Source organism: Corvus hawaiiensis, chromosome 19 (assembly GCF_020740725.1).
Source record: "Corvus hawaiiensis isolate bCorHaw1 chromosome 19, bCorHaw1.pri.cur, whole genome shotgun sequence".
In the NCBI taxonomy this organism is placed as follows: domain Eukaryota; kingdom Metazoa; phylum Chordata; class Aves; order Passeriformes; family Corvidae; genus Corvus; species Corvus hawaiiensis.
Window position 1 is genome coordinate 8454601 of NC_063231.1, and position 121896 is coordinate 8576496.

General features: G+C 50.6%; 2 protein-coding genes, 4 long non-coding RNA genes and 1 other non-coding gene across 8 annotated transcripts; 6 read left to right on the top strand and 1 right to left on the bottom strand.

The window, feature by feature from the left end:
* Window positions 1-36035: 36035 nt before the first annotated feature.
* LOC125335785 lies at window positions 36036-37681 on the top strand. Its single transcript, XR_007207545.1, has 2 exons — window positions 36036-36404; window positions 37252-37681. It is a non-coding gene; the product is annotated as an uncharacterized LOC125335785 (long non-coding RNA).
* Window positions 36455-36610, top strand: LOC125336072. The gene has a single exon (XR_007207646.1). It is a non-coding gene; the product is annotated as a small Cajal body-specific RNA 16 (non-coding RNA).
* A 6946-nt stretch (window positions 37682-44627) lies between the features above and the next one.
* On the top strand, window positions 44628-48215 carry LOC125335879. Of its 2 annotated transcripts, none has more exons than XR_007207576.1 (3): window positions 44628-45078; window positions 45164-45344; window positions 47618-48215. It is a non-coding gene; the product is annotated as an uncharacterized LOC125335879 (long non-coding RNA). The 2 variants fall into 2 exon arrangements; XR_007207577.1 differs by lacking the exon at window positions 47618-48215 and adding an exon at window positions 45544-45823.
* Window positions 48216-52982: 4767 nt separating this feature from the next.
* SEC14L1 (SEC14 like lipid binding 1) lies at window positions 52983-94448 on the top strand. The gene is made up of 16 exons (XM_048323608.1): window positions 52983-53080; window positions 54927-55018; window positions 77110-77259; window positions 77349-77480; window positions 79482-79610; window positions 79864-80098; window positions 80786-80895; window positions 81632-81821; window positions 84872-84960; window positions 85758-85828; window positions 87357-87528; window positions 87850-87984; window positions 89570-89704; window positions 90177-90428; window positions 91418-91596; window positions 92101-94448. Exons 2-16 carry the CDS (start codon window positions 54956-54958, stop codon window positions 92204-92206), a joined length of 2148 nt encoding a protein of 715 aa, XP_048179565.1. The 5' UTR covers window positions 52983-53080; window positions 54927-54955; the 3' UTR covers window positions 92207-94448.
* A 171-nt stretch (window positions 94449-94619) lies between these two features.
* On the bottom strand, window positions 94620-98495 carry LOC125335755. Its single transcript, XR_007207538.1, has 2 exons — window positions 98368-98495; window positions 94620-96647 (listed from the first exon to the last, which is right to left on the bottom strand). It is a non-coding gene; the product is annotated as an uncharacterized LOC125335755 (long non-coding RNA).
* Window positions 98496-112631: 14136 nt separating this feature from the next.
* On the top strand, window positions 112632-114249 carry LOC125336034 (GTP-binding protein Rhes-like). The gene has a single exon (XM_048324142.1). The coding sequence runs from the start codon at window positions 113059-113061 to the stop codon at window positions 113683-113685; it is 627 nt and encodes a 208-aa protein (XP_048180099.1). The 5' UTR covers window positions 112632-113058; the 3' UTR covers window positions 113686-114249.
* Window positions 114250-118579: 4330 nt separating this feature from the next.
* Window positions 118580-121346, top strand: LOC125335856. The gene is made up of 2 exons (XR_007207566.1): window positions 118580-119439; window positions 121178-121346. It is a non-coding gene; the product is annotated as an uncharacterized LOC125335856 (long non-coding RNA).
* Window positions 121347-121896: the final 550 nt, after the last annotated feature.

The following is a 121896-nucleotide window of genomic DNA, read 5'->3' on the forward strand; positions in this document are numbered from 1 at the left end:
TGGCAGCTCCCACAGGATCCCCAGCTTGAGGGTTGGGACCCATCACAGGAGGAAAAACAAAATCGTGTCTGTGTCAAAAGCAAGAACTGAATCTGCTCCGCTGATTTCCCAGGTGAGATCTCTGCCAATGTTTAAAAAGGATAAATGAGACGACCTGGATAATTACAGGCCTGTCAGCTCCATTTCGATGCCGGGCAAACTGATGGAGTGGCTGATGTGGGAATTGATTAATAAAGAATTAAAAGAGAATAACATCAGTAAATGAAAGGAAAGGCCTCAGTGCCTATCAACAGGTTGAAGGCAGTAGGATTTGCAGCTTTCTGGGGCAGAGCTGCCTGGTTTGGAGGGAGTGGGTTTGTGGGAGGTGTTTCACTTAGAGGACAAACAGAGTGGACATCAGAGTGACCAGCCCAACAGGGCCACAGCTGGATGTCACCATGGGCTGCCAGGTCCCTGTGCCTGGATCTCCATCCCATCCCAGCTTCAACCTGTGCCCTTCTGGACAAGCTGAGCTCCCTCCAGCACTGCCACATCCTCCTGGCCGTGTGTGGACACAGCAGAGCTGCTACGAGGTGAGCAGGGGAGAGAAAACACCAGGAGAACGTGCTCCTGCCCTGTTTGCTCCAGCACTGCCTATCCCCCCGTGTTGTTGTGGCCTCCTGGCAGCCGGGAAGGGATGGCAGCATCCATGCAGGATCCATCCCAGTGCTGGCTGCAGTGCTTGCCTCCCTTTCCAGTTGCCATAGGAACAGACGAAGGCCTTTAAAGCATCGCAGTGGGGTGCGTGTCTAGGTCATGCTGTGGAGCAGGCAACCATTTTATAGTGATAATAAATTCAGGGAATTGGGAATTTGGCCGAAGTAGCACGCGAGGAAAGGACTTGAAAAGGCAGAATGGAGATAAATGAATGAAAATAATTTTATGACGAATGTCCATGCGTTGTGCTAGACCTGAGTGAAATCCTTCTCCGCACTCCAGGCGAGAGGAGCCGGGAACACAGATTGTAAGGAATTATTTGTCCCTGAAGCCTGAAGATAGAAAGGCAAAGGCAGCACCTGAAAGTGTTTAGGGACTATTGGATTTCAAACTCCTTTGTTATATTCAGTCCCGGCGCTGTCTGGCTGTAAATTACTGCTGGCCAAAGATTTACCATCCCTCCATTTGCATGGCAGGAACCAGAGAGGCACCAAATCATCAGAAACGAGAGCTGGCCAAGCACAGACAACCCCGTGAAGGTCATCGAGAACCTGCTGGACATGTCTGCACAGGGGGATGGAGGCAGATGGTCTGAGGGAGAGCCCTGCAGGTCCTGAAGGTCTCTCCAAGCAGTGCAGGGCTGGGGAGTCTGGGACATCCCCTGGGATCTCAGCTGGCGTTGGGAGCAGGTTGGATTCTGGAGCTCTCACCCACATGTTCACACTTGGCTGGTCTTCTCCTGCACTGTGGTGTGGAGCTGCTTTCCTGCTCCAGCCTGGGATGCTGTGTGGGTGCTTCCCACCATCCTGGCAAATTCCCTCCCTTTCATGCCAGACCCATGTGCTGTGCAGCATCTTCCTGGCTTTTTTTCCCCTGCCTGGTGAAGCAGAAGCAAAAACTCTCAGCCAAAATGTTCTTTGCTCACAGAGCCCATCCTGTCTGTGTTAACAGCAGCTTTAACACACCCAGTTTCTACTGCAGGAGTGTGGCAGCAGGAGAACACGTGGGCAGTCGGTGTGGGAGGGGGTGGCAGGTCACTGACCCATGGCAGCAATGTCCTCACACCCCCTAAAGAGTTGGGGGGGTGAAAATGGGTGGAATCAGGCATATTAGGCAATCTTTGTGTTTTCCCAGTCCTTGGAGCTGTGGGTAAATGCAGACCCCCTGCTTGCCCCAGCCTGGCACTGCTGGCATGGCACAGTGAGCTCTGGGAAGCACATGTAGATGTCCCTCTCCCCAAAACCCTTTCTGTCCTTCCCCTAATTGAGCTGAGATTTGGAACTCGTCACTGTGTTCTGTTGGCCTCGAGCAGCAGAATTCCTCATGCTGATTTAATCACCTTGTTACGCCACACAAGTTTGGGTTATTTTGAGGGTGGCTGAAAGGTGCCAATTTGTACCTCTTGGCAGCACAAGGCCCGTGCTTTGCCTCAGCACTTGTTCTTGGCAAGACAAAGAAAGCCTTGAGCTGGTGCCTCATACAGCAAACAAGGCTCATCTGGGACCTGGGGCAGCTGGTGCCGGTGCTGCCGCGTTCAGCTGCTGCCCAGTTTGGTTTAAGAAGGCGATGGGAAGAACTTGGAAATGACTGAGCTGGGATGTGGCCAGAGCCCAAGTCAGGCAGGCACCAAAAGCTGCAGTGGCTCCTCCCTGCTGCTGGCTCCTCGGGCAGGGACCCGGCTGTGGGCTCTGCTCCCTCCTGGGGAGGTGCAAAGGGGCCTCTGACCCCTCCCAGACACCAAATCTCTGCTTGGGTGCTCCAGCAGAAGGAATTAGAGTCTCCTTGTCCTTCTGTTGTCCCACTCACAGCCCCAGCTACAGGGCACCTTTCCCTGTGCTGGCTGGAGGCATCTCCTCTCTTTCCTTGGCCAGGAGGATGATGAGGAGAAGGGATGAAGCTCAAGGTCTCCTTTCGGAACCGTGGCAGGGGACAGATGGAGGGGACAGGGCAGGCACAGATCTGTGTGGTCCCACTGCAGGCACCAGGCTTCAAATGGGGCCTGGAGACCGGCCCTGCCTCCCCTGTGCCCTGGGGTCAGCACAGAGCCTGGGGCACACCGTGACCCCTGTGGGGATGGGTGGGCCTGTCCCTTGGCTGTCCCCAAGCAGGGAGGGGCTGGAGCAGTCCTGTGCCAGCCAACTGAGGTTGAAAAAGACCTCTGAGATCGTCGTGTCCCAGCGTTAACCCAGCAGATGCTCAGCTCCTGGAGCCAGCCTGGCTATGGGAATGTGGGTGTCTCTCCCAGAGGACACAGTGGTGTTTTTAGGATTTCTCTCTCCAGCCCGGGTGACTTGCTCAGAGATTGTTTCTCCCCCACACCCAGCATCTGCCAAAGCCCTGCTTGGATGCAGCAATCCATGCCAAGACAGGAGGCTGTGCCACGTGTGGGAGGGGCAGCTGAAGTGTCCCCACTTCCCAAGTGATCAGGGAGGCCCTGGGGTCTCTCCGCTGGCTGACGGTGGGAGATGCCCCTCCCAAGCCCTCTGCCTCTTCCCAGCAGGTGCTCGGAGCTGTTCCCAAACAAACAAAAACATAGGGCACCTCACACTGCTCTCACCCGAGCCCTTTTCTTGGAACAGGAATAGGGAAGGGGAATGTTTGCTCTATTTCGGGATTTCTGTGCTCCAGAGAGCTTCTCCAACTGCACAGAGCGTCTGCCGCTATTTTGAGGTCCCTTTCCTTCCCTGCCATCCCCAGAGGCTCCTCGCTGAGCAGTGGAATAGAAAACAACACATTATTGCTACATTTTGCTGAGCTTCTCTGTTTCATAGGAAAGAAAGATGCTCTGGCTTGCTGGGGAGCGGGGCTGTGCTCTGGAAGTGAGTCAAAGCCAGAGATGCCAGGAAGGAATTGGATTTTTTCCTGAGTGTCTTCCCAGGCTGCTGCCATAGCCAGTGGGGAGGTGCCCCACCACGACCCTGCACGACCTCTGTGCTGCCCCAGGTCCTGCTGGAATCCCAAATCCTCTCTTCAGATTTCTCTCCCTCCACTCCAAAGGGACTTCTCTTCCTCAAGAGTGGTGGGGAGGACCATGGGAGCCTGGCATGGAGGGATCCTGTGGGAGACCCACAGGAAGTGGCAAATCCAGGTGTTGGGGGGTCCTGGCATGGGTGATTCCATGGGGCTTTGTGATCCCAGTGCATCCCTGGCCTCCCCACAGCATCCTACCAGCGATGGCAGCAGGAAGGTGGATCCATCTCCCATCCAGGAGGGATGCATTTCCAGCTGGGACACTGCCGTGCGGCTGGCACACAACTGCTGCCCCTTCTTGCCTCATCCTGCTTGTGGGATGCTGTGGTGGTCCTCGGGAGGATCCCTGTTAACATTTTCCTACAAAACTTGCATGTCCTACCCATAGAAAACTCGGGAAGGGATGGATTCGGTGACTGCAGGAGGCCAGGCTCCCGTCTCCCCACTCCAGGGCCCTGGGCCACCCATCAGTGCCTGAACATGACGGGATGTGCAGCAAAATGGAGCACCAGCCATGAGTCTGCTGCTTTTCTGCACCCCTGGCTCTCCCCAAATCCCAGCTTTCTCTCCTTGACCCTGGCAGTCAGGAGCAACTGTGGGACAAGGGCCTCTCCAAGCATGTGGTGTTGGATGGAGCTGGGGCTGGGGAGGATTGAGTGACCCCAGGCAGCTTTGGGCTCTTGTCATTTGGATTTTTTAATCCATTCTAGGCTCTTATTATTTAGGTTTTTTAATCCACAAGAGTTCAGCACCATCCTGAGGTCCCCTGCCACTGTCCCACCACTGGCAGCTGCATCCCTCAGCGTGCCAGGGCTGCTTCTCCCCCTTCCCAAGCTTTCCCTGGGGTGGAAGGAGTTTAAAGCTGTAAATTCAGAGATGATTTACTTCAGCCACCTATTTTAATGCTGATTTGAATGAGCAAAGCAGAAAGCTTGCTTTAACTTACCAGCTTTTAATCTTGTTTCTCATTTGTGTGTTTTATTTATTCCCATAACTTGATTCTTTATTGGTAACCACCAACCTGCAGGTTTGATTCTTCTAAAACTCCTCTGTTTTGCTAAACAGAAGAAAACACTTTGAATGTGGGAGGTTACTTGAGAAATTATGTAGCTTAATGTATATTTACAGCAATTATTTGTGTCTGCATTTTGTTGTGTTATAATATAGGGAATGGTGCATTTCTTCTTTATGAGATGATTATTAATTTTGGACTCACACCGTGTGCTGTGGTCTATTTGGATGGAAATTGGTTTACAATTTAAGATGCCCAAAAACCAGTATCAAAAAAGGTTTTTGTTAGTTAAATAAAACTATTTAAAATGTGCTAGCCACAGATGAAAAAATTAGCTTATCCGAGCATGCATTTAAAGCTGATTTCCTAGGCGAGATGAGCACTATCCACCAGGAGGGAGCTGAGTGCTTTGTTTCTACTTTTCATATTCTTTATGGGTTTAAAATTATTATAATACTTAGGATTTATTCGCAGGCAGGAAAAAGCAAAGGAGCTTTTCCACTTTTCCTCATCCCAGATTCCTGGGGTTTGCAATGACTAAATTACTGGGAAATGTTAATGCAGAAGGAATTTATTTTGATTGCAGTTTCGGAGGGTAGGGATCCTGGGAGGTGCTGGATCCACCCCTTCAGCCACTAAAACTTCCTTGGTTTTAGAGCTTCTTTACAGAGCTGACAGCACCCGTGTGCTGCCTGGTGGTTTTATACAAGCTGCTTGAATTACAGGAGGGTACATCTCAACAATAACCTCAATTTTTAATTAAAAAAAAATTTATTTCAGGTAAAGAGAAACCACTCTGAAACAGGGAACACTCCAAAAATGAAGGTGAAAAGCTGTGGCAGAGCAGGCAGGGAGCACTTCAGCCCCCAATCTTTCCAGGCACAGAGAATTATTATTATTTGCCTCGCCACAGCACCGAGTCCAGTCCATAACTTCTCGTTCTCCTTGCCAGGAAGGGGAATTTTTCCCCATTTGCAGGTCAGAGCCGACAGTAATTGCCCACTACTGCCTGCTCGGGCTTCTCACTGCAACAATCCCACACAAAATAAATGGCCCTGTGCTGTTATCAGCAGTTTTGTGCCCAGCACACCCAGGGCAGGGGGGGCGGGGGTTGTTATCTCAAGGAAAAGAATTCCACGGATTGCACATAAACAGGGCCAGGGCCATCCTAACAAAGGTGACGGATTATGTGCATCGTGCCAATAAAAACGCCCCCAGGGCGGGGGAGATCTCTCCTTTTTGGAGAGGCTGTTTCAGGGCACATCCTGTGGTGGCTGATGCTGCCATGGCCCCGTTGGGCACTCCGGGGGGCGAGGAATTATTTGGCACTTCCAGGGATGCAATTCCTGCCGTGCCAGAGGACCAGCCCGGCTCCCCATCGCAAGCTGGGGATGTTTTGGGAGCTCCTCGTGGGGCTGGCTGCAGAGGCACCATCTGCCTCCATCCCTGGGCATCGCTCCCGCTGCAAAAATTTCATAATGAGAAAAGGCAAGAGGAGGAAAACAGGAAAACAAGGCACTTCTGTGCTTCCAGTTCTCCAGCAACTGGCAGCAGTTTCGTGTGTATATATCACTAATGCTGCTTTATGAGCCCCAGTCCTACTGGCATAATTTTTTAAAAAACCCTTTTCCAGTGTAATTGCTGTTTGTTTTGTCATTTCTCAGTGGACAATTACAGTTCAAAAACAAGAGTGCCTTTGAAGATTTCCAGCGGTGGGGAGGCTTCATTAACACGCTATTAATGCTCCATCGAAACTCACTTGAACTCCACCTGCCTGGGGCCTGGGACAGAAAAATCTGGCTTTGCAAAGCGAGGATTATTTGATGTATTTAAAATACTCACAGTATGGTCTCCTGGATACATTTCAACGTCAGCAGTTTGGGAGGCTGAAATATCTCCTGTAGGTTTGTGCTGTTGCTTGATCATTCAAAAAAAGAATTCGTTGCAAAGAATAATCCTCTCTCTTTTTTTTTTTCTTTCTGGAGAAGGGAAATAGACAAATCTGGACCTGGTTTATCTGTAAGGATGGGGTCCTTTACCTGGGGTTAAAGTATAGGAAATAAAAGAACAATTTTGATTGAAACAAGCAGATCCCCAGCCAAGAAGAGCTGGGGTTACCCCACCAAGCCTGTCAGGGACATGATGTCTTTGGGAGTGTGTCGGGAGAGTTTCCAAGGCCTGATGGTGCAGTGATGTCAGGAGTGAGAAGAGCTGTTAAAAATTAAAAAAGAGAGAAAATCAGGAAGTTTCCTGCTTAGCTCATTTTTATAATTTTTACTGAAAGGGAAGCTCTGGTGAATCAGGGGTTTGTGGTGCTCTCCACTCATCTGTCCATTCATCCCTCTGACGTTACCCTGGTGTTTCATTGCTCATCAGGAATGTTCTTCCTTAATTAATATTATCCATCATCCACCAGTGAGGCTGTTTGCTGGGAGCTGGTGCTCAGGGCTGCTGCCACAGCCAGGCCCTGCTCCTGACTCTGCTCCCAGCAGGGTTTGGGAAGGTTCCACCACCCCAAGCTCTTGCCTGGACTGGGAGCTTGGAGCTCAATAATGGCTTCTATTAAAGATGCAAATGTGGCTCTGGACTCATGTCCCAGGGCAAAGAGCTTTTCCTAAAGGGAAGGAAGGGCTTTCTTTCTGCTGTGCAAACAGGGAAGGCGGCCCTGAGCAGGAAGGTGTCTGCCCAAGGCTTTGGAGCTGGCAGCCAGCACTGCTGGGAGCAGGGCAGTGAAGGGCTGCATCCATGGAGATCCTGGGCTGGGATATTTGGCTGTGCCAGCCCTCCAGGGGAGCTTGGGCAGGGTGGGACAGCAGCACCAGAGTTTAGTTTGTGTGTAGGCACAAAATTTTGGCCACTTTCTCGTGATTTCCAACACACTCCTATTGCAAAGTGCAACCCTGGAGCTCACTGAGCATCGCTGGGCAGGGGATGGGAAAGGAGAAGGGAAAAGGGAGCTGCTGAAAACAGCTGCCATTAAGCCATTCTTTTAAACCTGGAAAAGCTTCCTCCAGTCCACCCGAGGAGGCTTAAGAGACTCTGTGTAGCAGGGAGGCGAGCAGCCCTGGAATTACGCCCTGGAATTACGGCGCTGTAATTGCTTGGTACTTACAGTCCAGGTCTAGAAGATCTCCAAGTAATAACTCATTGGGAAGATACTGAGCTCTCATCACAAAGAGGAAATATGGTCTCTAAACAGGCAGCTAATGGCATGCAATTTATCTGATGGCAAATCACCCACGTTCATTACTCTGCAGCACAGCCAGAAAGAGAAACACAAAATTAGCTGAAGGAGAGAGTGAAGGAGGGAAGGACACATTTCCTTCCAGTGTTTCTTCAAGGTGGCTCTTGGAATTAGGGTGGCAGCTCCTTGTGCTGCCAGCTGCCAGCACAAGCCAGCCAGAAAAACCCACTTTATGTTCATCGTCCTCCCTGGAGACAACAAAAATGTTTTCTGTTATTATTTTCAGCGTTCTTACAGAAAAATGCCTCAACACTCATCCAGGAAAACCTAGGATGGGTGGAATTTTTATTGTTCTTGCTCCTCTTTGCCAGCACTGTGGCTCCAGGGGCGAACAAAGACCAGATACTCTTTTATGCCTTTCCAGCTCCTGAGCGTCGCCGTGCCGAGGTTGGGAATGCCTCACAGCTTCCTCTGCTTTACAGCTTCCTTCCTCTCCACGTCTTTTACTCTCTTCCAGGTATTTCTGCTGGAGGAAATGGCTTGCTGACTGCACCAGGCTTTTCCTGAGGGATGGGTCATGTTTTCCAAGCACTGGTGTGGGTGCCCGGTGAGGGAACCGCTCTGCAGGAGATGCTGGGTGAGGAACAGCCCGACTGGGCACCCCCAGAAAACAACCACAGCCTCTGCATCCAGCATCCTTGATATGAACACACCCCCAATTTATCCCTCTGTGTGTCTCAGGAGCTGTGGTTTCCCTTTGCAGTCCCGGGTGGAGGTGTCTGAAGCCGATGGGGAGGAGGGGGAATGTGCAGGACTTTTCAAAGGCATCAGCGATGCAGGACTGACTGACAGACCATGGACACTTCTCCTCCCTTCTGCCTCAGGGTGGTGCTCAGGGTGGAATCACTGAATTGATAAGGTTGGAAAAGACCTCTAAACCCATTGAGGCCAACCATTAACCCAGCACTGCCAGCTCACCGCTAATCCAGGTCCCTCAGCATCACAACTGTACATTTTTTGAGCTCTTGCAGGGATGGTGATCCCACCACAGCCCTGGGCAGCCTGTTCCAATGCCTGACAACCCTTTCCATGAATAAATTGTTCCTAATATTGAAATAAACCTTCCCTGGTGCAACTTGGAGCCATTTCCTCTTGTCCTAGTGCTTGTTACATGGGAGAAGAGACTGACCTCACTCATCCACGACCTCCTTTCAAGGAGTTGTGGAGCACTTGGAGTTGAAATGTAGCAAAACTCACTGGCTGATCCTGAAAAACCCTCCTTTATGCCACGAGCTGCTGTGGAAGGGCCTGGAGGACTGACTCCTGCCCAACACCCACCCAGGATCCATTCCCAGCAGCAGCCCCCTGGGATCGCTGAGAATTTGCAGGTTGCACACACTGAAAGAGAGGAAAAAAGCTAGTTTTAGTTCGCAGAGCAAGAGCCTTCACTGATTAATTACCCTTCATTGTGGAGTTATGGAGGAAGGTTGGGAAAAAAGCTGTAGTGATCCTTAACTCTTAATTTGCCTTTCTCAGATATCCAGAGGGACGCAGTGGCTTGGGGGGTGTTCGATAGAGGCTGCTGTGGGTTTTGCCTCCTGTTTTCTGATGGCCAACAGGAAGTTATAAACCCCTGAAATAAGCTTGATTTCTTGGGAAGGGACACTTTGCTTCAAGGAATTCCTTCCATTTCCTTCCAGGGCGACTATGAGAATGATCTAGAAACAACGGGAAATCCAATTTTCTGTTAGTCATACACAAGGCACATCCAAGTCATCGCTTTGTGCTCAGAAATTTGTCATTTTAATGTGACTGGAGATCCCGCTGCAGCTCTGAGCTGTCACCTCCTGTGCCAGGGCCAAATCCTTGCTGGGACTTTCCTGCTTCAGCTGCTCAGCCTTGAGCCCCTCTGTAATTCATCTGATCCTGTGCCTGGAAAAGAAACCAGCAGCTCAAGGCATGGAAGGGAGGCACCTTTTCCTTCCTTTGCTTGGCCACCATCTCTTTTGGAAGGTGCCCTGCTCCTCTCCAGAGAGGTGGCTGCAGTTTTCTGCTTTTCATCCCCTTTCCTCAGATTCCCAAACAATTCCCACCACCTTCCCCTGGGACAGGAACATTTCAGTGATGGACAGATGTCCTTGGAGTGCAGAGGTGGGAATATATTTAAGATATATTTTGGTGACGGTCAGATGCATTTTGGTGATGGACAGATGCCCTCGGAGTGCAGAGATGGGAATTAATAAATGAGGTTAAATCTGGGGGCAATTGCAACAGTCTTTTCCTAGAGATTTTCCTGGCAGGGCTGGCTGCTGGCAGGAATCCTGCCTGACTTGGGTCACCAGCAGCTGTGGACGTGATGATCCACATGGCACCAGCCAAGCTGCCCCAAAGGCTTCCCCACCCCAAAGCAGAAACCTCCAAATTCCACCAACATCTCAAAAATTCCTGCCATAATTCTTAATCCCCCAGGACTTGGGCTTAATAGACAACAGCAAGGGGTGATGCCCTGGGCTTGTGGGGAGCAGAGGGACAGCCCAAGCCCTGGGGACTGCCAGGAAGGCAGAGGGATGCTGGCACCTGTTGTGGCTGTGTCCCCTCATCCCAGGAGAGCTGGAATGGATTCACAACGGGAGCAGTGATTTGCAGTGTATGCCAAGCCAGGAATGTTAAGAATAAATCACTCATAACTGGGAAGACGATAATAACAGAAGCCTCTGGGGAAATCTGCACTGCTGAGCAGCAGCTTTTATTATTTTTTTTTTTTCTTTTTTCACTTGAAGTCACTTAATGAACCCTCATGTCGAAATCTTCAGAAAGACTCACCTTAGGGGGTATTGGGAAATATTGATAAATAGTGTTTGGCACCCCTGAGGCGCTCAGCGAGCGGCACCAGCACTGTCACACCAGATGGACTGGATGCCTCCAGGTTTTGTTTTCCCACCCCCTATGGCTCTTCCTACCTGCAAGGGGCAGGCAAGGTCCAGCAGGAGGTCAGCAATCCCCATCCCAGCACTCACACAGCCGAACTCCCAGGGAAAGGGGCTGTTAGCTCAGCAGGAAGATCCATTTAATCCCAAACTTTCCCAAGAAACAATATATTAGCTGTAAAACAGCTTCCACACTTTATTTGCTGGTAATTTACAGCCCACACTGTGAGACAGTGCAATATTTGCAAGCAATTAAAGAGAGGATGACTCAACAACAGCCACCTCGGGTCAGATTTTCGAGTGTTCATCGTTCATAATTAAGAAGGGATTTGGGAAGCAGAGGCTGCTGCCCTGGCACTGCCCTGTCCCGGGAGCTCCTGCCTCCGGGCTCTGGGGATTCCGGGCAGGTTTGCCACTGGAGGAAAAGGAAGTGTTTATTAAAGATGGGAGGAATGGTCCCAGGGAGCTGTCGGCAGAGACGATCAGTGCCAGGCAAAGTTTTGGATGGGGTCTGGAGTGGTTCAAGCCAAGCCTTGCCAGGGCAGGGGGGAAGAAGCTTCAGGGGCCGTGCTGGCTCTGGCATGAGCGGGACGAACGCAGGGGAAAATTCCATGAAATCCTTGGGGATGCTGCCCTCTTTCCTCTCCCCAGCCTGGCACCTCCGACCACCCCTCCGGCCGCCTCCCACCCCAGCTCGGCTGCGGGCGGTGCAGGAAAGCACCGGAGGAGGAATTTTTCAGGCTGGCTAAAGAGCGAGCACAGCCCGTGCCTGCGGCCCCCTGGACCCTCCCAGCCGGGCCACGGGGGAAATCGGGATGCTCCGGACCGGGAGCCGGCTCTGCCCTCCCTGCGGCCGGGACTCTGCTGCCAGAGCTCATCCCCGTCTGCTCTCCCCAGGAGACACGGCGAGGAAGCGTTTGGCTTGGATTTACATCCCTCAGCAGAGATTCTCGCTGTGCTTTGGGCGTGTGACAAGTCACCGCCGAGGCTGTGACAGCGCGGAGCAGCCGCGGGGGGGACGAGCTGGGAAACTGAGGCACGGCACTCAAGTGGCACCTTGGCGTGACCCAGCCGTGCCAGCAGCATCCCTGGGTGTCACCAGGGCCAGCCCAGACCCCGGACACAGGGCAGTTTGCCTGCTGGGTGGCATCCTGCTGGCGGGATGGGGTGACCCCGGGCTGCTCCTCTTCCACCCGAGGGATGTTGGTCCTTCCCTCCCTGCCCATCACATCCCTCACAACTCCCTGGTCCTTCGCACAGCTCCGTTTTTTCCTCTGATGCTCATTCCAGGGGTAACTTTGCTCCAGAAAATGACTCTATTTGCCACCTGCTTGTCCTCGTCACTGCCCGCAGCAGCCAAACAACACCCTGGGAAGCGATGGGGGGCTGGAAAGGGAAGAAATGGGGTGGGAGCGACATGGAAGCACCAGCCTGGAGGGTAACTGGGCTACAGGGGAGGGTCTCTGGGTGGGAAGGGTTAATGGCCCCTCCCTGCCTCAGAGAGCTGTAAAAGGGAGGGAAAGGGTAAAAGAAGGGGTTTTCATCTGCTTTCTGTTTTGAGAGAGGGAGGAGACCAAAGGCAGGTGCTGCTCCTGAGCAGTGCAGGGTGAAGGGCTCTCCTCCCCCCCACCCCATCCAGGGTTTTCCCCAGCCTCACATTCCCGAGGAGTCTGGTGCTGCTGGAGGCATCCCGGTGCCTTCAGCTGGAGCCACTGCTGTCCCTGGCACACTTCTGCCTCTGGGAATGGGGAAATGCGTCTCTGGAAACATGGGAAGACCCGAGGGCCGTGCTCATGGCTCAGGCATACAGGGCAAAGCAAACACGCACAGAAGTGAACCCGTCCTGCTCTGCCTCGTGGCCCCTGCTGTAAACAAACAGCATTTCCCAGCCAGGGATAAAATGCTGGAATAAATCACAGCAGCCACCAGAGCAGGTACAGCTCCCTGGCTGCAGCAGGTGGGCAGGGACATCGTCACTGTCAGGGCTCAGCCGAGTTGTCACCCCTCGAGGTGGCTTTGTGCCATTCCCCTCCTGGGGCCCCCTGCTTTCCAGCCAGCTGGTGGTCCATGGCACCTTGCCTGGCAATTTCCAGTGATTACAGGAAATCCCAGAGCCGGTCCATACAAGAGCTGCTGATTTAACAGTTTTGCCATAAGACATTCTTCATTATCTGGGTTTCGCTGGGTGACCCGGGCCCTGTTGAAGAAATGCTGTTTCTTCTGCAGTCAGCTGTATTTTAATAGGTTACATTATGGGTAAAACACCCCCAGAGAAAATCCAAGTGTTGTTCCATTCACCAGCCACGGCAAGTTCAGAATAAAAATATTCCAAGGTGAGGTAATGTACTGTGACAGTGTGTAAGTTAATTTATAAAAGAACTAACTGTGTTTAGAAGAGAGGATGAAACTTTCTCCAGTCAGCCAGGGTTGGACCAGCCCTAAAATGAAATTCACTGGTAGAGAAAAACAGCTCTTCCTTAAAAGATGGGTTGGTTTGGGGATGTTTTTTGTTTTTTAAAAGTTCAGGTGCTAAAAGTGTAAGTGGAGTGGAGGTGCAGCTCCCTGAGCTGATCGAGCCAGGGAACTTCTGCTGCTTTGCTGATTCCTATCAGCTGGAGCTCTGCTGCCCTGCCTGGTACCCTCCTGGCTATCAAGTAATGCTAAGGAGAGCTCTGCAATGGGTCAGGCTGCCAAAGCCTTTCCTGGGCTGTGGCACCCCTGTGGAGCTGCCCTGGGATGCTCAGAGCAGTCCCAAGGGCTCGGCTGCACCAGGGGCTCTTGGGCTTCAGGCTTTTCCCAGCCAAAATTCACATGAATTTGGCCACCACGAGCATCCCATTGGCTTCGAGGTCCCCAGGAAGGGAGGGGACACGAGCACTGCTGTGCGTCCTCTGTGGGCAAAGGGAGCTGCAGGCTGTGGGTGCCGGCTGTAAAAGGGCTGGGATGCCATTATCCCAGGAGATTTCCGTGCTGCTTCTTGTGGCTGCACTCCCCCGGGTGCCTCTGGGCCATGGGATCTCTTCTGTGAAAGTCCTGGCAGCTCCCTGGCCTCCTCTCCCCTCCCTATCAGCTCCTGGTGCAGCTGGAGATAAGGACACATGCCAGGGTGATGCCTGGCTGGGGACACACATCACACGTGGGATGATCCCCATGGGCTTTGGGTCTGGCTGCAGGGATCCCCTGGTCCTGCACACCTGACCTGCCACCAGAAACAGCGGATGGAGCCAGGAAGGACCCTCCAGGCCTTTTATTCCAACAAATGTTTGCAAATTCTTCCCTCTTATCTGGCAGCTCTTGCCTCAGCTTTGCAGCAGCAGTGAGGAGTCTCTATTCTGTAGCTATTTTTCACCGTAATGATTTATAACAGATGACGAAAATGAAAGTGCTGGAGGAAGAGAGGCCCAGTCTGGGCGCTCGGATGGCCCTAATGAAGTCTCATCCAAGTTCCCATTTGTTGTCAGCTATTAATTCTCTCCCCGATTCAGTCCCCGAATTACTTTCCCTAGAACTGAATCTAAATATGAAAATCAATTAAGAAGGGAACGAGTAGCTACGTCTGGGAGAGGAGGCAAATATAATGACAAATCACCTGGTTCCTTTCGAGCATGCAAATTAACATTTAGAGTGTATTTTGAGGAAGGGGAGCTTGGAAATGCTGCTTCACAGAAACTGCTAGATCAATTTTCCAAGCCCGAATGCTAGAGATTCTTCAAAGTTACTGAGAGCTCTGTCTTGGGATAAAAATATAAAAAGGACAAGAAATCAATGCTGATAATTAATTTAGCAGAATCTATTCGTTCTTTCTCCTTCCAGTCAATGCAAAGAGAAAATCATACAGGAGCTGAATTTTACATTTCCACAGAGATTGTGCCGGGACAAAATGAATAAACGCTCCTAAATTAGTTCAAAAGCTCTGCTGTGTTGTTGAAGTGGGGCTTTTTAATTAACTGGAGGAATTTGTCATCACTTTTCCTCCTGCCCTTGTGAGGAAAGCGAGTGCCATCCAACGTGCCTGGGCAGCCCAGCCCTCTGGAGGTGGAGCAGCTCCAGACTAGGGTGTGGAAGAGCTTCAAGCTGGAAAACATCCGTTTCCAGGCTCCTTTCTTAACGTGATTTTTTTGGTTTACTTCTGGTTTCATCTGGTGCTCAGTTTGATGCATATTGTGATGGAACAGGGATGATGGTTTTAAACTGGAAGAGGGTTGATTCAGACTAGATGCAAGGAAGAAATTTATTTATGATGAGGGCGGTGAAACCCTGGCACATTTTGTGTTTCTAGAAATAGTTTGGGGTTTTGCAGGGTTCCTAAAGAGTTTAGAGGAGCCTCAGTAAATATTCAAGGAGGTTGCAGGATTGGTAAATAGTTTAGGAGGCTTGCAGGGTTACCAGAGGTGCTGGGATCCTGGAGCAGGGGCAGAGCAGCAGCACATCCTGTGCTCTGTCCAGCAGCAGGCAGAGAGGAGCCACTTTTTAATTATTCAAAACTCATCTTCCCTCCCATTAGCAACAAATGGCAAGTGGATGGATTTTGGTGATGGATCCCCAGGAGGGTACTTGAGTTTAAAGCAAAACCTGTCCAGTTAAATGTATGCTGTGAAAATGGGTTTAAATGCTCTGATCCTCCAACTTCGGTTGGGTGGGAGCACATTGCCAGAGAGAAGGGCTGGGCAAAAATGTGAAAGTGGAAAATAAGAGGGGGAAAATGGTCCTGGGCAGGTTTTGCCTTTGGTCTCAGCTTTACCAGTGACGGGGGAGGAGGAGAGCTGGGCACACACGGCTGCAGGGTCCGGATGGATTCTCCTGTGGAGCTGCCTGTGCTCTGAGAAAGGGAAAGGTCTGGTTTGATTTTTCAAACCTGTTCAGTGATCTCTGTGCTGTGGCCTAGACCATGCTGGGGCTGGAGGAGGGGTGACAGGGACAAAGCCTGGGGTGCTTGTGGAACAGGGGATGTGGAGGAACCAGAGCTGGTGAGAGGAGTTTGCTGTGGTTATTGAGGGTGTTTGGCCCTTGCTCCCTCTGCAGATTGTTGATGAGCTGATTGATTTCCATGGAAATATCCTGTATATCTTGATTAATGCATGGCAGACTCAGGGGGTTTGCTGTCTGGGGGCGTTTGTGGCCCATTCCAGGAGCCCCAAGAATGACATCTCTGGGATGCTGGCCCATACCTCCAGCAAATCCAGGTTTTGCCCAATGTTCAGGGACTGAAACTTAAGATTTTGCTCATATACAAACAAAACTCATGGTTTTCATTTTGTTTGTGTATGAACAGGGATTTTCCCCCTGCAGCCCAGGGATGTGGGATGGCCTTCTGGATCTCAGCTCACTGGTTACCTTGATAACGTCCAGGAAGAATTAATACACAATATCAAAACCTAAAATATCTGGAGTCCAGAGGATGAAACTCGAAAACACACTCTAAATCCCTCAAACCAGTTTATTTTCAGCCTGGATGTCCCAGTGAGGAGTGGCAGCTGCTCACAGATTTCCACCCTTCATGAGGATCTGGTCCCTGAGATCAGATTCAGATGCTTTGCTCCGAGCTGGGAAGAAATCCTGCTGTGCCAGGCCACTGAACCTTCTCAGTGCTGGAAAAGAGAAAAAATTCACTGGTGCTTTAGAGCAAGGGATGGTTTCTGGGACAGCCGAGGAAAGGTTCATTTATTATCCTTGTCATGGATTTTATTAGCAAAGGTCTATTACAGGCATTTTTCTCTTCTGCTTGCTCATTGTTTTTCCTTAGGAGTGGCTGAGCTGTTCCCCCTGGTCAGGTAATGAGGGTGCAGGGAGCAAACCCCATTAATCAGAGCTGGAGAATTGCCCATCCAGCCTCTTTTAAACCCTCAGTGCTACATCAGCCCAGAACAAACCATCAGCCCCAGTCCAGCAGGAGCCTGAGCCTCCCAGGACTGGTCCCGGTGCCCTCTGCTCCCGGCTCACTCCATGCACACCCCCACGAGCTCCAGGGCCATTTTTGGCAGCAGATCCGAGCTCTTATTTTCCCTCCCTCGTTAACAAATAAATCTCCTGGTGGATGAGGTTTCTGTGATGGATATTGGCCGTGATCCGAGTAGGGCAGGCAATCATGTTCAATTATTTCATTAGCAGGACGAGGCTCACCCCAGTGATTCTGTGCACCAGCTCCGGGCTGGGGCAGCAGGTTGGTGCTCCAGAGGGCTCGGGTACTTCTTGCTCCAGGTTTTCCAGCCCTGCCCCCCCTCCCCAGTGCTTCTGAGCTGCCCCTGCCTCATCACAGGCCTGGGCCACATGGTTGCTGCTTGAAATGAAGGAATTTCTATTTCCTCTGTCTTGAAAAAGCATAAATGATCTATTGAAAGAGAGGATGATCAAGGGTTAACGTTTTGTTGGACAGTTTGGTTGCTGTGCCTGTGTTTGGAGCTGCTGCCCCCAGTTTGATTATCATCAAACCCCAGCATGTTTGTCATGGGGAAGGAGAACATCAACTGACATTTTTAGGCCAGGGCCAAATTCATCACTTGTCAGGCAGCTCTGCAGCTGTGCCTGTGCATTCGCTGGGAACACGGAGGGGAGGCTCCCAAACCGAGCGGGTTCCTGTGAGGAACAAGCTGGCCCCACACTGCCTGACGTGTTCCCTGCCCCATCTGCCACTGTCCCTTTGTCCACTTTGTGTCCCAGCACATCTTGTCTAGACAAACCCCTGAGCCAGAGCCTGTGGGTGCTGTCGCAGGAGTTACTGAGCTGGATTTCTCCAGCCTGGGAGGAGAGTGGGGAATGCTCTGGGCTCTGCAGGGACAAGGCTCGTGCCCAGATATCCCACAGGATTTGCATGCTCCCCTTGGCCCCAGCAGCAATGGAAATGTGTCTGAAGGCACAGCCAGCTCGTGCTTTGCTTTCCCTGCACACAAAGCCAAGGCAAAGACAGAACCCACTCAGGGGGTGTCCCTGGGGCAGCTGAACCCACACAGACAGGACCTTCCCCAGACATGTTTTGCCCTTTTTCCTGCACCACCCATCCCAGAGGACTCGTACAAAGCAGTTTTGGTCTCTGGCCACCCTCAAAGAAACCCAAGGTACTTCTGAGCCCCCATGAGGGCCCTGCTGCTCCCATCCTGACTCTGGCTGGCTGGAGGATCCAGACAGGGAAGGAGCACACGTAGACCTCACTATTGCCCAGAGGGGCAGGAGGGGAAGGCAGGGATGAAACATCCCGTTAACAGCCTGAGTATTACATGCCAGGCAGTGCAGGGCCTGGAAAGTCAGGGAATTTAATGGAAAAGACATTGTCAGGCTGAATAGCATCAGAGGGAGAGGCACCGGGGCTTGGCAGCTCGGAAGCAGCAGCAAAGCCTTTCCTTGAAGGAGCTGCTGCTCCTTCACTCCTGTTTTGGCAGCTCAGTTCCCACTGGTTTTGGGGAGTGTTGGATGGTGTTTTACCCTGGGGTGCAGGAGTGAGGCAAGGCCAGCTCCTTCTTGGGTTGCAGAAAGTGGCAGCTCCGGGGTTCGTCCCCAGGTGTGTGACACGTCCTGGCCCTGCGGTAGCGGCGCGGAGGGGCTGAGCGTTGTCCACGCTCGAGAAAGCAGAAGTTTGGAAAATAAGGGATGTGTAAAGACTTGGTAAGAGGTCAGCACTGGGTGAATGCTCTTCTCCCTGGTGGGAATCCCTCTGCTAAAGCCCTGGGGTGACACTCCTGCTGCAGCCAGTGAGTCCCTGCCTCGATCCAGGGTGATGCCAGCGCCAGGCACCAGTGGGGGAAATTTTTAACCCCATTTTAACACTTCCCTGGGTGTTACTCGCAGCAATCCCAGCACTTTTTGGTGCAGCAAAGATGTTCCAAGTGGGATCTGTCTCTCCCCTTTGCTCTGCCACCCTCACCCACTCCCAGCCCTCTCCCCGGGCAAGCTGGGGTTGAAATTCCTGATCCTTCTCCTCCTCTCCAGGCTCTGCAAGAGGAGCATGGTTTGATAGCTCAGGCCTCAGCTCAAGCAGCTCAGTGCTAACAGCAAATGGTTTTGTTTACCATGGGGACAATGGTTCAGGTTGATTGTCAGGAAGAGTTTTTTCATGGAAAACGTGGTCAGGCATTGGAAAGGGCTGCCCAGGGAGGTGATGCATTCACCATCCCTGGAGGTGTTCAAGAAACAACTGGACAAGGCACATAGTGGTGTGGTCTGGCTGACAGCGTGTAGATCAGGCAAAGGTTGGGCTCAATGATCTTGGAGCTCTTTTGAAGCCCAAACAATTCTGTGAAATGATTTCAGGGCCCAGGATCAGGCTGGGAGCACTGATCTGTGCCCATCATTTTCTGTGCCTCATTGTGCCGTGTGTGGGACCTTTCTGGAGGGCGAATCTCAGCATCTCCCTCCTTTCCTGCTTCATCTGAGCATTGCTCTTGACTCTCCCACTGTCCAGCGTCCCCTCACAGTCAGGAAAACCTTCCCCTACAAGTTCTGAGGTGCTGTGGGGCTTTCAGGCAGTGCCAGTGTCCAGTCTAACCTGTGCCAGAGGGTTTTAACCTGCCTCAGGAACCTTTTGTAGGGTTTTTTCTCTGGTCCATCCAGCTCTCAGCCTACTGTTCATCTTTTTGGGGGCACAGAGAAGAGCAGGAGGGTGCCTCAGAGCACAGGCAGGGCCTGTACTGGGTGCTGCACCCAGAGCAAATGCTCAGGGCTGTAAATGTTTCCCTGAACCTTTGAAATGTGTTTGCTCCAGCTGCCTTTGAACCTCTCCTTTGAGCTGGTGCTTGGGAAAACATCCTGAGCAAACAGGGACATTAGCAGGGAGCAGCACTGGAAGTGTCTGGAATAGGAAAAGGGAATGGGAAAAGGACTGGGGGAGCTGGGATGCTGGGGGCAGCAGGATGCAGCTTCAGGGTCAAGGGAATCCTTCATTCCTTGGGCTCCTGGTGCAGCAAGGTCCCCACACATCTTGCAGCACCCACAAGCAGGGTGCTCCCAGAGCAGCTGGGTGAGGAGGAATAACCTCCCAGCTGCTGAGCCTGCCCTGAAAGAGCTCTGCAAACAGCAAAAGATGGAGTTTACCCAATTTATAACTGCATGTGGGGATGGTATTTGCTCAGCTGTGCCCGGTATTCTTGCTGATTCTGAGGCAGGGAGGGTCTCTGGCGTGTGGGCTCCTCACTCTCAACAGGTATGGAACCTGCAGCTCCCTCCCTGCAAACCCCACCAGGGCTGGCACTCCCTGGTGAGCTCCCTCTGCTCTGGAATAGCAGCCAGGGATCTTCCTGAGACCACCCAAAAGCCCACCCTGGTGTGTACAAGCTCCCTGAGCTCCGTCTCCACCCTTGGGAGGATCTGTCTTGCAGGGCACTGCTCAGCCAGGATATTCGGACATGTGGATATTTCCCTGTCCCAACAACCCATCTCTTCACCCCACACAGACTGAGTTTAGGCCCAGGTCCCCATCCAGCAGCAGGGAGTGGGAGCTGAGTGTCAGCAGTTCTGTTTTGGGTGTGGGTTTTGGCTCCATGGTGAAGCTGGATCCTGCTGGGAGACGACTGGAGGTGGATAAACCTGACCAGCACCACGGGCTGGTGGGGCTCGGGGCTCTGCTTAAAATCCTGCTCAGGGAAACCACAAAAGCCCAGCTTAAGTGGCCCCAGCTGGTGTCCAGCACTTCGCTGACTGCACATGGAGAGAGCCCAAATGAAGCATCTGCACCCAGTCTGGGTGGAGTGATGGAAAACCCTGGGACTCACCGGATCCCACTCGGATCCAGCACCCACTTCAGCCTCAAACCAGACACTTTCCTGGCTGTTTGTCCTGCCTCCTGCTTGGGTTTAACTCAGGACGTGCAGCTCCAGGCTGCAATGCTGTGACCCCTGCTGAGTGGGTCTATCCTGCACCTCAGCCAGAAATTCCCATCTTTGCCACTATAAATAGCATTTATGTGTGTGTGTGCAGACACAGAGACAGCTCTGCAGGCTGGTACCCAATCCTGCAGTGCTGGATTAGCAGTTGGACTCGATGATCATCTTAAAGGTCCTTCCCAACCTTAACATTTCTGTGCTTCCATAATTATATACATTCTTATATAAATAAAATAGGCAGATTTGCAGGCTGATACCCAATCCTGCAGTGCTGGGTTAACAGTTGCACTCAATGATCTTAAAGGTCCTTCCCAACCAAAATGATTCTCTGCTTCCATGATTAGATATCTATATTTATATCTATATATCTATATATCTATATATATCTCTCTATATATTTATATATATATCTGTATTTCTATATATCTATATTTCTATATTTCTATATATCTATAGCTATATATCTGTATTTATATAAAGAAGCAGATTTACAAGCTGATATCCAGTCATGCAGTGCTGGGTTAATGGTTGCACTTGATTTTAAAGGTCTTTTCCAACCTAAATGATTCTGTGCACCCATGCACTGAAGAAAACAGCAGTGGGATTTTGCAGTAAGGGAAACTGAGGCCTGTCACGTACCTGAAGAAATCAGTGTTCCTCACATTTATTCAGTTATCCAGGGAAGGGTTGGACCACCCTGGCTGCCTTTGTGCCAGCCCTGCTCTGGATTTCAGCTGTGCAGAGCAAACTGCTCATTTATTTCCCAGGTACTGTCCAACATGAGATGAAAAATGAGATCTGCATTGCATTCTTGTGGGGGTGAAAGGCACAGGTGTGAATTGGGATTAAGGTTTTAGTTTGGTTGGTTTTGCTTCTTCCTTTATTTCCATGAGGGATGACAGCAATAGCACCGTGGCTGCAAAGGCAGCTCCTGCTTGCAGAAAATCCAGCCTGGTTTGACACTCTGTTGCCCTGAATGACAAGAATGAAATCAAAAAGGAATTAAAAAAAGGGAAAAAATGGAAAGAAAGAAATTCCAGCAGCGACTGCTCCTGCTCTGGCATTGCTAATCCAACAGCTGAAGGTTTATTTGTACTGACTAAGCTGAAGTGAGCAACTTAATTCCCTTTTAATTCTCTTCAGAAGGCTTCAAAAAGCCTAATAGCTGTTTTCCTGCTGGCTGGGAACTCCGAGGCAGCCCCCGGCCCTCCCAGGCTCCGGATTCTGGGATGGTGGCTGGGTTTTTATCAGTCCTTCCCAGTCATGGGTGGGATTGGAGCCTGGAGCAGGGCTGCAGGAGCTGCTGAGGATGGAGCTGTTATTCCTGGTGCTTTTTGCATTCTTCAGGCAGCCACGGCAGGGCTGCTCTGGTGGCTCTGGCAGGGGGCTCAGGGGTGGCCTCGCTCTGTCCCCTCTGCCACGGGGCCACCCTGAAACGTGTCAGCCAAATGGCCAAATGTGTCTCTTAAAGCCTCCCCCTGCCCCTGTGGCTCCAAAAGCATCTTGGGAGGGGTTAATACACTTCAAACCCCACTCAGGATTTACAGCATCTCTGTGAGCATCTCTGTGAGCATCTCCAGGCCTGGGTGTGGATGTGGCAGAGCTGCTCTGGGCTGGTTTTTCCATGGCACAGCTGCTCTGGGCTGGTTTTTCCATGGCAGCCCAGAGTGTAGAGCCACCAGCACCCCCATCCATGCACGTGCTGCCTAAAATCCTGGGAAATACAGCAGAAATCCCACCTCACTCTGCCCTCGGTTGGCAACAGGTCCTTCCAGCCCAGCAAGCCTCTCTCCATCCACCCCCAGTGGGTGCAAGGCAACCTTTATCTGTAAGAACCTCTTCAGCCAAGAAACCATAAAAAAATGAAAATCAAACTGAAAAATAAAACTCAAACTGGACCAGAATCGAAAAATAACCTCAAAGAAATGGAAATCTTCTAATCAGTGTGGGCTTCCAGGGGGATTTCGGGGTGTGGGCCCTGCACAACAGTGGCTGCTCTTCCGTAGCCCTCTGAGTCTTGGAACAGATTTGGAAGAACAGAAACGGAATTGGAAATGGAACTTTTTGTATTTGAGGGATGGGTGTCAGAACTGGAAACAGGGAGGACAAAGGGAGCCCCTTTGGGAGGAGAATGGGAGTTTTACCCTCCCGTACCATTTGGTATCTGTGAACCTTCAGCCCACAACTAGAAATACTTGAGAATTTGATGCAAAGCACTTTTTTTTTTTACTAGAAAATGGAAATTGCAGGGGATATTTGCTGGGAAAAGGTGATCTTGAAGTGTTTTGCTGGGGGAAGCTGGGGAATTACTTCAAACTCTGCCTAAATATTCGTCCACTGGTGGTGGGAAACTGCTTCTCATCGGGAGGTTGCCACTGATGTGTCCTAATTCAGCGAGCACAAAATCAAATCGCTCCGCTTGGTAACATCCCCATTCCTCATTTTCCATGAAAATAAGGCGTTTGCAGTTTATTTGTTCCATGTCAGTGCTGTGAGCGAGCCCAGCCTGCTGGAGAGGGGAGCTGGTCCTGTGTGGATGCCGCAGGTGGGGGCAGCAGCAAAGATCCTGGTTCAGACCTGTGGAGAAGGAGGATGCAGGTTCAGCTTGGAGGGGTCGGGATGGGGACTGCCCTGTGCCCTGGAGCATCCCAGCCTGGCTCGGTGCTGTGACGTGTCTCATCCCATGGGAAAAAGCCAAAATAATCCTTCATGTGTGGGGCAAAACCTGGTGCAAAGGAAAGCAAAGGAAAGCGAAGGAAAGCAAAGGAAAGCAAAGGAAAGCAAAGGAAAGCAAAGGAAAGCAAAGGAAAGCAAAGGAAAGCGAAGGAAAGCAAAGGAAAGCAAAGGAAAGCAAAGGAAAGCAAAGGATCTGGCAGGCTGGGAGGATTTTAGGGGGATGTTAAAGAGTTGGTGTGGGGAGGGGTGGGTGGTTTTAGGGGGAGGTTAAATGGCCAATGCATTCTTGCTGGTGACAGGATTTTGGGAACAGTGCAGAGCTCAGGCTCGGGGCACAGCTGACCCCACAGCACTCTCCACGCCACAGGATGGTCCCCTTGCACACCAACAAGGTGCGTGTAGCACACCGTTCAAAGAAAGGGCCCGATTTCTTTCCCTTGCTGCTCTGACACCCCGTTTTATCGCCTAACCAGGAGCAGTCGCCTGCTCGGATGAAGGATGCTCCCTGCTCAGTGCCAGGGATGGAGAGTCGGGACTCCTGAACCCTTCTCTGGCCCTGTGGGGGAGACCTCCGAAGCAGTGCCCGGAGGTGGCGGGTCACACGAGGTGTCCCCGAGCGCTGCAGGGAGGGGTACAGCGCGATGCCCATATCCAAGGACCCTCCTTTCCTTCCCAGCACAGACTCCAGGATCAGCCCTTCCCAAGCCGGCTCCAGTCTCCGCTGACATCTAGTGGCAGCGAGGGCGCTCAGAGCTGAGGCCGCGAGGAGGGATCAGCCTTTCCTGCGGGCTCCCATGCTCCTAAGATGAGGAGGAAAGGATGGGAGGAGAAGCCACGACCTCCCTCGTGCGAAGGATGTCTGCTCATCCGAGGAGCTCAGCAGGCGGCTTCAATATTCCAGGGTGAAAAGGCTTTTTAAATGTATGGTCCAGGACGAAAACAGTTGGTCCAGAGCTTTTTTAATGTCACAGCAGATCCTTGCTGGCTGCAGTTTGCCTGCTGTGCTGCCCTTTTCCCAGCTCCTCAGCAGTGGGAGCACGGCCGAGCAAGGGAGGGTTTGGAACGTGCTGCTGGAGGCATCAGTCACGAGGGTTTCTCACATCATCGCCATCTAAAGGAATGAAAATTTTGGCAGGGTGGGTCAGCTTTGATCTGCTCGAATTGAGATAAAAGATGTAAAATGGGGGAGGGGGGGATAAAGAAGAAGAAGAAGTAGCAGGAGAGGGGCCTGTGAAGAGCTGGGGATGTTGAGGGTGGAGGGGCTCCACAGAGGGGGGTTTCTCTCGGTGGAGGTGGGTGACACGTCCCCTGGTCTTGTCACCCCACCAAGGACAAGGGATGCACCTGCAAACCCAGTGTGTAAAACCTGAGCTGGTGCAGCCACCAGTGCAACCCACCCTCAGCAGCCACACGGGCGGAAGGGCTGGAGCTGGCCCTTGCTGCCTCATTTTACCTCCTCCTCCAAAAAAAAAAAAAAAAAATGCAACGTGATTAACTTTGTTGCAGTGCAAAGAGAATTTTATGCTCCTTGTAATCTCCACTGTTCTGAATTTCCCTCCCGAAGTGCCACGGAGCCCGGCACAGCCTCAGAATCGCTCGTACAGGAACACATTATTTGATAGGGATCTCCCTGGTTTTTTTTTTTCCTTATCGCTGCCCCGGTGTTGTGTGTGTGCACAGGGAAGCGCTTCCTCCCCATTCATCTGCTGGAGATTGCGTCGATTCGCTGCCCTCGGAGGACCATCAGGGCACAATGGTCCAGCCATCCCTTTTCTGCAGGAGCAGGACGGGGGAATTAGCAGCTCAAAAGCTCCGTTCCCAGCTCCGTGGTGGAGGGGCACAGCAAGGGGAGCCTGACCCGACTGCAAAGGGAAAGGTGGAACTCTTGGAGAATTCCCAGCTCAGGACCCCTGATCCACAGGGGTACCTAATCTATTTTGTTGATTTTCAAGTGAATTAACTCCTGGGCAGGTCTGTAGCTGCTCAGAGTGGCTCTGTTAAATAAGTTCTGCCCCAGGAGGAAATGGTTTGCCAAGGAAGGAGGAGCCAAGAACAGCTGGCAAGCGCTGATCCCTCTTGCCCACCCCAGCCAGAACCCGGCATCCTGCGGCTCAAGGTGTTCAAAGCTCCAAGCTAAATGCTTTTTTAATGGGATAACACAGCCGTGGTATTTATTTGAGCATCATGCTTTGCATGCAGGATGGGCTTTTTTCCTGTTTACTGTTTTTTTCTCTTGCCACTGGAAAGAGGAAAATAAAAGCCTGTAATCTCCAGCTGGCAGACACCGAGCAGATAAACTTCAGGTGCCTCCCAAGGCTCCTGGAGGAGTTTTATCCTCCATCCTTATCTCCACCTCCAGGTCCCATCATCCCGGGGATTGGCAGGGTTCCTGGGGGAAGCACAGAGGCTGCTGTCCCATCCCTGCTCCAGGCAGGGCTCCCAGGGCGGGCTGCAATCCCAGGCCACGTAGGCAGCAGCGTGTTTCCCGGTGATAACCCTTCTCCCAGCTGGAGCAGCTCAGCCTCCACGTGCAGACACTGCCAGTGACAACACAGAGCCTGGCCCATAAACCCATCCTGGCAGGAGCATCCCTGGAAGGGCTGGATAAGCGTGAAGAAACCAATTTTTCACCATCTCCTCAGGTATTGTAGCTTTCAGTGCTAATTATTGTGTGTTTTAATTCATCCATAACTGATATGGCCTTCAAAGCTTAAGTGTCTTGCTCTAATGCTTCCAGTTTTTTATTCGTTTATTTTCCTTTGAACTCCTGCAAGGAAACCTCTGGGACTCCACAGCCCTTGCTTTATGTTTGCTTTTAATCAGCTTGCTTTTCTTCCCAGAAACAAAGACAAATAATGCTGCCATGGTTTCTCCTTGGAAATTTCTCCACATTGAGAAGAAGAGAGAGGGAAAGCGTGGCTTGTTACAGGCTGAGTTTCCTGATGCCTTTCCATGTTTTTATTTGGTTGGCTGCGAGACAAACGACTCTCTTAATTTAGCTGGGAAATTGAAGGGCACATATATAATTTGGGAGTGATCCAGCCTGGGGGACCGTGGTGGAAATGAGGGATCAGCAGGCCAGGGAGCCCGGTCCTTGGGGCAGAACACCACAGAGCATCATGGCAAGAGTGGCCCTGGTCCTGGTGTGAGGAAACGTCGGTCACTGGTGCAGTGAAACACCTCTGTAGGTGCTGGGGGGGTTGGGTTGTGCTGCTCTGTGTGGGTTGAGGTGGTGCTTGGAGGGAGCATCCACAGGGCCCACGGGTGCTGTTCCTGCTGGCAGCATCTAAGGTAGCGCAGAGTTTCCTGGGATTATGCCAGAAGATGGATTTGCTGGCCAAAAGCACAAACCCTGTGCCAGACCTGAGGACTGCGCTGTGGCAGTGCCTCCTTTCCAGGCAGGAATCAGGAGTGCCTGGTGACTGCACCCCTCCCACTGATGCCATGAAGATTTTTTGCCTTTTCTTTTATACCCCTGTTATACCTTTTTACAACTTCTGTATTCTTAGTGCTTTTTGCCTACATTCTTGGACTTGTTTGTCAAGCTAAGAGACTCAACATCTTAGAAGGTTCGTAGTTAGGGATCAGCGTGCCCCAGAGCCCAAGGTCCTCTCCAGAACACATTCTGTAAACTGAGATAGAACCATCCAGGGGAAGGTTCCTTGGGGAGGGGGGCTCACTCGAGCCTCTCATTGGGGAATCTTTGATAGATCTGCTAATTAGTAACACCAATAATGTTATACCCGATGTTGGGGGGGGACACACATACTTGGCGAGGTGCATCTCGATGCATATGACCTGGATGTGTGCACCTAAGGATCCTTAAAATAAATACCAAGGTAAAATCCCTTTTCCCCTTCTAACTGTGTATGACTCTTGATTTTAAGACCAGGAAAAGGCATCACCACCACCCAGGGCTCCTGGGGCACAGCTCTGGTGGACAAAACCTCCTTGTTCTGCAGCCCAGGTGGGCTCCAGGAGGACGGGGGGCTCATGTGGGCACGGACAAAAGGTGCTGAAGGAGATGTTGGCGGTGGCTGTCCTGGCAGGGCTCAGAAACCCCAGCACAGCCCCAGAGCCTGCTCAGGCCAGCCCACACAACCCCCACCAGGAGGGCATTTGCAGGGCCCCTTCTCTCTCCTCCTTCTCAAGAATCCAAGTAGAACATTTTGGGTCTTTTTGCTGCTTTTCTCATCTTTGCTCCCTGCTGGAGCTGATTTATCCCTCCGCCTCGCAGAGCTCCATCCAAGAGGGACATGTTTTGCCTTTGTAGTACATGAGACTGCTATAAATTATTGGCTGCTTTGTGTCAGCCAGAGCCCGACACAGCCCATAAAACCTTCTGGCCATGTTATTGCTCTTGAACCTGGCACCAGGCTGCTGGTGTCGAGCTGGCACAGACCCAGAGGAAGGGGTGGGAGCTCCAGGGATGTGTTGTTCTCCTATGTGACACCCCCAGCCTTGTTCCTAAAGTCACCCACGGGCTTTATGAGTCCATGGAGCCCGGAAGGAAGAGCTCTGTCCTTGCTGTCACTTGTGTTTCTGGATAGCCATTCTTGCTCCAGCTCTGCCAGGGATGGTGCAGAGGATGGTGCCAGATTCTATTCAGTGGTGCCCAGTGACAGGACGAGGAGCAAAGGCCATGAACTGAAACACAAGAAGTGCCACCACAACATGAGGAAGAACTGCTCTCCATGGAGGGTAGGAGAGCCCTGGAACAGCTGCCCAGGGAGGGCGTGGAGTCTCACACGCTGGGGACGTTCCAAACCCACACCTGGATGTGCTTCCATGTCCCCTGCTCCAGGGGACCCTGCCTTGGCAGCAGGGCTGGGCTGGCTGATTTCCAGAGGGCCCTTCCAACCCTGCCTATTCAGGAATTGATATTCTGGAATTCTGGTTCTGTACCACCCCTCCACTGCAAACAGGTGGGAAAATCACACCACAGCATGTGTTACTGAGGCTTGCAGGTACTGCATTATTATCATTATTATTGTTATCATTATCATTATTTATTGCTACGTCTACTATCACCATTATTATTATTCTTATTCTCCAAGCACAGAACCAGTGAGGTTAAAACTCAGCTGTCTCAAGGTGAGAATCCTGCCTGTTCACTATATTATCCATAAGTGATGTGTGCAGGAGGTCAGTGGGAAGCAAAGGGGGCCTCTTGAGAGCCACAAAAACTGGACTTTTAATTTAAAACTACCCTTTCCTGTTGGAGTGTCTCTCCTGCCAGTCCATTTCTTATTCCTGCCACTCAGCAGTGATCAGCAGGTAACAAGGGAGGTCTTGCAGCGCTGCCTGGCCGGTTCCAGTGCTGTAAATTATAGATATATATGGTACAAAGGAGCGCTGGGATATTAATTTCTGTTGTTGAAAATCACAGACCCTCTACTTTAATTTACTGCTAAATAATAAATGACTTCGCGAGATACTCGGCAAAGATAAAGACACCTCGGTAAATCAGACAGCTCATAAGCACTTAGGGCTCGGTCTATCTTGCATGTGTACTTAAGTGGTTTATATTGTTCTCAGAAAGCAGAAATAAGCAGGCGTTTAACTGATGCTATCTGCCAAAATAAAGGATGAACCCGTGAATCAAATGGTTTCCTGCAAATCCTCATTTGCATTTGAAGAGTGGAATGAAGAGCGGCGCTGGAGGGAGCTGGGAACATTTAGGTACAAGGCTCCGGTGTGTCCCGCAGGAGCCGTGGGATGCAGGCAGTGGGGCCGTCCCAGAGAGCAGCAGGTGGGTTTATACAGGATTTGTATGGGGTTTACCTGTCGCTGTTTTACCGAGAACTGGCGAGAAACGACACAATCCAAATCCAAGGAGAAAAGGAATTGTTTTATTATTTACAAGCTAGGTTATATATCTTTGTACGTGAGAGAGCATGGTATGATTGGTCGCTTGACCAGCCACCCCCTGGAGGGATTGGCTGAGGTTCTCTAACACCCATTCAAACTATTTTTTTCCAGAGTACCAAAACAAGGCTGGAAAACAAACCCAGGTGCAGAGATGGAGAATTAGTTTACAAAACCGTCTTTCACTGTTTCTCAGCTAAAGCATGAGAAAGAAGTACTTCACAAAATGCTTCAGCAGCTGGAAAATTCCTCTGCTCCTGCCTTTTAGCATCCACATTTACCCACAGCTCAGCAGGAGGAGGAATGGAGTGCACGGGCAAGTCTGGAAGGTGCCAGGATTTGAAGCCGTCTCTCTTCACCCTGCACCTGTGAGAACGCCATCCATGTGTTTCCATGCTCGTGGCACTTGGCAAGAAATGGTGCAAAGCAAGGTGGCACAAGGGTGGCACTGGGGACCCAGATCTGCAGCGTGGATCTGCCGTGGAGAGCCAGATCCCCGTCTGGTTCTGCCTCAGTTTCCCTCCTGGCATGCAGAAGAGGCCATCCACCTCCCCAGGCTGCTGTACAGCTCTGTCTCCTGGCTCAACATTTTTGTCAGAGTCACTAAAATTGCATCTGCAGGGAAGGCAGGAGCTCTGGGCTGGCCTAAGGAAGTTGGATGCTGGGCTCTGGGAGCCCAGCCCCACGGATCTAGGAAGGCAGCAGCCACAGAGTGCCAGGCTGCAGCTATTTGCAAAGGCAAGTTAGAGTCAAAAAGATGCACTCAGAGTCTGAAGTGAAAATAAGATATGGATGTGGCCGATTTTGACATTTATAGCTCATGTTTATTATGCAAATTGGCTGCACTCTATAGGAATGCAGCAGGAGGAGATTGCAAAGGGCACCAACTCATCCCTGACATCTGTGTTGGAAGCATCTCCTGTGCATCTGTGGCCCTGTTAAGCAGATTTTGGGGTGGTGGGGAGGCAGCCAGGGGTGTGGGGGCTCTGTGAGTGGTGTCAATGCCTGGCTGGGGCTGCGGGACCTTTAGGGATGTGGCTTTGGTGGAACAAGAGGGTGTCAGAGCAAACCACCTCAGTGCTGATCCCCAGGATAAACACAGAGGCATTTCCTCGGGATAATTTCAGCTCTGGCTGTGCCCTGGCCTCACTCTGAAGGGTACAGGGAGCTCCCAAGTGCTTTGGAGTGTTTCAGAGTGTGGCTACCTGAGCACAGAATAGAAGAGACTGCCGTGGTCCTTTGCTGAGCCACCTCTGCCCTGCCCAGCCTTCCTCCTGCTCGGGGTCTGCTGTGGTTGGAAATGGATATTTACCCCGAAGTGCAGACACACTGAACACCTCACTGCCAGCCCAGAGCCGTCCCCATCCCACAGGTGTCATGGGAGGAGCAGCTGAGTGGCTGCTGGTGCTGAGAGGCCGGGAAATGTCTCCTCAGAGATCCTGCTGTGGCACGGATGGTGCTGCCCTTGCAGGTTTGCTGGTTTGGGGAGGACTCCCCAGCCTGCTCCAGGGTGTATTGGTGTATTCCAGCTCTGTGGAGAGGCCTGAGGATGCTGTTGGGCAGGTGTGAATTCATGTGCCTGGCAGCAGAGAGGAGCTCAGGGTGGGCACAGCTGGTCTGTGCCTCAGAAGTTCGTCCAGCTTCATGACACCGTGCCTGCTGCTGGCTTGTGGAGAGGACAAATCACAGCTGGCACAGCTAATGTGAGGGGAGCACAGCCATACAGAACTGGATCTGGAAGAAATGTTGCCACAAGGAGTTATTCTTCAAAAAAAAAAGCCCCTGGTAGGTGGGAGGCAGCAGTGTGGCCGTGCTGCAATCAGCACACGCCTGGCCACTGCAGCGCTCCTCAGCAGGTCACCAGCTCTCAGATTTGTCATCTTCAGAGTGGAGGACACCAGCCCAGCTGGCTCCACTGGTTCATGCACACAAACTGCCCAGCTGGCAGGCTGATGGGAGAGGAACCTCCAGCTGGGGACAGTGACAAGTGCCTGAGAGAGAAAACATCTTTCCCCAGCACAGCTGGGTTTGGTCCACAAGCGTGTTTGAATAACAAAATGAGTACGTACACAAACCTCTTCAACCTTCTCTGCAGCAGGGAACTGGGGATAGAGGAGATGCTGATGGGAGTAATTCCAGATACAACAGCTCTGTGGAGCAGGGAATTTTCACTTTGTTTTTCAGGTGAAGGCAGAGATCCCTGAGCTTTCAGCTCGTCACCGTGGCAGGAGGGACGTGTCCTGTCCGAGTGCCTTGGGCTCAGGTGTCCAGGTGATGTGACCAGCCATGGCACTCTTTCCCCAAGGGGGATGCCTGCCTTTTGGTCTCTGCTGGAGGCCTTTTCCACGTGTGAGAAGGGCCAGGGTAGCTCACAGCCCATTTCCGAGGCAGCAGGAACTGGAGCACATCGATGGTTGCTAGGAACCAGGGACACCACAAGATGATCCCTACAGAAAGGACATTGAGGGGCTGGAGTGTGTCCAGAGAGGGCCAATGGAGCTGGGGAAGGGTCTGCAACCACGAGTCTTATGAGAGGGAGCTGGGGAGGCTCAGCCTGGAGCAAAGGAGGCTCAGGGGGGACCTTGTGGCTCTGCACAAGTCCCTGACAGGAGGGGGCAGCCGGGGGGGTCGGGCTCTGCTCGCAGGGAACAGGGACAGGAGGAGAGGAAATGGCCTCAAGCTGCACCAGGGGAGGTTTAGATTGGCTGTTACAGAAAATTTCTTCATTGAAAGGGTTGTCAAGTCCTGGAACAAACTGCCCAGGATGGAGGAGAGTCACCATCCCTGGAGGGATTTAAAAGGTGCGTGGGTGTGGCACTTGAGGACATGTTTCAGGGGCGAACATAGAGGTGTTGGGTTAATGGTTGGACTCAGTGATCTTAGAGGTCTCTTCCAAGCTTAACAATTCCATGATTCTCTGAAGACCCTCAGTGTGAGCAACCCTGGGAGAAGCAGGAATTTGTGTGGTGGGAGCAGGCCAGGAGCATGTACAGAGGCAGCTTTTCACATCAGAGGTACCCAGAGTACAAACATACACGGGCCAAGGGCTCAGCTTGGTTTCAATCTCTCTGGTAAATTTGCCTGGTTTTACCTGTTGAACTCCACAAGAATTTCTGGCACAACTGGCAGAGCTGGGTGCCACCCTCACCTTTCTGATCTTGCCAAGAGGAGGGCTCAGAGAGGCCCAAAGGGATTTTAAGCACTTGATGCACTGAAATGCATCAGATGATCCTTTGCAGATCATCTGGGAAAGCTCTGGCGGCAGCAAACGCTCTGCTCTGTGCGTTCTCCCCCGATGGATGACCTGCAAACCCTCGAGCTGATGGTGCATCCCACGATTTGCTCCCAAAGAGGCAGAAAGGCTCCACTCCCCGCCCTCAGGCACCAGGTGCTCCTCACCATGGAGCCAGTGTCCGCCCATCCCATGGGATATTCCACGTGGGGGCAATGGATCAGCTGTGGAAGCCGATGCCCCCACTGGGAGTCTGACACATCCCACAGCGCAGCAGTGACCCCGAAGGCAGGAGGATCCCACCCCGGCAGGACCAGGCTCCCAGATCCATGTGCCGCTCAGTTTTCCTAACGCTGCTGAAAGCCAGGGCAGCTCCAATTTGGCTGGAGCTGCTCAGGTACGATGTGGCACCGTGGGCAAGCACCAAACCCCACGTCTGACAGCGAAAGCATTCTGCTGGAGTGCAGCATGAGGAAACCAAATTACTCTGGAATCAACGAGAAAATCCATCACTGGTGGGAAGAGGAGGAGGGAACCGGTTGAAGGATCCACGTACAGGACTGTGACAGCAATCAAACAACAGCCCTTTAAATGTCAGGGGGTGAGCGTGGTTTAATAGCAACTGAAACGCTGCCAAGCTGGGCGACGTGGAACAGAGCAGAGGGATGGATACATCCACCTATTATCTGCTCCCTGGAGAAAGAGAGGAGGGAGATAATTCAGGTTTATGCTTGATCTACTGTGTAAATCTCGGAGAGGTAATGTTTTCTTTTATCAAATAGGAAAATAAAGAATGTTTGTTTTCAGCTCCGTCCCTGCCATCAGCCAGACAGCCCGAGCTCGGCTGTACAAATGAGATACACAACGTTTACAGCTGGCCAGAGCTGGGCAGAATTGCACCCAGGAGGGATGAGATCCTGGCAGCTGGCCAGCCCCTGGCTCCCTTGGAGGCAAAATAGAGTGTGAGGGAGACACAAAGGGACCAGCAGGATGCACCGGTGGCAGCATCGGGCGTGAAATGCTTTTGCCTTCACAAATAAAACTCGGGAAGGGCGTGAAATGCTTTTGCTTTGCACACGAGGGCCCTGGGCCACTCTGATGTGCTGGAATGGGTGGCTCTCCCTGCCCACAGTGGGGTGTTGGGGTTCTCCTGCGGGGCTGGTGATGAACAAGGCTGTGAGGTGTCGCAGCCCCTCGGGCTCGGTTGTTAAAGCCCCTCTCCGCCGTGAGCGTGCCCGCGGAGCCAGCGCAGCCTGGCTGCCTCACCTGGCTGCCTCACCTGGCTGCCTCACCTGGCTGCCTCACCTGGCTGCCTCACCTGGCCACTGCGCCTTTGGCTCCAGGGCTCTCCCACCGTGCTCTGGGTACCTGGCACCGCTGAAGGATTTCACTGCAGCCACGGTCGGGTTTGATGGTCTTGGAGGTCTTTTCCAGCCTCAAGGATTCTACAGGTCTGTAAAGGAAAAAAGAGCGCGGAGCATTATGACTTCAGCATTGAAGCAGCAACGCAGGAGAAGCGGGGCTGTGCTGGGAGAGGGGATATCCCTCGGCTTGTGAGCAGCGGTCAAGGGGCAGCAGGGAAGGGCTTTGTACTCTGAGATGCACAAAAGCAGCTTTTGCGAAGTCAGCGCCTCAGATCTGCGGGTATTTGTGTTTTCATTCATCCCTCTGCATCACAATTCTTTGCGCAAAGTAGGGATCGCGACCTCTGCTTTCACAGGGACCGGAGAGACGTTCCCGGGTATTTGTAGAACACTCCTGCTGTGTATTTACAAGCGGCAGAGGGAAAATCACAAGGAAATGAAGAGTTTAGTATTCAGAGCAGGCTCTGAGCAGCGCAGGCACCCACTCCTGGGGAGCCTGAGCATGGAATTACCTGCTCAGCTGGCACAGCGTGGGGCCAGGCTGGTGGCACAGACCTTGTCACTCAAGCCCCGTGCTCGGATGTGCCAGCACCGAGAGGCCACACGAAGCTTTAATGGGCAAAAATGAGGTTTTTGTTTGCTGGTGGTGTGGTGCTTGGCTTCCCCAGCTGCTCCTCCCATCCAGGTTTTGCATGGCTTGGACCTGTATGTATATTTTATAAGAGGTCTGCTAAAATGTGTTATTGCAGAAATAAAACTAAGCACTGCTTCATTTTTAATGAGCCGTCAGGGAGCAAGTTATTGCTCGTGTGTTGGAGTGGTTTGCTGCTCCGGGGCTGTTCGTACCGAAATGTCTTGGAGGGAAATTTGTGATTAAATTTCATGAGTGAGATACCTGTGTTTGCGCTGAAAGCCTCTCTCTTAGCCAGGAGTGGCTGTCAGAGCCGCTGAAAGTGAAGCACAATTCAACATAAACAGGTGGCCTTGAGAACTATCAGCAGAATATTAGATCAAAACACTGATTTACTCTGTATTAACTGCCCTGTGGTTTCAGCTCCAGCCAAGAGCGACGTCTGAACTCTCTTCATGCAGAGATTTTGCCTTTGGGGGGGATTATAACAATGGAATAATGGAATGATTTGGGTTGAAAAGGATGTAAAACCCATCTCATTCCACCCCTGCCATGGGTAGAGACACCTTCCACTGTCCCAGGTGGAACAACCTGGCCTTGGGCACTTCCAGGGGTGGGGCAGCCACAGCTTCTCTGGGCAGCCTGTGCCAGCGTGTCAGCACTCTCACAGGGAGGAATTTCTTCCTCCCTTCTTTTAGTATCAAACTATTCTCTCTTGTCCTATCGCTGTCTGCCTGTGTAAAAAGTCACTCTCCATCTCTTTATAAGCTGTCTTTAGGCACTGGAAGGGGCTCTAAAGTCTTTCTGGAGCCTTCTCTTCTCCAGGTGAACACCCGCAGCTCTCCCAGCCTGGCTCCAGAGCAGAGGGGCTCCAGCCCTTGGAGCATCTCCATGGCCCCCTCTGGACCGGCAGCTCCAAAACCAAACCCCACCCGTTCCCAAGCTGCACGGGCTCCTGTTCTCTGCTGGTGCCGAGCCCCACAGCGCTGGGCTGTGCCCCCGGCAGTTCCCCTCCCGTTCTCCGGGCTCCGCTCCCGGCAATTCCCGGCGGATCCCGGGCGCTCCGCTGCAGTCCCAGCTCCCGCCGCAGGAGGGCGCTGTCCCCGGCGGGCCGTGCCCTGCGCGGCGCTCTGGCCCCACGGCTCCTCTCGGTGTCCTTCCGGCCGCGCTTCCGGGCTCCACTTCCGGCTTCCGCTGCCGGGCCGCGCTTCCGGCCGCGTGGCGGGCGGGGGGTGCTGAGGGAGGGTCGGGGACGGGGCCGTGATGGGACTTGGGGGGATTTAGGGTGGGGACAGAGGGGTGCTAGGGGTGGGGAGGCGGCTGGGGGCAATGAAGGCCTGGGGGGCAGAGTGTGGGGTACAGGAGGGGCTGCACTGGGGGCTCCGGGGAAGCGGGGGTCGGTGTGGAGAGGCCCGGGGAGACAGGATTGGGGGGCTGGAGTGGTGGGGGATGTGGGGAGGGCGTTTGGGATGCAGTGGAGGTGGGTAGCGAGGGTCTGGGGAGCAGCGTGTGGGGTTCTGTGGGGCTGGGGGAGACGGCTGTAGGGGCTGGAGCTGTGTGGGGGTGCAGGGGGGTGTTGGGGTGTCGAGGGGGAAGTGAGGGCCTGGGAGTCCGAGTTCCCCGGGGGGCTGCAGGGGGGGCTGGGGGAGGCAGGGTTTGGGGTCTGTGTGGGGGCTTTGGGGCAGTGTAGGGGGTCGGTAGGAGCACTGGGGCGCTGTGCAAGGACAACCCGGGGTGTGGCTCCTCCCTGGGGGACGTGTTGGGCCCACAGCAGGCTCGGGGAGCCGGGGGAGAGCTGAGTGGGGCCCGTGGGGTGTAAGGAGTGAGCCATGGGGTGGGGAAGGGGCTGCAGGGCCAGGCCAGGGTGTGCCCCAGGGCCAGCAGCCAGACCAGGACTCTGTTTTTGCTGTGACTGTCCCAGAACTTTGTGTGTCGCAGGATTTCCTGCCGGGGCTCAGCCCCAGAGAAGCCACAGCCCTGGATGGTCACAGGGATGGGACTCAGTGCTTCCATCCCTGAGGTGAGGAAGGACCAGGTGAGTTGTGGGAGCCCCACGTGTCCCTCCTGGGCAGGGGTTCGGGGTCTGTGGGCTGGGGAAGGGCTGCTGGGTGGTACCAGCCAGCCTCACCCGTGCCCGAGAGCAGCTCCCAGGTGGGCTCCGTGCTGGGCCTCACCTGTGCAGTAACAGGTGTGAACATTCATGAAGCATTTTGATGGTCATGTATGATACTGCAAACAACAGCTGTGCCCCAACCCAAGGAAAGAGAGGGGTTAGATTGGGGTTTTTAATGTATACTGAGCCTTCTTCTGAAAATGTTTTGCAAAATCAAACTCTCTCAGGTATGGAAATCAGAACCTGGGTACTTGCTTTGTCACTAGATGCTGTTTGAGTTGCAACTTTGTTCCCCACGTAGGAGGGAATAGTGATAAGGTGGTTTCTGCACTCGAGCAAGTGTAAAGCTTTGTTGGAAGTTGTGTACTCTGCTCTCTTGTTCTGTGTTTGGTTTCTCTCCTGCAGCAGGGGGTTCACCTGGGGACAGCTCAGGGGACTGTGTGCCCTGGCAAGCGTGGGAAGGGAGAGGGAGAGGGGAGGGCCCGTGCAGGGAACCTGGCACCACAGTGATCCCAGCTTCTGGCAAAAGTTCCTTGCCAAAAGAAGAAGTCCTTTTCCTGTTTGTTGTTGCTGTGGGATGGGTGATCTGGCTCTGGTGTGCTTTGGGAAGTGCTCGTGGTAGAGATGCTTTTGGGAAGGGCTTTAGGGAGAGCTGTGGGTGGGATGATGCTTCAGTTAGCACTGCTCCAGAGGAGATGGGTCTGTGTCAGACAGGGGGCTCTGGTTTTAGCTGCATTCCTGGGTGAACATCTTGGTTATTTCTTTTCAGGTAGCTGGACCAAGAGGTGGTTGTGCAGGATGGTGAGAGCTGCTCTTACTGTTTGGTTATACCTGTGTGGTTTTTTGGGTTATCACAGAATCATAGAAGGGTTTGGGCTGGAAGGGACCATAAAGACCATCTCCTTCCACCCCTGCCATGGGCAGGGACACCTTCCACTGTCCCAGGTTGCCCCAAGCCCTGTCCAGCCTGGCCTTGGACATGTCCAGGGATGGGGCACCCACAGCTCCTCTGGCAACCTGTGCCAGGGCCTTGCCCATCTAATTCCCTAATACCCCCTCTGCCTGTTGAAACCATTCCCTCTTGTCCTGGCACTACATGCTCTTGTGAAGAGTCCCCCTCCAGCTCTCCTGTAGGTTATAGAAGGCAGTTTTGCCTAATTGGATGGTGAACATGAATAAAATCCATTTCTCAAAGTTGACTTTCTTTCTTTCTTTCTTTGTATTTGATACTCTTGTGCCTGAACAAGGTGGGGAGGTGTTTAACTGCTGCAGGCGGCTGTGCAGGCAGGCAGAGAACTGACCCCTGCACTGACCCCTGCACTGTCACACCCTGCAGGTGTCACACCCGGTCCTGCTTGGGGAGCTGCAGGGCAGTCAGATGCTGAATTGAACTCCTCGGCAGTGCTGTGGGATTTGGGAGCATCTCGGTGTGCCAAGCTCCCACCTCCACTAGAGGGTGTGGAGCTCCACAGAATCCTTTTGTTTTCACGGAAACGGGAAAACTGGGAGCCTTTCTGTAATCGGATGCACAGGCAGCCAGGCCATGGTGGGATTATATCCTCAGGAGATTCCTGCTCTGTGCCCTGGCAGCAGCCCAGGCTGCTCGTGCATTACACAACTGCCAGCCGGGCTCGGAGCATTCCAGGGGGTGTCCCTGGCCAGCCTGCAGCCAGGAAGAGCAGCTGGAGTGTGCAGGGGAGGCAGCTCTGCTGTGGGTTTGATCAGGTACTGCCCACCTCCTGGATGAGGTTGCTTGGAGGGGTAACTTGTATGTGCCAAATTTTCCCTCTCCTTCTGCTTGGGGAGCAAAATGTAACTAAACAGCAGACAAATGTCTCACTTGCACAAGAGCCTGGCTCCTGGGTTTCCCTTCCTAGAGGGAATTTCCACTGGGTGTGCAACATTCCCCAGCCAAGCCCAAGACCAGTGTGCTGTGAAATTCCATGAGCCCGTGCTGCTTGCTGGGCTGTGTGTGCTCCCTGTGCTTGTAGGATGTGCTGCAGAGGCTGCTCAGCTCGTGGTGGCCACGTTGGCTCCTTGGCCAGGTACAGGATTTCCTCCTTGCTAAATTCTGCCTCCAAGTGTCTCGTTAAGAATGAATTCCTGAGCAGAACTGGAGCCAGCAGTGCTGCCTTTGCTCCAGCACTCAGTGCTTGGGGGAGCACCCAGAGCAGGTGGCTGGGGATGTGGAGGAACACAGGCTCCTCTCCAGCTGCTGGTCCCATCTGGGTGTGCAGACATTTAGGAGTTGGATCTGTCTGGGAGGGAAGCAGCTCCACAGTGGGTGGGATGTGCAGCTCTGCGGGGTCAGGAGGGCTCCATGTCCTGCCACGGTTGTCCAGTCTGAGCCCTGGTCATGGGGAGAGTGAACTGGCCTCTCCAGGGACCTTCCTGAAAGAATCCCATGGGAATGTGCCCTAGAGGAAAGAGGGATCCCAGAGCTGGGTAATATTCAAGGAACACTTCTTCCAGACTCAATAACATCCCTGTGGGCAAGGAATGGAGCAAAAGGGGCAGGAGAGCTGTAGGAATGGACATGGAACTCTGTCAGGAGAGAGAATGAGGTAGAAGAAGGGACAGGCCACCAGGATGAATATAGGGATGGTGTCAGTGTGCTGTGCTCATCCACGGCCAGGAGTGCTGATGAGAGGGAGGTCAGAGACTGTGTCCCCCAGTTCCAGATCCTGGTCCAGAGCCAGCTGTGGAGCAGCAGCCAGGATCATAACCCAGCCAAACAAATCCTCCATCAGCTGAGCATGAAATGGATATTTATGTGTATAATGAGGAAGGAGGCAGAGGTGTTTGCACAGGCACCCATGTTTTACCTCAACTGCAGCCAGGCCAAATCCTGAGTACTGGGGCTGGGCTGGGATCCTGTGTGGGAGATGCCCAGGCTGTGGGGAACAGAAGCTGGGGGCAGCTGCCAAGGTGGGGCAGGTTGGTGAGCAACGGGGAAACCTCTTTGTCCTCCAAAGCACAGCCCAGGCTGAGGGCCTGGCTGTGCCTCTGGTGTCTCCCCTCACACTAAGCCCAGCTCTGCTCCAAGGCTGCCTTCTGCTCTCCCCTGCTCTGCTCCTGGTTTGTGCTGAGGCTGGAAGAGCTCTGAGCTCTGTGCCTGGCTGGACCTTGAGCTGGGGCAGCAATCAGCTCACGCTGTCTGTGTTATGTAAGGGTTTGACCTTTGCCTTGTTGGAAGCGGAAATGTCTGGACTGCTCTGATCTCTGCAGGAACTGCGAGGGGCTGTGGCCACTTCTGCTGGGTAAACAGCCAGAGAACTGCCTGTTTTCCACCTTTCCTCTCCCTCCACCACCCACTGAAACTGCTCTGGCAGCTCTCTTGGAGTGTGACACCTGGGAATAGTGCTGGCAGCCAGCAGTGCAGCCCAGACCCTTCCACTCGGCATCGCTCAGCCTTGGTGAAGGCTCACCTCTGCTAAGAGGCTGCTTTTAGCTGTTCCCTCGAGAGCTGGTTTTAGGTCTGGCTGTAGCACTGCTCTTCCTTCAGCAGCAGCTGAAGTCCTTTGGGCACAGGCTGCAGGAAGGACACGTCTGGTGTCTCACTGCCCTGACCCTGGGGAAGGACGAGGCTGGGGCTGGGCACAGCTGAGCATCCTTGGAGCTCACAGCTCCCACCAGAGCCAGGATTGCGTGGCAAGAGATGATGCCAGTCATTCTGCTGTGATGGTGAAGGGAGCAGGCAATCAAAAAGGCTTTAAAAAAAAATTATTTTTAAGCTATAGCTAAGAAATCTGCCATGGCTCCAAGTTGGACCTTGCAGCCAGAGGTGAGCAGGCTTAATTTGACAGCTATTTCTTAAATATTTCAAAAGCTGCCTGGAATAAACGGAATGCTTCCGAGTAGTGACCTAAATTCCACTTGCTGTAAATTTCATTAGAAAGTGGATTTGTGTGCCTGCCAGGCTGCTTTGCAGCTTCATTGATCTGCCCAAACCATGTGCTGTGCAAGTGCCTTCCTCAGCAGATTTTTAAAGAGCTCACTGCTGCGTGCTGCCAGCCCAGAATGTGACTTGTTTTCTTCCTTTTCTCTCCTCTTCCTCTTTTTTTTTTGTTTCCTGGTGCAAATGCATCATTTGTTTACTAATCATGTCACATCATTAGCTGCATGGAGTCATCCCACCAGCTGTGTGGGCACGGAGGGAGCAGCTGGGAAGGAAAATGTCACTCTCTTCAGCTTGCTTGATGTGCTTTGCTCCCAAATCCCCATCCCACGCCATGAAGGCCAAAGACTTTTGCAACCCCGGGAGCTGCCAGCAGCTCTCTGCTCTCCAGCACTGTCACCTGTGGTTCTGACATCCCCCAGAAAAAGCCTCCTCTCCTCCTGCTGTCCCCAAAGTGCTGTCTATCCCTGTGCAACCACAGCTTTAGATCTTGTGGAGAGGTGTGATGGTAGCACAGATGGCACAGACTGAGCCTTACCAGAGAAAGTAGCCTGAGGAGATGTGGGACTGCCACACCTGTGGATGCAGGAGCAGCCTGCACCTCGTCAGGCCTGAGCAGGGTCACGGAGGTGCTGCCGAGTTCCCTTCCTGTAGCAGTGTGTTTGCAGCCCACCTGCTGGGGTTAAAGGGAGTGGAGAGGGGCTCTGTGCAACACCACAGCTGTCTCTGTTTGGTTTCTCTCCTGCAGTGGGGGAGTTCACCTCCTGTGTTGTCAGACTTGGAGCAATTGCCTGGTTGGGCTGAATTACTGGGTGAGGGGAAGGTGTGTTCCAGTAGCCCTGAGGTTGGGTACCCAGCCCTGCCTGCCCCATGGGAACCCTATTCTGGGGCTGTCCCTGTGCCCCTGGCACTGCTGTTCCTGTGGGGACCCCCAGCCCGGGGAAAGGCTACATGGCAGTACGAAACCCAAGTTTGGGAAGCCCCATGGCCTTGCTGTGGTTCGGGGGCATCGGACACCCTGGGCACTGTGTGTGGAGCAGGCAGACTGTGCTGGAAATGAAGGCCTAACCCACAACCCCATCCTTCAGGAATGAAGTGCTGGCACCTGGCAGGAGCTCTGACAGCTCTTCCCAGTTCACAGCACAAGGCAGAGCTGGCTTTTGAAGAGGAGCTTTCCTGCCCGAGGACAGTCCCAGCACTGCCAGGCTGGCATGGAGAACAGCCCTGGCAGCAAGCCCAGGGGTGGGTTTGGGCCAGGAGGGCATGCTCATGTTGAAGGGATGTCTAAGGGGATTAGTAATCATAGAAATGGTCTCCAAAGGGTGAGATTACAAAACATGGGTTTCCCTCATCTCTCTCCAGACACAGAGCCTGTGCAGCTGGGAATATGGGAGGGACTGGAAATACCCCAAACCCACCCAGAGAGGTGTTTAGTGTCAAGGATGGAGGTTGGAGAGAAATATCCCACTCTTCTAACCACTCTCTATGAGTGAACATTGTGAAGAGACATCTGGAAGGGGGGTTTGGTGCTCCTCTTGCTGTGTGGGTGATGAAAGTGGGAAGAAATCCCTGTCTTGGAGCTGTGGAACATGGGACTGTCCTGCCTCCTGATGAGGAGGGGGCTTTCTTGGGCTGAGTTGTGGCATCCAAACAGCAGCAGCCTTTCCACTGCCTTCCCTTCCCCTTTGGCTGCCAGCACAGGGGATGCTGAGTGCCGGGATCCTGGCTGTCCTCTGCTCTGGGAGAGGCGCTGCTTCAACTCTGCTGTACAACCATGACTTATTTTTGGAAGTTAAACCTGAAGTCTGACAAAGACCCCACAGCTTGGGCCAGCAATATGGGCTGTCCTAGAGGCAGGGCCTTGCTGGCCAAACTAATTTCCCATAAATCTGAAATGCTCTGCCAGTTTCCCAGGTTCTCAGCATCCCTGCTGGAGTTGCCTGTTTATTTATTTCCCTGAGTCTTCGATGTACAGTAGGTTTTGCAGAGGTGATGACCCACGTCCCATCCCCTCCTGCTGTCAGCACCCACAGCCTTTCCTTATTCTGGCTCTTGATGAGGGGTTTCTCTTGTGGCCCCAGGTGGCTTCAGATGTCCCCAAGCCTCATCTGTCCCCAGCTGCAGGAAAGGCAGGGAGGAAGGAGAGTTGGAGGCAAGAAGTCTCCTGGCTCTGTCCTGCTTTGTTTTGGGGCAGGGTGGGTGGTTCAGCCCCTCTGAGGGGGGGCTCTGCAAGCTCACCCATCCATGCCTGGCAGAGAGGCACTGGGACTGTGCCAGCCTGGCTATGACTGGGCACTGGGATGGCACTGGGAGCTTCCCTGCCTCGGTTCCCTGCCCAGTGCAGTGAGGTTGAAGCAAGTGCAGCTGCACTTGTGAATGCTGAGCAAAGGGCTGGTCAGGGTGGAGCTGCCAGGGACAGTTGGATTTAAGAGTTGGGAGTGTCACCAAAGCAGCAGTTTCTCTCTGCAACCCATGGGGGCTTAAGTGAAAAATGAAACTTCTGTCTATCTCCTTCCTTGTGCTTTCTCATCTCCGCCAACGGAGCTGAAGATGGCAGAGGATTTTTTCCCCTATATTTAGCTTTGGAGAAATTGCTATAACTAATCGGCTTTAGGATTCTGTGTTCTCTTTTTTATTTTATCTTTTCCTGTCACTAAGACCTTGTCATGTGGCTGTGGACTGCAATTCTCTGGCTCTCTGTTTGCTGGGCTTTCATGGAGTCAATTAATAACCTGTAAAAATAACACCTCCAGCTGTTCCACTTGCAGCTGCCAGGCTGGAGTCTAATTATGAGGCCTTGGATCCCAAATCCTGCTTTGCATGTAAAAGTGCCAGTGAATAGGAAGAGCAGAGGAGATGGCAATGCAAAAAAGGAATGTGGTTTGGGGTCTATTTTTAGCCTTTTCAAGCCAAATGTAAAAAGACCCTTAGGCTGCTTGTGTCCTGCTGAATGTGATCACATGCACAATATTGTTCCCATGGCACAGCGCAGCAGCCAGGGTGGGTTGGGGGTTATTTTTGGCAATTAGCTTGCCTACACTACAAACCTCCTTCTGGGTTAGTTTGCACAGTGCTGTGTTGTGGCTCACATCCATGTGCTAATGGGTTTATTGCAATCAGCTCCAGTTCTCTCTGTGTTCCTGAGTGTGTCAGTGCAGTGGTGGGGAGAGGAGGCACACAGCTGCTCACCCAGTGCATCACACAGAGTGGTTGGTGGTAAAGGGGTGCTCAGCCTCCCTCCAAAAGTCTTTTCCTGCTGACTGTGATACAAAATTAATTTAGCTGGGGCTCTGGTGGATAGGTGATGGTCTCCCTTCCATGTCATCCTGTCTGTTGTGCACCCTCATCTGCTCTCCAAGCTGGATGTCGTCTCTGGGTGAACTGCTGGGGAGATTTGTCCTCTGCTTCTCTGGAGACTCTGCTGGGCTGGTTCTGCCTCAACTCCCACCACTGCCATATTCACCTGCCTCTTGCCTCCTCCTGCGTGCTCAAGACCACTCTCTTTTCTTGCTCCCCACAGAAGTGGGCAGCGAAGGCCCATGAGTGCCCAGGTGCATGGGTGGTGTTGGGGATGGGGAACAAAGAAAGCACTGGGCTCATTTCCAGTCTCTGTCCAGGGAGTTGCCCATGGCATGTCAGTCCTTTCCATCACTGGGCTCTTGTTTAATTCAGACTCAGCCTGGTTGTGACCAGAAGTCACATTAGTTCATTAGTTAATTTAAATACTTGGTGGTCACACATTAGTCTGTAGCCACCAGCTTGAGACCATGACTGCAAGTAGGCTTCTTTTGCTGGAGACCATCCCCTTTGTCAAAACAAGTTATTTGGAGACTGATATTGGAACCTGCCCTCAGAAAAAACTTGACACATCCCACTTGCACAGGGGTTGCAGAGACACTCCTATGGCAATTCCACCTCTTCCTTGTCTGCTCACGCTCCCCCTGACAACCCCCAGAGCCAGGAGGTGTTAAACATCTCTCTCATCCCTTGGGCGATGGAGCCACACTCTCAGAGGGTGTCCCTTCAGTGGAGCTCTGCTACCAGTTCACTCATCCAGGGACAGAGGATGCTATCAATCCATCCAGTCTTGCCTGGCAAAGAGATTGCAAACGTGGCTTTCCATCATGTGCTACATTAGCCAAATTAATTCCAGGACTGACAGCCAGCAGTGCTCGAGGTCGAGACAGATTAATGCTGCATCCGTGTCAGAGTCAGCAGAGCTGCTGCTTGCACTGTGCCAGCTCCCCGGCTGCAGCCAGCCCTCTGCTCAGCTGTGCCCTCTGCCTCACACCTCTCCGGAGCACTGAACTCTGCAATCACTGACACAGACAATTCAATTGGAAGGAACATCTGTCTCGGAATTGTGTTCCCATTCAGGCTGCCGCCGTGGCGACAGGGTGACATTTTTCATGCGTCTTGCCTGCTTTCTTTAATCTCCTAAATACAGGCACGGCTGTGGAACACAGGAAGGTTCCTCTCCCGTGAGAAGGAGAAAGAAATTAGCCAGCAGATCGAGCGTGTATAGCAAATAATGAGATTGCCTTGGATACAGAACCGGAATTCATGTAAAGAATGATGCTGATCGGAGACGATAAGCGGCATTTCTGGGGTCCGCAAACAGCGTCATGAAACTTGCATTTCTCAAGTTCTGAGACACGCGTGGATGAAGGCTGCCAGCACAGGCCTGATCCACAGACTGTGAGTTAAAAAATAAACCCTGAAATAGCAATACTGGTAGTTATTTTGGTGTGCAAGTGCCTCATAATGCCTCATTTTCCTCCAGGCACAGGAATAAGCTGTACAGACACAGGCACTGTGATGCTGGCGGAGCAGCAGCCACAAAGGCAACTTGTCCTGACAGAGCTCCACTGAGACGTGCTGTGTTTGCCCAAGGGTGCAGACCCAGCTCTAGTGGAGTCAGTGTGTCCTTTAAAAGGAGATGGATTTGTCCAATACTTTCAATAGTAAGTGTTTCTTTTTACTCCTCTCGTATTAAAAAAAATAATAATTATCAACGTGTTAGAGGCAAATAGGGACAAAGTCTCTACCCAGTGAGTGACCCAGCAGCTTGATTCAGTGCTTGTGGAAGCAGCTGAGAGTATTTATACTGTCAGGCTCATTAAAAGGAGGGATGGTAAACAGCCTTTGTTTTTATTTTTATAGGAAATTTACTCATTGTTTCTGCTGAGCCTTTGGCTGGGACTCCTATTTTTCTAAGGATTGAGTGATCAGATCCTGGCAGTTCTTTAAGTCATTTAAAGAGACAACTGGAAACAGGCTGCTCCCCGTGATGCAGGTACCAGGCAGCTCCCAGGCAGTGGCACATGCACACAAGGGCTGTTTCCAAAGGCAAGTAGAAAAGTTGGGCGTTCCCAACAGCCCAGTGAACCCTTCCTCGCTCACAACTCCAGCTCCCTGTGTCATGAGCTTGACATCTTCAGCAACAATGAAACACCTCAGCAAATCTGCTATTATCCAAGTGTTTTTCCCTTTATTCCCTTGACCTTTATTTCCTTTACTGGAAGAAAGCTCATGGGGGTGAGTTCTCTTTAGCCTGTGCCATCTCCTGATGTCTGGGGGATAAAAAAACCTGGTGGGAGCCCCAGAGGGGGTCCCCTGCTCCTCACAGTCCCCCCAAAAAACAGTGCTATCAGGCTGCTAGGTGTTACAAACATCCAACACAGGTATTGGAATAAATGTTGGATCTGATGCTTCATCCAGAATATCCACTCCACCAGCTCCTCACATTCAATTATCTCTGTACGAGCAGCCCCCCCTGCACCACCTGCTCACTTCTGTTTTAGCATCGCACGGCTCCTGAGCAGTGACACGGAACTCGAGGCAGGGAGCCTTGGATGGATACAGGCTTTGCAGGGAGAGCATGGGAATAAGGGCTGGGATGTGTGCCACACGCTCATCCCCACTCATCTATTTTATGAATCAGGACTCAGTCCTATTTGCTGATGTTTGTCTGTGTAACCTTTGCTGTCAATGGCGCTGGTGCTCTGATGTCAGCTGCTGGACTCCGAGTGCTGGCAGCTGGTGTCCCTGGCCAGCTCCCAGCCTACAATTCAATTTTCCTACCAGTCACTTGAGAAGACAGGAAAAAACATGTTTCTGCCTGTTTGTGGCATCAAGACATAAAGGGCTCCAGTCTACAAGGTCATTTATGGCTTTTCTACAGGAAAGTTCAGATAAATCGAATAGCGGTATAAAGTTAATACACCCTCACTTATGGTACAATAAACTACAGTAAGCTAAGGCTGGTTTAATCCTGAATAAAAATCTCATCACAGAGTTTAACACCTTCTAGATATCGTACATTAACATTCCCTCTCTGAACACAGACCAGTCTGGAGATATTTTACCCTTATCCCAATCTTGTGAATAGTGGAAAATTACTGCAGAGCTAAAAGTCGGGAGTGCCTGGGAATAAGGGAACCACCCAGGAAGTGAGGAGCTCTGGTCTCCTTTCTCATGCTGACTTACTGTGTGACTTTTCCTGTGGCATTTTGTGAACCTCAGTATTTATACCTGCATATTGGGATTATTAGTGTCTTCCCTGCCATTATGAAGGGCTTTAAGATCTCCAGAGATACATGGAGAAATGTTTCCTCCTGTTCACTGTTTACCCAGTATGGGCTATCCAGGGAGCTTACAAAAATATGTACAGCTGTAATGGATGGGCACATTCAGGTCTGTGTCTGGAGGGCTGAACTTGGGGGTCACAGTTACTTTTAAGAGAAAAGGGGTGAAGGAGTTCACACATCCTCACATCCAGCTTTACCAGTTTGTCTCTCCCTAAACTGACAAGGGAAAGGAAAAACGGTGACACCTGGTGAAATACCTGTGATGGATTAAATAAAAACCCTCTGTAAACCAGAATCAGTGTCCCCAGGGCACAACTCTGTTCCATTAACTGTTTGTCACTCATCATGCTTATTATTATTTCCATCATGCTGGCAGTGTTATCATTTGGGACCATTTCCATGCTTTTAAAGGTTTAGGAAGCAGGTATTTATTTCAATGCAGCCAGTAGTACATAAAAAATTCCACTGTTGCAGACGGGACTGATTTGTTAGGGAACAGCTCTTGAAGCACTTCAGTGTGTCTGAACTCAAACTCTCATTCCTTTTCCACATATTTTAATAAATGTATGGCTTAGCAGCAAGACTTCGAGTGACCATGTTCTCTCTTGTTACAAACTGCTGACAAACTCCTCTCTTTGGTACAACAGCTCTGAAGATGAGACTTGCTGGACAGTAAGAAGGCAGAATCACTTCACTTTTCTTCACTGCCTGGGATGCAAACAAAAGAAGCCAGAGCAAGTTCCTGCCTGCTGAAATTCCAGGAGCTTGAGCTGCATTCCAGCACGGCTGAGGGGTGTTTTGAATCTTTTCTCATATGCATCAGCCCTGCACGGCTCCCAAGCAACTGCACTTTCAGTTAGTTATTATTAATAGTAAAGGATTGACTACCAATAGTTCTCATTAATTTCCATGGCAATATTGCCCGAATCAAGATAACAATTGCCTCGAGTTGTGTAACCAAAGCTCATAACGTGAAGGAATGCAATCCAGGGAAAGTGCTCAGATGGAGGGAAGTGACCGACCTTCCATAACCTCCCTAAGGCCAAACTTCCCTTCATATCTAGCAGGCTGCATTCCTAATTTTCTGAAAATATGGAACGGTTTGCACTTTCAGGCTGTGTCCTCTGGGCTTCAGTCTCTAGCATGCCTCACAGCTTTCCTGAAACATTGCACCCACACATTTATTCCTTTATATTCCTCCTAACGATGCATGTCTGGAGCTTCCATAAGAGAAGATGTAACAGGAAAATAAACACTAGAAAAATTTAAAACCGTATTGCTTTCCTCTTCTTTGTCTATCTTGCTAAGATTGTTGTTTCTGCAGAAAACAGCCGAGACTACAATTGATTTAGATATTAAATTATGGATATTCACTCTATCAATAAACTCCAAATACCTTTAAAAGTCCAAATAAAGCATTTCTGATTTCCTGGCCATTTGGTTAGGTAGAATAGTGGTGGTCAGTAAGAATTAAAACATTTCCCAGAATCTAAAGAGGGAAATGTTATGAACAAAGAGGAATCTGAGTGGGCATAAATTCCTCCCTGTGCTATGCTGGTAGGATTATATCTCAGGCTTTCAGAGCAGGAAAAGGATGTTGCAGGCATAATGGCATGGAATATCAATCAGATAACTAAATCTAATTACAGTTAGCTAGTTAACTTCAGCTACATGAAGGCAACTGGCCAAGTGCCACAACAGAAATGAGATTCAGAGGAACAATTTCTCAACACATTAAACAACTTCTTGTAAGGACTAGTTCAGATCAGACAACAGGCTATGCTTGATTAACTTCAAAAGATACAAGGTTTGTGTAAGAAAGAATGGTAGCATAATCCCTCATTAGTGGTAACCACAAATTCAGCTTTCCCGGAGAAAGAATTGCATCAAAATGTCAGGATATGACTCTGAATTTTAGTAGATTTATATTCTGAGGGAGCAAGCCATTAATAAAAGATATTGTGGGTAAACAAAATGTCTCAATAGTGCTGATGAAGGGAGCAGAGTCATGAGCTCCTAACTTTAAGTCCTTATTTTAACACAGTTTATGATACTCTGATACTGTAAAAAACACCATTGTATTTATTTCTTGCTTTTAGTACATCACAGTAAACCATGCATGGTGTGAGACAGAGCTCTTTGAGGCATCCCAAACTGCAATACCCTGGGCTGGGTAAGTGCTGGCTGATTATGGACACAGAGGAGAGGCAGAAAGATGCTCCTGCAGTGACAGAGGCAGGTCCCTGTGCTCCCACAGCACCACGGCCCTGGAGCACTGAGTGACTCTGGCACGGCTGTGCTGACTCCGGGCTGTTCCATTGCCCTGAGCTGACCTCACCCCTGATGGTGCCTGAAACCCTCCCAGAGCCCCCCAGAGCCCTGTGCCGAGGGAGCCACGGGGGGTGTGGGACCACAGGATGCTCAGGAGGCTGAGGGGAGTTACCTGCAGAAGGTGCCATGTCCCGCTGTCCGTGTCCTCCTGCCCCTGGGCGGTGCGTACGTAACTCGGTGTGTGCACGGCTGTGTGTGTACATGGCTGCATGTGTGCATGGCTCTGTGTGTGCATGGCTGTGTGTGTGTGCACGGCTGTGTGTGTGTACATGGCTGTGTGTGTGTGCATGGCTGTGTGTGTGTGCACGGCTGTGTGTGTGTACATGGCTGTGTGTGTGTACATGGCTGTGTGTGTGCATGGCTGTGTGTGTGTACATGGCTGTGTGTGTGTGCACGGCTGTGTGTGTGTACATGGCTGTGTGTGCATGGCTGTGTGTGTGTGCATGGCTGTGTGTGTGCATGTCTGTGTGTGTACATGGCTGTGTGTGTGTGCATGGCTGTGTGTGTGTGCATGGCTGTGTGTGTGTACATGGCTGTGTGTGCATGGCTGTGTGTGTGTGCATGGCTGTGTGTGTGTACATGGCTGTGTGTGTGTGCATGGCTGTGTGTGTGCATGGCTGTGTGTGTGTGCATGGCTGTGTGTGTGTACATGGCTGTGTGTGCATGGCTGTGTGTGTGTGCATGGCTGTGTGTGTGTACATGGCTGTGTGTGTGTGCATGGCTGTGTGTGTGCATGGCTGTGTGTGTACATGGCTGTGTGTGTGTGCATGGCTGTGTGTGTGTGCATGGCTGTGTGTGTGTACATGGCTGTGTGTGCATGGCTGTGTGTGTGTACATGGCTGTGTGTGTGTGCATGGCTGTGTGTGTGTACATGGCTGTGTGTGTGTACATGGCTGTGTGTGTGTGCATGGCTGTGTGTGTGTACATGGCTGTGTGTGTGTGCACGGCTGTGTGTGGGTACATGGCTGTGTGTGTGTGCATGGCTGTGTGTGTGTACATGGCTGTGTGTGTGTGCACGGCTGTGTGTGTGTACATGGCTGTGTGTGTGTACATGGCTGTGTGTGCATGGCTGTGTGTGTGTGCATGGCTGTGTGTGTGCATGTCTGTGTGTGTACATGGCTGTGTGTGTGTGCATGGCTGTGTGTGTGTGCATGGCTGTGTGTGTGTACATGGCTGTGTGTGCATGGCTGTGTGTGTGTGCATGGCTGTGTGTGTACATGGCTGTGTGTGTGTACATGGCTGTGTGTGTGTGCATGGCTGTGTGTGTGTGCATGGCTGTGTGTGTGTGCACGGCTGTGTGTGTGTACATGGCTGTGTGTGTGAATGGCTGTGTGTGTGTGCATGGCTGTGTGTGTGTACATGGCTGTGTGTGTACATGGCTGTGTGTGCATGGCTGTGTGTGTGTGCATGGCTGTGTGTGTGTACATGGCTGTGTGTGTACATGGCTGTGTGTGCATGGCTGTGTGTGTGTGCATGGCTGTGTGTGTGTACATGGCTGTGTGTGTACATGGCTGTGTGTGTGTGCACGGCTGTGTGTGCATGGCTGTGTGTGTGTACATGGCTGTGTGTGCATGGCTGTGTGTGTGTGCATGGCTGTGTGTGTGCATGTCTGTGTGTGTACATGGCTGTGTGTGTGTGCATGTCTGTGTGTGTGCATGGCTGTGTGTGTGTACATGGCTGTGTGTGTGTGCATGGCTGTGTGTGTGTACATGGCTGTGTGTGTGCATGTCTGTATGTGTACATGGCTGTGTGTGTGTGCATGGCTGTGTGTGTGTACATGGCTGTGTGTGCATGGCTGTGTGTGTGTGCATGGCTGTGTGTGTGTACATGGCTGTGTGTGTACATGGCTGTGTGTGTGTGCACGGCTGTGTGTGTGTACATGGCTGTGTGTGTGTGCACGGCTGTGTGTGTGTACATGGCTGTGTGTGTGTACATGGCTGTGTGTGTGCATGGCTGTGTGTGTGTGCACGGCTGTGTGTGTGTACATGGCTGTGTGTGTGAATGGCTGTGTGTGTGCATGGCTGTGTGGGTGTGCATGGCTGTGTGTGTGTGCACGGCTGTGTGTGTGTACATGGCTGTGTGTGTGAATGGCTGTGTGTGTGCATGGCTGTGTGTGTACATGGCTGTGTGTGTGTGAATGGCTGTGTGTGTGCATGGCTGTGTGTGTGTACATGGCTGTGTGTGAATGGCTGTGTGTGTGCACAGCTGTGTGTGTGTACATGGCTGTGTGTGTGTGCATGTCTGTGTGTGTACATGGCTGTGTGTGTGTACATGGCTGTGTGTGTGTGCATGTCTGTGTGTGTACATGGCTGTGTGTGTGTACATGGCTGTGTGTGTGTGCATGGCTGTGTGTGTGTACATGGCTGTGTGTGTGCATGGCTGTGTGTGTGTGCATGGCTGTGTGTGTGCATGGCTGTGTGTGTGTACATGGCTGTGTGTGTGTACATAACTGTGTGCACATGGCTGTGTGTGTGTACATGGCTGTGTGTGTGTACATGACTGTGTGTGTCCATAACTCAGTGTGTGCACATGGTTCTGTGTGTGTACATGACTGTGTGTGTCCATAACTCGGTGTGTGCACATGGGTGTGTGTGTGTACATGGCTGTGTTTGACAGGGACTCTGCCTCTCTGCCCCGCTCAGGTGAGACCCCACCTGGAACACCGTATCCAGCTCTGAGGCTCCTGCACAGGACATGGACATGTTGGAGTGAGTCCAGAGGAGGCACCAAGATGATTGGAGGGTTAGAGCAGTTCTGATATGAGGAAAGGCTGAGAGAATTGGAATTGTTCAGGCTGGAGAAGACTTCGGGGTGACCTAATTGCAGCCTTCCAGTACAGAATCACAGAATCACAGAGTGTGCTGAGTTGGAAGGGACGCACCAGGATCATCGAGTCCAAGTCCTGGCCGTGCACAGGACACCCCAAGGATCCCACCATGTGCCTGAGAGCATTGTCCAAACGCTCTTCGAACTCCAACAGGCTTGGCACTGTGACCACCTCCCTCGGGAGCCTGTTCCAGTGCTCAACCACCCTCTGGATGAAAAACTTTTTCCTCATATCCAACCTAAACCTCCCCTGACTCAGCTTCATGCTGTTCATGAAGGGAGCCTACAAGAAAGATGAGGGGAGGGTATTTACCAGGGCATGTAGTGGCAGGACAAGGGGGAACGGCTTCACACTGACAGAGAGTAGGCTTAGATTAGTTTAGTCATCATTCCTGGAGGCGTTTAAGAAAAGACTGGATGTGGCACTTAGTGCCATGGTCTAATTGGCAAGGTGGTGTTAGTTCGTAAATTGGACTTGGTGATCTCAAAGGTCTTCTCCAACCTAACCGATCCTGTGATTCTGCGATTACAGATTTGGAAGAAATCCTTCCTTGTGAGGGTGGTGAGGTAGTGGAACAGAGCAGCTGCGGCTGCCCCATCTCTGCAAGCGTTCAAGACCAAGCTGGACAGTGCTCGAAGCAATCTGCTCTGTTGCAAGCTGTCCCCGCCCGCGGCAGGGGGTGAAGCTGGATGACCTTTACGATTCTTTCCCACGCAGACAACTCCACCACCCCACAACCCACTCTCCCCTCACGCCCGCCGCGCGCCCCGCGCCGCCCACCGCGCATGCGCCCGGCCCGGCCCCGCCCCCTCAGCACCGCGCAGGCGCCGGGCCCGCCCCCGCCCGGCACCGCGAACGACGGGCGGCGGCGGCGGCGGCGGCGGCGCGCCCCTCCCGCGCAGGACGGCGCTGCCCCGGCGGCATGAGGGGAGAGCGCGGCCGGCTCGGAGCGGTAAGGACGGCGCGGAGCCTCCCGGGGCCCCCGCCCGCGCCCCGCGTCCCCCAGCCCCGCCGCCGTGCCCCGCGGCAACTTTCCCATTGTCCGCTCTCTCCCCGCCGGCTCCTCTCAGCGCTGGCCGCGGGGAGCCCCGAGGAACGGTCGGTGCTGCCCGTGATGGACGGGGGGTGGCCGTAGTAATGATGGTGGTGGTACTGGTGATGGTGGGGCGGGGGTCGCGGTCCTCGGGCGGGTCACGGGCGCCCCGGGCAGGCGGCTCTGGCCGGGTCCCTCCAGGCAGCGCGGGGCTGGCACAGGTGTCCCGTCCCCTCTCGGAGTGTCCCGGAACCCACTGGGGCAGTGCGGGGCTGGCACGGGTGTCCCTCCATCCCGTCCCCTCCCGGGGTGTCCCGGATCCCTCCAGACAGCGCGGGGCTGGCACGGGTGTCCCGTCCCCTCCCGGAGTGTCCCGGAACCCACTGGGGCAGTGCGGGGCTGTCACCGGTGTCCCTCCATCCCGTCCGCTCCCGGGGTGTCCCGGATCCCTCCAGGCAGCGCGGAGCTGTCACAGGTGTCCCTTCCCCGCCCGGGATTGTCCCCGTGGCTGCGGGGCTGTCACAGGTGTCCCGTCCCGCCGTGGGCTGTCCCGGATCCCTCCGGGAGACCTCAGGGCTGACACAGGTGTCCCCCCCATCCCGTCCCTTCCCGGGCTGTCCGGTTCCGGCGCGGCGGGAGGAACGCGGAGTTTCTTTGTTGTGTAACTCTTTTTGTCCGGGGATTAGAGAGCGTTTGCGGCTGTTTGTGCTGATTCAGGTGTTTTGGTTTTTTTTTTTAAAAAATGCGGGGTAATCATGGGTAAATTCTTCTCGAGGCTGGGATGCCGGAGAACTTTCCTGTGGCTCGGGGGGTTGTTGTTGGCTCCGGCCGGGGAGCCGCCGAGCCCCGCTGCCCCAGCCCCGGGGCCGGGAGCGCTCCCGCAGCGCTGCGGGGACGTGGGTGGGAGCGCCTTACGGACAGAAAAGTGAAGCGAACTTGCTGTAGCGAACCCATTTCTCGCTAAAATGAGGGTGACTCGCAGCCCGCGACTCATCTGCGAGTGCTACTGCCAGAATTTTTCAGTAAACGTAATTGCAGTCAAGAGAGTTCGGGTCAAGCACTTTGCCGGGTAGAGCAGGCACGAAGCCTTTGGAGTAATTCCTCTCCGTGTTGCCAGTGAATTTTTTCTGGTCGCATAGTGGATTTTTTCTCGAAGTTTTTTTTGCCGGCTATCTCATAAATTTCTCTCTCACAAGTTTCAGTTTTTTTGAAGATGATCAAGGAATGCCCTTGATCATCAGTGTGCTTTAATAATCCGTTTTTTTTTCCTTCTTTCTGAAAACAAGCATTTTTAACACTTATTTTTTTAACCTCTTTTTGTGCTTTCTGTATTTCTTTCTTGTTTTGCTTTTGTTTTTTTGGTTTTTTTTCCCCCAGTCCCGGTTCTGAGCAGGGCAGCCCACATACTGTGCTGGGGTACTGGGAAATGCTTCTCTGCCTGTCGCTGGGATGTGTCAGTGTTTGGTTCTCAGCAGCAGCACAGGAAGTCTCACCACCCTGACAAAGAGTCATAAAATATGTTGAAGATTTGTTACTAAAAATGTGCTAATTTTATGTTGTCTTTGGGAGAAATGATAAGTCATTTCTGACAGAAATATATATATAGCTTTTCAGGGCCCTGTTGAGTCTTAAAAAAGATTGTCAGGGAATTGTGAAGGATTTCCTGTGGAATTGCTGGCATGGTACCACGCACAGACTAATTGCAAGAGAAAATTGAAAATGGCTTCCTACGTCTGACAGATGGTTTTAAAAATTTCTTTTTCAGGTTTGAGTTGATCTCACTAAACTGCAGCCATGGTGCAGAAGTACCAGTCCCCTGTACGGGTGTATAAACACCCTTTTGAGTTAATTATGGCTGTAAGTATTAATTTTTGCTGTAATTTTCTTCTTGCTGGTTCCTTGTGTTGCTGAGTACTTGCTGGGCTTTGATAGATACTGTAGAATGCACAAAGCTGAAAACAGTATGCAAAACATGAGAGCTATGTGTTTCAGTGTTTCTTTTCTTTCAGCGTTTCTTTTTGAGAGTATTTTCTTAACATAACGTGCTCTCCTTTTCTGCCAAAGCTTAGATACGGTTTCCAGATGTATTTGAAAGTTAGAGCAAAAGTAGGATTGAAGTGTACTGGAAGTTGATTACTGGGGGCAGACGCTTCTAGAATGGGAGGAAATGTCATGTACGCTGATTAAAACATTGTTATGGTTTTGTCTTCATCGGTGTAGAGTGTACAGGATTAGAGAGCACAGAGAAGGCCATGAAAGCAAGGATATGCCTGAATGAAAAAGGAGAAAGGACTCTGGTAACATTTTGAGGGAAGGGAAAAAAAAGCTTGGTAGGGAGGCCAGAGAGATGAACAAAAAGCCTTTTGGGTGCATGCTGCTAATTTGTGTGATAGTGTTACAAATAGTAAAGAAAAGAAAGAAATCTAATTAGGTTCCCTTTTTTTTCCTCTCCCTCCTTCTCTCCCTCCCTTTTTTTTTTCCTTTTCAAAAACGGAGTGGAAGTAGGTATTTGACATTTTAAAGTATATTCAGTTGAAACCACAGCTGTGGGGCTCTTGTGAGTTACGAAGAGCAATTAGGGAGCTTTTCCATGATAAAACCAATTAAAAGTGAACTGTAATCAAAAAAAATAATTGTTTAATTTCGCTTGCTGAAAATACTATGTTTAATGGCTTCAGAGGAGAGTTTTAATAGTGCTCACAGTGTAAATATTTAGATAGATCACATGGTTTGGAGTGCAGAGTTCCTTACAGAAGTGTTCCTTTGCAGTCACAGGGCAAAAAAGGATTAGATCACCCTACAGGGAATACTGGCATTTCTTTTTATCTTGTTCCTAAGGCTGCCTCCACTGTTACACATGTAGGTCTTGCTCTTGCAAACACTTCAAGGCAGAGAGAGTGGTTATTTTGCTGAGCAGTGAAGAATCCAACTATGATATGTGTCAGGTCTTTTATGACTTCAGTAACTCTGACAGCTGGGCTTCAGGTGGTCTCTCACTGAAATTTGATGGTGTCTGTAACTTTAGCCTTCAGTGAAGTTGTACTGGCTCTTAGATCAATCAGCCAAAATTAGGTTCTTAAATGAAATTCCCTTGCTGTTTGCTAAACTGATGAGTCTTTCCCTTGCTGCTGAATTGAAGGCAAAAATTCTTCCCTTGGGTTATTTCTTCAAGGATATTTTGAGTCAAAATGCTGACGTCAGGATTGTCCACAACGCTTTGCTGGGTGTAATTAGAAACACTTCTGACTATTAGTATTTAACAGAGTTCTCAAACGGTTCTGTGTCTTGGGGATAATATCTGAAGAAGAATATTTAACAAATATAAAACCTTCCCTTATATTAAAGCTTTTCTTTAGAAGGCAAGAGGCTATCCTAGGTATGCACCTAGGATAAAATAAAAGTTAAAAATTAAAAGTGAACTAAGAGGAGAAGAATGCTCATAAAAAGAAACAGCTAGACAGGATCCTTTCTGAGACTGGAAGTTTAGCTGAGCAATAATACATCTGATTTATTTAGTGTGTGTCAGAACAGTGGGTTATCACTTGTACTTGTTCAGAATGTGAGCACTGGATGAACATCTTCCCCCTGCCATTTCGCTGCTGTTACTGATTTTTAAAACTTGTTAAATTCCTGCTGGTGATCCATCAAAACTGTCCCTGCATTTTCTGAGGTGTGTAGAGGAGTGCCTCCATGAGCCAAATTCTGTAAGGAATAGAAATAGTATATGCTGGCTTGATGCTTTTTGGTACTGCTTTGTTACTGTTTCCCCTTGGTTGAATAGTGATTGCATAAGTTGATGAAGTATTTCTGGAAGGAATACTTGTGTCAAATTTTGTGCTCACTAAAGTGGAAGCACTACGTTGCACATTCTCAACAAAAAAAGTGCTGTAATGTTATTTTAGCAGTGCCAGCAGCTCTTCTGAAATGAGGAACAGCCTGGCATACACCAAGCTTGAATTTAAAGCACCCAAGAAATGACTGATGTGTTTGATTTTCCTTTGTCCCTCTCTTTATATTTGCATGCAGCCCTTGAGAGAATGTGTCCTCAAACAGAGGTTTAAACCCACACCCCAGAGATACTCATCTGTCAGTAAAAAAATCTCTTGAGAACACTTTGGTCAGTGTGGCGGCAGGGTTCTGTGTGCTGAGTTGTGTAACAAAAATCCCTGTCTCTAGCCTGGGTCTTGGGTGGGATCTCATCTTTGTCTTCAGGTGCTGAGTACTTTTAAAAATTTTGTTTGGCCAATTGTCCTCCCTTCCTTGGGCGTTCTCTGGAACTCCAGAGGTAATTCTTTCTGTAGAGTAGTAACGAAGCTCACCAGTGTCAGTGAAACCTGTGTGCGCTGGGAAGATTCCCTGGATGATACTTGTGGCAATTGCAAATTGGAACTCATTAAGTCAAACTAATATTTAGCCTTCAGATACAGAAATCAGCATTAATTATTCTTTTCTAGAAGCCACTGAGTGAATGCCACTTGCAGAGTGGATCATTTACAGTGCAAACTTCCGATTTGCCCACTTTCCCCTTCTTGGGTTTCCAAGAGGTACTTGAGGGAGAATGGAGCACAATCAGCATTCCATTCATGCAGCTCTACTGTGTTCCCAGGGAACTTTGTTCTCTGGGAAGGGTGACTGCAGCTCTATATTAAGACAAAAAACGGAATTTAATTCCACTTTGATCTAAGCCAAGATTGACAAGACAAAAGTGTTTTGCAGGCAATTACGATATAAAGACTTCTAAAATAGACAAGAGTCAAAATTCTTTTCCTAAGTTGAATTGGTGTTGAAAATTAGTTTCTCTGTTATGCATCCTCCACTGAAATCTAAAACTCATCTGTTGAACCCTAATGTATCTCTATGACACTATCCTTAAGGCATGACCTCTTATCTCCCAACTGGGAGTTGGTGGGGTGCTGAGGCTGGGAGAGAGTCGGGACATCCATCACTTCCAACTTCCTACATTCCCTCCTCAATAAAGTCCAACTATGTAAAATCTAATCTAAGCTACTTCCCTTGAAGATTTCTTTCTACTGGCAAATTGTGTGGTTCCAGATAATGTTTAAGATGCAAGTCTTTTCATGAAACTACTTCCTGAACTTGAAAAGATTCTAGAATCATAGGCTGTAAATTGCCACACTTTAGTCTGACACACCTAACACAGGCAAGATGATTTCACCAAATAGTTTCCGAAGCTGACATGATGATTTTTGGCCGCTCTGCGGAATATCTGTCATAATGAACTTCTTGGAATCTCTGTGTGTCAGTGGATATGTATTTTAAAAAGCACCCAGGGCAGCAGCTTGCACAGCTGTTCAGTAGACTGAATAGAATCTCGCTTCTCCTCCTGTTCAGAGTTTACGTAATGCTGGAAGCAGCTGAAATGTGGAAAAATGGCTGTTTACTTAGACTCACTTGTCAAGTTACCAAGGTTAAATATACTGGAGAAAAACTGAGAAGCTGCTTTTGTAAAACTTCTAAAAGATTACAGTTTCAAATTTTTTATATTGGCTTAAAGAGGTTTACATTTAAAGTAATACAGGGACTTTGCTGAATAAGTAGTTCTTAATATTAAAAGGCAGTTAAGAACTTGAATCTTCCTTAACACACATGAGGCTAAAATTAACTTTGGAGATTTGCAGCTCATTTTCAGTCTGACATACTTTAGATAATTCCCCTTGAGTTTAATTTCCAAAGTAAATTTAAATAATGAATAATCACTTGCAGTGGCATTCCAAGGGTGGAATTTATGTAAATGGAAGATAAATAAGATTTTTGAAAAAGCACACATTGGATTGAACCATTGACCAGCGGGATTTTTCCTTTTTCTTCTAAGTTTCTGAAAGCTCTGTGGAAAATGTATTGGTCTTCAGCCCATTTAGAAAATATCCTATTTACAGTCACAAATTACTTAGTTTCAGAAATAATGTGAATTTTAAAAAATCGATCTCACATTTTCCTATTGTTCTCATGGAATACCTGAAGTATCTCAAGCATGAATCTCTCCTAATAAGTATAATGTATAATGCCTTTGATTATATTATGATTTTTATGGTTCAAATTTGCTGCTTTTGGACAACAGGCTGACTCTCTTTGGCTTTATAGATCTAAAAAATAGTTCTTAAGGTATATCTCATGAATTAAAGTATTCCTAAATTACAGGTAAGTAATAAGACTGTAAATGGAGTAAACACACTTCAGTGATAGAGTAGATTAGAAAAAAATTTATCTGTTTTTTCCGATTGACAAATCAAAGTATAATCCCTTGATCTAGATTGTAATGGCCTTCCTGATCAGGCAGTACATTGTTATTTCATTATAAAAGTTATTACTTTAAAAAGCCATTTAAAAAAATTCAAACTGTATCAAGCTAAATGCCATACCTGCTCATAAATCCTTGCCATTTTTATTCCTTCTAGTCTCTTTTTTTTGTTTTTTCCTGGAAAAAATGCATTTCACACGTCACGTGAAGAGGAGCTGAGAGGCTGGTGAGAAAAAGGAAGCTCTTCTGCAAGTGCTTTTGAAAGCACAAAGCAGGCTTTAAATATATGGAGAAGTACTTTATTCCCCCGATGCAGTGCACTTTCCTGAGAATTTGTCTTGGATACTTAAATCCTGGAGAAGGGAATAAACTGAGTGTCTGCTCCCAAAACCGCTGAGCTGTTTTCCCTTTTGTTGTAGAACTCCCAGAGTCTCATCTGCTTTGCTTCTTGTCTTTGTTGAAAACTCAGCCTTATTTGCTGTTGGAAATGTGTTGGTAAAGCTGTGGTGGAGCAGAGCCTTGTGTGGAATTTCTGAATTTATATGAAGTGCCTGCAGTTTCGCTGGTGGTTGATAGTGGTGGTGGTTCCTGTGTTACCACACGGTGTAAGAACAAATGATTGTTTGGCCACTTGTTTGGAATGAGCTGTGGGTAACAAATGTGAGAGTTCACTTGAGCGAGCGGGAAAAATATTGACTTAGCAGCCTGCTAATGGTGCAGTTTGTGTTATTTTGTGTTATTTTGTGACGTGCTTAGCTATTTCCATGCTTGGTTTCCTGTTGGTGTTATTTTTGTTGGGGTTTTTTTTTTTTTCTGGGCAGACACATGACCTGACTGTAGCTGACAGCTGCAGTTCTCTTGTTCACCAAAAGCTTTGAGTCAGTTTTTAACAAGTCCTTTACACTTTAAAAGCTAAGACACCACTGCTGTCACACACTGAAAGGTGTCAGAAGAAAGAAAATATGTATCAAAACAGTTCTTGTGTTGTGTTCTGAAAGCACTCCAAGCTTTTCACCCTTTGCAGGTGATTTAGCTCTGGTGTGACGTGCTGCTCCAGGATCTGTTGATGCAGCCAAGTGATGTTGCCTTTGAGTTAAAACTCTTAAACAGGTGGGAATCTGTCAGAAAAGAAGTGGTTACACATCCTGCAGAGTCCTGGACACTCAGGGTTCTACAGTTAGAATCTGGAGAAGGTATAACTCCATGCTCATGGTCTAAGGCGTGATTAGACAGTAAGAAGTATATGTAAAAGTCTTCAAAACCATGTGGGAAAGAGATAATGGTGAATTCTTTTGGGATTGATTAAAAAAACATACCCAGTGAAAAGCCAGAGGTTGCTTAGAGGTCAGAATGACGTGTTTCCATATGGCTTGGGCAGTCCGTGCTACCTGAGGACTTCCCAAAAAGCACCTTCAGTGGGAGTCCAGAATCTGGAACCCAGAATTGAGGGGATATTTGTCGTAGCCAGGACCACTTTTGCTTTGAGCTCAGTTTGGAGTCAGTACATTCCTGGAGGGAGGCCGGCAATGGAATCTTCAGGCTGTTGCATTCTGAATGTGGAATGAATCTTCCGAGAATATGCAAGGAAAGCTGTTAATTAGCTCAAGTTGAAATTAATTACAGGTTAGTCTTAAATGGTCTATTTCATTTTCTCCCAAGTGAATTTGTCTTCCAATTTTTTCATGGAGTTTAAAAATGCTGTGCATATATTCTAAATTAAGAACTAGGATGTTAAGCTGAATTATTTAACTCTTTCTTTAATTTTTGTGATACAGTTAAGACAGGTCAGGTTAGCAGCTCATGTAAAATGTTAAGTAAGGCCTATTACAGGTAATTTAATAATTTGACTTTCTCACAGTCAAATTGCAGCTGGTTTCAGCCGTCCCCAGTCAGTCAGTGGTGTTTGAGGTCAGAGCCCTGCCAAGGACCCACGCTGGTGGCACAGCCGATGGCAGCATGGCTAGGAAGGGAATGCCTGGCATCATCTGCACTCCACTGCAGCGTGGGCCAGCACTGCCAAAAGAGTACAAGCCAGCAGTGAGCCATCACGAGTTGAGATCAGCTCTCAAGTTCTTGGCTTTTCTCTGCATAGCTTTTGTTCAAGTCACGCTGGTTTCAGCCCAGTCCACAGAGGTTTTCAGCTTGTGGTTCATGGACTCTGTCTAAGGGTCAGAGAAATATCACCAATATGTGGTTTCCCACTGTAGCTAAGCTGGTGCACCAGGCTGCTGCTCTTGCTTTCTTGCAAAGATGTGTTCATCAACAAGCCAGCTTAGGGACACAGGCTGGTCCAGAGCTGTCTTAGAGAAAAAGAAGATAAATTCCTTGTCAAGCCAATTTTCTCACTGGGTTCCCTTAAGGCTGCTGAGCATCCCTGTGGGAGCAGGTGCTTGTCCCCCCCATGCTGTGGGTGACCTGATGGCAGCTGGCTGCAAGAAAGAGGAGTCAGCAGGGCATCTGTCACTAAGGTTGCACTCTGGGAGCCCTCCATTCCATTGGGAAATAATTAGGGATGTGCAGTTTGAAAAATGCAGAAGCTGCTTGCTGTAACAGTAAATGAAGGGGCCATTAGAAACCTGATTCAGCAGTCTTCAGGTATTATTTAGCAGTGCAAAGTACTTGCAAATCGCACTTAATGGCTTGGAGTTGTGGATTCTGTGAGTTGCTTTGGCATAAAGGATGTTCTGTCCCTGCTTCAGAAAAATGAAAATTGGAAATGTCTGTGTTGTGTGCTGGAACATGGTCACGTGTGAATGGAATGGCTGCCTGTCTTGCTTTGTATTCGTGTTTAAAACTTCATATTTGAGCATTTTCTATCTTGGACTCCTCTTGCATTTTACTTTATTATAATTAGTTTTGGGTTCTATATATCAGCAAATTTGAAAATAAAAATATCACTGAGCTGTTAGAACCTACCAGCTTTAACTCTGGCAACAGCAGAGGGATCGTGGGAGGGAGCAAAGAGAAGCTATTTTTTTGCATTAGAAATGAATTTTTGTTTGAACTGTTTTAATTGTTAGTTATATATGTTTGGGTTCTCTTGAATTACTGTTTCAATATTGTGTCATGGTCAGATTGATTAGGTTAAATATCTAAAGCTGTGGGGTTATGTATTACTTACTGGATAATTACAACTGTTTTCATTTTGTTGGTATTTATGTTCTCATAACTTAAGTATGGATGCTTCTTGGAATATATGCAGATCAATTTGTGCAGGAGTTGAAAGCTACACTGCAAACCTCACCATCTCAGCCTGTCTGATAACTTTCTGCCTTGCCTGCTGCTGCTGTAATATTAGATCATATCACTTTGACAATAATAGATCTCATTTTGTGAAAAAGAGTATTTCCCTGGTGATGGTCAGGGTGGCAATGTGCCATTTAGAGTTGTTTATGCCAGAACAGATGGGAACAGCTTCCTGATGAGAGCACTTCCTTTCTTGAGTGCATTGTGTCCTTTCATTTAGTGTAAAATTCAAATGCCGTAGACATTCAGTCCAGTTCAGGCACATCAGGCAGCAGAAGCCTTTCCAGAGGATGGCTTCTTCTGGCTATTTCATTCAGTGTGTAAATTATACTGTATAATTTGCAAAACTCTCTTTGCTGTGCAATTCATTGGCTTGTAGATAAGTTCTGCATTACTGAATTCAAGGTTCTATGAAATCACTTATTTCTATTGAAGTGTTTCATGGTCTGCGTGGTGGAGCTACTGAAGTTGTAATGAACAGGACTTAAAGCAATTTCACTTGAACTTGTTTGTTCTGTGTTGACTAAACTGATTCATGCTTTTGTTTGCCTTTCTTTGCTGTAAAGGAGGGTGAAGAACAAAGAACTGCTTGTCTATAATCTATGAGTTTAACTGCCTTTTAGAAAAGAAGCAGATGACTCTTGACTGTTCTTCTTTTATCTTTTGAAGCTAGGTGGTATCTCTGTCTGTATTTTATAGGGGAGCAGATGCAGGGGTGCAGAAGTTGTACCATCCCACTGATGGCTTTACACTGGTATTACCTGGTTGGTGAGATCTGGATGATCTTTATTCTGTCTCTTAATGAGAAGCACAGAACTGAATTGCACCATGAGGCCTCTCTAGCTAGTGCTGCCTTTCAGGCAGTGGCCAAGGGCAGTATCTGCCTCTAGGGGAGAGGACAGGAATGAGATAAACATATGGTAACACTCTCTTAGGACACTCTCTCATCCTCCAGCAATGTGTCTTGACAGCCCTTCTGGTCCAGAATGTGCCGTTGTGAGGAATAACATCTCATGTGCTTGATTTCTTGTGCTCCCAGCTCCTTTCTGGAGCCCAGTGAACTGTGTGGTGGCCCCCTCCAGCAGGAGTTGGCGCTTCATGACACACTGTCAAGAGATGGATCCTTTCCCTCGAGCCTGGCAGAGCTTGCTCAGCCTCACACCTCCTGCTCCTTGTGTCAGAAGAGGCAGCACAGCCTGACTCAGGCTCTCTGTGCTGCCTGCCCTCTTAGATCTGGCAGGTACCTCCCTCAGCTCTTAAATTGCTAGTTTTCATGGTGGTGATTTTAGTTAGTTCAGTAGTTTATGATTTCACATGAGGAACTGCTCTTCTGTACTCCTGGTTTTTCACCATCAGTTTTTTACCTTTTTGAGGGTTTCCTGATACATCCATGTCTGATGTAAGGTATTTTTTTTGTTATGCTTCCTAGCTTGAGGTAAGTAGTGCGCAGGCTCCAGACCCTATCATGCTGCATTTTGATGGCACTCCATTGGCATTAGTGACTGGTCAAGATTTAAAATTACGTACTTAGGAAATTTTAATTGGTTTGCTTAACAGAGTATGGCTGCTCTCTACCTGGAAGTTGATATTTTGCTGGTCCAATAGCCAAATCAAGGCCTTGCTGTTTATCTTGAATTTTATGTTCTTCTGGTGAATCTCACTGTACTAATGATAGTCTTGGAAGAGTGAAATCAGTGGTGCAGTGCTTAGAGGCCAACTGCCTCTGGGCCAAATGAAAACCTGGTGGGTGAAGGCTGAGGCAATGAAGTCAAACCTGTTCCACTGAACTTTCATGGGGAGGGAAAGTCTGGAGACTTTTTTCCTTGTGGTAGTACAAGTCTATTGCCTCCCAGGCAATGGTTTAATGAGGAATTCTGAGCCCATACTGTAGCAGTGCTATAGTCATCCTGTCCTCCTCCACTGATAAATTAGATTTTGTCTGCACAGTAATAATTTTATTTTAAATAGCCTAACATATTCCAGATGTTAAACATGTTGTAACAGACCTTCTTATTGAAAGTGTCTGTGATTCTAAGACCAAACAAGTGACGAATACTAATTATAGGACTCATAAAAGTGAGACTTAAGCATGGTACAATAGAGCAGCAAGGAATATTTGACTGTTCTAAAAATAGATCCTCAGTGGACACAGTGGGACTGCAGCTGAATTTTAAAAAACTGACTGCAGAGGAACCAGACATGCAATTTTGTTAACTGGAAAAGGAAAGGGGAAGCCAAGTACCAAATTCTGCTTTCAGTGTGACAATACCCCGTGCCTCTGAAATGCCTGTTGGCAACACGGAGCGTGGTTGTGATTGTTCAGCTGCTGTAAGACAAGGAATGGTAATTAGAAGAAATAGTAGGACAAGCTTAGTGATTTACAGTTGGTTTTATGTGTGTCTCTTAAATTCACGGGAAGATATGTTCCTGTGTTATGTAAGGGGCCGTGTGTTGCCAGTGTTGCAGAGAAATAGGAAATGCTTGGGAATAGCTCACATTCCCCAGTAATCACATGTCGGTCTCCAGGCATTTAAGCTTTCCCTGGCCTGTCGCCAGCCTTTGCTGTGATGCTCTTTTGGAGGTCAGCTTCTTCTCCAGACTGCTTTAACCTTGAGCCAAAACAGTCATGTCCTGTGCAATTGGGGTCAGAAGCCAAGTTTCCTCTCTTAGCAACTACTGAAGTTGACTTTAATTGCAGGGCACATTCTGTCAAACAAAGCCTTGTGCCCGGAGCTACGTGGCTCCTGGGCCAGACTGATTTCCATCTGTCTTGCTTGGAACGCGGGCAGGGCAGGCATTTTTCTCTGAATATAGAATAGTGTTGCAAATGAGTTTGATGTAAGTAAGTTACGGTGAAATTGCGAGTCCATCTGAGATTGCTGTTGCCCCCTCTAGGTCAGCTAAGATCTGTGTATGTTGAAGAGCAACTTGGAGCAGCACAGCTGTAAAGTCTGTCCTCAATGTTCCACCTTCACTCTAGACCAGAGTAATGTCAGTTGTTTTCTAACCAGCAATTTGATCTTGGTCTCTCAGTCATAAGCCAGCCTAACCTGAATGATCAGGCTTTCCCAGCTTACTCCAAAGGAAAGGAAGATTAAATTTATTTTATTTGCATTCAGCATGGTTGTTGTTGGTTTTTCTGTTCTTAACCTTTTGTTTTTCTTGTGGAAGGAGTGCTACTTGCCCAACTTCCCTATTCCAGCTTCTCCTTTTAGACATTTATGTCTCAAGATTGTGCAGAGGCTGCAGTTGAAGTTTGTCTTGCTCACTCTTTACTGGAGTGGCACTTGGGTGCTTTCAGGCTCTGTGGACTTCCCAAAGGGAGGAAGAGAATTAATGATTCTCTTGTGTGTGCCTGGAAGGCAAAGCAGGTGTAACTCAAACTCCTACACAGGCTGTCCACCAGCTCCTCTGTCCTGCCCTCATATTAAGGTGTCCTCTGAAGATGGACATTGAGGCTCCCATACAAGAATCAATTCTTACACAATTCCACCTGTGCAAATTTATTTAAGCAAACCACAGATGACTCAGATCTGTTTTAAAGTAACCACTCTTCAAATTAAAGTCCTGTTGAGGCATGTCTGTGGTTATTGAAGATCATCTTTTACAGATAGAAGATGGAATGTTAGCCCTTGTCTTCAGGTCCCATCCTTTATCCCCAGTTTGTTCTACCTGCTGAATTGGTGTACCTTTTAGCATCAAAACTTTGAATAAAATTGCGTTAAATCATTGAAGCTTTAATTTTTATCTGGAAGAAGATGGAATCTCTGTGTGTAGCAGAGTGGTTCTTAAGTGGTTGTGAGCCAGTTCCCTTCCAGTGTCGTTCCATACAACATCAAGCCACTGTAATTTTGCTGTGAGCTTCTCTCTGAGCACTTTTCTGAAATGAAAATTGTGTTGAATGTGTTGGACGGGAAGGAGGTGCACTGAGGGGGATAAAGTAGTGATCTGTGTAGGAAGAGCCTGCATGGGTGGCTTGACTGGTGACATCCCCAATGAGAATTGAGGTTTCTGTGTCTGGCTGTTTCTTTCTGGTTCAGGAAAGAGGCTCTTTGCTTGGTGACTACAGCTGAATAACTCAACAGTGAACTACCAGTAAAATTGCACTTACCTAGGAGATTGCTTCATAACCTGTTCTGAATCTCCTGCTTTATTTATACGGCCTAAATTATTTTAATGAAATACTAAAATATTAAAGTAACTTTGTTCATGCTTGAAAACACTGAACACTGATGCTGAGATTCCTTAGCTCTGTAGCCAGCACATTTGTGCTGCCATACAGAGGAGGTTTGCTGCAGACCTTCCTGTCCCCCAGTAACTCCTTTTTTTTTGCTCCTGCCTTTTGCCTTTTCTTTTATTCCCTTCCTTGCTTTTGGTTTTGGCCTGTCTCAAGCAAATCTATGCTTTTTTTAGTATAACTCAAATTTGTCAAGAATGCTTAATGAACATATATTGTCAAGTATTTCCTTGGCTAAGCAGAGAGTTTTACTGATATTTAGTTGCAGGTACTGTCTAAATGGAGCATTTGTGCAATAAGCTGCCTGAAAATTCCGTTTGATTTCTGGTTTGTGTGCTGGTAGAAAAACAAGCACATCTTTGCTTCACGTTTACTTTGCAGAGAATGTAAACTAAAACTCTGAAATGTGTGTAAACTTTTTTAATTACTGCAAGGAAAGGTGCTTTTTTTCACCTGAAATTGTTACTCTTTTTGATAGTAGGCAGGGTTTGATGTCTTCTGTAAGCTAACAGCAGTAAAAAATCAGTTCTAAATCCTCTTCATGAGAGTGATACTAATATTCATAATCCTATCTAGTTGATTCTTAGCCTGAATTTCTCCAAAACATTCTGTGCAATAGCTGCCAGGTGAATTTGTTGCAGTTTCCTGTGATTGGCAGCTGAGATAATGTCCCAAAGTCCACATGGTTTGGGGTCATGTTTTGGGCAGTAAGAATGTTTTGGTTTCATTAGGACTCCTGATGCTTTCTCTGCATGATGACCTCAAAGGAAAGAAGTTTAAGCACAAGCAAGACAAACAAATATAGTACCAAAGTTTGGGAAGATGGTGTGGATGCTGTGATGAGTTTCCTTGGAGGTCTGTCCAGTTTCAGTGACTGCTTTTGCAATGACCTGGAGGATGTAATGAGCACTGTGGTATTTTCAGGGGTGGACTAGGCAGTGCTGGGTTCATGTTTGGACTCAATGATCTTAATAGTCTTTTCCAGCCAGAGTGAGTTTATGATTCTGAGTGCATTCCACCTCACGGGACTCAAAGCCAGGTTACAAGAACTGGCCTGCAGGGTTGCCTTCAGGGCTGTTTAGAATGCCAGGCTATGCATTTGGTCTGGATTTGGAATGTAATTAAACCCAATAAGTGATCAACACTGTAACCATGGAAATGCTGCCTGAACTATAGAGAGGAACAGAAATGTCAGTATTTGTGTGTTGGTGCAGTTGCTTTCACTTGGAAGTGCTTTGTAGCAGTTTAACACATGAAAGGTGCTGCTGTCAGAAATCCGAGGTGGTGTGTGACGTGTTGTGTAAGCAGCACTCTGACTGTGAGCTGTCGAGCTGCAGTTTCCTTTGTAACACCATTTCAGTGGTATTTTGTGTTTTTTGTGATTGGCTGTGTGTATCAACTATGGTTATGCCTGACATTTAACATGAAACTGTTGCTTCTGCACTGCAGAAGACTTGGAAAAGATTAAATAGGTGTGAAATAGCCTGGATTGTGTCTGCAGAGCTGTGTGGAGATAAAGCTCTGTTCTGTCTCTGTTCTGAAAGGTTGTTTTGCTTCCCCAGGCGCATCCCTCGTGTTTTGGATGAGTGGTGGTAAGTGCTGTTTGAAGCCAGGAGCCAGCAAAAAATTGTCTCTAAATTTTTATGGTCTCCGAGTAACTCAGTGGAGCCAAAGCACAAGAATAACTTCTCTGCTGTTTCCTGTCTCCATAGAGATTTTTAATTTACTGAATCAAAGCCTTTCATACAAGATCACAAAGTAGTTATTGAATTTGAGTTTAGTCTGTATACTGGGTTATTTTGTAGTGGTTATGGGCAATGTCCTCATTGTTTTCAGGAATTTGCAGACTGGATGTGAAGCTGGGAGGTTTCTTGCTGTGTTTGTAGGATTTGAGCAGCAGATTGCCTGCTTGGCATGTGGCAGGGCTGTTAACCTATTTGGTAGAACAAATATGTATTGTTTGTTCAGTGGTGACATCCACTGAAGACAAGATCACTTTAACAGGTAGAGTGTATTTGAAATGTGCAAGACACTTAACTGGGTGTTTACTTAACTTGAAAGTACCCTGGGCTTCTAATAGAGCTAAATGTAAAATTGGACAGAGCAGTCTTGCCTTCTTTTTGTATGAAGTAATAAAATCTGAGGCTTTATATAGTTAAGCTAGGGTGAGTTTAAGTGTGTTGGAATAAATCTGCTCATCCTTTCTTCCTCTTTCTTTATGGACATTTGTAAGGCACAAGTGGGTTATTCATAGCGATGCAGAGCCTGAAATCCTTTTCAGTGAAACCTGACTGAATCAAGAGAAGCCCTTAAACAAGTATAGGCACCGAGAGAAGACAAGGACGAGTAGGGATTATGCTCTTCTGTACACCTAATAAAGCCTTTTCTTCCATGCAGGACTCTTGAGTGACAGAGGAGCTCTCAAGGGCAAGAATTAATGGCTTTGGCAAATGCCAGGAAAGGAAAGGTTTTCTTATTGACCTCTGCTTACAGATGGCTTAATTTTCCTCAGTTCCTGGTTTCATGGAGAATTTCTCAGTAATTTCATTTCCATTCCACAGGAGAGGTGAGCTGAGGAAGCTCAATTTGCTGGCTGCTGAGCCAGTTAGGCTTTCAGATGCTTTCCCGAGACAAGGATACTGTAAAGAACAAGTCCTTGTAGCACTTGATGATTGAGCAAGGCCCAGGGAAGCCCTGGTGGTGTTAATGAAAAGGCTTCTGCAGTGATCTTCAGTGTTTGTAGGGTGTAAGGGCAGCTTAGAGCACTTAATTAGTTACCGAATATTAGTATTACTACTACTATAGTATTACTATTAGTTACTTAATAGCTGTGGGTCTTGGAAGCCTGGGGAGAGCTTAGAGACTGTGCAGGGTCCTGTAATGTGTGTGAGGTCAGGATTCATTCAGTGAGGGAAGTCTCTCCTGGATCTTCTGAGTAGAAGAGGCGTAGACCTGGGCTGTAAATCTGAGCACCCCTTCAGTGCAGTATCATAAATATGGCATTTGAAGAATCTGAATATCATGCTGCAGTAAGTTTTTTGAACCACTGACAGTTTCTCTTCCCAGATACTCTACCTGAAAGCTCTGATCACTGCCTTGGAGAACATCCAAGGTTGTTTTTCAAGATTGCTTCTCTCTCTGTTTGAGAAATAATTAACCTTCAATTACAACTCATGAACAACATCTGTGCAGAGTAGATTCTTGTTAGTACTTGTCTAATTTGTATAATAACGTGTTTGTGTGGTCTATTAAAAAAAAAAAAGACAATCCTCAGAACTTCAAAAACAAAAAAGCCATTGTAATTGTAGTTCAAGGATTTAATGCATAATTATATAAAACTTTCACAGCCTCCTTTATGAAAATTTTAGACTAACTCCATTGTTTATGAACTTTAAGGCAGGAATGTACTCCTGCAAAGTAGAGGGAGTTGGGCCGTTTTGGGCAATTACTTGGGAATGCTTTGCTTTGGAAGGCTGGATATGAACAGTGCTGTAAACATACATTCTTAATGCACTAAAGATCATTTAATTTGAAAGTTCCAGGTCACTTCTTATGCCTGTGTAGTAAAGAGGAGCTCTTTAGCCTCTAAAATGGAGCAGAATGTTTGTCTTACTGATATCGACTTGTCCTATTGATTTTTTTCGGTGTAACTTACAGAAGGGTTATTTATTTTATCTTGGATACACTTAATAGCCATCATTAATACTTGGATGGCCAAATTTCGTCTTGTACCAGGGAACAGATGGTGAAGACAATTTATCCTGTTATTGAATGACTTGTGCCACTACAAGGTAAAATGCTTTTGGACCGTAATGGAGGGAGGATACAAGAGGGACAAAGTGAAATAAGGTCGGCATGCAGTTGTAGGAAAGTGTGATGAGGAGAAAGGAGAATTGTGCAAATTTTTTTCCTGTAGCTTCAGATAAGGGGCCACTTGCATTTACCAGGTGAATGTCAGCTCTCATTTTGGGAGATCCTTGGGAATGCATCCCAGCACACGGTGCAGCCGTGCCCTCAGAGCCACCTGCTCTCTGCTCTTCACACCCTGCCCAAGTACGGCCCTGCTTGGAAAGGCAGGATTTTCCTCTCTCCTGTGGAATTCTGCTCTGTGTGGAGTGGAAGAGTTTCTTCCTGTTGCAAAATGAATATATTAAAACAAAGGTATATTTGAATGTGGGGCATTGTGATTTAATTTCTTTTTTAACAAACCAAGATGGAACAGAGCCTTCCTTTTTAATGAATGCTTGCTGCCTGCTTCATTTGTCTTAATTCTTAAAATCTCTGCAGTAGCTCTGTTTCAGGTGAAGAGTTACAATTTTTAATTCAAATTGCTTCCACACAAGGTATTTCCTGATGTCCTTTCAACTTGCTTAATCCAGTTCCGTGATAAATTGTTATGCAAACATTTTGTTTGTTGATCTTGCTCTGATAGCCAGCAGGTTCACCATTGGTGAGTCTTGCTGGAAAAGCTATGGAGTAGTCTCTTTGTTCTAGTTCTAATTTTGAACACTCTAAAATACTTTTTTAAAGTAGAAATTACAGTGGAAGGCTTAAACTCTTTTTTTTTTTTTTTCCATTTTAGGGTAAGTCATAGTGTTCTTTACACTCTGACTAGCCATATCTTGATGGCATAGACTGTGCTAGGATTTAGAGAGAAGTCAAAGGACTGTTAAACTACCTCATATTTGTCAAGAGCCAGAAATGGTACATAAAGGAAATTTTTGTTTAGATGAGACACAGCCATTCACTGTCAGGTCTGACCCTGCCCCTCCTGCTGGGTTGTCTGTAGTCCCCACAAGCCTCAGCTGTAGTCTGTGTAACTAAAGCCTTCTCCTTCTTTTCCAGAGAGAGTTCTAGAACTGAGTGGCTGCCAAGCAGCCTTTGTTTCCCAGCAATAAGAGGATAACTCCTCTCTTTGTAAATGAGAACATTAAATAAAGTGAAAACACGGCAGAGAGAATAACCACTTAAGCCTCCTCTGAGCAAGGGCTGCTGTGGAGAGCTGCTCTGAGGGGAAGGTCACTGCACAAAGCCGAGGGGAACGTGCTGCTTGGAGCAGGGGCCTGGCTGGGACTTGTCCTTGGAGGACTTGTCCTTCCAGAGCTGGCTTCACAGGAGAGTTTCTTCCCAGAGAGCTGCCTACCTGTATGTTAAAGATATTTGTGCTTCCCCAACGTGCAGTTCGCGTCACGTTCCCTCTTCCCGGTGCCTGGGAGTGTTACCTTACCAAAACCCCTATTTCTGGAGCTTTTTGAGGTGTAGCCACTGTAACCATCTGCTCTCTTGCACACACGCCCCCGAGCTGATCACTCCCATGTGAGCTAACACCCCTCAGAGACACTGGCACTGAGATCACACTGCTTTGTTCAAGTCTCACGATTTTTATACTGCTTTGAACAAGTGTCATGATTTTTATACATATGTATGAATTGCAAAGGGAGTGGTAGAGAGCTCTGAACAGCAGAATGCAGGGCATGAAAAGTTATTTGCTGCTCTGTGAGAGTTCATCCAGAATCGTTTCTTTCCAAGTTCAGCTGCCAAGAATTTGAAACCTCTTGGTTGCCCTCCCATGAGTCGCTGCTTTTCCTATTGATCTGCAGTGCAAGAGAAGGAAGGGATGCAGTGCTCTGCAGGAATGATCAGGCTGCTGGAATGCAGCCTGTTGAGCCAGGGCAGCATCCTGCTTGAGTGACCCTTCTTGTTTCTTGTGTTTATGAATAATTCAGAAATCCCCCACGGTGGGAGTGGATAGGCGAGCACAGTGAATGTTGGTATGCACTTGCACATTGGGACCCACACATGATCAGGTGCTGCAGGCAGAAATTAAAGTTAGCACTGAGTGCTGCAGATGAGATTGGACTGCCAGGATGAATCTGTTCGTGGGTTCTCTTGAGGTGCCCTTGGAGAATGTGGTGCTGCTCTTGGAATGCTGCTCTGCCAGCAATTTCAGACAGAAAACATCAGAAAGAAATAAATAAAACATCTTAACGGCTTGATTCATGCTGTTAAGCTGTTAAAGCACTCAATATGCTTAATTTTCCAAGTGGTAATTGAAATTCCTCCTTATGTCACCAGGTTAGAATTCCTGTTTGGAGGATTCACCTACTAGAACAGCACAGCATAAAATTGCTTGGAATATTTTTTTTCCTCTTTTAAATATAGAAGTTAGTTTTGAGTCATATAATGGAAATACTAAATAATCCCTATCCTTGAAGCAGGAGACTGGGAATATATTAATCTGGCCAGAGAAGCTGAGTAATTTCTTTGCATAAATGACTGGCTGTCCCCACTGACGACTGAGCACATGCTTATTATCAAGGTATTTTATTAGCCCTAGGCATGGTTTGAGAAGGAAAAAGCCGGAAGTCTTTAAAAACTGGGTTGGGGTCATACCTAAGTGCTGTTTTAAAGATGGTATTTTGAAAAGAACTCCTTATTCCTGATATTAGAATTCCAAAATCTAAGGGCAGCGGCAGCAAGTACAATTCCCTTGGCTGTGAAAAACGACTGCAATGGGTTTAAAATAGTCTGACTTCTGAATTGCTTTCATGTCTTCACACTCAGCTGAAATACTAGCAAGGATAAAAGTGGAATAAATCCTGTTATTTTGACTCTACTCTGAGCATGAGTTGCTAAGGGAAGCAGTTGGAAAAGAAGCTTTATTACGGTGCTATTTTGGTTGAAATTATGCTTGTCAGTGCTCTTGCTGTTAACATGCATTAAGAAAGTTAAATTTGCAGTTCAAGCTGCTTCACCAGACTGTGTTTTTCTTGATGCACAATGCAGCTTCTAATGTATCAGAGTACACAAACGTTCCAGAGGCTGGTGGGAAATGTAAAAGTACGTTATTGAGGAACTGCAGAATTGCAGGATCAAAATCACTTTTTGAAAGATCCATACACAGGTGTCTCAGCCAAGGAGGTGGTGTGACTTCATGTCAAGCCCAGCAGCAGCTGCAGAGTTTTGAGGATGAGCACATCCGTGCTTTTGACTTGTGCTCCATGTCAGTCTCCACACACCCTGTGTGTTAAATGTGGTGGGGAAAACAGTGTCAGTGTCATGTCCTTGCAACACCGTTCATGGGTGCATTTAGTGCTATAGCAGCAGCATTTCACTCCTGCGTGGAGCCCTTCAGGATTTTCTGCAGCTGCTTCTCTTTTGAGGAACTAATTGTCTTTGATTGTATCTGTACAGTGAAATTGGACCACTAAGACAAAGGTGTGGAGTATCTGATTTTATTTGTAAAGAGAGACCTATCTGTCCAGGTTTAACCACGATGCTGTCAAACAAGGTAGGGGCAGCATTTTATAATGAACTCCGTTTTATCAGCCTGCTGGAGGAATACTGCATAATGCAGTTCAGTTATTTCCTGTCTGCAAAGCTGGATTTGAGACAAAATTTCTGGTTCAAAACACTTCAATAACGCAGCAAAATCTCTTCAATGTTATTGGAAAATAAAGGCGGTGTTTGATCTTTCTTTAATCTTCTCATGCTCCTTTAATTGCTCCAGTCTTGACCATGCATGTGCTGCTCTGACTCACGTGGCTCTTGCTGTGTTGTACCACAAATTACAGGTTTTCTTCCTGTTCTGTGTTGGTTCGTGGTGGAAGATCTGTCAGTGTCCTGTAGCCTTCAGCAGCTTTTCCCTGCCTACTCTGCACTGTGAAAGGCAGCAGTTTGTCCCTTGTGGAAGACACAGCCATGCTTGAATCAGATTGAGTATTTTGATGTGGCCATGCTTTGCTCTAATCACCTTTTATTCAAACAGGGCTGTGCTGAGAAATGGTGCATTACAAGGACATACTGGCAGTGGGACATAAAGAAATAAAACCAGCCTAATTTAAGAGCCCAATAAAATTGACTGTGAACGGTTTTCTGTGTGTATGTTCTTGAGGGAGAAAGAATCCTGAGTCGCTCTTAATCTCTTGGAAGCCCTCAAGTACTTTGCTGTAAGCATTCAGCTTGCCAGCTTCTGGCAGATAATTATTTTGTTTTCTTCCAAATTGAACACATTCAATTCAGTCTTGCCATTTGAAACAACACATTCTTCTTGGGCATTTTTTTCTTCACAGTTCAGCAAACACCCAGGAGCAGGGTTCACAGGGCAAGCATGAAGTGTTTGGAGGAGTAAGATGAGAAAAGCATCAGTATGTGCAATGAAGGAGACTTGCAAAGGCTTTGGCATAAAGGGGGTTGTTCAGATGGGGAAAACTTGTCATCCAATTGTAAAAAGGACTTTGAAAAAAGTGAGAAAAATGTTAGATAATTACTGTCCCTGCTCTCCTGTCTGTAAAATAATTATAACGTTAGCTCCATAGATAAAAGTGTCAAATGAAGCAATCTGAAAACCAGAAATACTTTTAAATTCTGCTTCTTCTAGGAATGTTTAACAGCGTTTAACTACAGTCAGTGCAGTTAAAATAGAGATTAATTTAGAAAGAATGCTGAAACTTTTTCAGGGAAAGGACTGAGATACTCATGAGCAACTCAAATGTACAGCCTTCTGTCCAGAACAAGAGCCTCATAAAAAAAAAAGAGAAACTTCTTTGCTGTACCAACAGGACAAAAGAAACTTCTTATACCATGTTAATAGGACCCATCCTCCCTTTGTCTTGGAGCTGTGAAAGGTTTTCTCCCTCACTGCTGACTATTGTGTTAAAATACTAATGCTCTGTCACTGCTATTGTGCACACATCTCTGAGCCCAGAAATTATTGCTGTTCTTCAATCAAACCCGACCAGCTGTGCACAGATGAAGTCTGAAGAAGGGAGTGTGTGTAACCCCTTCCCTGGCTGCGCTTCTGCTGCTTTACAGAGGAGCTTTATGAACTTGGGACAGTCATGCTGCAAAAATGGTTTAAAAATATGCACAAGGGGAAAAAAGCTGACACTGTTTTAGTGCCTTACACCACTGTCACCATAGTAACACTGCCTTCAAACTAGGTTTGAATGCTGGTAATAAACTGAAGTATTTTAATTGTTCTAGAGGGAGAATTCAGAGACCTTTTCTGTTCCAGCCCCACCATTGCATACTTTGTGCAGCTGCTGCTTGTTTTGTTCCACACCCTCTCCCTCTTGGTGCTGCAGCCCAGCTGTTTTCAGAGCACTTGAAACCATCTAAAAGGACAGAGTAGATATTTTACCTCTTTTAAAGAGTTGTTTCATGATGTTCTCTCAGATTTACTTTATCTAAGCTTTCTTTTGCATTGAGACACCTTGCAAAATCCGACCTCTTCACCAAAACCAGTGAGGTTCTCATAACAGCAAAAATGAAGGAATTCACAATATGGAAAGCAGGCTAAAGAGTTAGTTGCTTAGTTAGTTGTTAGTTACTGCTACCCCATGAGGAAGAAAAAATAAGAGCTGTCTTGTATTCTTCAGCCAGAGTGGTTTTAAAATTAAAATCCAACAAGTTTACTAATGGGGATAAACACCCATTTTCGTCTTTCTTGTTTTACTGATCCCAAATCCTTGACTATCCTGTCAATGTCTGATTTAATACCATCTTCTCTGTGTGTCAAGTATTTAAGAGGTGAAGTTATTTACATGACTGTGTTCTTTAACCCAAATCAAAGCTGTTGCTAGCTCTTCATTATTGCAAGAAGTTTTACATTTTCAGAAGCGTGAAATGAGCTCATTGTCTTAGACTGACTGTTGTTGGACAGAACTGTGAACTGCTAAACTGCAGTGAAATCATTAGGAGGACTCTGTGCCCAGGGAGCTTGAGAGCTCTATTAGCTTAAGAAATAGCTTTAGAAGTGTTTTTATTAGACCTTGGGGAGCTGTATGAAATCCCTCTAGATAGCTTGGTGAAACACCGGTAATTAGTAAGTGGGTTTTTTAAATCCAAGGCGTAATTGTTTTGTCTTGTGGTATTTTAGAAGTAGAGTGTCTGATTTTCCTGTTCCTGTTATCAAGGGGGTTGTCATGGTACAGAATGAATAACTTCCTTTTCAGAGGGAGGGGAGGAATGGGTTATTTTCTGTGGTTTAAAAATTGCCTTACTGGAAAGGAATTAATATTATTTATATTAATAAACAGATTGTTTGGAATGCTCTGTGACTCTTTCAACTGTAATGTGGATTCAGGAAGGTTCAGCCCCTTCCATGGAAGGTCTGAAGGAGCCTCCAAATGGTGATGCTGACGAAGGAGCTCTGCACAGCCTCAGGAATCAACGGTGATGATTGTTCTCTTTCCATCGTTACAGGCCTATGAAAGAAGGTTTCCTACGTGCCCTCTGATCCCCATGTTCGTAGCCAGTGACACTGTAAACGAGTACAAGAGTGAGGACGAGGCCATCCACGTGATCGAGCGGCGCTGCAAGCTGGACATCGATGCACCACGGCTGCTGAAAAAGGTGATGAGCTTGGAAGTGCCTGCTTTGTACTTCTGGATGTCCCTTCACCTGAGTACTGTACCTTAACAGAGCCTGTGCATCTTCTCCAGATTGCAGGAGTGGACTACGTGTACTTTGTCCAGAAGAACTCTCTGAACAGGCGAGAAAGGACTCTGCATATAGAAGCCTACAATGAAACCTTCTCTAACAGAGTCATCATTAACGAGCACTGCTCCTACACAGTGAGTAACAACAGGCCCTTGCTGGGGCTGCAGATGGAGCTGAGGCAGTGTTTAGATCTCAGGACTCAGAACTGGGGTTGTTCCTGGCTTTTGCCTTGCAAGAAAAAATAACCAGTGCACCGCCCTGAGTGATAATTGTTACTGTTAAATGTAACACGCTTGCCTCAGGAACGGAGACACGTGTGGCACCCTCTTGCTTGAGCATCTTCTCAGAGAGCAGAACACAACATAATTTGCTGTGTTTGACAGCTCTGTTTAGGCAAATCTGTGCTCTATAGCAGCAGTGTGGGACTTGGTGAGGCTGATGACACCCTGACAGAACTGCCAGAGGAAAGTTCAGCTGATTTGCCTTCTGCTCAGCTCAGACAGAAGTTCACTGAGTCAGCTACGTTTTAACCTATCTTTTTTTCATTGTTCTTGGTCTTCAGTGCAAATGTTGATGCAGAGGAGTCTGGTGGCAGGCCTGCTGCTCTGCTCTGGTCATGGTTTATTTCTGAATGGCTCAGCCCATCCTCATGGGCTCTTACAGCATGTACTGTAGCAGTAGAACTTCAAATTGATGTTAAAGGTCAGATCCGAGCTAACAAATGTAACTGATTTATCTGTATTGTAGCACTCTTTTTATGTGCAGGTCGTAACATTTTCTGTCGTGTTTAACCTGTGGTTAAAAGATCACTGCATGCCAAACCCACTTGACACTGTTATCTAGTCTTTTTGTAATTATTTCTGCCCTCACTTCCAGGGCATATTTAAAAATACTCTTCCACTTACCTGCAGTTTTTATGTGAAAGCTCTGCTTAAACAGGGGAAATGCTGTACAGAAAAGTGCATGTGGTAAATACATACAAAACACAGCACTTCTCTTTGCCCGTTTGCTCTACTCAATCAAGAAGTTAGGTAAATACAAAACCAGGTTTTTAATGGAAGAAGAAGTTGTTTCTAAAAGTTCATTTTTATTAAAGGTAACTTATAATTGAATTTATGAAAATACAGGAAGATTCTTAAGTGATGTTATGATTTGTACTTAGGCTGTACAAGCTATTCTTGTACCTCCCATTCCCTAATACAGAAACAGAAAATGAAGGGAAAAGGGTTTTTTTCTGTAGCTGTCTCCTTATAAAGTGTTGATCCTGTTCTTAGCCAAATTTAGCATGTTTTGAGGGGGAGGGGAACCCTAAGGCATCAGGCCAGTTGCATGCTCAGAAATCCAGCCTTTCGTGATGTTTTTATAATGACAAATTCAGAGCCTGGCCTAGAAATTGCTTGAACAAATCTATTTTATCCAAGAGAGTTTAAGAAACAGCTTTTTGTAACAGTATCAGCATCAATCATGAATTGTTTAGGTTGGAAAAGCCCTTTAAGATGGAGTCCAACTAAAAGTCTGTTTCAGGATCATGTCAGTAAACCAAGAGATAAGCTAAGAGGGAAGGTGTCAGCTGAGTGAGGAGTGTGCACTTCTGTCTGTGGCATTATCATAGGAGAACAGACTAAAACAGTTTTCATTCTACAGAAGGCTAAAGTACCTCATGGGTCAGTCTGTTGGCAGTCTGTCTGTTGGAAACATGTCTGGACTGCAGTGCCTGGGGATGCTGCCCCTGTCCTTGCTGAGCTGGCCCTGGGCTATCAGCCACAGCAGAGAGTTCCTTGTGGAGGCTTTTACCCTGTTCCACAGACACCCTGCAGTCCCAGCCCTTATCTAGACTGAGACAGTGTATAAACGTGCAGTCCTCTGGCTCGTGGCTCGTGCACTTGTGTTTCTCCACCCTTCCCTTTCTTGTTAAGACAAAAAAAAAGCTGTGGGACCATGGAAGGACTTTTCAGCTTTTTGTCTTTTGGTGTTGCCTCTTCCCAACCGTGTTTTGCAAGTGAAGCAAGACACTGCAGATTCCACTTAAACTTTTGACTGTGTGAACCTCTAAAATAAGAAACATTTTAAATATTTCGGGGGGGGGGGGGGGAGCCTAAATGGATAACTGAGCTGTGTGATCTTTTGACTTGCAGGTTCACCCTGACAATGAAGATTGGACCTGTTTTGAACAGTCAGCAAGTCTGGATATCAAATCTTTTTTTGGTTTTGAAAGCACAGTGGAAAAGATTGCCATGAAGCAATACACCAGCAATATTAAAAAGGTGAGCCTGCAGTTGGGAAGGATGTGCCTGGCTCCAAGTTACCAAAAGACACTGAGGCTGCTGCTAAGTAACAGGCTGCTCTGCTCAGGGAGCTGGGCTGCTTTGCTAAAAGCCTGGGGCAGTGTGTCTGTGTAGGGCTGTTTCAAGTGGAATCTTTAGAGGTCTGATCACTTAATTGGGTTTTCACCCCAATCCTTTCTGGGTCTAAATGGGTGGGTTTTTCAGTAGCTGAAGTAAATTTTCTTTTTTGAAGGGAAAAGAAATAATAGAATACTACCTGAAGCAGCTGGAGGAAGAAGGAATCACTTCTGTCCCTCGCTGGACTCCTCCTGTTGCATGTAAATCAGAGAGCAGCACATCCCACCCAAGGAGACCAGTGTCACCTGCCATTAATATCCCAGAGTCTGCCACAAAGGAGGGCTTGAACAACAAGGAGATCCTCAACAGCTCCAGCAGCCCCTCAGAGCCCACCGCAGGAACGCCCGATGGTATGAGGGTCTGATGTGTTCTACTGGGATGCTTTCTACTAGAGAGGCACTCAGCAGTGGGCAGCTTCTCCAGGGCAGCTGAGGAGCTCCACGTTGGCTCCATGGTTGGGGACATGCAGTGTTGAAGTGTGGGCTCACCAAGCAGTGACACATGGCAGAGCTCAGGGAGCTGTTCTGGGCTGAGCTCATGAGTGGAGGGCAGGTATGAGCAGAAAAACTCTTTGCTGTTCATTGGGTTGCAGATGAACAGTCTGCTGCTTGCCCTGAAATTCAGGGATGGGTATAACTATAGAAATAATGGGTTGAAAACAGCTGAAGCTCCCCTAGATACAGTCTTGTGGGAATTGGGGAAAATTCTTGCACTGGGAGATCAAAGCTTCCCTAAATATTTTTAGAAGCAGTAAGCCCGATGGTGCTGTGGATTGATGAATCTGAGTATACTGGCAAAATGCTTTCACAAGTGTCTGCTTTTGCTCCTTCCTTAGTTGCAGAAGGGTAATTTTATCTTCTTCATGAAGATGACTGTGTTTGTTGCCTTGCTCACCTTTTCATTGATTCAAACGAGCTTTATTCAGTTCTGACTGCGCCAAAGACAGCAGGCACTTTGAGACAGCAGCAAATCAGATCACTTGGTGCTTGGCCTAGGTCAGTTCAGGACCACTCTGATCACCTGTAATCTCTTTTTAGATAAGCTGGATGCAGACTACATCAAGAGGTACCTGGGGGACCTGACCCCGATGCAGGAGAGCTGCCTCATCCGCCTGCGGCAGTGGCTCCAGGAGACGCACAAAGGCAAAGTGAGTTCCTGGGGGTGTCCAGAGTGTGTGACACACAAGGTGGGCCTGAGGAAACCTCCTGCCACACCCCCTGGAGCTTACTCTTTCTGCTAAGTGGCTCTCCGTGATCAAAACCTGAATTTAAGCAGTGGCAATAGGAGGAGTTCGTTGTGACTGTCCAGCTGACTTTGCAGCTGAGGTGCTTCAATAATTAGCATGAAAGCCTCTCAGACTGTCAGTTAAACTGCCACAGGGCAGTAACATCAGTTTTATAGGTCTTCATGGTTTCTACAATGACCTTATTTTCACATTTGTTTGTTTTGGCCAAACATCATAGTCTTAAATACTGAAACAGTGGTAGCAGTGGAGCCAGTTAAGTCACTGATAGCAAAGCTGGGGTTTTTCCAGTGCCTTGTGATTTGCATGTGTGTCTCAGCTTCCTCTACCTTAACAATAAAATACAGTCTGTGTTCTGTCCTGATTTATTTAAATTGGACTGACTTGGTATGGTCATGCAGGTGGAAATGATTACATTAGAGTTCATGAAATTTTTATATCCCTTATGAAGGTAGCTGCAGTGCCTGACAGGGCTCATGATTTTGTTTCAAACAAAGGCTGATTTCCTTGAGTAACTCCCAGTGTTACCCACCATCCTCTTGCATTGGTGCAGGGCAGCACATTTTTCAGCTTCTCTTGTTTGGGTTTCTGTTCTTGTTTCAAACCTTGAGTACAAAATTTGGTGTGGTTTTTTTAATAGATCCCAAAAGATGAGCACATTTTAAGATTCCTGCGTGCCCGGGACTTCAACATCGACAAAGCAAGAGAGATCCTTTGCCAGTCACTCACGTGGCGTAAGCAGCACCAGGTGGATTATATTCTGGACACCTGGAATCCTCCCCAAGTGCTCCAGGATTACTATGCAGGAGGCTGGCATCACCATGACAAAGGTATGGTTTCAGTACAAAATATGTATTGAACAGCCATTTTACATTTTGAATCAAATGTGATTGTTGTCTCTCTGTTAGCTAGAGGTGGCTGGTTAGAACTTCTCAGTTGTTAAGTACTAAAGACACTTAAATTCATAGAATATTTTGGGTTGAAGGGAATTTAAAGTAATCTTGTTTCATCTCCCTGCCATGGGCAGGGACACCTTCCACTAGACCAGGTTGCTCAGAGGCCCATCTAGCACGGCCTTGAACACTTCCAGGGGCATCCTCAGTTTCTCTGGGCAGCCTGTTCAGTGCCTTTGCCAGCCCTTAGCTGCTGATCCAGGAGGCAGACCCTTGGATCAGAGTCTTTCTGACTAATACTGACATACTTAAGTCTGCTTTGCCAGGAGCTTAAAAAAATTGATTAATTGCACTTCTGTAGTGCTCTGAGATGCTTAAAAGGGTGTTAGGCAAATGCTGAGTGTGCTCTTTCAGTGATTAAAAGATGTTTGTAAATAAGTATATCTTTGTAATCAATTTATTTCTGATGTTGTATAAGTCTGCTGATGGCATAAATTAATATTTTTTTGGCATTACAATCAGCTTAATGATAAGAAGTGGAATGTTGAAAAAACATCAAATAGAGCAGGTTTGTTTAAGAAGAGAAGCAGCTGTGACTGAATTCCCTTTGTACTGTGAGCCACAGCCTGACACACTCCCCTGTCCCTCTGCTTTATCGTGCACTGATCTTGTTGCTAATACATACATAGAAATGAAACACCTTGGAATTTGTGGTTTGAGGCAAGCTGGGCTCTTTAGATAAGGAAATGATCTCTTACTGTGAGTGATCTGTGCTCTGATTGAGTCTTTTCCCACCAGGCACCATTGTTTCTGCTCAGCTCTTCCCTTTTCAAGCAGCATATGAAACAGGGCAGGATGCTGTCAGCAGTAGTGACCAGGAGACAGGGAGGACGCAGCAGAAGTTTAATCCCAGAGCTTGAATGGCTCTTCCCTGCTGCTCTGGGTTTGACAGACCTCAAACTGAGAAAATGGAAAATGAGAGTGTGCCTGTAAGGATTGTAGGGAAAAAGACCTGTTAATAAGTTCTCCCTTTCAGCCCGTTCCTTGTCTGTCCTTTGCAAAGACTTCCTCTGTCAATAGCACACAACTTGGTCCTGCCAGCGAGCAGAAAGGTGCAGAATGCATCAAAAGCTTGTTTAATGTTCTGCTGAGGAGTTCTTCAGTCTTGTGGTGAACTTCGTGCCCCCTCCCTTCCCCTGCAGTTCCTTTGATCTCTCTTGCAGCATGCCCACAAGTACAGCATGGCTTTGTCAATAATGGAAACACGATTTCAGAACTATAATTTATCAGTTCTCTATAATTTAAAATTTTACAGCGGTAGGTGCTTTTTTAAAACCATCTTTTCTAGTATTGCTCCTTTCCTCCTACAGATGCTAAATGTGCCAAACTTAAGCTGGGTGAATGCTGTGTGGCTTTTAGTGCTACAGCAAAGGCAGCAGTGATAACGAAGCATGTTGTCTAGAATGAGCTATCAGTGCTAAAGAATAGAAGTTATTATTTTGGCTTGCAATTAGCACAGTTTTCTGTACATCTGCGTGGCTTTTATTTTGACAGGAATGCTTCAATCTAATGTCTTTTTAAAATCACAAAGCTCTAATGGAATATAAATTGTACAGTGATAGCACTGTCAGCTGAGACTCTCCTTCATGTGTCATTTGGGTGGACCAGGGTTACTGAGCTGTTAGTTTGGGTTTGGAGGCATCTGTGTCTGGGAGGGAGGGAGACCTGCTATGAAGCTTAATAGCAGTTTTTGTTTAGTGTTTCAAAAGCTAAACAGTACATTCCAAGATAAGTGTGTGCCGATGTTAAAATAACATTTTCTTTTAGTCCACCTGATAAAACATAAAACACTGTGAACTTTCATGGGGGCAGTGTCTTTGCCAAATAAATAACTTGCCTTGACTCTGTAGTTTTGGTTGGTTGTTGGTTTTTTTAATAGTGTATTTTTTGCGGTTTCTCCCCTTGTATCTTAAAGGACTTAATGATAATTTGATAACCTCCTTTGCAGCTGTTGGAGGGGAGTGAAGCTGCACAGACCACAGGACTTGAGGGAGATTTTTATGTAGAAAGCTTCCTTTTTTTCTTCTTTTTATATTGTATGCTAACATATTCACTTTAATAAGCTGGTGATTATTTAGCCTGTGTATTAGAATAGATGAAGCAAAGCTTAACAAGTGCATCACAGCTTTAGGAGGAGGCTGGGAGCTGTTTTGGACAACTAAGGGCCAGAGATGCAAGCTCTGATTCTCAATTTCGGCCAACACAGTAATACAGCTTAATGCCTGAGTATCCTGCCAGTGTCAGGCTGCCCCAGTGTGCAGGCAGACTGTGGAAAGGCAGGGCTTTAATGCAGAGGGTCCAGCTGAAGCTGATCTCTGGAGCAGAGTCTGTTCTCACCAGGCTTACCCTGCGTGAGCGGGGCTGTGTGCCAGTTCTGCACAGTGACAGAGCTGGAGTGTGGCTCCAGCAGACTCCGCAGAGGGCAGGCTCTGGGTTAACACTTGGTTTCATTAATTCCCACATGTCAGGATGGCTATTTTTCAGGAAAGGTTGCTGTAAACTCTCCAGAGCAATATTGCATCCCATGTGATAAAAGCCTTACAGCCTTCCTCGCAGCTCTGCAGTTACAGGAAAAGCTTCAGTTCATTGGTGTACCTGAGCTGTCCTGGAAGCTAAGAATAGTCTGTGTCATTAATTGTGTATACCAAGGTCTGGAGTGTACTGATGTACTCAAAGTCCTTTGAACTTTCCATGAAGGTCAGGGAGCTATTTTTGAATCAGGTTATCTCCATTTTGCAGCTCGCTTACAGGTAATCTGTTGGTGTAGCTGCACAGTCACGTTTATGTTGCCATCTGCTCCTGACTCTTCCTCTTGCAGGGGAGGTTTAACTGTTATGGTTTGTTTCCATCAGAATTCTTTAGAAGTAGCTCTCTCAAATGTCTCTTGCTGTGTTGGGTGAGGGTGCTGTTGGTTTGTGTCTCTGCAGACGGGCGCCCGCTGTACGTGCTGAGGCTGGGCCAGATGGACACCAAGGGCTTGGTGCGAGCGCTGGGGGAGGAGGCCTTGCTGCGCTATGTGAGTGTTCCCAACACTGGATATTTTAGTTTAGGAATTCCCTCTGCCACAGCATCCATCACTGGCTATTCTCATGTGCTCTCTGGCCGTCAGTTTTTGGTTGGAATACGTCTGAAAGCCCCTGGTAGCCGTTCCTGGTGCTTTCTTTCCCACTGCAGGCTGATGGTGGAAAGGTGGAGTTCCTGGCAGCTCCCGTGGTTATTGATTGGCATTTGCACAGATTCTTCTGCACTTGTGGAGGGCTTCAATCTCCAGTCTCTGCTCTTGTACAGAAGAGAAAATGCCACACTCAGGTTTTTGTCAAGCCTGTACTCCAAGGATAAGAATCATTTATTTTTAAAGAAAAAGTGCTTGCCTGTAGTTCTGCCTTCTCTAAAGGCATCACTCAGACTGTTGGCTGTGGATCTGCTCAGCTTCCAAGCAGAAAGCTGGCAGAATTCCAGGTTTGCACTAACTTTTTTTGACTCCTAGTAATGACAGGAGCAGCCATAGTGACTATTAAAAGCAGGGGCTGGATTTTACTTTTCTCTCCTAGTGGCGTTTCCAAGCAGACACTAGTTTTGTTTGCTTGCCCTGGTTCTGTTTCAAGGTTACTTTCTGTGATTTCAAAAGGGGTTTTAATTTCTGAGTAATTAGGGATAATTGTAGTGATTTCTAGTTCATTCTTTAGAGGAGGGAAAAGTTTATGCTGGTTTGATCTTGTAGTTTTAATTAATCTTTGGATATAAACATATTTTCTTTATCCCACCTACTGAGCTTGAGGCTGTCTTTTCTAAATCCCACTCTTTCTTGTGCAGGTTCTTTCAATAAATGAAGAAGGGCTGAGGCGATGTGAGGAGAATACAAAAGTATTTGGCAGGCCAATAAGGTAAAATCTGCTCTGTGGGAATTAGCTGCTTTCATGGGGTGTGTGGGGGGAATGTCAGGCAGTGGAACAAGCAGAGGACAGGCTGTGTCTCACATGCAGGTGCAAGCACAGGTACAGTTAATTGAGAGCCTCCCCAATTAGTGCTAGAGGGACTGTGGCTGGGGAAGCCTGAGGGATGCACAACACCTGCCCCAGCAGCCTTTGTCTGGTGTTCATAATGGTTCTGTTGGGGCTGGTACTCTTCAGCTCTCTTGTACTGCTGGATATCTGCAGAGCAGTGCAGCCCAACTCCCAGATCTGTTTGGGAGGGGATTTTACAGGCATTGGTGCAAGCTGCCAAGAAAGCAGGCCACGATAATATCATAAGTAACATTTCCAGGAGTTTGAGGTGTGGCTTCCATGTCACTTGTTCATCCATAGTCCACTCCAAGGCTCATTACACTCAGTTCTGGTTTCATTCTCCATTTATTATATGTGGCTACTCAGCTCTTGATTCAAGGTGAGGTCATGAGGCTCCTGTGAAACCTGGGATCTGATTTTCCAGGTTCTGGCATGACTTCATGTGAAGTTCAGTCAAAAGTGGTTTGCTAGCCCATCTTTAAGTCATTGTAGGGGTCACTTGTGAAAGTAGCAAAATGAATTTAAGGGCATGGAACGAAGGCAGAACCAGCCTTGAAAAGATGCCATGTTTCTTGGACTCTCTCCAGTTTCTGCCTCCTTCCCCTAATCTGTAATGTCCAGGGATGTGTCTGCTTATCCTGTCCCTGTTAGAGAACTTGCTGCCCTAGCTCTCCAAGGGAGGTCAAATCCAAGGAGAGGTCTCATGTGTGTAACAATGGAATGGTGTTGCCTGCTGGATCTTCATTTGTAGCCGTAATCCTAAAGGGCTGCATATTAAACATTTAAAGTGAAACAAAGAAGGGTTTGGTGTTTCATAGAAGCCTTATGCATAATGTAATGGCTGCTGGCTGGTGCAGCACAGCTGTAAATCTTGAATTCCTGCCCAGGGCGAGACCTGAACTTGGAAAGAAACTGAAACACATGCTGCAGCTCAGTAGTTAGTATTAAGAACATATCTCTTCCTATAGAAAAAGCTTCCTTCCCTGAGATCTGACAACAGAATTAGCTTTGACGTGTATTGGCACCGTTGTGCACTGTGTTAGTAGAAAATCTGCACTGTGAATGTTAAATTGCTTCAGAGCAGCAGCGTGGCCACTTAATTGATCTCGCAGTAAAAGCAGTGCTTTAATGTTTGGGCTGACTGTTGACAGGATCTTTTTTTGGCTTCATATGAACTGAACCTTTATCTGGAATCTGAAATGTCTGTGAGAGAATGTGCAGAGTGTGCAGAGTGATCATTGCACACCCCATTGCAACTCCAGTGTCTACGGGCAGCACAAAGCAAGGAGGTAAAACAAGAAACCAAAACGTGCAGAGGCTCCCCACATTTCAGTATGTTGGGCACTTGCAGAAGCAAGGAGAATTTTGATGCTATTGAGATTTTTCTTCTTGTCTTTCTCAAATTCAGCTCTTGGACCTGTCTAGTAGACCTGGAAGGCTTGAACATGAGGCATTTATGGAGACCTGGTGTCAAGGCCTTGCTGAGAATCATCGAGGTGGTTGAAGCTAATTACCCTGAGACCTTGGGTCGTCTTCTTATCCTAAGAGCACCTCGAGTATTCCCAGTTCTCTGGACACTGGTACGTGTGTAATCCAAGGTATTACTCAGTTCTCTCAGTTTGTGAAAGCACTTCAGAGATCAGGCTGTATGTGCAGCAAATGCTGCCATTTGGAAACATGTCCTTTATGTAGGATTCCTGGAGTGGGTTAAAAACCACCACCTAAGAACCTGCTTACGTAGTTGGTTAATTTGGCTTCTTTGTGGTGTGAGCTTTGCATAACCAGGATGGTAACACCCAATGTGATCAAAACTGATTCTTTCAAAATTGACTTGAAAACAATGTAAATTGACTTGAGAAAAATGTGAGGGGCTGATCTGTTGTGTTTTTCTTTTGTTGTAGGTTAGTCCATTTATTGATGACAACACTAGAAAGAAATTCCTTATTTATGCTGGAAATGACTACCAGGGTCCTGGGGGACTGCTGGATTACATCGATAAAGAAATTATCCCTGATTTCCTCGGTGGAGAGTGCATGGTATGAATATAAACTATTGTGTAAAGCAACTTATTAGTGTTTTTTTTATTTTTCCTCTCCTCTAAGCAAAGAAGTCTGTAAGCACAGAGTGATTCCTGCTGTGGTTTGGAGGTGGGGGCTATGGTGTAGGATTCCAGGCTCAGTGCTGTTTTCTACATCCACTTTAATAAGAGCAGTACAATGCTTCTCTAGGATGAGTATCAAATACCTCATCAGAACAGCCAAGCACAGCTAAAAGCCACAGTCTGTTCCCTGGAAAGTTCAGGCAAACATGGTTGCAGAGCTCTGAGCAAGAGTTGTCACCAGCAGCTGATCCAAAGAGCCTGTGTCACCTAAAAACCAATCCCATAAGGAGCCCGTGGGAACATGTGGCACATAAGAGGGCTCAACAAACAGCCCAGTCTCCTCACACAGGGTGTGCAGTGAGCCCCAGCAAACCAGAAAAACACTTTTACTGCAGGATACTGTAATTTCTCAGTCCCTTGTCACATGCCTTCATAGCTGTTTCCTGCCTGGACCTTGGGTGTCAGTTGGATCTGGCATTGTAACATCTCACTGACAATACTGTAAGGTTTGTTTCACCTGTAATGTTTTTGACAACACAGGTTCGCTGTGTTTTCAGCCCCTGTACGCTCTCTAGATTAATTTCTGTACCATTCTTGAAAATTCATCTGTGTCTGTTCCAACAGAGCCTCAAATGATAATGAAGTACAGTTAGATGTGTTGGAGTAGAGCACGTGTTTATCTCCAGTGCAGCTTTTTGCTGCAGCAGTAGCTTTCAGTGTCCTCTAATTTGGAACTCAAAGCTGGCAAAATCCGCTGCTTAAGTAAGCAAAAGTGAATGTTACCAGGAAGCAAATTGCTACAGTACTTCCTGCCAGTTACAGGCAGTGGCATTCTCTCTCTTCTTCTTTACTTCTGTGTATTTGAATAAAAATGACTTCTCTGAGATCTTTTCAGTTCTCTGTTGTAATTCAGTTACCAAACACTTTTACTTCCCCAGACACTTCTGTGGAACCTGTTGTCAGCTTCATTGCTGCAGGCTTCTTAGAACAGAAGTTTGCTTAGGGAAGTTGTGTAATCACTTCCAGTACTGAGTTATCAGACAGCTGTAACTTCAAAACTGTTAACTTTTCTGGCTTCAGTGTCCTTTCACCTGCTTGGAAATTTACTGTATCTCCCACTACCCCTCGTTAAGTTCAGCTACCCCAGTTCTTTCAGGTCTCTGTAGCTCTATTTTTTAGACTTAGTAACCATTGCCACTTCCCTCAGGATTCTGAACTGTCTCCCATCTTTCTTCAGTGTAAGGTGGTGTAAATGATAATTACAGCCTTTCCACAGTCCCTTTCTGGAGTGGTGGCTGTTGTGAATGTACAAGATCTGTTCCCCTGGTGTCCAGTTCTGCAAACATCTCACCCAGATCACTGTAAAAAAGAACTGCATGTGTCATGTACAAGCTATAAAACTACTTTCAGACTGTTCCCTTCTCCAGAGCATTGCTGAATGTTTGTTTCTGAAGCTGGCAGGCAGTGAACATGATGGGATGGTCACAGGAGATAATTTTTAATGGTTTTTTTTGTTTTAGTGTGAAGTACCAGAGGGTGGGCTGGTTCCCAAGTCCCTCTACCGGACAGCAGAAGAGTTGGAAAATGAAGACATCAAGCTTTGGACTGAAACAATCTACCAGTCTGCAAGTGTCTTCAAAGGAGCTCCACATGAGGTACAGCTCCAGCTGCCCTTTGCTTTCATCTCAGCCCTCTGCTCTGAACCCTTGTCTCTTGGCCTGGGAATGGTCTATTGCTTGTTTATTTAGTTGCTGTGCTTCCACCTTCTGTAGCTGGTGCACGGTGATGCTTTAGTAGTTGAAGTTTGTAACTGGTCCTCCTGTTGTTTTGTTGCCATTTAGGGAATATCACTGGTTTTCATTCTGTTCAAAGCTATGTTCTTCTAAGCAAAGCAAGCAATATTCTCAGAAGCTGTTGGAAAGCTTCTGAAAGTCTTGTGTTAAAAGAGACACCTCATCAGGAGGGAATTTGTATCCGTAATGCCTTTTTTTGACTATTAAAAAGCCTTTTTAATGGTAGAAACTAAGCCCAGCAACAAAAAAGCTCTGTTCTTTGTCTTTTTTTTCCTGTAGGAGTTTGCCTTTACTGAGCAAATTGCTGTTGTCTAATGTGTCTTTCCTGTCTCAGGTTCTCATCCAGATCGTGGACGCCTCGTCTGTGATCACATGGGATTTTGATGTGTGCAAGGGCGACATTGTTTTTAACATCTTCCATTCCAAAAGAGCCCCACAGCCTCCCAAAAAGGATTCTCTGGGAGCTCACAGTATTACATCCCCTGGTGGGAACAATGTCCAGTTGATAGACAAAGTCTGGCAGCTGGGGCGTGACTACAGCATGGTGGAGTCTCCCCTGATCTGCAAAGAAGGGGAGAGTGTGCAGGTGAGAGAGGAGAGAGGCAGATGGAGCCAAAGCTGCCTGTTCTTACTCACAGCACTGATGACTGAGTGGTGACTCAGTGCTGGGCTGGCTGCTTGCTTTTGGCCAGCATTTCAGCTGCTGTTCAGGCTGGGTGCTGCAGGGAGCAGGGATGGGATTTACGTGGGATCTGCTGTGAGGGGAAGTTGCCATCAGTCCAGTAGTGACTGAGATGGATCAGCAAGGAACCTGGGGAAGCCACCTGAAACAAAGTGCACATCCAGAAAGTAGCAAAACATGCTTAGTGCTGTAATTCTGACAGTTATTTTCTGAAGCAAACAGTCTGTTTGAGGAGTATCACAGTGCCTGCCCTCATTAATGAGAGAGGGCTGGAAATCAAGTCAGAGCTTCTGTGCGTTTGTCCCTCTAATGGGCAGTGTAAGAGCTCCTGATGGCCAAAGCTCCTGAAGGTTTTTTATGCCATTTACAACCTGTCCTTTAATTCCAAGTTTGGTATAACGTGCAGCATGTTTACAGTCACGCTGCCACTGCTGTTCCTGTTCACTTGAAATGAGTCAGCCTCTGAAAAAGCAGCTCCTTAAGTCACCAAGATGGAAGTGTTAAACTGGAAATACGGGCAGTGACCTCTTGACTGTGAGGCAGGAGCCTTGACTGCTCTTTTCACTGTCTCAAAAGGACAGCTGTGAAGGAAAATAAATGAAAAAAATGGATATCGTTTTAAAGCAGAACTTGTTCTTTCAGTGTATTAAACCCTAACCCCTCTACACTATCAAAAAGCTGGAGGAACTGCTGGTGTTCCATCCCAGCTTTGATAAGGATGTTGTGTGGGGAGAGTCTCCCAGCACTGCCATTTGCCTTAGGAGCTGAAATATTGGCACTGGGGAAAAATTCTGGGCATGTAGGCACTTTTTCTAAGCTTGGAAAAGAAATGTCAAGCCTACAAATCTCTATTAACCAAGTTAATTTTTGATTTTTGTTGTGTCTGCTTGCAGGGCTCCCACGTGACCAGGTGGCCTGGCTTCTACATTTTACAGTGGAAATTCCACAGCATGCCTGCCTGTGCTACAACCAACCTGCCTCGTGTGGATGATGTGCTGGCATCTCTACAGGTGTCCTCTCACAAATGTAAAGTGATGTACTATACAGAAGTGATAGGATCTGAAGATTTCAGGTATGTCTGGCCAAGGTCAGCCAATGTCAAACCTTTCTGATTATTTAGATGATCAAGTCAGTGTCAACTTCATTTAAATACAAGTAAATTGTGAGGGCCTTAAAAAGTTGCACTGAGGGCAACTAATGTATAAAAGGGGTTAATCAGTTCCCTGGTGGTAATCATCACTGGTCACTTGGCTCTGCTTTGAGAACTTGTTGGGCTTGGCAGGTTGTCCTGTAGAAGGGGGTGCAATTCAGATTCCAGTTATTGAATTTCATTTTCTGCCAGTGGATAAACTTGACTGAAATTAAATCTCTGTCTCTTTGAACAGCATCTGGTTTTTTGAAAGGGATGCAGTGTCCTCATTATTTGGTGGTGGTGGCAGAAAAGCTTTTGAGTATCTGCACCAAAGCTGTTACTTGCTTTTTATTCAGTGTGCAAACAAATATAGATGCAGAGCAGAAATCAAAATCTTCACGTGTTCTGAAGCTTAAAACTGCTTGCTTGCTTTTTTTTCTGCAGGGGATCTATGACCAGCCTTGAATCAAGCCACAGTGGATTCTCCCAGCTCAGTGCTGCCACCACCTCCTCTAGCCAGTCCCATTCCAGCTCCATGATTTCCAGGTAGTGCCACAACAGCTGAAAAGCAAATGGATGTGATGGCTGGACCCTCGCCCATGGCAGCTGACTGCAATACAGCATATTCAACTGGCAATTGTGCAAAAAAACCCCACCCCAAAAAGCCTTTTATAGATAGTAAAGTAGCTGTTTGAATTTTACACTTAGTGGTTTTGGTCTTTGTTAGATCCAGCAGCTTGTCTCTTAACTTTAACCCTTTTTCCTAACTCAGCCATAAATATTTTTGCAAGTGTGCTTGCACAAATCCTAACTCTGAACACAAGGGCTCTTACTGAAAAGGAAAAACAACCAGTGCATCAGTTAAGAATGAATTTTTTTTTTTTAAACTCTGTAGATGTTAAAAAGCAAAAAAGAAAAACCCTACCAAAAATGCTCCGTAGTGCATTAGAGATCAACTGCAAGTCTCCTGTCAGGACACTCCTTGCCATCCTGAGAAATCCCCTGTGATCTTCCAGTGCTGTAAACTGTTCTCCTGTTGCCACTAATGATGTCCGAGACAAAGAACAGCAGTTGCTGGATACTTGACTTTGTGAGTCCATTTTTTTCAAAGCATGCCCACAGAGCTGTGGCCAGGCTGTAACACTAAATATAACTTTTGTATGAGCACATTTCTGGGGAATTTGAGCTCTGCATCTTGCTGGGTTGAAGCAATTTGTTCTTTCCTGAGATGTGTGCGTGGAGCACTGCAGAGAGAGAGGCAGAGAGCAGGCTCTCCCTCACTGTGTCACACTGGGCTCATCCAGGGCTGCTCTGAGCTTTTGTTCCCAGCTCTGTGCTGGAGCTTCACTCTGCTTCCTTAGTGCATTCCAAGCAAATTGATTTTACTGAGATTCTCTTCTTGTCAGGAATTTATGCAGAGTTGCAGCTTGCTGCTTAAACCAGTCTGAAGGAGGTGTGGCTTCCATCCTTCCTGAGCACTTCTCCCTCTTTGGGGCCTCCTGTTCTTCCCTGCACCTGGCAGAAATAGAGCACCTGAGTTCTGATCAGCCTTCCTGTGGGCAGGGAGCTCAGGGATCTTCCCTCTGAGTGATACAGGAGAAGATGCTCTAGGGATTTTCTCCACCTTTTTCACTACTGCCACTGCCAGAGGTGACCTGCCATTTGGGATTCTGTCCCGGTTTCCCAGGCCCAAGTTGGACTCCTGCTGAACTCTGTCCAGGTGTTCTTCCCTCTCAAGCCCTCTCTCTATGCACAGCAAAAGGCTCTAAAGACTGAACTGTCAGGCAAATACCACACCTGGCAGTGGAGCAGAGAAGATTTTGGTCTGAAATGCAGCAGGATTTGCACAGTTAGACCCTGCTTGGTCTTTCCTTACCCTCACAGAGCTGAATTGTCCATGCAGGCACAAGGAGCTTTTGTGCTGGCTGCAGTCCCTGCTAGGAAGTGGGGTAGGCTCTGGCTTGGGTCAGTGGTGGAGGAGCTTATGGAGGTGTTGCACTTGGAAAGCAGAACTCACTTGAGATTCTGGATCCCCTGCTTGAGGGAAGCTGGTTCTGAACTCAGTGCAAAGCTTTTTTATGGCTGCAGAGCTCCTGAGAGGCAGGCGCCAGACCCCTGACAGCAGCTCTGCTGCAGCCCCGTTCTGCCTGTGGCACGTGGCAGAGCTGACAGGTATTTTGGTAACAGAGGGCCTCAGAGACCAGCCTCCTTAAGCTGAACCAAACTGGTCTGTTCTGGAGCTTTTTTAGGACTCAGAAGCTGAAGGTTAAGCTGTTACTTAGGCTGCCAGAGTGGGCTGTTGTGTGAGACAGGTCTCTGCTTTGGTGTCACACAGCTCCCACCCAGTGTCTGCACAGGCTGTGGCTCCTGGGCTGCTCCACCCCAGTTGCTGACACCAGGAACCAGTATTCCCAGCGCAGGGAGTGCAGCTGGAGCACAGTGAGGTTCACCTGCTGACACTCAAGGCATTTCTTCCCATTCACCAGGCTGTAAGGGCTGAAGATGGACCCCTTTCTCTCTCTCTCTCTCTCTCTCTCTCTCTCTCTCTCTCAGATGGCGATTTTGCTGACAACTGTAAAGAATCTGCTCCATTCAACACTCCACATCTGTCCAGGTGTCTGGCTTTGTAGAACTTTTTGAGTTGCAGTCCCTTTTCAAGTCTGAAGATTTATATTTTTGTTTTTCACTTGAGCTGGCTCAAAAGTGGCACTTTGGGTTTTTCCTGCTGTTGATCGTAACACATCTTTTAGAGCTCAAAGCACATGACAGCACAAACAGCTGGGGAGATAAAATTCCAGAAAAACAATAGTTAATCTTCCTCTAAGCAAAGTGCTGTGGCAATATGACTTGATCACTGCAGTTGAACTAATTAATTTCCCATACCCTGGTCTTTCTTTGTGTGATACTGCTCTTCTTTCTCTCAGCCAATGACTCTTCTGTTGGCATCTTTCCTGTTATCAGTGTCCTTCACTTCCCTGTCCCTCCTCATGAACTGCATATCAAATTCTGTAAATGTTTTGTATACATAATACCTCATTCTTGGTAATAAAATACAGATAGTCTTTAAAAGATTTTTTTATTGTTATCAATAAATGTGAACTGTTTGGAAAAAAAAAAGTGGGGGGCAGTCTCTTTATTTCATTCATCTGCTGCAAAGCTTCCAGGTTATTTTATGTGCTGGATTCAGTGCTGGGTGAGGGAGGGGCTCCCTGGCTGCCCCCACCACTGACACCTCGGGCAGGAGGCCGAGACAATCACACTTGGGAAATGACGGGCTTTAATTAGTAGAAATAGACTAAGCTTCAGCTGTTTTTAAAACAGGAGCCAATAAACGTCAAACTGTGGGTTTTCTAACTCCTGAAGCTGGAGCAGAGGCTGCAGCGTGTTTATGGTTGGTCTTTCAAATTTGATCCAAGCTGTGAAGCTTTTATAAATGAGAATCTTTAACCGTGGCCACGGAGGTCTGTCAGCAAGACCAGATGGCTGCCTGACCTACTTCAAGCTTTAACATGTGGTCAATATTTCTATGCCAGCACATAATAATGGACCAGCTTTCTGCTGCTCAGGACCTTTCTGAGTGCAGCAGCCCTAGACAAGGTGTTGTACAAGGAGGTGGCTTTGCTGGTCAGCTGGGCTGTGCCTGGAGACGTGGGGGAGCTGCCTTTGTGGCCAGTGCCCCTCTCTGAAGTGGCAATTAAATAAACCTGAGCCTCAGCCCCTGCTGGAGCTGGGCAGGTGATTTCAGTGCAGGCCAGGGCTGCTTCAAACAGCTCCTCTGGGAGAGGTGTCAGTCTGGTTGAACCCTGTGGTTTGGATTCGTTTGTTGGCTTTTTTTAATGTGCATTTTTATGAGATGAAGAAAAATTCCTGGAAGACATTTCACCTGGTTTTTTTCCCACCTGCATCCCCTCCTCCCCACAAAGCTGAGGGTTCCCTGTTCTTCAGGTCTCTATTTGCAACCTTGGCTTGCCAGCGAGCCTGTAAACTCTCAGTCAGCCCAAGGGAAGGATCCTGAACTGCCATTCCCGAGTCTCCCCTGCTGGAGCAGGAGCTGGCTCTGCCCAAACAGCAGCACCCAGTCCCTGCAGGGGCAGCCAGGGCCGTTTGCTCTTCCATCCCTTCGCAGGGTGGGCTGATTCCGTGCTTGGTGTAGGCAGGCGAGTTAAAACGGTGATGGGAAGGAAGAATTCTGTCATGCTGGGGGCACCCAGGCAGTGCAGGGTCACACAGAGCCCTCCCCTCCGTGCTGGCCGTGCCGGCCCCATCCTGCATCCCCACTGCCCTCCCACAGCTGCGGGGGAGGGTGCGAGGCCGGCGCAGCATCCCAGGAAGCTGCTTCCCAGGGCGGGGGCTGCTTAATGCTGCCGGGAGAGACAAATCCTCGGGCGGAAGCGTTAGGTTTTGGCTGGCTTTCCAAAGTCATCAGCAGCCAGCTCTATTATCCAGGCTCTTAAAAAAAATTTGCCATCTCCTGGGTTTTCTTGGAAGGGTAGGAAAGCATTTCTTTTATTTCGCTAACTCATGCCGGTGGTAAGAGTTTGGATGCTGAAAAATAGAAGGTTGGGATTTTGCACCTTGTTTTTCCTTTTTTCCCTTTCCTATGACCACTGCTGAAGTCATCCCACTTTGTGCCGTCAGCCTTGGTTCCCTGTGGTCCTGTGGCAGCCACAAGCCAAGGGGAGCAGGGAAGGGAGCCTGGATTTGGGCCCTTTCCCCTGTGCACAGGAGGGGAAATAGGGGCTAAGAGGGGCAGAGCTGGGCCTCCCCCAGCTCCTCCTGGCCTAACAAACACACAAATAGATAAATCTCAGGCTTTTCTCTCAGGCTTTTTTCTGCTGGTGGAGCCTTCCCTTGTGTCATGGGGTGACCTTAGTGGGGCAGTTCTCCCCAGGATGGGCAGCCTGAGGGGAGTCCTGGATCCAAACATCCCTCAGGTGGGGCTTGGGATGGTGACCCCAGCACTGCCCCTCACCCGGGGACTGTGCTTTGAACTGTTTGCAAAGAGAAGGGGAAATGAAGGAGAGGAAGGAGGAGGGGAAGAAAAAGGGAAAGAGAAAAAGGAAGAAGGAGTTAACATCACACACCCCTTCATTCTGCCACTACCCAGCAACAAAAAAGGTGCAGGGCAGCCCCAGCCCCCAGCAGTGCCCCCAGCCCCTGGTTTGTGCCCCCCCCACTTCTCCTAATGGCATTTTGTGCAGGGAACATCCACCTGGGTGTTGAAGAGCAAGTGCAGGGGGGACCCTGTGTGACCCCCCCAGTCCGGGCTGTGCTGGGGAAGATCCACAGCCCAGCCCAGGGTGTGGGGTCAGTGGCTCACCCAGGTGTCACCCCACAGCCCAGTGTCCCCTGCTGACCCCTCGGACCCCCATGAGGGTTCCAAGCCCTGGGGTGAACAGGGTGAGGCCAGGGCAATACCGAGCCAGTCCAGGGGGATCCCAGCTCTGCAGGCAGCCCCTGTGCCCCCAAATCCACCGCCTGGCACCATGGGGCACCCAGGGGGGGATATCGGCCACAAACCCACCCAGCCAAGCCCGGCGTGTGGCACTGAGGGCACAGGGCTGGGGGAGACCCCCGAGGGGGAACCCGGGGCCGTGCTGGTGCCCCGGGGACAGGGCAGGGACACGGGTGGCCGCAGCACGGCCGGGCCCCGCAGAAACCCCACTAGATGGTGCCAGCAGCCCGCGCACGGCCCCGGGCACCCGCCGCTGCCGGGGGGCCACTGTCCCTGCTGTCCCTGCTGCCAGGGGGGACACTGTCCCTGCTGTCAGGGGGACACTGTCCCTGCTGTCCCTGCTGCCAGGGGGACACTGTCCCTGCTGTCCCTGATGTCAGGGGACCACTGTCCCCACTGTCCCTGCTGCCAGGGGGACACAGTCCCTGCTGTCCCTGCTGCCAGGGGACCACTGTCCCCACTGTCCCTGCTGTCAGGGGGACACTGTCCCTGCTGTCCCTGCTGCCAGGGGACCACTGTCCCCACTGTCCCTGCTGTCAGGGGGACACTGTCCCTGCTGTCCCTGCTGCCAGGGGGACACTGTCCCTGCTGTCCCTGATGTCAGGGGGGCCACTGTCCCCACTGTTCCTGCTGCCAGGGGGGACACAGTCCCTGATGTCAGGGGGGCCACTGTCCCCACTGTCCCTGCTGCCAGGGGGGACACTGTCCCTGCTGTCAGGGGGGCCACTGTCCCCACTGTCCCTGCTGTCAGGGGGACACTGTCCCTGCTGTCCCTGCTGCCAGGGGGACACTGTCCCTGCTGTCCCTGATGTCAGGGGGGCCACTGTCCCCACTGTTCCTGCTGCCAGGGGGGACACAGTCCCTGCTGCCAGGGGGCCACTGTCCCCACTTCCCTGCTGCCGGGCGGACACTGTCCCTGCTACCAAGGGAGGGACACTGTCCCCTCTGCTGGGGTGGGGGGACGACGACGACATTGTCCCTGCTACAAGGCAGGGACACTGTTCCTTGTGCCAGGGGCTCGGCGTGGAGCTGGGGCTGCCCTGGTCCCCCCGGGTTCTGCTGCACCAGAGCACTAGTCCCCACTGGGAGCCACAAAGAGGGCAGGGGACCCCTGTGTGACCCCCCCCAGCAAGGACAGCACATTGTGCATGGAGCAGCCGCCACTCCAGACCCACGGGGTGGCTGGGCTGGGACACCCCCGGCCCACCCAGACCCTGTCCCTGTGCCCTGCACATCCGAGAGGATGCTCCACTCACCTCCAGGCTCCATCCTGCCTGTGGGTTTGCTCTCCCACTGCTGAGAATCTTCCTAAACCGTCACCATCTCCCAAGAGTCCTGAGAAACTTAATCACGGCTGGAGGAAACCCTTGAGGATGTGCTAGGAGAAACGATGTAGAAGTGAAAAAATATCCTCCTTAATTCTTGGCTCCAGTATGGATTGGCCCACGAGCTGCAGTGGGCTGTATCCAAACACTGAATTTTAATTATGAGCAGGATTTCACCAGGGAAAGGGAGATGGGAAGAGGAGCAGCCCAGAGAAAAAGATGGACACCAAAACCACAAATTCTCCCAAAAAAGATCCTTGAAGTCATGGCAGAACAAAACTTATGTCAAGCCTTTTTGCCTTTGCATAGTTATTTATTATAATAACATTTATGATTATAACATACTGCCTCTTCTTGGAGGTGCCAAAACAGCAGCAGAGGGGCTGGAGGACTCTCAGGTCCAAAATGTGTGTGGCAGAGCGGGGAGGGCAGGACCTGCTCCTGTCCCCATGGCTGGCACTGGCACTGCCAGGTCCTGGCCAGGGGCTTTTCCAGCCCTGGGGAGTGATGGACAGGTCAGCGCAGCCCTCCTCGAAGTTTCTGCCATTCCCTGCAGCCTGGAGAGGCCACACAGCTCTGGCTGCTCTGGCCACATCCCTGCAGAGCCCTCACTGGGCTGTGCTTGCTCCAGCGGGTTTCCCTGGCGTCCCTCGCCAGGCACTGACGGATGTTCCGTAACAGCTCCCAGAGACTTCTCCCGCCACGGTTTGTGCCACCAGAGCCTTGCCGGGCTCACCACACCCCAGCTGTGTGTGCAGCCCCTGCCTGGCTCCAAAGCTCGCTGTCCCCAAGGGTCAGGCCTGCCCAGGGACCTGCCAGGACAAGGTTGCCACGACAAGGTTGCCAGGCCAGGTGTGGCGATGTCACTCGCCCACTGGCATCAGCCCAATGCCATGTGCCCGCCCCATGCTCAGCCCCCCCCCCCCCCCAGAGCTGGCACATCTCGGGGTGGGGGGCCCTGCAGGACCCCAGCACCCATTGTCACCCAAAGCAGCCTGAAGATTTTTCCTGCTGGGCTTCAGTCACTTGGGGGATGAAGGCTCCCAGGGCAGCTCTGACCCCACAGAGGAGCCAGCTGCAGATGGAGGCTGCCCTCCACATGGTTTCCCCTAAAAAACCCTATTTCCCGAGCAAGGGAAGGGTGCATCTCTCCATGACCCATCCCGGCAGCCCCTCTGCAGCAGCCCTGCCTGCATCTCTCCCCCAGGAGCAGCTGGCACACACTGGCATGGTGACACTGATGGCCTGAGCCAGCCTTGGGCAGCCACGGAGCCGGGTGTTTATTCATCCTTCACAAGAACTCAACAAGAAAGGAAGCAGGGAAGGATCATGTGAGCTCCCCGCGAGGAGGGCTGGTGCTGGCCAGCACTGGCAGGGACATCACCCAGGGCAAGGTCACTGGGCCCCTCCAGTCCACCCAGTAACTCTCCCCTGCTTACCCTGATGGAGCTGCAGCTCCTGGGGCCCCACAGGACCGGCAGCATCTGAGGGGTGCAGCTGCCTGAGCAATTCTCTTTGAAGATATTTGATGCTCTGCTGTGCCTCAGAGAGGAGGAGCCGGTTCTCCACCAGCTCTGCTGGGCCCTGGATGCTGCTGAGAGGAGCTGCAATGAACTGAGGAGGAGGAGGAATGGCAAATCCCTCTGCTGGGACAAAGAGACCTCTCCAGATGCAAGCAGCAGCTTTCCCCCCCTGGGATGAGGCCGGACCTTGGCAGGCATTGTCTGGTGCTGCTGCCCAGGACTCAGCAGGAGGTTGGAGCATCCTAACCTCTAGGCAGAGCCCCGGTGGTGGTCCTGTGGCTGGCACTCGGTGAGAGCAGCAGGCACCACCAGAGCCATCCCTCACTGGGGCCAGCGGGGCACTGGTGTGAGGGCAGACGCTCCAGACTGGCCCAGCCACCCCTCCTGGCACCGTGGTGGTTGTCCTGCAGGACTTGGCAGTCACATTTCCAGGCCCTTCCCTTGGGGACGCGGAGCAGTGACACTGAGCTGTGCGAGCAGATGCCCCAAACCCCACTGAACCCTGTGCTACCCCCCATGGGACACAGGGGAGAGCTGGGGAGGGATCCCAGAGTGTGCCATGGATCCCAGAGCGTGAGCATCACAGTGCTGGGGCTTTGCCTCCTAAAACAGAAGAACAAACCTGTTCAGGCTCAAGGGCTGTGCTGTTGTTCCAGGTTTGTTTTGCTTCGTCCTCTGTGGGGCAGAGAGGCACCTGTGGGTGTGAGTTAGAGCTGTGGATCTGGAATAGCATCCCTGGGAATGGTGCTGGGCCCCCCCTGGAGGAGCAGGGCTCTGCCCTGGGGGCCAGAGAAGGACTGCTGGGACTTGCGCAGAGCCTGGCACAGGACCTGATGTGGAGCTGCTGGATAACGAGGAGGGGAGGGGTGTTAATTAGTGACGGAGAGTGGGAAGGAGGGAAGTCAGGGGAAAACACACGGCACCTGGTTCTTGGAAAGCTGCTTTTGGAGGAGTTTGTGTCGTGTTGGGGGAGCTGGTGGTGCCTGCAGCCACCCCGGGGCTCTCAGTGGAGACACCATCACCCCCTCCTCCAGCCCTGCCCAATAGCAGCACTAACCCACCCCCAAGGATGAACTGCCCGAATAAGAAACCAAGGAGCCACTGGGGATGAAGAGAAAGGCCGTGGGGACCTGGGGTGACATCTGGCACACCCAGACCAACCTCCCCCAGGAGGGCCAGGAGAGCGTGGGCATCCCAGGGCGGGCAGGGCTGCATGGGGACGGAGCAGGCAGGGCCTCGGGGCTCTGAGTCAGGCCAGGGCCGTCATGGGCTGCTGGATCCTGCAGTGCTGGCAGCACCAGAGAGCCCTCACGGCAGCCCGGAGGTGCTGCTGGGTCAGTGATCCCTGGGAGGGGCTGAGGGAAAGCTGCTGGCAAGGACCTGCAGAGCGCAGACCCAGCGAGTGAAGGCAGAGCAAGGGGGAAAGCTGCTGCCTTCATCCCACAGGGTTTGGTCTCCTGGTTCAGGGAGGGGGCAAAGTCATAAATTTCAGCTGTCTGTGGTGTGCAGCTCCGTGGGAAGTGCTTCCCAAAGAAAGTGTTTTCAGCTCGGAGATGAGGGCAGAGGGCAGTGCCAGGCTGCAGCAGGACTGATTGGGGTAAATTTAACCCCTCGGCAATGTGAGTGCTTTTCCTGCCCCTCTTTATAAGGAGTTTTGCAAGGACTTAATGCCTTCTAAAGTGCAGTCTCCCAGGGGCTCGGGCAGTGAGTTCCTGTCACCAGCACCCCTCCCTGGGCACAGCGTCCCCCCCAGCCCTGCAGCCTTCCCTGTGCTGGGTGGGGGCAGGACAGCAGCCGTGTCTCAGACACGAGCTTTACAGAGTTCCTGTATCTGCCCTGTGCATAAAAACACATTTATAGGGGAAAATGGGGAAGTGGCTTTAAACAAGGCAGCACGGAGCAGGCGGCAGTGAGAAGTGGCTGGAAGCTTGCTGGGGGACATCCCTGCAGCCCAGCCTCAGCAGGGTGCCCTGTCCTGCCCCGTGGCTTTGCCATCACGGTTTTATTTTGCAAACCCCGTGCACAAACACCCTCAGTGTGTGCAAACACCACCCCTCGCTCACAGGTGCGCACAGCCCCCAAACACCCCTTTATCCCAGTGCTGGAGGCAGGAGCAGGTGCCAGCCCTTGTCTGAGGCTTACCCCGCACCCGTGCCCCCCTCCCCGGCACCGGGGCACATATTCTGGGCCATCTGGAGCGTGACACGGCGGCAGCAAGTCCAATTTGTGAGCCGGAGGACTGCCAAGCACATCTGGCTGTGTCAGGTCACCCCGCACCGCTGGCGCTGTCACACGGATCCAGGACAAAGCCTCGCCTTTGTTTGCTCCTGTTCGGGCATCACGAGCGTCCTGGGCACCGGGGGGTGGCAGCTCGGGAGCATGAGCTCACCGTAGGCTTGGTTTGTCTTCATGCTAAACCCTTCCTGGAGATGTCAGCTGCCAGAACGTGTCATTTACGCTTCACGGCGCTGCCTCAGCGCCGCACGGATGTGACAGAGTGACAAACAGCAGCATCCTTGAAGGAACGGCTCAGTCTGGGTGATTCTTCTCTAACAAACAAGCGTGAGCTGAGCTGGGCTGGGCTGGGCTGAGCCAGTCACTCACGGTGACTCTGCAGGTGCCGGGCTGCCCGTGGAGGTGGCCGTGGTGGTGGGGACCTGCTGTGAGCTTTCCTGACACAGCCTCGGTCACTGGAAGGTGCTCCCGAATCCAAAAGCAAGGCTCGGGCTGTCACAGCTCGGCGTCAGACCCGGCAAGTGCGGCGGGATGCTGCCCTGCCCACCTCTACATCCCGGGATGCTGCCCTGCCCACCTCGACATCCCGGGATGCTGCCCTGCCCACCTCGACATCCCGGGATGCTGCCTGCCCACATCCCGGGCTCCAGTGACTACACAGCACATCGCCCTGGGAAATAGGATGATACTGGAGGGAACTGGGTTGCTCCTCTCCGTGCAGTGGGCTAGCTGGAATGGCAGAGTCAGCCCTGGGAAATGAAATCCTGCGGGTTTCTGCCTGTTGTAGCTGTGTTTGTTGTGCTCATGGGGCTCCTTCTCCCCATCCGTACCAGGAAAGTGCTTCAGCAGTGTGAGCCCACCCCCAGAGCCGCCACCACAGCCCTTGTTTCTGGAATCACAGGCTGGTTTGGGTGGGAAGGAACCTCAAAGCTCACCTAGTTCCAACCCTCTGCCAAGGACGGGGACGCCTTCCACAGACCAGGTTACTCAGAGGTTACTCCTGGAATTTGCCTCTGATCCTCCCCAAGCTGGAGCAGGTTTCCCAGAGGTGCTGCTGCCGAGTGTGGATCGGACCAGGGGACCAGTATAGAGCTGGTCCAGCAGGTCACCCCCACTCTCCCCAGCAGGTCAAGGCACTGAGGAGGGTTGGGGGGCAGTGGGGAGCATTGAGGGGCAGTGGGGGCCATTGTTGGGGGGCAGTGAGGTCCAGCCCAAGCTGGCAGCCCCTGGGGACATCTGTGCACTGCAGCCCAGGGGACAGTTGGCATTTTGCAGCTTTGCACTTTGGTGTTCACCTTCAGACAAGCTGCTCCAGGAGGGGGGAACACAGCAGTGCTTCACCCTCCTTGCCTCAGTTTACCTTGTGAAAACAAATCTCAGCTCTCCGCCCTTGCAGCAGGTCCCGCAGAGGTTTTTAGCAGCTCCCAGCCCAGCCTGCAGCGCTCCGACAGAGGGATGGAGGTGAGGAACTGGAGCTGGGGATTGAAGGCTGGGACTTTTCCCTTCCCACATCCCTGCTGTGAGGCCAGAGGAACTTGGCCAGCACCAGCACAAGGAGCCACATCCATCAGCGCCGGGTAAATAGAGCCGATTGTTCCCAGCGCTGCAGGAGGGGAGAGGAGGGGAGCACAGCAGCACCCACACGGATCACTGCACAAGGAAAATGCAGGCAGGGGGCTTGAGAGGGCCTGGCTGACCCACGGCCCAGCTTGGGACATGGGAAGAGGTATCCAGGTCCTGGTGTTAGAGCAGCATCCCCTCCCCTCGTGGTGCCACTGGAGCCATGCTGGCCTTGACAGAAATGAGACCCGAATTTGAGCATAAAGCAGCTGCACAGGGGAGCTCACCCCTGCCAGCTCCTCTCTGCTTCACACCAGTGCTGGAGAAAGCTGATGGAAGTGAACATCATTGCCCATCTTCAGAGCCAGGGAAGAGCCACAGAGCTGTGCTCAGGCCCTTGGGAACAGCTCTGATGCCAGGAGCCACCACAGCTCAGCCATTCCCTCCAGCCCTGCAGGGAGGAGGCACTGAGCCCCCCTTTCCTGTAATGTCCCCAGCTTGGCAATGTCCCCTGCCCTCCAATCCCTGCAAATGTGACTTCGGGTTCTTCATTTTTTAATCCCAGAACATCACCTGAACACCCTGATCTGGTGGGTGGCCAGGGCAGGAGGTTGAAATGAGGTGATCTGTGAGGTTCTTACCAACCCAACGCATTCTGTGACCCCATGGTTCTATGATTCCATGGTTCTGCGACTCTGGGGTCACTCCTCCTGGCTCAGCTGGCAGCCTGTCCTGCTGGGGACAATGTCTCTGCTCACAGAGGGACACCCTTGCTCAGTTACCCATCCCAGGAGGGGACTGGAGCAAGTTTAGAGGTGACTGGAGTGTCCTACAAAGCTGAGACATGGCACAGCTCATCCTTTGGGGCAGGGAGAGCCCCACCACAGCAGACTCCAACCACAGGCAGGCAGGGCAAGGTGCCGCTCATGGCTCACCAACACCACTTGGATTCCTTCCAAGTAAAAACCTGGGGAAACCAAAAGCTCAAGAGCTGTGGGGACGCCAGAAGTCGTGAGCCAGCTCGGAGCCAGGCGTGTGGGGCTCAGCAGGGTGGTGCCCCTGGGCACGGCCAGGGCTGGCTGCTGCTGATGCTCCCTGACAGGAAATCTGTCACGAACATGCCATGTCCTGACAGGCGGCGGCTGCGCCGGAGCCCCCGGCAGAGGCTGTGGAGCCGCCACGGCGCTGCCCGAGTGGGGCTGTCAGGAGCTCTTAGGGTGACAGTGGCATCGGGGAGTGGGGGTGGGCAGAGGTTTCCTCCTCCGAACCCAAGAGAGGAGGGGTTTTGGGGGCAGCCAGACCAAAATGCTGAGACTCCACAGCTGAAGGATCAGTCAAGGAGCTGCCGGCCCATCCCCTGGCTCGCAGGTCATGCAGCCCACGCTGTGGGGCCTGGGGCACTCTTAGGGAACACCAAACTCCCCTGTGAATGGATGCAAACCTCATTTTATTTGAACCTTGCTTTTGGCTGGATCCGTCCTTTGCTCCCGCCCTGAAAAGGAAGGAGCAGTTTGACCATAAAAGCGTCTAGGGCAATAATCAGCTCAGATCCAGGACAGCACTGAGGTCTCTTCTGCCCCATCATGTGACGTTTATTCAGATATTTAAGGACAAGAAGTCACTGGGGAAAGAGTTGGGAACTGTGGCATGAAAGCCCAGGGAGTCAAGGCCAAGCAGAGAGCGGGGAAGGGCCCCCGTGGGCAGCGACAGGCGGCCCCGGGCAGGCAGAGCACTGGGGGATGTTTACAAAATGACATTTTCATACACTCTGGAAAGGAAAAAATAAAGCAGTTTCTTTTCAGGGTGAGAGCATCTCGTCTGCCTGGCTTTGCATGGCATGGAGCACTGCTCCCAGCAGGACACGGGGCAGGGGAGGCTTGGCTGCCAGCGCTGCTCCGGGTGGGAGCACAGCCCGGCTGTGGGAGCTGAGCTGAGCTGTGGTGATGGGAGCAGTGTCCCTTGACAGCCTCGGTGAGAGCCTGGCAGGGAGGGATCCTGGCTCAGTCCAGGCTGCAGGAGCACCTTGGATGGGTGAAGACTCCCTTCTGTGCTCCTGTCTCCAAATCTGGGGTCTTGGGCATCTCCTGCCAGCACCAGACCCCGCTGCACCCTGTGTTAATGCCATGGATCTGCTGAAGATCCCTTCTTCTCCCGACACTGCCATGAGAAGCCACATACCCACTCCTGGCTCCCCAAATCCCTGCAGCCATCCCCTGAGGGTACCAGGCTTTTCTCCAAGCTTTGGAGTAGCTCCTCTCTTCACATTTAAATTTCCTGGACAAGAGCAGGACCCTATGGTGTATTTCAGGGTTGTTCTTACCTAATTTGCCATTTTTCTCCTGGAAATCCCTTGCCTTTAGGACTAGTGACAGTCACCCAGAGATGCACGGCCAAATGCACCCTGCAATCCTGCCCTGGTGAACGCTATTACGCTTTGTACCCTTTCTTTGCATCCCTCTTTCACATTCAGCCCCACTGATCTGTCAGCATCCCTGTTCCGCTGTCTGCTCCTGGCTCCCCACTGAAGCCAGGACAGCTTGATTTGGGGTTTTCATGCCTGCAGTAGCATCAGCCAGACAGCCCAGAGCCTCCTGTCTCTGCCTGCACTGATTTAAACTCAGTGGCCAAGGGTGAATGGAGGGATGGGCACAGCATCCTGCTCATCCCCAGCCTGTGCACCACTGCCCTGGGCTGAAACCCCATGAGCAGGAGGCTCAGGGTTCAATCCCACATGGAGGAGATTCAATCCCACATGGAGAAGGCTCAGGGTTCAATCCCACATGGAGGAGATTTAGGGTTCGATCCCACATGGAGGAGATTTAGGGTTCGATCCCACGTGGAGGAGGCTCAGTCCCGCTCGGAGCAGCGTGCAGAAAATTGGCTAAAACTGTCTGTCCCTGTACCTGCTAACATCCCACCAGTCTTTACTGGCTTTACCAGCCCTCCAAGTGGATCAGCACTAATATTTAGCCTTGTGTCTGGAGAGGTTAAGGCACGTGCCAGCGCTGAGCTTCCCTCCCACTGCAGCGGGCAAAGCCAGGCACTGGGACCACTGCAGCCATACTGGGACCTGCCTGCTGCAGAATGGGGTGGGCTGGGACTCTGCTCCCCCTCGGCACCTCAGGGCTGCAGGAGACCTCGGCATCACACATTTCATCTCCTGGTGACCTGAGAGCTCTGCCGTGTCACCCCATCTCACCCAAGGAAAAGCCATGAAGAGTGGTGAGCTCTTTGCTCCAGCCAATAATCCAGCCAGAGCAAGATAAGAGATGTTATAGAAACTCCTCTGAGCCCGAGAACAGCTACACTAAATCCCTTTAGTCCTCGGCGAGGTATTTGTTTACCGGGAGAGTGGATTTTGTTACCCGAGGTGGTTCAGTACAGGCTGTCCGTGGCTCCCTGCCCTCCCCGGGGGGAACAGGGGCTGTGACAGGACACGGGCCTGGGGTCAGGGCGGGGTTTCAAACCCCAGGTGGCCTCTTTGGCATGGAAGAGGTCATCTGCAGGAGGGGAGAGCACCCATGCCAGGGCCAGCTCCCAGTGCCCCTATGCCTAAAACTGGGTGCCACAGCTGTGACCCCGGGGCTGAGCTTCCTTGCTGGTGGCAGCCCAGGTGACATCGGCTTCCACGAGCCTGGCTGTGAGCTGGATCAGCAGGACGTGCCACTTAAGCTCCCCTGAAGTGATGCCAGCAGGGATCTCCTCCCATACCTCCTTCAGTGGCACTGGAGGATCCCAAAGCCAGCCCCCCTCTCCTCCCTGCCCACCGGCACCCACCGGGGCTATGGGCAAACCCCAGCGCTCCCCTCTCGCAACCAGCTCCTGCCTCTGAGCCCAGCTGGCCCTGGGGGTCACCAGGCAGGAGTTTGTGTGACCCCCAGGCACCCCCCAAGCGGGGCTGTCCCCCCTCGGAGCGGCAGGGGCCCCGCGGTGGCCCCAGGGTGCCGGGAACAGGATCCGTGCGGCGCCAGGCTGTTCCAGACAGCAGCACCACGTATGGCTGATCCATCTATGCATCCTGCGGCCCCCTCCGGACTGCAGGTTGGAGATGTAGGGTTCGGATTTCTCCTCTCACCTGTCGCTACATCAAAGGCCATTTGGATTTAATCTCCGGGAGAGGCAGGTTTAACCCTCTCGGGTGCAGCTTGTCCCCACGCCGGGGGGGAGGACCTGCCTCGCTGACCCTGTCGCTTCCTCTGTCTCACACAGCCCAGGCTGGCCCTTTGCTCTGCCCACAGCAGGCAGCAGCTTCTCCTCCCCTCTCCTGTTTTCACCTGCTGTCCCATCCAGGGCTCATTCCAGGTGGCAGAAGCGACGATGCACCCCACGAGGCTGTTGCCCGGCCACTGCCCGAGGTGAGGGCCAGCAGCTGGGGACACCCGGCAGTGCAGATGGAGTCACTGGGGTTCCTCATGGCTGCCCACTTCCTTCTCAGCACCTCGGCTGGGGACACCGGGAAACCCAGCTGGAAACGCAGCCGGCCTCGTGTCCCCCATGAATTCATCCATGGGCAGAAACAGAGGCAGGGGCACGAGCGGGTGGTGTGGGGCGGAATCACCCCCCAGGCTGTGCTCCCTGCCCCTGTGTGCTGTGGTGGGGTGCAAAGGCGCAGGGTGCTGAGGCACTGGGTGCCCATCGCAGGGCTCAGCGCTGCAGCAGCTCCCAGAAGCTGGCTCGGGCTCCCGGGAAGGCGTCACGGTGCTGCAGACTGCTCACCACCACCACATTCACAGCGATGCTTCACTGCCTGTGAGCAATGGGCCAGGCCCAGGGCTCTGTCACCCCACGCGTGACCAGCGGTGCTGATCTGGGACGCCGTGTCCGGGACTGGAGCAGTGCCCAGCACCAGCAGCTCCAGAGCTGAGAACATCGGAGCTGCCGTTCCCTCGGAGCCGTGGCAGCCGAGCACGGGGACAGGAGCTCCCCAAAGCACATCCAGGCACAGCACAGGCTGTTCCTGAAGGTGCAAATTGTCCTTCTCCCATCTGGGAGCAGCAGCAGAGCTGGAGAGTGCTTGGTCAGTGGGAAGGGGTCCTGTGTTCTTTTGGCTTCCCCCTCACTCAACCACTTTCAGGCAGCAAACATAACCTTAAAAGCAAAATAAAAATGAATGTTTGTAAAAGACGTTGCAAACCTTGTCAGGACATCAGGATGTTTCTAAGGGGAGCTTCACTCACGTCCCTCCAGCAGTGGAGCTCTGTGGGCTGGTTCAGAGACAGAAGAGGCACCACAGGGTCCCACACACCCGGCTGCAAACAGCCCTGTGAGGGGAGCAGATCCCAGGGTTTCTCCTGTACTGAGGGCTGTTGGCTTTTCCCAGGAGCAGGGCTCCAGCCCGCTCCTCTGCCCTTGCCCCTGTGCTCCCTGTCCCTGCCCCAGCTCTCCCCCAGCAGCACATGGTGGAAGCAGCAGCCCACACATCATTTTCCAGCATTTTGACCCAAACTGCCCTCTCTTGACTGCCAAAGGCTGCCCAGCCCGTGGGGGCTTCGCTCAGGCAGTGACCATGCAGCATTCCAGGCTTGGCTGATGGCTCTGCCTGAGCCCTACACTGACTGGGACCCTGGGGACCATCCCTCACCTCCCCGGGGTGCCCCACTGCTCCACGGCTGTTGGCTCTGCAGAGGGTTGGCTGTGGGGTAAGGATGACCACAAACATCTCCAAGCACCCCTGGCTCCAGACCGGCCTGTGAACGTTGGGTGTGTGACTCCACCTGCCCCAAACCCTCCCCACAACTCGCTCCTGCTCCATCCCAGACCCAAACCCTCCCCACAACTCACTCCTGTTCCATCCCAGCCCCAAACCCTCCCCACAACTCACTCCTGCTCCATCCCAGCCCCAAACCCTCCCCACAACTCGCTCCTGCTACATCCCAGCCCCAAACCCTCCCCACAATTCGCTCCTGCTCCATCCCAGCCCCAAACCCTCCCCACAACTCACTCCTGCTCCATCCCAGCCCCAAACCCTCCCCACAACTCGCTCCTGCTCCATCCCAGACCCAAACCCTCCCCACAACTCACTCCTGCTACATCCCAGCCCCAAACCCACCCCACAACTCGCTTCTGCTCCATCCCAGACCCAAACCCACCCCACAACTCACTCCTGTTCCATCCCAGACCCAAACCCTCCCCACAACTCACTCCTGCTCCATCCCAGCCCCAAACCCTCCCCACAACTCGCTCCTGCTCCATCCCAGCCCTAAACCCTCCCCACAACTCGCTCCTGCTCCATCCCAGCTGCTGCCCAACACTGCTGTTGTCCCTTCATCCTTCTCCTGCTGCCTGCCCTCCTCCCTGCCCTGCTCAGGGCTCTTTTCCCTCCCTGCTCCCTTGCAGGCAGGTCGCTGCCTCCCTCCCTCATTCCCTCTGTCCCTGGGGCATCACGGTCCCCTCTCCTGTGGGGACAGCCCAGGCCACACTCTGGTTCAGCACTGGCAGACGCTTTGCCCCTGTCATGCTCCAGTTCCTGTGGGTGCAGGATCCAAACTCCACCTGGATTATGAAATCCCACAGGATCCTGGTCACTCCCACGAGCCATCTCAACTCTACTCACCACCCCAGTGGGTCCCTGCAGATGGATGCTCAGTTCATGGGATGCAGGGCTTTTCTGTAGGGCTCATCCACCACTGTCCCCATCTCCAAGTGCCCATAAAGGCCCTGTGAGTCTTTCCCTCAGGGAAACACAGACTGAAGTAATTTTTTTATAATACCTGACTCAAGCTGGCCAGCCTTGAAAAATTCAGTATTTAGGGATATTACTCTGAGCACAAAGGGCTGCAGTGGAAAACAAGTCACTGTGTTCATCCTCCCGTCTCTTCCCTTCCCTGCTCAGTCCCCCTGTGCTTTGCTTTCCCCGCTGTCAGGGGCCATAAGCTCCTAGGGAACGAGCTATCCATGCAAAAGGCCTTTGGAAATATTCATTGCTCATCTCCTAACAAGATTACCCTGAAATCCTCCATTGCTCTGAGGGAGATTTAAAACCTTTCAGGCTCTCGGTAACCATAGCAGCACAGATGTGAGAACCGAGGGGAGACAAGTGATGTGAAAAATCATTGGGGATGCAGAGCCTGGCTGTGTGTGATGTGTGTGATGTGTGTGCCCACAGTGCCACAGCTCTTTGTCTCCCAGCCCAGGCTGCCCCTTCACCCTGCCCACACCAGGCAGGACACTTCCACCTCTGCAGAAACGACCCAGACCGAGGACAGCGGCCGTGATGTGACCCAGTCCTGGCTCCCACAGCACCAGGATCCCCTTCCCAAGCACAGCTTTGGGATGGCATTGCTGCTTGGCATTTGCCAGCAGGTCCATGCTGGCTCCTTCCCTGGGTGCCAGCAATAAAGGGGATGGTTTAGATCCAGGATGGGGTGCTTGGAGCCTGGGGTTCCCATTCCCTCCTGCCATGGGCTCCTCCTTCACCCTGGGCATCACTTCTGCACCTGTGAGAGAGACGCTGGGTGTTGTGAGGTTGAACAGATCCATGTTTTGAGGCCCTTTGGAATGAAATGCTGGGAAAATGAGTAGCAGCAGGGGCATCACAGTCCCCCAGCACATCCTGAGAGCCTGCAGAGTTTTGCTGTAGCAGCTGGGAGAGACTGTGGGAAAACCTTTTCATCTCTTGAAAACCAAACACAAAGAAGAATGAACCAAATTCTTTCCCACTAAAAAATAGGGGGCTGGCTTTAAACATCTTCCAAAGGCTGGCTGGAGGTTACTTGTCCTGCCCTGCTGCCTCGCTCTCTTCAGCTCCTCATCTCCACTGGTGTTGATGTCACACCAGGCACCAAAACTCCGTCACTGCTTCCTTCATGCGCCCTCTGCTCATCCCCCCCTTCTCCTGGTTTTCAGCCTGTCAAGGTCCTACAGCTCTGCCATCAAATCTTCTGCATCCCCAGCTCCTTCCAGCTCCCACAGCTCAGTCCTTGGCATTGCCTTTGGGATCTCCTCATGTCTCAGGAAGTGTCCCCAGAAAGAGCTTCATGCTGGTGAGTGAAGGTGCATTACCAGGTGATGCTGTGGGTCACTGGACACCAATCCCACTGTCAGTCCTGCTGTAGACCCAACCTTTCCCTTCTCCCAGGGCAGGCTGACACCAGGACAGGACTCTGCTCATCCTGATATAATCTCTTGGCTCTCCTGATAACGAGATTAGCTGGGAAAGCTCCTAACATGGCTAAAATGTAACAATAACTGGAGAATTAAAAGGCAGGAATAATTCCAGTGAAAAGGGTTTTGGAATCAACAGAACAAATTCATCCAGAACTAATGCTGGAAGTGGTACTTGGCTATGGAAAGAAAACCAACTGCATTAAAGCTCAAAAAAACCCAGATCCACAAATTTAGGATAGAAACTTATTTGAACTTCTGAGCAAGTTCCCTTTGTATTTGCACTTGGCATAAATCAGCTTCTCAGACAGCTCCAGCATGGCATGGAAGGTGAGTGCTGAGCAAACACACCTGGACAGGGCAGCCTGCACCTCTAGAGCAACCTCACTGCTGGGTCACAGCCGGTTCCTCCCCAAGGCTCCCGGCATCTGCTCCGGAGAGCGCCGTGCATCGTCTGCATGGAGATTTTATTTCCCCCTCTGGTTAAATATTTCACAAGAATCACCGGATAACTGACAGCTGAATGAGGAGATTATGACAGACAGGAGAGCTTATTCTCCCCCTCCAGCCAAATATTTCATCGCTTCACTGAAGACTTGGGCACATTCGCAGCAACCCCGTCTGCAAGCGAGTCCCCAGCCCCGGGTACGCGCAGGGAACGCCGCAGGTGCCGCTGTCCAGCCGCTGGCCACGAGCCACCCCATGGGTGGGGATCGCCACTGAGTGTCCCCGCTGCCAGCGAGCCCACGCCAAGCAGCTCCCGGTAATCCGTGAGGAGCTGGCGGTGCTGGGCAGCCCCGGTGCCGCCGGCTCCCCGCGCTACCGGCAGCGACGCAGCGCTGCTGCGCTCCAGGGCTGGAGTGGCTTTCCAGTGCTGAACTCTGCGGATTGGCCCGGAGCACCCCGCTCTCCTCCCTCCCTGCCCTCCCTCCTCCAGCACCCACAACCCACGGAGATTGGACAGCTTGGTGCCACATGGCAGAGAGGGACCAGGATAAAAAAATGAGCTGGACTTGGGGATTGTAGAGTCCGCGGCAAAGCAGGAGGGAGAAGTTTGCGGAGCGGTGGCATCAACATTCCTGGGCTGCGCTGAGTCAGTGCGGGGAGGACGGACAGACGGACACACCGGGGCTGCAGCCACCCAGGGACACCTGTGGGGTGAGCACCAGCTGCGGAGCATCCTGTCCCCTCTGTGCCAGTCATGTCCCTGGTGGTGAAGGAGAAGAACCACGTCCGGTTGGTCTTCCTGGGAGCCGCCGGCGTGGGCAAGACATCGCTCATCCGCCGCTTCCTGATGGACACCTTCGAGCCCAAGCACCGGCGCACAGTGGAGGAGCTGCACAGCAAGGAGTACGAGGTGTGTGGGGCCACGGTCAAGGTGGAAATCCTGGACACCAGCGGCAGCTACTCCTTCCCGGCCATGAGGAAGCTCTCGATCCAGAACAGCGACGCCTTCGCCCTGGTCTACGCCGTGGATGACGCCGAGTCCTTCGAGAGTGTCAAGAGCCTGCGGGAGGAGATCCTGGAGGTGAAGGAGGACAAGTTCCCTCCCATCGTGGTGGTCGGCAACAAGGCGGAGAGCGGCGGCGAGCGGCAGGTGCCGGTGGAGGACGCGCTGTCGCTGGTGGAGCTGGACTGGAACAGCCGCTTCGTGGAGACGTCGGCCAAGGACAACGAGAACGTCCTGGAGGTGTTCAGGGAGCTGCTGCAGCAGCTGAACCTGCCCAGCAGGCTCAGCCCCGCGCTCTGCAAGAGGAGGGAGACGCTGCCCAAGGAGCAGGCGCTCAGGCCGCCCATGAACAAGACCAACAGCTGCTCCATGTGCTGAGCCGGCCGCCCGGGCCCCAGGGAAGGCACCGGCTGGAAACTCAGGTGGGCTGGGTGGGGACAGGCGCTGCCTCAGCCAAAACTACCCCTGCTGCCTCCCAGCCCTTCCCTCCTCTTCCCCACCCAGCCCACGGGCGCGGAGAGGGTTGGAGGTGACAAGGAGGAGGGAGCTGGAAGGGATGCTGGTTGCTGGAAGGGTGTGGGGAGAGGGGGAATTCCCAAAAAAGTAGGAGGCTTACCTGGGGAACAGCCGTGGGTCAGCCAGGGCGCTGTGTGGGGGCTGGCAGGCACAGGGGACAAATGCTAGGGCTCTGGCAGATGTGGGCACCCTGCCAGTGCCACTGTCCTGGGGCACATTCGGGTCCGGTGTCACCTCGTCCTCAGCACCCACAACTTCCCGGCACAGCTCCGGCACCCACGGCACTTCCAGTGTCCGAGCAGTCCTGAGTGTAGAGCATGTGATAGGGTGGTCTGTACATCAGTCTGGTTTTCTCTATTCCCTTTTTGTTTGTTTTTTTTTTAAGCATTCCCAATAAATAAACTGTTGCAAAGTGGAGCTGGAAAATGTCTCGGTTTCTTTCTCCTGCGTTTCAGGTGCTGCAGTGCCCGATATCAGTGTTTTATGCTCTTATCACTGCATTTTGCTTTCCCTCTGCCGTGCTCCAGCCTTATGTGGAATGTCCTGGCACTGGGGGAGCCTCCCCAGCTCTCCAGCCTCCCCTGGCAGTGTCAGGACATTCAGAGTTACGATTTTTCTAATAATTTAACCGCACTGAAGTTTTTACCAAGCAGCAGAGACCAACAATAAAACACCCTCTTACCTCTGAGTGCAGGAAATAACAAGCAGCCATTAAAAGACAGCTGATCCACTGAAATAAAAACACAAACATGTTAAAAGGGGTAATAAACGGCACGGGGGGAGGCACAGAAGGGCTGTGTTTGCTGTGCTGAGCGTGCCCTGTACTGATTTACTCTCTCCTCACACAGCCCATCCTGGCTGTAATGAGCACTTAACCTTCTCAGCAGCCACACACACACACACACACACAAAGAGATATTAAAGCCTGATGGATTAAAGAGTCACCCCCCAGATCCAGACCCAAAGGAGATGGGCAGTTTGGGGTCTGCAGCTTTCAGAAGCCCAGCCCTACAGGATGGTGGGCCCCTGATCCACTGGGGAGGCACCTGGGGGTTCCAGCCCCTTCCCAGAGGAGCAGGTGCCAGCAGGGAGAGCTCAGCCTTGCCATGGGCATCGCTTGCTGGGGCACCCTGCTGCCACCTCTCCCGTGGGCACTGGAGCCATGACAGTGACCTCCAGGCAGGCAAAATCCTCCTCCTGGAGTCTGGTGTGGGATAAGGCTGGGGACAGGCAGCGGAGGGGGGACAGGCAGCAGAGGGGACAGGCACGTGCCACCAGGACCTGCTGTGGTGGCTCAGGTTGCCCTCACCTCTGTCTCACAGCCGTGTACCTCATGCTGCCACCACGACGCTCTGCCAGGGTGTGTGGCTGTCCCTTGCCAGCGCCTCGGAGACACACAGAGCTGCTCAGGATGGAGCCCTGCCTGGGGAAAAAGGGAAGAAAATAGGTGAAATGGCTTTTCCTTCCCTCCTGCCTGCAGGGAATGGAATATGAACAGCTCACTTTGGGCAGCAGCGGGGCTGGGTGTGATGGGTGCAGCCACAGGGATGTGCCCACCAGGCTGGCTGTGCCTGCCAGCCCTGCCCACACTCAGCCCTGGCCAGGGTAGCCCCAGCCATGCAGTGCCTCCATGACCCCACCTCTCACTGACCAGCTGGCCCTGCAGGAGCCCCACACCGTCCAGGGAGGGTTTGTGTTCTGTTTGGGTGATGCAGGATCAGGAGCACCAGGCCCTTTGGTTCACAGCCTTGTGCTGAAAGCAGAAGGAAATCCCTCTGCAGGGTAGAAGGTGGAAGCTGGGATGGGCAAGACTGGCTGCCAGCCCCCTCCTGTGAGACCCCTGGTAGGGCCTGGAAACAGCCCCTGCTGAGGGGTCCCAGCGGCCTCCCCAGGCTCAGGCTGGCAGAGCCCCACGAGCTTCCACGGGGAGAGGCTCCCCTGTGTCCCATCTCTGCCTTCCCTGGGCAGAGCAGGAACCCTCGGGGGCTCCAGGACCCCAACTCCCGGCCAGCCCCAGCCCAAGACCTGCGGGGTACAGCAGCCACTGCTCTGTGGATGAGATGCTGACCGAGATGCTGCAGATGCAGAGACCGAGATGCTGGAGGCGCAGGAGCTGCAGAGGGAGGTGCGGGAGGTGCGGGAGCTTTGGACACAGGTCCTGGACCCTCTCCCCGGGCTCACCTCCTGCCCCGGCAGCGCCGGGCTCCAGCAAAGAACGGAGCCATTGGCGGAGCTCTCCAGCACCAATTGCCCCTCGCCCAATGCCTGCCAGCCTTGTACAGCCCCTCCCGCCCGCTCCCGGCCCCCCCGGGGCCGCCCCCAGCCCCGCTTCCCCCGCCAGGCGGGGCAGGGGCTCGGGGCAGCAGACGGGGGTGGTGTAAGGATGCAGGGCAGGGATGCTGTGGGAATGGGGTGCAGCGGACGGGGGTGGTGTAAGGACGCAGGGCAGGGATGCTGTGGGAATGGGGTGCAGCGGACGGGGGTGGTGTAAGGATGCAGAGCAGGGATGCTGTGGGAATGGGGTGCAGCGGACGGGGGTGGTGTAAGGGTGCAGAGCAGGGATGCTGTGGGAATGGGGTGCAGCGGACGGGGGTGTTGTAAGGGTGCAGGGCAGGGATGCTGTGGGAATGGGGTGCAGCGGACGGGGGTGGTGTAAGGATGCAGAGCAGGGATGCTGTGGGAATGGGGTGCAGCGAACGGGGGTGGTGTAAGGGTGCAGGGCAGGGATGCTGTGGGAATGGGGTGCAGTGGACGGGGGTGGTGTAAGGATGCAGGGCAGGGATGCTGTGGGAATGGGGTGCAGCGAACGGGGGTGGTGTAAGGATGCAGAGCAGGGATGCTGTGGGAATGGGGTGCAGCGGACGGGGGTGGTGTAAGGGTGCAGAGCAGGGATGCTGTGGGAATGGGGTGCAGCGGACGGGGGTGTTGTAAGGGTGCAGGGCAGGGATGCTGTGGGAATGGGGTGCAGCGGACGGGGGTGGTGTAAGGATGCAGAGCAGGGATGCTGTGGGAATGGGGTGCAGCGAACGGGGGTGGTGTAAGGGTGCAGGGCAGGGATGCTGTGGGAATGGGGTGCAGTGGACGGGGGTGGTGTAAGGATGCAGGGCAGGGATGCTGTGGGAATGGGGTGCAGCGAACGGGGGTGGTGTAAGGACGCAGGGCAGGGATGCTGTGGGAATGGGGTGCAGCGAACGGGGGTGGTGTAAGGATGCAGGGCAGGGATGCTGTGGGAATGGGGTGCAGCGAACGGGGGTGGTGTGAGGACGCAGGGCAGGGATGCTGTGGGAATGGGGTGCAGCGCTCCCCAGCCCTTCAGCCCCCACCTGCACAGCCCTCTCTGGGCATTGGGGATTTGGGGGGTTTGCGTCGCTCCCATGAAACGCTGTGGCAGGGGCGGCTGTGCTGGGGTTGCGGTCACCTCGCTCGGACCTTGGGGTCAGACAGCTCTGGCCGTGCAGGGCCGTGGTGTGGGGCTGGGGTTGGCCGTGCAGGGGCTGTGGCAGGACAAGAGGTATGGGATGCCACCGTGCTGGGCTGCAGGGGGGTTGGAGAGCAGCTCCAATGTCCCAATGCACCCAAAGCAGTGCCCGGGGCCTATCCCACAGGATCTGTGCCAGGCACAGCGAGTGTGAGCCCTGTCCCAGCCTCTGCCTGTGCCCATCGCCGTGCTGGGCCTCCAGCAGTGCTTCTCTTGGCCAGAGCTGGGCAAGATTCTGCTGAGTGGGGTTAAAAATAGGCAGGTCTGATGTCTCCTGGCCTGAGGGGTCTGTGTGTGACCTGTGCTCAGGCTCAGCTTTAGCAGGAAAGTGCAGATCAGGGAGGGTCAAGCCCCTCTGGGGTCTGGAGCCAGCTGTGCCTCTGTGTGCACCTGCAGCTCCTTTTCTTTCAACAAATGGCAACAGGTGAAGTGGCTTTTCCTGCCCAGCACAGAGCACAGGTGCAGAACCCAGCACAGTGCAGCCCAGGCCAGGGCATGGAGGGGTAGCTGAGCCTGCGCTCACGGCTGCTACAGCGGTCCCTGCAGACATCACACAGCCACAGGCCTAAGAGAGGAGCAACATTTGCCCTTCTGCTTGCCCTGCCAGGAGGAGAGGGCAGCTGGGGCTTCAGGGGAACGCCTGGGCAGAGCAGGATCCATTCAAACATCCCCCAGACTCCCCCTGGTTCAGCCTTGCCCTGAAGCACTCGGTTGTGCAGAGGAATTATCTGTAACCCTGGGCACTTACAGCTCCTGTGGGTTGGGGGAGCAGTAGGTGGAGGAGCTCTGGCAGCCTCCAGAGCAGCTGCTTGAGGCCTCTGGCACACAGGAGATGCAGCGTGTGGAGGGGAGCACTCCATGGATATGGCCTGGGGCAGTCGGCTTCTGGGGGCTGCTGCAATGTCCAGGGGCACAGGATCCAGGGAAAACCTGTCTCCAGTGAGCCACGCACGGGCACTGCCTGGCTGTCCTGGCACGGCAGCCCAGGGAGCAGTGGCTGCTGTCCCGATGCCACCTCTGGGGCTGGAGGGGTTTCTCTGCCTGGGCTCTCAGTGGTCAGCTGAGGTTGGAGCTGCTTTTCCGTAGGTGGGCTGCTGTTATGTCCATGTGTGGAGAGGGGGGCCTGGTACCTGGGATGGGAAATGTTCTGCAGGGGGATAAAGGCACAGTGGGACAAAAGCTCTGCCTCTGCACGGTGACCGTGGGTGTTGTTCTCCCTGCACAGGGATGCTCTGGAAATCCCAGCCCCACGGAAAGCAGTGAGGGCTGGGCCGGGACACACCCGGCTCCCAGTGCTGCTCTGGCTGGTGCTGAGGTCCCTGGTGCTGTTTTCTCTACAAAAAACATCGCAGCGAACTCTCAGAACCGAGGGCTGCTCCTCCCATTCTCAAAACACCAGAAAGATCTGGAACATCTTCCCATCGTAACTCTTCTTCCCCTTCCCCCAGCTGCACCGCTTCGCTCCAGATTCGCCTCCAGCGCCGACGCCAGCGCTGTCCCCACGCTCACCCCGGGAGAAGAGCTCCGTGTGATCCCCCCTGTTCTGTTCCACATCATGTAGCACATCCCATCAGACCGCCGCGAGATGCTCGCGCTTAATTTGTGTGCACAAACAATCGGGGGAACCGGGCTGGCGGCCGGGAGCCGCACCAGGGCCAGCGGCGGGCAGGGAGCAGCTGCCGCCCGGGCTGCCCCTAATTGGAGATGCAGTTTGCTCAGGCCCTGATTGATGCGCGGCCGCGGCACGAACACCCACGCCAAGGACACTCGGCGGGAGAGCAAAAAAAACGTTTTGAACCCAAAAGCGGCACTTACTCGTTGAGGGGGTAATTAAGGGTGTTTGTCTTTAGGAGCTTTGGCCGAGCGAGGCGCAGCGCCGGGGAAACGCTGAGTGCTCTGGAGAGAGCAAACCACATCACATGAGCCCCATTAGGGCTCTCCCGGCGGGCTGGGATTCGGAGAATCGTGGAGCTGTTTAGGTTGGAAAAGACCAGGAAGGTCGCCGAGTTCCCCGCGCTGGGGAGGACAGCGGGAGCATCCTCAGGGCTGCACCCTGGACATGCAGCTCCCACCCGGCTTCAGGCTGAGAAATGCCGCAGTGGAGGCTGGAGCCGGGGGGAATCGGCCTCTTCTCCCAGGTAACAAGTGACAGAATGAGAGGGAACAGCCTCAAGTTGCTCCAAGGGAGGTTTAGATGGGATATTGGGGAAAATTTCTTCTCCAAAAGGTTTGTCCAGCCCTGGCACAGCTGCCCAGGGCAGTGGTGGAGTCACCATCGCTGGGGGGATTTAAAAGACGCGTGGCTGTGGCACTTGGGGACATGGGTTAGTGGTGGGCTTGGCAGTGCTGGGTCAATGGTTGGACTCCATGGCCTTAGGGGTCTTTTCCAGCCTTGGTGATTCCATGACTGAGTCCACGCACAGGCCCTGGTCCCGGCTTGCCCCACTCTCCTGCAGCTCAGCCACGGAGCCAGCCCCGTGCAGCGCGGCCCCAGCACCCCCTGCTCTGCACCCCTGCGGCAGAGCCGCCGCCAGCACACGGAACTCCTCCGACACCAGCCCGGGACCCAAAATCCGCCTGGAATTGTGGCCAAGCAAAGAATTGGGCACAGGAGCAGCCCGGGGCTCGGAGCGGCTCCCTGGCGCCACCCTGTGGGGACACCGCGAACTGCAGCGGGGACAGGGGCGGGGACGGGGCTGCGCGCGGGGCTCGGTGACCCCCGTGGCCACTGACCCCTGTGACCACTGACCGCCGTGACCACTGACCCCTGTGACCACTGACCGCCGTGACCACCGACCCCTGTGACCACTGACCGCCGTGACCACCGGCCCCTCTGACCACCGGCCCCTCTCACCAACGACCCCTGCCACCACTGACCATGGGACCATCAGTCCCTTGCCAACACCGACCCGTGTGACCACCGGCCCCTCTGACCACTGACCCCTGCGGCCACCGACCCCTGTGACCGCCGACCCCTGTGGCCACTGTTCCCTGTGACCACTGATCCCTGCAAACACCAGCCCCTCTGACTGACCCCTGTGACTGCCAGCCCCTCTGACCACCAACCCCTCTGGCCACCAGCCGCTGGTGACCGCTGACCCCTGTGACCGCCAGCCCACACTGCTGCAGGCACGGGGCCACCGCAGATTTCTTCCCCGGACAGAACAGATTGCAGGAGCTCAGGGAACCACCCACTGCAGGGCTCGAAGCGTTTGCAAAGAGGATTTACAGTCCTTTGCCTTTTAATTGACAGCTCAAAGCTCTGCGTGCTGAGCTTTGCTTGATAAAAAGGCTTTTCAAAATCCAGAGGCTCCAGTGAGGAGCCCCAGCTGCTCTGTAAACACCTGAGTTCGTGCCCTGCATCCTTCGCAGCTGAGGCTCCAGGCAGCCCTCAGGAAAGCTGCGACCCCGTAGGCTCATGGTCGTGCTTTCACAGAACAGGGGTGCTGCAGAGGAAGAGAGGAAAAGCGGGGTTTGTTCCCCTGACACAAAGCTGTGCCTCGAGCCGTGGAAGGGCAGTGCCTCCCCTGAGCCTCGCAGGGCAGACTGGGGCCAAAGGAGCCAGGCAATGCCTCCAAAACCACAGGAATCTCCACTCTGAGCAGTGACTTCCCAGCTTTTCACTACAGAGCTGATCATCCCCATTCTGGCTCTGGCATTAATCCCAGGGCAGCAGAATCCAGCGTTGTTTGTGCTGTAGAAACCCCGACGTCCCTTATGCTGCAGTCTTGTAACCTACGGGGAGATGCCAAGGTGCTGGTAACCATTTCTTGTTTTGCAGACCATGAACTTTCAGAGGTTTCTGTGATAAATATGTAAAAGAAAAAAAAGGTAAAAGACTTGATAAATCCTCTGATTTGGTATTTCTGCTCTCAGGTCCCACAGCAGCTGGACACAAGACTGATCCCTCTGTGGTCCCACTGACAGTGAAACCAGCAGAGCACTTTTAAGAACGCATCGATTCTTGCTATGCCAAGGGAATTCTGCACTTCAAATGTCTTGTATTGACAAGAACTCTAAGAATAAACCCCTTTGAAAAATGTGATATTTAACCTCCTAACTTTGTTAAAGGTTCAAGTAGAAAAGGAGACTTCAACCAATTCCCTTTAAACTCACTTCAGAAAGTTTCCCTTTCTCATCTAAAGACAGTGCCCGCTGTGGGTTCCAATGTCCTAGAATACCTGGATTCTCTAAAAGAGATCAAAAAATCAGTGTTTGAGCTGTAAGGGCATAAAGATCACTGTCTCTACTGTGAGATGTCTGTACTAGATAACACAATCTCCCACCTTGTACTGGGTCCTGTTATTTTTTGATACTTTGCTTTTCCTTCTGTTCCCCCCAATTAAGGACAGAGGCAGAAATTACCGACATTGTCTCTTAAATTTCATATTATGAGGGTTTAGCGTTTTGTGCTTAACTTCCACTAAATAACAAACAAATAGTTTTGTGCTGCTGACAGAGTTTTAAAGCTTTATTCTCCATCAAGCCCAGTTGGAGTCTCTGAATGTCTGTGCTCAAAAGCAGCACCAAGGGGTGTCCAAAGACTTGTCCTAGGCTGGAGTCACTGGGTTCCTTTGCTGGTCCCAAGTGCCCAA

Bases quoted from the DNA above. Each gene is read 5' to 3' on its own strand.
- LOC125336034 (XM_048324142.1), top strand. From the start codon at position 113,059: ATGTCCCTGGTGGTGAAGGAGAAGAACCACGTCCGGTTGGTCTTCCTG.
- SEC14L1 (XM_048323608.1), top strand. From the start codon at position 54,956: ATGGTGCAGAAGTACCAGTCCCCTGTACGGGTGTATAAACACCCTTTT. The intron at 80,099-80,785 runs GTATGAGGGTCT...ATCTCTTTTTAG, and splicing joins CACCGCAGGAACGCCCGATG to ATAAGCTGGATGCAGACTAC. The intron at 89,705-90,176 runs GTACAGCTCCAG...TTCCTGTCTCAG, and splicing joins TCAAAGGAGCTCCACATGAG to GTTCTCATCCAGATCGTGGA.